This window comes from Pseudopodoces humilis, chromosome 3 (assembly GCF_049639895.1).
Source record: "Pseudopodoces humilis isolate 2021_Gansu_Grassland_sample_001 chromosome 3, ASM4963989v1, whole genome shotgun sequence".
Taxonomy (NCBI): Eukaryota; Metazoa; Chordata; class Aves; order Passeriformes; family Paridae; genus Pseudopodoces; species Pseudopodoces humilis.
The window spans coordinates 95,584,688-95,717,590 of record NC_142202.1 but is presented as its reverse complement, the minus strand read 5'-3'; the positions used below and the strand labels follow the sequence as shown (position 1 = coordinate 95,717,590).

The 132,903-nt window shown below is 36.3% G+C and overlaps 1 protein-coding gene across 4 annotated transcripts; it reads left to right on the top strand.

Annotated features, from left to right (window-relative positions):
* The first annotated feature begins 12,198 nt into the window (after positions 1–12,198).
* On the top strand, positions 12,199–94,780 carry PXDN (peroxidasin). Of its 4 annotated transcripts, XM_005521894.3 has the most exons (23): positions 12,199–12,518; positions 38,105–38,176; positions 39,810–39,881; positions 46,378–46,449; positions 53,869–53,940; positions 54,523–54,594; positions 55,079–55,248; positions 56,572–56,689; positions 58,751–58,920; positions 59,833–60,105; positions 61,386–61,502; positions 62,712–62,870; positions 65,935–66,047; positions 67,013–67,169; positions 70,842–70,950; positions 71,411–71,568; positions 75,799–77,302; positions 78,155–78,289; positions 80,649–80,857; positions 87,195–87,315; positions 90,106–90,238; positions 91,136–91,249; positions 91,877–94,780. In XM_005521894.3, the coding sequence occupies exons 1-23, from the start codon at positions 12,295–12,297 to the stop codon at positions 91,997–91,999; spliced, it is 4,467 nt and encodes a 1,488-aa protein (XP_005521951.3). In that variant the 5' UTR covers positions 12,199–12,294; the 3' UTR covers positions 92,000–94,780. The 4 variants fall into 4 exon arrangements, with proteins under 4 accessions (XP_005521951.3, XP_087908789.1, XP_087908790.1 ...); XM_088052663.1 differs by lacking the exon at positions 46,378–46,449; XM_088052666.1 differs by lacking the exons at positions 12,199–12,518; positions 38,105–38,176; positions 39,810–39,881 and adding an exon at positions 45,285–45,303.
* The last annotated feature ends 38,123 nt before the right edge of the window (positions 94,781–132,903 follow it).

Below are 132,903 nucleotides of genomic sequence, written 5' to 3'. Positions count from 1 at the left end.
ATTAGTAATCAGATGAGCAGTGAAGTAGTTAATGTCACTTCCTGCTTCTGTCTCCTGCCATCAGTATCTCTTCTGACAAACCCTTTTGCCAAAGGATATGAGCCAGCTCCTCTGGTCCTGTAGGACCATTTTTCCATTGTTCTGATCAACAGGCTATCTGTCCTTGTGGACTTAATCCTTCTTGAACTTTTTTGACTTAATCCTTGCACCTCCTGTGCCCAGGATGCCAATGTCTTCATAAATAACACTAGATCTCTCTGTTCCTATTGCCCAGAAATACTTTGCATGTCACTGCATCCTTGTATTACATTCTGCTTTTTCTTAATCGTTCACTGACAGCTCTTAGACCTGTGACCAACTGCTACATTTTTATCAAGTTTTGTAATAGATAAAAAAAAAAGTCTATTATCTCTAACCTTGCCTTTCTATTTAGTCCATCATAACATCAAGTTCATTATGTAAAATATATTAATTCTGTGCTGATCAGTCTTCTCATCTTTGGTAATTTCTGGTTTTGCTATTTAAAATCAGTAATGGGATTATGTGCCTCAGTAGTACCAAAAAGACAAAAACTATGTCAGAAACTGTATGCGCAAATAACTTTGAGCTCTGTCTTGTCACTACTATATATAGAGTTTTACTTCCTCTTAAAGCAGTGAGAAGATGTGGAAGTGGAATGGAGCATTTGCAATCAATTATTCATTCAACACTTTTTGTGGAAAAAAACAGATCTAAGTCTAGAGCAAGAGTTTTCATTACAGACACTTGTTTCAATGGATTGAAATTGATCTCTAAGCAGAACATTTAGCCCAGCTGACAGTAGACTTGATTTTCTTAACTACCTCTCATGAATGATAAGGAATAATTTGGGAATTCTCCAGAATCACTGACTGTACATTGAAAATCACTCCTCTTGCAAATGCCTCCGAAAAGCACGATCAGACATATTGTCTGGGAAAGGATCAAAACAGAAAAAAAAAGCTGCAGAACAGGTAAACATGGTTAGAAAGCAAAAGAAGCAAAAGAAACAGAACTGTCGGACCATCAAAAATGCAGACATATAAAATTGAGCAAGTAGCAAAAATAAAGATAGGAACACTCATGGTGGGATAATGCACGGCCCTTTCAAGAAGGAAAAGATTGCAGGCTGTGGTGGAGCTAGAGGATGCCATAGGCATGCCAAGTGGATGTTTTTCAGAAGTAATTAGGTTTTTCTGATATTCACCTATTGACACTTCTTGTTTTTGCATTACACCCTGGACTCTGCCCTGTCCAAATGTTTGCTACTTTTGCTACACGATTCAGGCTGCCAATGAGAGAAGCTTTAACCTTAAATTAGCTTTAAATGTGTCTTGCTTTTGTGATCTAAAAATAAGAAACTCTTAAGACTGAAAAGTCAAACAGCTTCACTGAAAAAAATTGATATTCTCCTACTGCACACCAAACATTAGGACTGCACACACTGACATTGAGCATATGTCTGAGGAGCAACCAACTGTGCTGTGGGGGTGACTGATGAAGTTTCTTTCTTCAGCCCTGAAACACTCTTTATTTTGGATGACCTGGATTTGTGGGTACCTATTATTTTGCTCAAGCGCCCACTTTCCATTTGACACTTAAAGAAAGTGAGTATCCCCCTGAAGGACAGAACCTTGGGCCAGGTTGTCCTCCTTGTCAGATCTTGTAGCCTCACTTGAGGATTTCCTTTGCTTCTGGCTCCTCTGATAATGTTTGTCCTGCTATTCCCTCTCCAGTAGCTCTGGGGCTGCCAGTGCCAAGTGGTCCCAGAGGCAGCAATACCTGCAGCAGCTTTGGAAGAGCAGCAGCTGCAGTAAAGACTTCACTGGGGTGATAGCAGCACTAATTGCTTCAAACCATGCTTTCGAGAACACTTCTAGTTTAGATCCTTTTCTGTGGTTGTTATGAAAGTGAGGCATAAATTTATATCCAGCCATTACTTATAATAGGAACAAAACAAGAAGCAGTATGTTTTTTTCCAATTTTTTTTGGTGATTATGAGATGGCTGTGGTTATTTTTAAATTGGTTTGTTGCTTCAATTAATATAAGTAAACGTGTTAAATTCAATGGTATCTGAGCAGTATGCAGCTAGGAAATAATGTGGCATATAAAGAATGAGCTATTCACTGACCCTTATAACATATGGAATTGCTTTTATTCAGTTCTTCACTGATCATGGCTTTTGTAATGAGAGAACAGAAGTGTACAAGTCACTACTGGATTTACACATTAAGGAGATGTTAACAAAATGAAAACAGATTTTCAGACAGTGTTAATTTTTTGTATGGACTACCCTGTCCTTGCTTGGGACATTTTTCCTAAGGAGAATTTTCTCTACATGGATGAAACTGAGGATTTAATTTTTTTCTCGTAATACTAACATGAAAGACTAGTGTGTGCACAGGTACATATAGTCCTAAACTGTGAAGTGTGCCACTTCACAAAATCCACAATCATGCCTTGGAGCCCTGAGACTCTGCCCAGATGAATGCCCAAGATGTGTGAGCCACATTCATATTTAAGCAGATCATTGTTAACACCTCCACTAACATGTTCAGGCCTAGACAGAAGTAAGGTCTTGCTTAGATATGAGTAATATCTAACCTGTGTTGCTAAAATAGATATTTCAGCTCTTCTGACTACACATAACATGACACATATCTACCTCTCATGTCTATTTTCCCAGATACATATGTATAGTTAATCTCAGATTAAAAATGCTGATACCCCAAAATTTTATATTTCCTAGGAAAAGATGGAGAGCCTTTCTATGCTATACCTCTTGGACCAAGAAAGAATTTTACCTTTGTTTCACTAACACTTTCAGTAAACTACAAAAAGAAAGGTTTACAGTAAAATCTAGTTTTGCTGCTCCTCCCAGGAAAATGGCATGGCAACAGTAATAGCAGCAAGTTTAACCAATTCAAGCCAATCAAGGAGAAACTTCTATCAGGTGCCAATTTCTCTGATTCTCACGTGCTTAGTTATATGGTCCTTTACAAAAAAAAATTATCTTCTGAAATTCCCTTCCAATTATTTCACTCTTTCTCATTTGTACCATCTATAGTTATCAGAATACATGTGACAATAATTTCTGAAAATTACTTAAGCTGAATTTCTATCCCTGGAGGAAGATCTGGAACATACTGTCTGGAAGAATAATTCATTCCAGGCAAGAGAAAGGAATGGTCTTTTTAAGAAATTGCATTTACTGTAAGACAGCTGATGGAAAATACTTAAAACCAAGAGCAGAATGTGGTGTGGCTAAAAACAGATATCAAAGTATCAGTGGAACTGCTAAGTTTTTGTAGTAAGTATAAGCCATTTTGAACTGACCGGCATGAAAAGGGAATCTTTCAGGGTAGGTGGGTAAATAAACAAGAAACGATAGCAATATTCATGGCAAAGGTTGCACCTTTCATTGGATGTGCTGACTCAGGTGAGGCTGCTAGCACTGCACAGGAGGTGATCTCATCTGCAGATAGGGATCATGAAAACCATTTCACCGTGCATCCTGCCTACACATGATCAGCAGCTGTCTGAACAGTGATGATCAGCACCTTAAGAAGTCATTGTTCTCACATGCTTCCCATTGAAAATCCTGATAAACCTTGGTTTTTCAAACTGCAGTTTGAATTCGTCCACTATTTCCTAAGGAATCTGATTCACAGCTAAACACTCATGACAAACAAACCCATAGATAAAAGATAAAATAAAAAGGTAAAATATATATGCCACCTATAATAATATATACTAACATATAGCAGCATATATATTCATAATAGTACTCATCTATTAAATGATCTGTTTTAAATGTTCCAAGTGTTCTTCCTCCAAATCTCACTGCAGGCAAGAGAAAGTATGGCTTCAATGAGCAGGGCTGCAAAATGTGTGTGTGGCAAGATCCTGAGCTGGCTTTGAAAAGAATCTGCCTAGGAATTCTTCTCCAAAAGAAGACCAAAACTATTTAGACAAAGAAAAAGACAGGTTTTTAACAAAAGTAGGAGTTTTATCTTTTTAAACAACTAGAAGAGAAAGAAAAATATTTTTCAGGTGTTCTCACAAGCTCCTTGCAAGCATGTCCTTGCTTCCAAGCTAACCAACAGCATTTTGAGTCATTGGCTAAGCCCTGGCTTATGCCCTCTGCTCCTAGGAGGCTCCTCAAACCCTCTCTGAGAAGTAACCCCAGCTGTCTGCTCCATGTCTCTCAAACTGTTCTGGGCCCTTACGTTCACACAAAAGAGCAACCCTTGTGCTTCTGTGCCACAGGGTTCATCTTCCTTGGTGTTTTTCAATAAGACAAGTTTATAAGAGTCAAATAAAATGAACACCATGACTCAAAAATAGAAATGGAATTAGGAATCACTCAAGCACCTTCTAATGTTTTAGTTTTTAATCAAAGACCTAAAAACCTTGTGTATTGAAGAAAAGGGGTAGGGAAAGCATGAAGAAGGATGAAAAAAAGAAAGTTTGAAATGGAAAAATAATGACTGTGTCCTTTTAATTCTGGTGCCTCTGATAAAAGTTACAAATAAATATTAGAAGTATGTTGTTCATGTTGGTCTTACAAATGAAACGGGGATAATTTTTTTTTTCCATTTACAGGCTAGTATTTTCTACTAAAATGCCTGCCAGCTGCCAGCTTCTTAATAGATACTTGTGAAAGAGGCCAAGGTCTCTTGTGGTCTGTTTCTCCACAGAACAGGACATCTTAATTGCACCAGGGTTTTAAAATATTTTGCTTTTTTGATAAAACAGAAAAAAAAAAGCAATTAAAAATCAAACAACAGCCCTGTCTCTTTTGCACTCATTACTATCTAAGACCTGTTTTGGCTGTTCTTCTGCTAGAAAAATAAGAGTGAGAATAGAATGAGAACTGGAAATGAAAGGGAAAAAAAACAAAACAAGAAAAATCAGCAGAAAAAAATACAAAATTTGCTAATTTTCTAAAATTCTTCTACCTAACTTGCAATTTATAAGGATCAATAATAGAGCCTTAACTCATATTTTAAAGCTATTACTACTTTTAGTCAGAACTGGATGGGAATAAATTATGCTTTCCCCAAGCTATGCAAAAGGAGAGAAAGGGACCAAACCAGCCAGATATCCATTTTGAGGATGAGATGGGACAAACAGATGAGTGGAGGCCAGTGGAGCATGTACAGCATGGATCATGGAGAATAAGATTACTGTCTGTGCAGTTGAAAAGAATTGTACATTACATTGATTTACATGCAAAATGCGCCCATATCACTACAGATTTTGGTAGTGGATTTTTTTTTTCTCCATTTGTTTCTTTACCATGCTCTGTTTTCCTTACTCTTATCTAAGTCTTGCATCTGGAATGGCCATTTTCCTCTCCTGGCAGGTCATTATAAATTCAAGGGCCAACAGGAAAAGAGCATGGCTGCAAACATGATATTTTGGTCATGATACCGGAGTTACAAATCAAGACCTCTGATTTAATTTCCATTGTAATTTGGAGTTCGCCCCCTGGGGCAAAGAACATTGTTTTGTTCTCTTTTTAGTACTTATTTTTCTGCACTCCTCGCTCACAGGACTGTCTTACTCTCTAAAATAACTTAATTCTAACCAGAGAATGTAACAAACAACAGAACATCAAAGGTGACTAAAGGAGGAAGATCAAACAGCAATTAGTCAATCGGGGGAGTAATTAGAGGACACTGAAAGCGCCCTTAGGGAGAGAAAAGGACTAAGCTGGCCCACCCTAGTTGAACAGTCATACTGGCTTTGATCAGCCTGGAAAGCATGGATGAATTAAGGGAGGTCTGTTGATAGCCTCAACCTCAGACAACCTGTGTAGCTGAACACACCCTCTTGCCTCTTGGTGCACCTTGGTATTTGACCCGAAAGTTTGAGAAACTACATCTTTCTAGTATATTATCTTTAAACACAAACATTTATATGGAAAAATATATATTCTTCTGAATGTCCTGTTAAGTATTGCATTGCTTCTGATTTTCTAAAGCCCTTAGTTAAACTTTTACTCCAATCAAACTATAGTAAATTGATTTTGCTCCATAAAAACTGTTGCATTTCACTGGAAGCTAAGGTCTGATGAATTGAGCAGACCATTCCTGTTCCAGACTGTGTCATATTGGTGAAGTTGCTCATGACTCACCCTTTAAGCTTGTGAGGCATCTTGCCTAAACTGGTCACCCAGGTTCAGCTATTGTTAACAATGAGGTGTCATTGCCAAAGGGCAGGTCAGGTGATGAAAAAACCAGATGATGCCTGGAGGGGATGTCTGAAGACCTCTTGGCCAGCCTCCAGCTGAGGTAAGGGCTATTGCCAGCAATCTCTCATAGCAGTCATGGCTTTGTCTAATCAAATGGCGAGAATCTTTCAGAAAGAACATTCCCAGCATTTCCATGTAACCTCTGCCAGTGCCACACTGCCATCCTAGTAAAAAATATTTTTACCCCGTATCTAACCTAAATTTCTCACACCACAATTTATAACAATTACACCTATATCACTGCTATTATATTATCTGCCACTGCAAAAAATGGCTTTATCAATGTGTGTACTTTCTCCTCCAAGTGTCACAGATTGCTGTTGGATCACAACCTTAACCAAACTTCACCAGATGAAATATACCCAGATCCCTCAGTCTATGCTCACAGGTCATGTACTCAAGGCCATTTGGCATGTTGGTGTTCCTCTTTCTAGCTTTTTGTCATTCCCTTTGGTCTGGTAAGGCAGAGCAGGATGTGTCTTTCCAGGCGGGACCTCACCTGCACTAGCTGTGGCGGAAAGCATCTTACCTCGATCTGCTGCCTATGTTTCTCCTGATGATGCTCATTTATTTAAAATTAAGAACAGAAAACATCTACACTGCTCTGGAGAGCTGAACAGCATTTGTTCACCACTGCCTTCAGGACCCTTCCTAGGATTTGGTCCCTTCTGCCAGCCAAGAACAGGGCAGCCAGCCCAGGGCATCAAGCACCTTGGTGAGGACTGGGATGAGCCAAGGCTGGGTCAGGATTTTGACCTGTGGGCTGGGGTTGGGATCAGGCCCATAGGGGTAACCAGTGTCCAGCACAGCCCTGGGATGTGTGGGCAGGGCTGTGGGAATGGGGATGGGCTGAAGCCAGGCTGGAAATGGCAGTTTGTTTAAAAGCAGGTCTGCTTGCCCTCACAGGGGCTTTGGCCTTCCCCACAGCAGCTCCCTGTGCCCACGGACTAGTTCTGCTCTTCCCAGGTTGTCCCAGCACTCCAAGAGCCAGGCCCCTGGGCTCAAGGTGCCCAGGATCGACCCAGTACCCAGCTGGGAAGTGGGCACAGTCCCACAGCATTCATCTGTCTTCAGAGAGGGCATTTGGTTTTATTTATGATTGTAAAACATGTGGCTGGTGGCTCTGATTCTCTGGGGCCTCCAGGCACAGCTGCAGAACAAATCATAGCCTTGAATCTCTTCTGGGTGAGGTATTGCCTCAGTGTAGTCAAGGGATTAAACTAATAACACCCAATTTCCCGCTACATTGCTATTAAGGAAAATTACTCTGTGGGAAACCAGGACCTCATTGGTTCAAGTTCTTTTCAAGTTCACATTTTTGTTTGGGAAAGACTCTTCAGGAGTGTTTTCTTATTTTCCTTTATCATAACGGGCAAACTCTTCCATTGTTTGTTGGCTGGCCATGCTTCTTTGCATTCTAAGTGGCTTGTCAAAGCAGGGCTTAATAATATTTTTTTTCTTTTAATCAGTATTTTTCTTAGCACATAATTAAAAAAGCCAGAAGGATAAAAACAGGTTATCCTCCTGCGCTATCTACTTTTCAATCCTGGCTTCACTAGCCAGTGCAGGTTGATAAGTGTTTTACTACTACTGTGTTATCTGTGAGAGTTGTGTGGCATCAAACCAAAGGAATTAGGTCTAATAGATTCTTATTGCACTGTTGGTAAAGCTACAAGCTTATGGTTTATTTTCCTAAATTTCATATAAGGGGTAGGCAAGGTCTATTTCCTGCATGTAACAAACTGTCCCTTTGAAAGGGTGGACACATTAAAATGCACTGGCTGAAAGAACAGGAATATGTGGCAAATGTAAATTATACTGGCTGATTTAAGATACAGTAAGCATCTTTCCTTGAACACATTCACTAGTACCAGGTAGTCTGGTTGAAGTGACAATTCAAAGATAACTTGGAAGACAAGCTTTTCCTTTTTTTTTTTTTTTTTGTCAGTCATAGGAATTTATTATTGTAAGGAAAATAACAACACTTGTTCAGGTGTCTGCAAGTCACCAGTCAAATAAATTTACCCACCACATTTCACAGCTAGGCATACTCTTGTTTGAACTTGGAGGGAACACCTTTTATGATGAAACCAGTGAAGAATAATTTCCTCCAGAAATTCATATTATATTCAGGAAAGAGAATGTCAGCTTTTAAAGATACCAACATTACTATCCCAAATGAGAGAAAGAAGGATTGGTGAGTATGTAGAGACAATGTCCTCAATCTTCTTTGCTGTGCCAGCAAAGATATCATAAACCCTCAAATGTCCATGGTCAGAGGAGTCACATTGCCTCTGACAGATCTGGCTATGAAGATGCATGAGGTGTTTCAAGAATGATGTATCTGAATATAGCCTAAGTTTTTCTGGGTAGTTGAAAAATGCTTAGGAACAAGCATTTATGAATTTTAATAATTGCATTTAGCACAGTTGCTGACATGCCATCCAGCTACTCCATGACATTCATTTTGCATATATAAAAGAAAGAAAAGGTAAGATTCTATGCTTTCAAAACCAGTTAGAGCTTTGTTTCTGCCTTTAAAAATTAATGTTCACGTGTTTAATCTTTACATCCCTGTGCTGGTATATTATCATGAAAGCACTTTAAATATAAGTTTCTATGGTGCTTCATTAGAGATTTTGTCAACCTGGTCCTCTTGACTCTTACTGTTATTATTAGACTAAAAGGTTCTAACTAATAAACTAAGTCATGTCTGCTAAAGACAGTGCAAAGCATTTTCACTGTCAGATATCTGGAGATATCTAGATCTAGATATGCCTGATTTTGTATCCAAAGATAGAATATTAACATGAAGATTTAAACTAAACTGAAGAGGATTTGAGTATATATTTCTTATACCTGAATTTTTAGAAAAACCAAAGAAAAAAGTATTAACTATTTAATCTTTTAGTTTGTTTTTGGGTTGGTTTTTTTTTTTTCAGTATCTCAGCAAAGCAAAATCTATAAAACTAAATTACTGGTATAGAATAAAACCAGCAAGTGGCAGTATTTGACAAAAATTTGTGAGATGGATAGGAAACTTCTAAAAGCAAATGGAGATTTACACTCTATCTAACTATAAGGTAATCACTTCTGCTAGCATTCAGAAAGAAACATAACTCATTTCCAGCCTAATTTTTCTTTTTTTTGTTAGGTCGACTCTTCAACTAGAGAAATTGGAAACAGAAGACAAATTTCCCATGGATATTTATATGCAGGGTCAACAAAAATGACCCTGCACATTTTATAAAAATCTTCTATAAAAACCAGCTAAGAATAGAAACATATCAAAACCATTTGGAAGTTTATTTATCAGAAACCTTCTCTGCCATCAATTTAGAACAGCATGCAATGAATATTAAAATCATACAATTATAGGACTGTTTAGGAAAAGACCTTTAAGATCACTGAGTCCAGCTATAGACGTAACACCTCATTCTTCTGGATTCCACAGGGCATGAAAAAATGTCTAACTTATATGACTTATGAGGCATCACCAACATATTAACCAAGAGCCTGGAAGTTGCATGTAACAAAGTAAATGGCAAGAATGCTATAGCACATGTTACCTCTAAATTACCAAAGGACAATGAGAGTATCTATGCACTTTTATTCTCACTATCAGAATCACATGTGTAATAGCACAGATACTTCTGAGGCATAGTGCAATAATCTATCAAGATCCTAGACACTAAAAACTTTTCAGAACAATTTTAATTTCCTATAGAAAACGTAATTCTAACTATGTACTTTTTTTTCTGAAAGTCACTGTAAAGCACCAAAATTACACGAAGTAAAATGTCATCATATTTTCCTAAATTCTGCAAATATCCCAATTTTGTACTATCTCTATATTACCATGTTTAATTATCTAACCTCAGATGTTCTGCTGCTTTCAGTACAGGCTCTGCAGGATGACAGATTTACAGCTGCCAAGCTGCTCTAATGTCAGTGGCATTTCTGCAACAAAAACTTACTTGTGCCAACATTTGCGCTTTGTAGGTCAAAAGCACCTGAGGTTTTCCTGGACCAGGAAACAAATTTAATTTTCAGATTAAGACATGCTTATATCCCAACACTGATTACAAATGCAGAGGAGGTGATACAATAGCATCTGCTTGCTGAATTGACACTGAGGTGATGAACTTTTTAACCTGCTAATTCTGTAAATTCTCTTCTACTTCAGACTGGTATTCTCTGCTCTAAAACAGCTGTGGATGTATAGGAGTTTCTGAGCAACTTATGTTGAAATAGAAGGCTAAGCCGAGCCCTGCAACAGTATTTAGAAGTGCAACCAATTTGGAAGTGTACCTAACTGGTAAGAGTCTTCTAGGAGTCTCTGACCACCCTAGAAACCCAGTAATCATACTGATGGCATGTCAGTAAGCCCCCCTTATCTTCAGACACAGATTGAGCCCACAGGCTCCCAGTTAACTGCTGGGGTAGTGAAGGATCTTTTAAAGGATTCAGGACACAACCCCTGAACACAAACCCTAGTTCTATACTTCCATTAGTTAACTACTTTTAAAAGATATAAGCAGTTATGTTGCTTTAGAGAAGGAAACATAGTGACTCAAGAAAAATATAATAAAAGATAATGAATCATCTCAGTGTATTTTTATTCTGTGCCCATTAGTGATATCCAGCATCACAACAGACTTCCAGGCTCTGATTTTCTTGATGAGGTATTCAACTTGATGTTAAAAAAGTAAAAAAAAAAATTGTCCAAAAGTCATTCCCAGACTCATGGGATAGTGAGATTCAAAATAACAGAATCACAGAATGGATGTAGTTGGAAGGCATCACAATGAGTAATCTGGCCCAACCTCCCAGCTCAGGCAGGGTAATTCTAGAGCACATGGAACAGGATTGCATCCAGACAGTTATCTCTAGCAAGGGAGATTCCACAACCTCTCTGAGCAATCTGTTCCATGAGTTATTATAGTAAAGTTTCAGGCAAGAATGGCCTCTACATTGTTTTGTGAAGAAAAAGAGATTCAGGCAATGCTGCAGAAATGCTATGGCTTACTTCTGGGGTAAACCTGGGGGTTCTGACATCCATCATTTATAAGAGAATGTGTTGTCAGACATAAAAGGTTGGTTGTTATTGCTGTTGTTTTCATCATAGAAATGATGTGCCAGTGCTCACTGGGATAGGCAAAGGGTTGGAGATAAGGTATTGATCTGATTAGGACTGACTGACATCACAAAAGAATGACAAAGTATTTAGGGCAATGTTAGAAATCTCAAAGGCAATCTAGTTTTTTGTTTTCAAAAGATTCGTTTTGAGAAAGTGTTAAGATCATGTGAGCTGTGGCTGCAACTATTATCCTTCTACGTGACATTCTAGTGAGTCCTCTTATACCTCCTTGCCTGTGCACTCACCTACCCAAAACCACCACCAGAAAGTAATTCAGGGCAAATCCAACATATTGATCTGGCTCGGAAGTAAAGGTTGCAGCACGGGACAGTGCAAGGGTTGTGTATGTGGGTTTTCAAAGCAGGGCAGAAATGGAAATTGGCTTGTTGGACTTGCTTCTTCTCATAAGGGATTCTCTTTCCCTGATCTGTTTGTCCTCATCTTTTCTCTTTGCTTGCTGTTCTCCTTTCCGCTCCCTACCCGTTCTTTTCCCTTCTCTACTCTCATTTTCCCTTCCTTCTCTCCCGAGGTGCAAGCTGCGGTCCCGCTCAGGGGGTGCATTCTCGCTCTGCCTCCCGGGGGCGAAGGAGCATCAGTCTGGGTGGCGGGCGGACCCCGGCCCCATCCCGGGCCCGGCGCTGCCCCGCGGTGCGTGCGCAGGGCGGCGCGGAGCCCGGCGCGGGGCGGCCGCCCATCCCTCCGCCGGCCGGGGCGGGCCCACCGCCGTCCCCTCCTCCAGCCCGCGCGGGGGACGGGATCGCCCCGCCGCCGACCCGAGCGGCAGCCGCGGCCGGGAGCGGAGCGGGCGCGACGCGGATCTGCAGAAGTCCCTCTCCTCCTTCCTCGTCCTCCTCCTCCTCGCCCTCCGCCCGCAGCATGTCCCGGCGCGAAGCGGCGGGCGCCCCCGGCCTCTGCCTGCTGCTGCCGCTGCTGCTGCTCCGCAGTGGGGGGCTCTTCCCCGCCGCCGCCGCGCAGCCGCCGCCGCCGCAGCGCGGGAGCGTGTGGTGCCCCAGCCGCTGCCTCTGCTTCCGCACCACGGTGCGCTGCATGCATCTGATGCTGGAGAGCGTCCCCGCCGTGTCCCCCCAGACCACCATCCTGTGAGTACCGGCGGGGGCTGCCGCGGCGGCCCGGGGCAAGGAGGGGAGCGCAGGGAGGCAGGAAGGGAGGGGGGGCAGAGGAGAAGGCGGAGGAAGGGATGGATACCTGGGGTGAGAAGCACTGGGGTAGGTGGCGGCTGAGCCTCAGCTCTTTGTCTGCGGTCGGGGGAGGGGGCCGGACCCGCGGCGGTGGCTCTGCCCGAGGGGCCCGAGTGTCCCTGCGCCGCTCCGGGGCTGTGCTCGCCGCCCCCGGCCCCGCGGTCCGGCCGTGCCCGGCGCGCTCCTGCCCGGCTCCGGCTCCGGCGGCGCGGAGTCGGGGCGGGCGGAGCTGTGCCCCCGGTTCTGTGAGGCTCTCAGAGGTGCATGTTCTGGTTAGCTTGCGGGCGTTGTGTCCCAGCGTAGTCGTCCCTAGAAGGATTTCAGTACTTCCTTAGAATCCTGTTTAAAAGCATATTCAGGCGGTAGGGGGATCGACTGGGACATAGCACTTTCTGCTCAATTCTTAGACATGTTGGGGATGTGTGAGCAAACCGGGACCCAAACCCTGGGCTTGCAGAAAACTAACCCAGCTCAGATTCCCGCAGAGATTTGCGGATATTAGTTAATAACCACTTTTTAGTTCAGGCACAAATGTGTCAGTTCAAATGCCCGGCCGTTCCTCTGGTCACTGTTTTGGGTGGGATTGCGTTGGTATAAATTTCATTATTGACAATGATTGACACTTAGTTCACATTGTTTTGACTGAAACAGTTACCTTTCCAGGCATGTTTCCCTGCAATAAAGGCAAAGTTCCAAATGACCATCACACGCTATTTTGTTTCGTGGCTTACTAAGAGGAACGGATTTGTTCCACTGACCTGCTTATATGTTACTTGGGCTCAGAAAGCTCTTGGCACCAGCCCTGCCCTTTCTTTACACACAAGCAGCCGTGGAAGCTGAGCACAGCTTGGCCCTGGGAATTTTCTGCGGGGCCTCCTGTCATAAATTAACTTGTGACTTTGTCAGATATTTTCAAAAGGGGTCTATAAAGCCTTGCTGTGTTTCAGCTTCCAAGTATTATTTAATGTGAAGAGTACAGTCATTTAGCATTAACTGCGTCCCTCTTTGGCAAGAAGTGCAGGCTTTTGGCAGAATGGGATTAGTCCTGCAGTACTTGTAAACCTTTTAGGGAACAGTACAGGAAGTGGGTGGTTAATGTTTCTTACATTTGAAACAAAGTACATTTACAGAACACCTCTGCCTTGAGATTACAGGAAACCGTGTAAAGCTAGCTTTGTGAATCATCTTAAATGTAAAAAAAAACCAAAAAAAGTCTTAGAGTGTGGAGTCAAGTCTTAATGGCTTGGTTTCTTCTTAGAGGTAGAAGGGTCTGCAACAGCAGAAAGTATTAGATTAAACCTAGCCGGGGTGGAGCTCCCCTTACGGTGAGTATCTATAATCTTGCAGTGAGTCAGAGGAGAGTGTGTGAACAATGCAAGCATTATACTCATCTAACCCCACTAATATATCGAGTTGTCTAGTATCTCAAATTTGAATTATCATTCTGGTATAATGCAAGCTACCATGCTGCAGAAAGAATGCAAAAGGAGTTAAAAATGTTTTCAGCTTGACAAAGAATGGCTGTTTTCAAAATATGTCTGTGGATGATCAGCAGTCTTCAAAACCTAGTGGTGAACTTACTTGTCATTTAGTAATGGATATTAGCCTTTCTGGACAACTGACTGGGGAGCTATTATAAATAAAATAGGCAAGTATTACATCTGAGAAAACTCAGTTACTCCTTCTGCTACAGTTCTGCTGAATGGCTGTGAATGGAAAGGAGCTGGGTCAGAAGATAGTTGGGCAATATGAGTCTTTGGGACAAAGAACAATGGTACAATTTATTTAGTAATCAGTAGTTTGAAGATACCAATCATACATAAATACCTTACCAGTTTTATATGAATTGCCCACTTTTAGATGTAGGAATATAACTATGCAATAACTATTGCATGTCTGAGGTACTCATTGAATTACCACTCATTTTCTTTACTTACCTGTGATGTTGAACTGTAGCTCTACGTCAGTGCTCACAGAGGTGAAGCCCATCACCCACAGCGGGCTTTCTACACTCAAGAACAGCTTATTTTTTAAGCCTGAAAGTAGGCAGTTATTTAATCTCTGGTTTGACTCTCAATGTTTGTCTTCCAAGTTGTGCCTGTATATTAAATGCATTTTCTTTAATAGTGGTGTTGATAGTTAGATAATTAAAAATAATCAATTAATTTAAATTGATCACCTTCCCCTTTAAAACAAAAATTTAGGATATCCTGCAAAGTGTACTGCTGATGAACTAAGTCCATTTTTACTGGCATTGATAAATTCCACATTCTCATATGTTTTATTTCTTACTTACAATATAGATTGACTGTGCAAAGTAGTTTTGTAAAAAAATATCACCCTAAGTTTTTTCTCGTTTATAAGCATTTTGCTGAGTACTATTTCTGAAAAAATGCCTCATTTTGGAAGCTGAGTTGACTTTGCTTTACTTCACGTATAATTTGTTACATGGATTAAAACAGCATGGGGCCCAGACCAATGGTGCAGCCAAGTGCTTTCCCCCACATATCAAAAATGTCTACTCCTAATCTCAGGCTCTCTTTTGAAAAGTGTTCATAACATTACTAACTGCTGACCTTGCCAGTGCTGCTTCTGGCTGTACATTTTCTCACTCTCCCTTACTTCTCCCACTTTCTGGAACTTCCTCTTCCCTGCTGCAGGCTGGGATCCATGGTTTAGATTGCTTCTGCAGTGTGGATTCTGCCAGCTTTGAAAGAGCTCATGGAGCCTCGCACAAGGTTTTGCCCAAGATGAGGTTGTTACCTGGACACTTTTTTGGACTAGGACCTATATCCCAGTCACTGTGCTGACTTCCTTTAAAAGGGATACCCATGTACAAAATGGTTTGAAAAACTACTTAATGTGGTAAATACAATCATGGAAATTTCATTTCATCTCTGACTAAATATACAATGCTTATATTCACAGAAATTGCTGAAAAGTAATTATATTAAAGCATTTAAACAGTTGAGGAATGTAAAATTCTGGGTATCCCCTCTTTCTGTTGCCTTCTCCCATTCTTGTATCTCATCTTACTCTTTTTAGGGGATTTCTGTGTTCTAGAGCAATTTCTTGTAAGTAGTGTTGATAGTTTTGGCATTTAAATATTGATGCAATATTTGTATCTAAACACAATCCAAATCTAAACCTGTCTACAGGACTAGCTACACATACTCAGACCAATACTGAGATTTGTTCACAGTTTTTCTTGGCAGCACCTCATTGCTCTCTTATTTCTTGCTAGCTGTGCAAACAAAATTGTATTCACTGCACTTGAGTCTAACAGACTGAACAAGAAAATGAACTAATGTTCTGTTAACAGCAGAAAAGGTAAAAATTGACAAAAATAGTTGCCATGAAAGAAAGTGGACTTGAATTGCATTGAGAATGACATGCAAATTATTGAGAAGATTTAATTTTGAAATGTCATTCTGTATTTGATGTGTGATTATTACTTTGAGTCACCTGCATGTCTGCTATGAATAAAACACCTTTTCAACATGCAAATATAATTTTAAGTGATCAAACTTTAATAGGACTTCTTAAGTTGCAGCCATTCCAGCTGAATTGCTATTGAATGTAGGCTCTGAAATGAAATTGAAGACAACAGTCTATGTTGCTTGTTACTGCCTTTGTTAAATGAGTCTAACATATTCTCAACATTGGATAATTTAGGGTGTGTACTTTTTTATTTACTCATTTATCAATGTATTTTAATTTCTGATTTGTACTATAGATGTCAGAGGGAAAAGAGAAGGTGTTAGTAGTTTAATTCTATGCTTTCTAGACAGCTGAGTAATTTTTTTCATCTCTCCATAAGAACTTGTGTTGGAATCTAATGTACATTCATAATGCCAGTGAAAACCATCATTGAGGTTTCCCAAGAGTATCTGTCTTAATACAATTTAAAAAACCACAACACTTAATTACACAAATCACACATGCATTTGGAGAATATGTGAATCACTAAAGAGGTAGGGGTAATGGAAATATAACGACATTTCACATTTCATTGCTGATTTGTGCTAACATTATACCTCTTAGCAGAGGCATTTAGGAAAATTAAATGGGTGATATGTATGGAGACCATCAGTGCAGGAATCTCTGGGCTATCGTAGCAGAAATCTTACTGCATGCTGTTTGCAGATCTGCTATTTGAAATGATGCATCTTCTGCCAGCAAAGAACCATCCCATTTTAATCTGAAAAATACAAGGTCCTTGTGTTCGATTAGATCTTTGAAACCCTTTTAGAAAAATTCCAGTAGATTAAAATTGAGACAAAATAAAATAAACACACCTCATCACTGTGAAGAATTGCAGTCTCAAATTTGGACTGTGAATAAACTTGATCGCTTCATGGGTGAACATCAATTTGCATGTAGGAATTAGTCAAGAGATAACACACCAGAAGATTTTATTCAAGATGCAGGGATTTGTACTTACTTAATGTTAAAAAAAGAAGCACTGATACTGAAGATTTATTTGAAGGGTTTGAAAATAACTTAATACTGACTCAGCTATTGCCACTCCTGGATGGGCAGCAAGGTGCAGTAGGTGCCAGTGGTGATTTGCTTGAATGACACAGAACAGAGGTAAAGCACAAGATTATTTCAATAAAAATTATTTCATGTCTTCCTTCATCAAAATTTTATGAACAAGTAAAGAATTCAATTTGAGATTAAAGCACCTACATTTTAGGTCAATATACACAGGAGTTTACATCTGCATTTGGTTTGTGAATTTCCCTTCTAATAGGTAGCAACTTAGCCAGTACTGTTCATAGTGCCTGGAACAGAGCTCAGCTCACTCAAAAGGGGACAATTTATTTATTTATTTGAAATAATAATTTCTAGCCTCAGACTAGGTCCTATTGGGCCTGTGCCATAGCTGCTTGTTCTCAGCCTGGGACATCTGAATCAACAGCCGGCACCACTGGTCAGACAATTGAATTAATTAGCTACTGTTTGGGCAGTTTATTAATTAATTTGTGCCTTCTCTAGCATAAGTGTGTTGACTAGTCTTCTGTTGACAATAAAAGGAGGTTAAATGTCTGTATGTAGATGTTGATATTTATTTGTCCAAGCCAAAGTTTAAAGTGTATTTCAGACAGAATGTTTTCATAGAATTTTTAACAGAAAGAAACTACTTGCAAAGAGTAGGCAAAGGAGTCACAAGCAATTTTAAAAAATTAGCTTTGAAGTACATAAATTGTTGCTAAAAGGAGAGAAATTCTCTCTATTAAGCCCAATCTTGAGTCCCAACAAATCAAGTGGATACTGCAGAAGATACCAATCCTCCCCAGCAAAGCAGCAGTGGAGGGTGTGTAGGATGTAAAGCCTTGCAAAGCCGTTCCCAGGCAGTCTGGTTGTACTGCTGATGGGATGAGCCAGGACCAAGGCACGAGTGTGTTCAGGAACATTTGCAGAGCTTGCAGAATGTGTTTGGTCGTTAGCAGGGGCCAGAAGGGCACGGCACTGATAGTGTTTGACATTTACTGGGAGACGAGAGGCAAAGCTGCTGAGGGCTGCAACAGAAGGCCCAAACGAGTCTTCGCTTCGAGTCACCAGAGTCATTGGTGGGAAGATATTTTTGTCATCTCAGCAGTATGTTAGTCCTCATCAAATGCTTTGCTAAAGAATGAGAAAACATATGGAACAAAATCATATCCATCACTTACTGCAAGTAATTTACTGTACACTTAACACACTGTCATCAGAGGAATACATTGTCATACATTACAGTGGCTACATACAATTTCTGGTTTTCATCTTGTTTTACTAAGATGTATTTTTGAGCAGTAAATACTTAACATTTGAATGTTAAAATGAAAAATATGTCTTTATTTGCAGAAAGACACCTTTAATAAGTAAACCCAAAGACCTGTTTGACCTGATATCTGTTTTTTGAGGGTGATGTAAAGCACAGCTTATGAACAAGTAGACAGTGTAGAGCAGCTGTATAGTTGCTTATACTTATAATAATTTGCAGGTATAGATTATGGGGGCAAAAGATACTTCCATATTTTATGTAGATCTTGATGGATCTCTCCTCCACAAATTGTTTAACCTCTTTTTTTCAACTATTTAGCTGTTAAGTTACATTATAATTTTCAGTGACAAGGAGCGCCGCACAAACTACATCATGGAAATTGCTCTCTTCTGTTTGAAGCCTATAAGTTATTAGCTTCACTTAATGTTCCCCATTTCTTCTGTTGGAAGAGACAGTGAGTGCTTGATCCCTCTCGATTATTCTTCCAATTCCAGCCATGGTGTTGTGATCTTTGATCCTAAGCTTCTCCATTCCTTTCTTTTTAAAGTTGGAACCTTCTCAGTGAAAGGTTGGTATTAATCTCTCATCATCTGGACTGTTACTTCCCCATTCTGCTGTGTTTGGAGATGAGGGAATTGTAACTTTGCCCAGTATTTGTATGGAAAAATCTGGTATAAGGTTTCATGGTCTAATAAGGGCAGTTTAAAATCTTGTCTGTATGTAGTAATGATCACTTCTAGGCCTGCCATTTTATTTGAAAAGTTTGATTTTCTCCAAATACATTATTTTATATTAATACGTGCATTAGGTCTGCATTTTAATAGCCATTCATGGACTGTTAACAGGTCTTTTTGCTGTTCTTCCTAGGCAGACTTTGTTACAATAGATAAATATCATAAGCAAAACTTTGTTCTTTCTGTGGTTCATTGCTCTTCCATTTGGGAATGAACTGAACAATGTAGAACTCAGCACAGGTCTCTGTGAAGCTCTACTGGTGACCTTTCCCAACTACAAAAATTCTCCATTTACTGCAAACATCTCTTCATAGGACTATGTGAAATATTTGCTTTATAGCTGTTTCAAAAGACTGTCTTCTAATTCCCAAAACTTTGGGAGTTTGGACTATTGTCAGCACCAGATTTTTTGTTTGTTCCACTGAAATGTTTTAGAAAGCTATAAGGATTATACTGATCAGTGGATTGCTTGGTGTTGTCTACATCCCCACTTCAAGATCTCAGTTTTAAACATTTTTATGTCTTTCTGATTCTGTTTAACAGAGAGTTCAGTGTCTCTGCTGTTACTCAGTTTTCCCAAAAACATAATTAAAAAATGATGAGTTTAACAAATTTTCAGAATGTCTTTGGGGAATTTAGGGGCATGAGGGACAGTGAATAAGAATTGTTTGTATAACAGAGACAAACATGGGATTACTTATTGGAAAAATTAGGAAATGGATGCTTGGACATGAGTAAATATAGTCTTTCTCTCCTAATTCCCAAAGGCAGCTGGTGGAAAAATAACAGGGAGATGCCTATCCTTACATCATCAGGAGGGTCTGGATCTGAAACACAGGGAGAGTCACACCTAAAGTGACTAACAACTTTAGTGACACTTAGACACTTTAGTGTCTCACCTAAAACTGTGGTAAAACACATGCCTAAGAGAAAAATATTCAAATAATAATATTCTAACCTCCTCCATTTTCTGAGTATGCCCTGCTGATTTCTCTCCCAGGCGAGGTCAGTGCTCATTAAGAGATGATGTGAGGTTGTCATTAGTCTGCAGAAAATTTTGTTGTTTAGGTGTTAAATAACAGGATTGTCACATGTGCTTATGGATTGACTTGCAAGTAAGCTAAGTTTAAATTGAAAAGTTGAAAGTCTAGCAGAAAAGAAAACTAGGAAATACAGCCAGTAAAGAACAGAGCTTGGCATGAAGATAGAAGGAAACTGTGGAAAGAAACCAACGTAATATAATAGAATAAATCAATATTACTATTATGACATGAAAAAATAGCAGACAGCTATTCAGGAAATAACAAAAGAAGAAGAGAAGTAGTCCATTATGTTTAAAATGGAATATTATTTGATTTTTTTTTAAATTACAAAATGGTCTTTACAGGAATATTTTACTGTGTGTAACTGGTAAAATGAAAATGCTAGATTCAAGTTCTGAAACTCCAATTCTATTTTGAACAACTGAAAAAACAACTAAATTTTAATCCATCTTGATTCATGTGTTTATAGGGTATTTTTTCCATTATTTCTTTTTGTATTCAAATTTCTGAGACTTTCAAAGCTTATTGTAGTTTATTTACAGTATTTTGTGATCAAATATTTCGTACACTCTAGATCTCATCTTTTAGAATTTACGCATAGCTTTGTATATATGAGTAATCCCCAGGCTTCTGATTTTTCCTGGACATGGACTTTAGCTGAGTCTCTTTCCAGCAAGCCAAAGTGTCTACATCCTTATAGGATAAGACTTCACTTACAGAAAAGATCCATTCATAAAGGTGACATTTAAAATCTATATCACACAATATAAACATTTATATTTGCTTGTCCTTCTGGTGAAGTTTATGTATAAAACGAAGTTAGTATTTTAAATACTTATGTGTATGTGTGTGTCTGTATATTTATATATATGCACACATGCTGTACATAATGTGTGTTTATATATATGTATAGATAGATATAGGGAAACAACTGGGCTAAATTGTCTTTATCATTTTTTCCATTTGAATTCAATTAAAAAAAACCAAAACAAACCAAAACAAAAATAGCTTTAAAGGCTTTCTTATTGCAAATGTGGGCAGGGTTTCAAGACAATCCATAGAGATGGTGCAACGAGAGCTGACTGAGCTGGAACGGAATGACTCAAATATTTCCTTTTCCTTCCTTTGCTTATCAGGCTGCCAAATTTGATTTCTTTTTGGTATGGCATTATTACTGCTTCTAATGAGAGTCAAGTGATTCTTTTAAACAGCAAATTGAATGTTTATTACAAATAACAGAGTCTCAAAACCTTGAGAAAGATACACAAAGGAGAGATTTATGTGGCCTCTCATCTTCATGGCTTTTTATTTAATCTGTATGTACAAAGATAAGGACATTGGAGACTTTGTGCAGTAGCTGGCAGGGTTTCTTGAAACCATGTGTAAGTTCGTAGAATAAAAAGTGTGAAGTTTTGTGCAATGTAGTGTTCTCTCTCTTTTTTTTTTTTTTCCTGAGTTTTTTAAGTTTTACAAAGAAAAACAATGAGCAAATGTATTTAACTCCAAATCAGTTTAACTCCCTGTGGCATTGCTCCCTTTCTTGTTGTGATCTGTTGTTCTAACTTTCAGATTTTTTATTCTCTTTCCAATTGCCACTCCCTGTATCTTTCGGAAACATTTTCTTTTAGCATTCTTTCCCCTTAAATCACTTATTACAACAGGCTGCTCATTGCCTGGCTGGTCTGAAAAAGGAAAAATATTACTTGGTACACAGTGTTACCTTAGCTAATGACTGTTTTTGGTAAGCTGGACGATGACTGCTAAATGTCAAGTTCTTTGCCCTGTGTTAGCCAGACTGGACTTAATAGCATTTTATTAGGCATTTTGCTACTGGTTTCCTTTGTTGCAGAAAAAATAAAGAATAAATGAGTCCTTGTGTGCTTGTGTCTAGGCAGTGTGAGCATCATGACTGGGGCAGCACGAAATTCAGTGCAGACTTCTCAAAACAGTTAAATTCAGAGGCTTATAGCCTCTGTCTGAGGTCCAGCATGCTCTACAGAAGCAAATATTTCATTTTTGCAAGATTTTGATTTTCTGGTTTGATATAAAATGTCACTGTTTGGTGTCTTGTGGTGGCTTCTATTTAATGATAAATTTTCATGATAATCAGATTAAATCAGTCACCAATATTCAAGTCTTTAGATTAATGTATCTTTAGGTTTTAATGGTTAGAAGAGAGAACTTTTTTCCAAATTTTTCCAAAATATTTTGAAAACTATGAGGGGTAGTGTGTGTTCTGGTACACAGAGATAACTAGTGGGCCATTCAAAACTCTAATATGAATAAATGACACATTACATTGTCTGCTAAGATAAAAAGCTAGAGCAGCAGTATGATGGTGTGACATATGTAAATTAAAGAGTACATGGCTTATCAAAGCAGGATACCTTTTAAGGGATATTTTGTCACTCTTTGGGATAATAGCTAATTTGGGTTCAAGAAAGAAGTTTTGGTTTGATGGTATTTTGATAAACTCTCCAAGCAATTTGAGAGGTGGTAGTATTTATTTATTACAGACATAAACTGAATGAAATATCCAGATCTTTGACTTTGGTAAGGTTCTCCAAAAAAAGGGCCTAGGTAACTGCATTAGACTGCCAGTAAAAGGAAATACTTATATCAGGCAAAGAGAACTGCAGAGCTAGGACAGAGCTGTAAGAGCAGTGAGAACAATTTGATTTTGTGAGTTGGTGGATTGCTCTGGGCAGATTCAAGGCATTAACTTCCTGTTTTAATTTTATTGCCCTGGGAAAAGCTTAAGTAAATGCAACAACACCTATGTAGGGGGTAAAATAAATTAAAATGTTTCCTAGTTAGATTTTTATGTATAGCTAAAGAATGTTAATTTGTAGATTGGAGACTTAGTTGTCAGGTGTGTAAATAGTGGCTACCAGACAACTCTTAAAGGTCTGTAAATACCTTTTTTAATATGGTAACATTTATAATTTATTTAAGCCAATTTTGAAAACTCAGGATGTTATATTTTTTTCTGAGTTCTCTATCAATAATCTAAATCACTTGAAATTTCTAAAATATTGATACGTGTTGAAACATTTTTCTTGATTCAGCAAACAACAGTTTTGAAAACTTGGCCAGAAAATCCTCTAATCCTCCGCTGTGATATGAGTATTTCCTTGGATGTTTTATACTATGTCAACTTTGTGTACTTTCTGGAGTAGATGTTTTCTTTTTGATATCCTCTCTTAAACATTTTGGATGCATCTTGCATGGGATTATAAGATTTGGAAAGAGAAAAAGTATGTAAAAAGAGTCTGTGATTCATTAGAGATTTAACAGTAATTAACTGGCTGAAAGCAAGATTTTTTTTAAAAAAAAGAACCAACAAAACAAACCAGCCTTCAGTGCCAATCTTTATATGGGTCATATCTGTGTAAAATTTATATATACATTGCTAGGTGTAAGATAGACTTGTCCTTTGAAGAAATTTGTGGGATTACCAAACATCTCAGATACTTCAGGGGAAATTTTCTGGTTTTGATGAAGTTTCAATGTGAGCAACACTTAAAACAGATATGACAGGTAGGCAAGTGACTTGTGTACAGCCCGCAGGCTCAGGTATATTATGTAGCCAGTTTTGTAACTCCATGGCATGTGTTTATAATCCCTTATTCATCAGAGAAAGAATTAAGAACTTGCTGTGGTTTTGCACTCAACATTTAACAATATCAAGTTGAATTCAAACTAGTTTTGTCTTTTCAATATTGATAAAATTTTGAATTCCCACTGTACATAGAACACAGTAGTATCTATGCAACCCAGATTCCTTAGATGAGAGTTTTTCATTGCCTTTCATTTACCTTTTTTCCCCTCTGAATATCCACAAGGAATTGCTTCGTAATAATGATAGAATAGAGCAAGTGCCTGTCTTGCATGTCAGACATTGTCTGTGACAGAATTTTTATCCTGTTTGGTTGGTTGCTGTGTTAAATAACTTAGATACTTACTGGCAGGCTGACTTCGCTTTAGAAATATCCATATTTCTCTGAAAGAATATTTCATTTTTCAGGAATCAAATCTTCTGGACAGTGTAAACAAAAAATTGCTTTTAAAAGAAGGTTATGATTCAAGTGGAATGAATTAATTTTTTTTTTTTTAACTTTGAAATTTGGAGATAATTTGACATGATGGTATACCCCAAAAAATAATTTGCTTTTAACACCTGGACCCACATGTAAGAAATTTCTGATAATATCAGGATTTGTAAATCTTGTTGATTGCCTTTGGGGATTTAAAATTTGGGGTTTGTTTTGTTTTGTTTTTTTCTTGATTGGTGTCTCTTTCATTATGTTAATCTGTTGGTTTTAGCTGCATAGTGATGAAGCTTCAGTGGTCAGGAAATAAAATGGTCATTCAGTTCAGGCTTATCTTTAGCATATGGCTTGGACATGGGAAGGAATTGTCCCTCTAGAGACCAGAGCCCGTGAATAATCTCCCAGGAGAGATTTCAGCCACAGGACTACTGCAGTAACACAACATCCGATGCCTGAGGAAACTTTACCAGTAGAAAGTTTTTCACTTAAGTGCTGACTGCTGGGTTTGTGGCCTCTTCAGTCCTTGAAGTGTCTTGAAGTATTTGTGGAAACCCCAGCCATAAATTGGTGTTTGTATGCCTTTGGATCAGAGGGTATATTTGTACTTCTGACCACTCATAGAGCAATGATCGTTTAACTGAGTCCAGAGGATTATTTTGCAGTTGAACTTAAGATTTGGTGATTAATAGTTCTGGGAAAGAATTTTTTCACAGGATTTTAAGCCAAATATATGACATAGCAGTGTCTTAATCAAGTGGAATACTAGTAATTTATATGTTTTTAAGTCATGTAGATATGTGTTTTTCAGTAGTAGCAACATTGTAAGAATCTTTTATTCAAAGCTGGAAATGATTTGGTAGATATATCTGCTGATTGATAAGATTTTTTTAAAAAAAAATCTTTGGCTGCAGATAGGTTTGGTTTTTTTTTTGGTTTTTTTTTTTACTGTTTAGATTTCATATTAAAAGAAAACTAATTCTAATGTATTTAAGTAGCTGGTCTATTTAGTGTAGTAAAGCTAGTATAAACCTACTTGTTTTCTCCAAGTTTTCTTTTTTAATTTACAAAACAGAGATTTTTTTCAGTAAAAACTGTTGGTTTTACTCAGAAACACCCTGTGAGGGGTTCTTGGCTTTCTTTTGGCCAGCAGTTCTTGCTGCTCTCCTTGCCCGTGGTGTCCATCAGTTCTCAGAGTTAGTGAGGAATAAGCAAGGGAAGAACATTTGGTTTCACTCTGAATCATTTCCCTGGTTTGGTCTGTGATGTCTGAGAGAGGGTGACTTGACAGGTGGCACGAGGAGGAGCTGCCTCCTGAGCAAACCTGCTCCTCTACCCCTGGGGCTTCACCAAACAGGACCTGCCCTCAGAGAAAACCATAAAATAAGCTGAATTGGGATACAGCTTGAAGGGGCAGGTTTGGGCAAACAGAGAACTGTATGTGCCCCTTCATGAGAAAAAGCCCCCTTCCACTTTCCTTCCTTGCCAGGCTTGCCAGGGATTGGAATGTCACCAGCCCCTGCTCTGTGCTTGCCTGGGCTACTGCCCCAACCTGCCAGAGAAAATGTTCTACCTCAGAAATTTTAACAATTTAACTTTCACAAATTAATTTTTAATTAATATTGAATCATTGCACTAGGTATTTATTATGTGGATATTTTAAACCATCTGATAATCCTTAAAGGAAAGTTTGTACTTAATTTAATTTAATATCTAAAAATTTAATTTTAGAGATAATTCTGGTATTTTCATTCTACTTTGGCAAGAGTTATCAGATGTTTGAACTTTCTTTTAAATACACACTAGGTCAAAAGCCTCATCCTTTATGTTTGGGCTGAGGAAAGACCCCTTGAGAATCCCACTTGCTATTATGTGTTACTGGGCAGCATAGCTGCTCTCCATGTGGCCCAAATGGCATTGATGTGGCCTGAGTACAGCTGGTTTGTATGGGGTAATAAAAGCAAGAAAGTAAATTGAAACGTGTTCAAAGTAGAAAAATTATAACTTTAAAAATGCCATTACACTGTGAAGACTGAAGAAGGGTCTTACATTTTGTCTTACATTTTATAATAAATTGCCTTTTTTGCCTTTTATGAATTTTACCTTTTATGAACAACATGGAAATGTGTAAAAACATTTTTCTGTCTATAGACATTTCATACTTTTTTCTTTATCTTTAGTATTGTGTCAATAGGATGGAATAATTATGGAGAGATTCAGAAGAGTGATGTCTAATTGATTGTTGACTTAATGGTGCCAAAATTAGAATTGCTAGGAAGAGGGTGCATGACAATGCAAAATAGATGTGATCTTCTAAGGCCAATGGAACTTAAAAATACTGAAAAACACACAAGACTAGTAAGATTTAGTTGGAAATTTCAGATACATCCATAATTTTCAGTAATCCAGTTTTCCAAGTTTGTTTTTTTTAAGATGTCCAGTCAATTTAATTTATGTAGAGAAAGAAGAAAATAAATGTGCAGGGGAAGAAGTTGTAGGCTAGTATTACTTAATTCACTTCCATTTTTGCAATCTGAGGTAAGAGATGATGGGTATTGATTAAGCTATGGCACGTAATAAAAATGTATAAAGCATAATGTTTATTATTAATCTTTTATTATTCCCTTGATGCATTCTGTAAGATAACTTGTGCATTCTGAAAGGTAACTTGTTCCCTAACGAGTAGTAGCTCCAAAACTGCTTTTTGTTTATAATTTTGATATCTGTGTGAGGATGGACATGACCTAAGAAGAAAAGGGAAGCAATAATCTGTTCCCGGACATTCCCTTCTCTGGATGTCATTAGGTTGGGTACTTTAAGGTTGAATGTCTTCTGGTAGTCACTTGCATTACTCTTCGTAGGGAGAAAACAACTTCTCCCAAGAGACAGGAACGCCCATTTGCCTGCCTTTAGGCTTTCTGCACTCCTGAGGAATGGGAAGATAAATATCAGAGGAGTCCTAAGATCCTTGTTCCACTGAGTTTTCTTTATCAGGAGCAGGAGGAGCTGGAGGCAGAGTCAGAAAATAGCTAATTTATCTGCTCTTGCAGCCTGTTGTTAACCTCAGGAAGCAGAAAATTCCATTCTAAGAGTTGCAGCTTTTTCATTGAGGTGACCTGGGATTTTCCATTAAGTGGAAGGAAGACCTGTTGCTTTGTCTGAAACCAGGAATCCAGTCTTCAGCCACATGATAGAGTACTTGAATTTTTGTTGTTACTCTTATGCAAGTCAACAGTGTTTCCATTTTAATTGTAAAACTTCCTCAGCATTCTACAAGAGCAACTATCCATATCAATTCTAAAACCTCTAAGCCTACAGGAATCTAATATGCCTACCACTATTGGAAACAAGTGAGAAGTACAAAACAGTTGGAAATATATTCCAACAAAATCTGCCTAGTGTAGATGGAAGAGTGACACATAGATTCACAATGAATAAAAGCTTTTGAGTTGAATTTAGATGTTATTTTTAGATGCAGTAATTCCTTCAATTTTCCACATCCTTTGGCTTGATGTTGATCCTGTATTCCAGAACTGCTTTTTGAATTGAAGGAGACAAAATGGGCATTCTTTGGTTGTAAGGTCACTGGCATTTTAGATGCTGGATGTTATTTATTGGCATAATAAATATAATACAGGCTCACATGCACTGCATCAATGAGGCTGCCTGCCCTGAGGAAAGAGGTCCCTAAAACTGCAGTGATGGGGAAACCACACTTATATAGTGATTTATTAGTTTACCTGTCCAGTTTCATTCACAGCCTTCACCCCTGTTTTCAGATGTAGTGTCTTTGTTGCTGAGAGCTCCACCCTGCACTGATCCTCTCCCAGCATAAGGGGTACCCAGCTGGGTGCTCCTGTGGGAGAGGTGCTGATGTCTCAGAGTTAAAAGGAAGCTTAAGGCACTTTGGTAATACATAGATGATTATTCTGTGTTGGTTTTTAATTATGAATATCCATTGTCCTGACTGTAAAGAGAGAAAGAACTAATCTGCCACAGAACAAAATCATAGCTGTATTTTTTCCTACCCATCCTATTTGAAGTTTCATGATTTGTTTCTTTTTAAATTTTTCAAGAACCGCTGGGGAAAAAAAAAAAAAAAAAAAAAGCATGAACTTCAGTGTTTGGATTTTTTTTTTAAGAAAAATGGTCACTGCTAATCCTCTCTTAAAAGTGTTTGTTTTTGCTGAGCAGAAACTGAAAACAAACATGCTCAATCAGAAGTTGGGAAGCAGGGTGAGACTATCCCATTTTTAACAGTGAATATAGTTTACTACTAGAATGGCTAGCAAGTCATTAGGTTTTGCTTGATTAATGGTCTTGAATTGTATTTTTTTATTTATTTCTCAAAAAGATGGCTCAGCTCTGAAAGCAGTAATTGCCTTAAGATGGGAATTTCTCTGTTGTGTGACTTCTGTGAGAGGTCAGGGATGATAATGTTTGTTTCTGGCTTTCAGTTCTTTCCTCTGAGAATATCAGTATTTTATGGATATAGAGTTTAGAATTAAGCATCCCTGTGACACAGAGAAGTGCAGAAACAATATTTATTTTACAGAATGGTACATGGGAGGAAAATAAGACTAATTTATGACTGTGGCATAACAGCAGAATTTCTGTGGGCTTTTCACAGTAGTAACTTACAGGACTGCTAGCTTTAAAAGCAAACAAAACTAGTGCATTTGTTTCAGCGGTTCATGCTAAGCCATAAACTAGTCAGCTTCCTATTTTGGTGTCTCCTTTAGCCTACTATAGAGGACAAATTTGTTTTTTATTCAAAAGTCCAGTTGAAATTTTATATTCTTAAATATTAAAAAGGAAACCAAGAAAAGGTTGCATCTCCAACTGTCACTAGTCCTCTAAAATATTTCAATGTATCATAGCTCTTTATGCAGACTGTGCCAACCATTATTTCAATCCAAGACCTTTACTGTCTCAGATTTGTGTTAGTACAGTGCACAGACACGACTGTTGTGCTCTATTTTATTGGGCATAACAAACACAGGACAAAAAATCAGCCCTCCCAAGGTTATTTCTGTGAAAAATAATCAGTAATGAAACATATGGCTGTGCTGTCAACAGCCTTTTCATTGTTTGGTTTTAGCAATCGATCCCCCTGAGAGAAATAAAGACAGATTTTGCCTTTTCTTGTAATTTCTCAGACTGCAGAAACAGCAATTGCATCTCTTTGAATTCTTTGTCCATGCTTTTAAAAGGAGGGGTTCTGGTTGTGGGAGTTTGGGTTTGTTTTGTTGTTGTTGTTGGTTTTTTTTTTTTTTTTTTTTTTTAAGATAGCATGAGAATTAGAAACCATTCTAAAATAAAATTTCTAATTTCAAAATAATTTCTGTAGTGCATGAATTTTGGAGGAACTTGAAAGTGGATGAGATGAGAAGCCACAATCACACACCAGGGTAAAATTTCCATGTATAATTTTTGACAATTAAGGATACAGACCTAAAACTTTGGACCAGCAAATCCCACTTGAGTCCTTTTAATGGCATTTTTAATGGCTGGTTAAAAATATTGACGACAAGGGCAGCAAAGGGATCTAAAGACTTAGTAAGACAATACTGTATTGCATTTCACTGAATTAACATTTAAATGTTTTCCTTTCAACTGTAATGGCAAAATAATGGTTAGTTAAAACAAATCCTTAGCTCTTTTAGAAGGATATATCACATGTTCTGCATTCACCAAAGCTGTAGATGGTAAAATAGAGTTTTTAAGACATGTGAACTCAAAGTTCCTGTCAACAAATCTTGCATATTTGTACAAATCAGATATTATTTTAATAAGATAGTTGATATATCATCTAGACTTCATTACTTATGTTATGTTTTCTGAAGCATGGGTTTATGATCAAGGTGAGTACTGATAAATGTTGTGCATTCTGTTCTACAGCTTTCAAAATTTTTGTGGTCCTACCATTTACTTTTGTTACTGAAATTACAATATACTAGGTATTGTTGATACCCCCATACCTTGTAAGAATAATGTTTTAATTTCCCATCTCAAAATGGAGTGGCTATTTTAATGTGTTGCATGCTAATGTAAAAGTAAAATTATCTCAATGTAAATTTGAGAAAATTACGTATTGTATGTAATAGTTAGACTCGGGAAGATTAATCCAGAAAATGAGTTTCCAAGAAAAAGAAGAATGATATAATTTTGTTTGCAAAAGAAGTTCTAGGGCTAAATCTGAAAAAGAGCCAGAAAAAAAATAAAAATCTTGGTCCCTCTAGTATTCTAGCAAGTGTTACACTGCTAACAGAAATGATTACTGTAAGTAGTGCTATAGCTGCAAGTAGGGTTTGGTTTTTTTTTTTTTTAAGTGGTGGCTGTGTCTTTGTTTGTTCAACAAAGTGACACATTTTTTTACAGGGCAGTAGTTAAAGCAGTATTAAAGTGCCATTGACATCATCCAGTTACTCCACTGACTTGATTATATAACCTCTTTTGTGCAATTTTCATGCTCTGCTCTGTTTGAATGTTTTTACTATGCTGATGACTGTTTTTCATTTCCTGCTGGGATGACCTTGAATAAAAAAAGAATAAGAATAAAGTAGACATAAGCAATGTAGTCTTGCTGGCATTTGCAGATCTTTTGTTCTGCATTGAGAAACATAGAGGTTTGGTGTTTAAGGTATAGGTTGTTTCTGCTGGATAGTAATTAATCTGCAATGATTAAAAAAAAAAATGTTCTTTTGGATTTAGCAATGGAAAAATCATCCAGTTATGACAATTCCTACGTTATGAACACATCAGAAAAGTGCTAAACACATGATGGCAATTCTTTAACCTAAATTAATTGATTTAACCTATTAAATCTACTAGATCTACAAATCTAATGTTTATCTATTAAATTGCTCCCTTCTGGATTTTTTTTTAATGAAAATGAGATTAGCTAGTTTACACTTTTTTCCAGATTAGTATGTATCACACAGCTGAAGGAATTGATTTTCCATTTTGTTACTTCTTGTTGCATTTCATAACTAGCCTTACAGATTAATGAGTACACTGTATTTCACATAAGCATCTTTTTCAGACTGTTTATAACCATCAATATCAGAAAATTATGACAATGATAAATCCATAATTTTAAAGTAGGTTGCATTATTTCTGCCCCTACCTGCTTTTAATTTGTCAGATTAAAGTAATGAAGATTGTATTACCGTACATACACTTTACAGTCACTTATAGAGGAAGAGGTTTAACTTTAAATTGTTTTCACTCAACCTTTTAAAATCATCTACCTTTGCAGCAGAGGTTGGACACTTGAGAACCTGTCCATTTTTAAAGTACAGTAGTGTTCTTTCAGATTTTTCCATTTTGCTGCTGTGGTGATTTTGCTTGTCTGAGGAAATAATTCTAAAATTTAAGTTAATTCATGTCTTAAATCAATGCTGAAGTACTGGTTACCCCTTTTAACAAGGTAATGAGATACCCTCACTGCTAATAAAAATCAGGATTTTATTTCAATGGGAAATGCTTTAGTATTTTGCTTTTAAATGATGACTGATAATAAAAGTCATTAATGCATCAGCATGGCATTTGAAATAGTGACTACATATGACTACAACATATGACTAAGTTGATTTCATCCAAATTTCCTTTGTCTTGCCCAAAGCTAACAGATACACAAATATTTTCAATTTAAAGTATGAAATCAGATGCTTTCAATATGACAAGCTAAAGAAAAACACAGCTCTTTGAAATTTGAGTTTAAACACATTGTCCTAGTTTGCCAGTAGTAAATTTGATGTATTTGCTTTATTCTATATTTATACATACTGGTTTTGGTGACACTCCTAGGATTTCAGGTTTTTTTAGAATTATTTTTGTTTTACTTACTCTCCATGTAGTGTCCCTTAGCATGAATGTGATCTTTAATCTATGATGTCTGGGAGCAATATGCTTGTCAATAGTCCCTAGAACAAATATAACAAGTCTAAGTGCTATTTGGTGTTTAGGTTTTAATGTTGTGTGCATTTATTGTTATTAAGCAAAGTAAGATGATATTTTCATTTTTGGACTAGAAAAACAGATGCTTGGAGATGAACAAATTATTCAAGGGATCTTCTGAAGTTGGGAAGTCCAGTGATATGAAATAGTAGGTCTAACCAAAAAGTACTAAATAAGACATAGATTCATGTTACAGAATTAGTTGGCGTCAGTACAACTAATGAATGCTTGGTTAGACCAGCTGTATGTTCTCCTCAGTCTTAGCAGTGAAAACAATAACAAATTTATTATTTAATGTGAGAAGGAAATAGGATCGAAAGTCTATTTTTGTCTATTTATCTTTTTTAGTACTGGGAGAGGTATAAACAGAAGATGAAATTACACATTGTGCTTAGAATCTTCCTCTTGCCTATACAATTCTCTTCTCAAGCATTTTTTAATAATAGGAAAAATGTATCCAAAGCAAACCAAGTTATCCCCTTTAGTCTAAGATTTTGCAGCTGTGTTGGTGATTCTAGCAGCTAAAGTTCTGAACTCTGTCCTTATACTACATTTTATAAATCTTATTGTCACACCCAAGCAAATGTCTTAAATAAAATTAGTTATATTTTTGCTTTTATTTCTATCTTATAACTAGGAAGATGGAAATGGATAACCAAGACTACTTGTAGTTGTGATATCTAGTATCACAATATTTGAAATCTCTTTAATTGTCTCATTTCTGTGGCACACAGAGCAATTTTTTTTTGTGAATGCCCTGATGTTATGCTTTGCATGCATACAATATCTCCCAAGATAAATGTTTTTAATTACATCATCACTTAATACAGTGTTTCTATATCCATGTTACAATTGGCTAATTATACGTATCTATAGAGAGAAAGATGACTACAGAAGAAGCAGTAGCGTAAGACATTAAATTTTGGGTTTAATTTTTTTATTAATAATCTTAGTATTGTGTCATGACAGTTTTTTTTCTGACACAGATTAAAATTGAAAAAAATGAAAGCCATTTTTAATATACTCTCTCTAGCAATGGAGGGATCTTGGGGACATCCTCCAAGCCCTAATAAGTCACAGGATGTCTAGTCCTCAGGCAGAGATGAGAAGCACATGTCTGGGGTGGATCAAGCAGAGGAGAGGCCCTGGTGTCTTTCCCACTGCTGCTCCAGCAGTTCTTTACAAGGAATTTTCACATTTGTCCTGCTTAGGATGATAATAACTTTTTGTAATAACTGCTGACTAATGAGTGATTATTATTTGAGATCAATAGGTTATCATTGGTGGAGTGATGACTGGGAGTGACCAGTTTTGGTGTTGAGTATCCACAATCTGATCCAAAGGTGGCTGCCTTTTGAGGTGCATGATGAGAGCACAGAATATGTTCTTAACAACCCTACATTAAATCCATTTGACTTAGAACAGTTAATGATTTTTCTGAATTTGATGAAGCAACAGAATCTTTATAATTCAAGCATATGCAAAAAGGGATCTGAAATAATATTATTAAAATATGTGAAGTTCAACCTTTTATAAAAGTAATGAAATAAAAATTCTTACCTTTCCACCATGTATGTTGCTTTACAATAACAAGAAAAAAAAAATAATAAAGGAATACTGCACTTTAGACATTTTTTATAAAAATTTACAGTTTTATGGTCAGTACATGGTTTATCTAAGCAAAAACAATCCCTTCTCTCAGATATTCCTGTATTTCAAACAGAAACTTCTTTAATTAATTCTTGTAAGTTGCTTGATGTTTAAGGCCAATGTTGTACTGTTTGCTGTGTACCCTGTCATATGTGTGACTGTCATATTCCAAATATTTATGAAGGTCTTTAGTTTATATAAGGTGTTATTTTGCAAACTTGCAGTGAATTCATATGGTCCAATGCTGCCGTACCATATCAGGATGTTTTAACAGAGAAACCCTCTTTCATTACTGCACACTGTCAGTGCAAGCTTTAAAGAATGTCTTGCAGTGCCAGGATGTGGCTTTTTAATTTTTTTATATACTTAGAAATTTTCACTCTGTTTGATTAGATAAAAATATTGTCAAAAGTTAATTTTCAGTGCTAAATTGGAAATAGTTAAAAATGGCCTGTGTAAAGAGGCGAGACAAATGGATGCAGTTAGTTCAAATAAAGAATTTATTAGGAACAGGATTCATTTTAATCCAGACAAAAAGTGTCTGCAGCACATTTCTCATTTGCTTTGTGACAGAAAAGGAAGCATATACAAATATTGTATTTACTTATATGCCATACATCTGGGTCTTTCAGATCTTCCCACAGCCCCGTTCAGGTAGTGGCACGTAGGAATCCTGCAAAGCAAGTGTGTGCACACCCTGCCTGGCTGTTTGCAGGGCTGTGGGACCACGGCCATTCCGAGGTGCTGGAATGTGAATCTCAAGGGCATCCAGTTGCTAAATTGACCGCCTGCTCCCTGGCACGTTCCTGGCCCCTGCAGCCTCCTGCTCTGCCGAACATTTCCTGGTTGTGCTCCACGGATTAGCACAGAGCAGAGCTCCTGAGTGGAGCCAGGAAAAGAACCCTGACAGTATTCGGTCTGCTGGCTATCATGGACACGATTTGTTTGTGTTATTCATGCAAGACATGCTTCAGAATAATGGGCTTAGCTTCTGTGGAAGCCTGTGTGGCTGAAGATTTTGAGGATTTTTCAACTTGAATTATGTTTTCTAGCTACAGTTTTAAGAAGTAAATGTTTTTGCTTTGAAGCACTTAATAAAAGAGATTATCTGAATTAGATGTATTAGATTTTTATTTTAAAAAACAAATGCATGACATTTAGCTTTGGATTGTTATGTCAAATTCTTATATACCCTCAAATTCAATGCCATCATCAGGGGTGTTTGCATCTCTTTAATTGATTGTTTCATTTACTGTTTAGAGATTAGGAGGGGGGAAAATGGCAGTCGACAAGAGTGGCTTCCCTCAGTTGGCTTTTTAACCTCCTGGTGCACTCAGACTGGTCACTGGGGAGTCAGACTCGCTCTGCCCCAAAGCACAGCATCCAGCCAGGATGTGTCAGCTAGTAAGAGTGAAATGGGGAGCAGTGAAAAAGGTGAAGGAGAATTGAATGGGCAGGGAACAAGCTTTTGTGAGTGACAGTCATGTGGCACGGTTGGGCCCGAGCTAGTCAGAAATAAGGGTCAAGAAACCTCATCATGCTGATTGACCACACATTATTTCAGCAGCACAAAATGCCTTTGAAGATCTGCTCCATAATGGCCTGCTTATCTGCTTGTGCTACCCATAGTCATCTTTCAGTTTTAACACAGTCCTCATTCCTGCCATTCACTCTCCAAGGGCATGCTTCCGATTGCTGTTGGCCTTTTGCTCTGAGCTCTTCTGTTTCCTGAAATCATTCTGTTATAACCTGGATATGGGGTCTGTGCTATGGGGGGATGACATTTCAAGCCTGAGAAATGGCGCTTCTGTTAATATGAAATGTTGGGGGGGTTTTTGTTTTGGTTTGGGTTTTTTGGGGTTTTTTTGTTTGTTTTTTGGCAGTTTTTGTTTATTTTTTTTCTCTGATGGTATGACAGTAGGAATAAAGTTTTTTGCTTTTTTTATTTTCTTCTACTGAATCACATACTGAACACTTGGTTTACAGAGATTTCCTCTATTATTTATGTGAATGGCATCTACCAACCCCTTAAACTAATGGATGCAATGTAAATTCTATTTCCTTTATCCACTTGTTTATTATCTTGTTGTACATGGAAATTATGACAGTTTGACAGATTTCTTCTTTATAAATCTTCAGAGGTTATGGTTTAAGTTTTATCTTCTTGGTTTGTGAGCTGCTTAATTCTATTTTGGGGGGATTTTGTGCTGAAAATTAATGAAAGTACTTGGAGGGAACACTGAAATGTTGCTTCCTTTGAAGAAGGAAATACTCTTTGAAAGAATGGACCAAAATTATAATCCTACATTTAGTAAGATTATTGGTTTTCCCCCTGCAATTTTAATGTAATTGTAGTACTGACTTTGAACAAAACATACATATTCTTTATCATTTTACTTACAGATACAAAATATACAGTGCTCTAGAGAAAACGTGTGCTGTGTCTTATTGCAGCTCTTTTTTCTCATAACTTTATGTAGAATGAAAATGAATAGGTAGAATTTCAAACTTGATGTGTTTTTTAGCTTTAACAACTTCATATGAGAAGGGCAATAGTGTTAGGAGTTGAGATAAATACCACTATATATGGTACTACGTGCAGCAATAGTAAAATAATATAAATTACTTTGCTTGGTGTTCCTAATCCCCAGTTATTCTCATGAGTTACTGCAGAGTAGATTGGACACATCAAAAGGGGGTTCACTTTGTTGCTGACCCAGAGGGCTGGCTCCTTGCTTGCATTCATGAAAGTTAATTTTTTATTTATTGTCTTTGTGCCACTGTAGGGAATAGACTTGCTTTTCATATGGATAAATGTATATTATTTTATGTCTAAAATAAGAGGTTTTTAGGAGCTAAATATTGCTGGTTGTAATGGTTGTTTGAAGCTTTTGAAAAGTACTCAGGTTACAGTATTTCATTCATGAATATTGAAGTTTTTGCACTTTTGACTATTTGAATCAAAACTGAAATGCTGCTTTGGAACACAATAAACTATCAGATAATCTAGAAAAAGCAAGAAAAGCAAATGGTATGTCATGTCCAATGAATCTTGCAGAGGGATCTGCTGTTCCTTCTCAGTGCAGGATATGGCATTCTATGGTTGTTTAGAATATCTTGGCACCTGAGGTTCAGAGGCAGCATCTCCTTCTCATCAGGAACATATATGTATGACACAAAACATCTGAGTGATGAGCAAAACATAATGCTGTTAAAGTAGAACTAAAGAAGGTGTTTTTGTGAAGAACAAGTTAGAGCTGTGAAAATTTGTGCTTCTAAATCTGGAAATCCTCAATTGGCTGAGTGTTGTGTAAGGGGGCTGTCCAGCACAGCTAGGGAAGAGGACAGATTTATCACCCTGCTTTCTTTCCCCTGGTCCTGTAGTCCTCCCCTCACCTGAGTGCTCTCCCAGGAAGCCCGCCCATTTTGCTTATCAGGCAGAAAATTATTTCCTGGTTGGTCTGGGTTCTTTTACATGGGTTTATTGCTGGTTCTAACCAGTTGATAAACCAATTTGGAGCTGCTGGAATACAGTAGCCAGACAGAGTCAGGGGAGAACAGGAGGTGGCAGAGGTGGGAAGCTCTGCTGCCTGCTCTCAGCAGGAGAGGGGTGAGACTGGCACAGCCAAGGTGTTTTCCCACATCCCTGCTCCACTTCCACCTTGTTCCCTGTCCCTGCTCTCTCTGCAGAACTTTACTTGAGAAGTAGGTTTCCTTCTTCTTGGAGAAGTTCTCATTAAGCTATAGAGCTAGCAGGGAACTGAAGGTGGTAGAAACATATAAAAAATTAAGAGCAAGTAAAATTAAATAAGGAAATGTCTAGCTTCAGGCAGCTGTGTTTACATGTCTTAAAAGCAAGACAACTTAGTTTTTTTTATCTGATGTAAATGTTTCTATATCTGTTTATTTATAAATAAGCATTTTAGTCCTGCAGTATTATGTACAAACGGCTTTTATAGTACAGACACAATTCATTTTAGTGAAATACTGAACAACCCATTACAAGTTGCTTCACTGTGGAAGAGAACATACTTCATGACCAGTTCTTAACTTAGATACAGCCTTCAGCTGACAACTGAGGCTGGATTTGGTGAATCCTCTGCCTAAACTTGTCAAACAGCATTTGGATTTCTTCTGTTTTGGTCAAAAGCTGTGGTTTATGGACAGAGGCTACTCAGTCATCACAAAAGATTTGTACTTAATTCAGTTTTTCATATGAAAAAATAAACAGCCTCTTTAATATCATGATTTTAATTTTTTTATTTTTTTTATTCTACAGAGACCTAAGATTTAATAGGATTAAAGAAATCCAGCCTGGAGAGTTTAGACGGCTTAAAAACCTGAACACACTGTAAGTTCTTTTTCAACCTTAAGACCCCATCCCTTTTGACTTAATGTGATCAATTTGGTAATGTGTCATATTTGCTCACTTTTCACAGCTGAGTAGTCTCATAAATTTGAGCTATAGCATTTACACAGGTGGGAGAAGGGGCGTTAAGACCAAAATATTTGAAGGCAAAACCAGGTGTACGTCTATCAAAATAAAAATAAAATTATTTGCATAGTTGTATTTTATTAATATTCTTTAATTGAATTTTATTAAAAATGCAGACCATTATTGTATGATTTTTTTGACATAGTGCTAAATTGATTTGGTGGAATATCACATAATAAACCATGAAGTTACAAGAAAGCTGTTCAAAGACTCAGATGTGCAAATGTGTTACAAAATATTTGACAAATTCTGACATACTCTGAACTTTCCTGTTCTAATGTGCTTATCAGGACTGGCAGGAATCAAATTGTTTTGTTCCTCCTGAGCTGCCTTTCATGGAGGTCTTTGTTATCATATACAATTGTGAAGAAAAGTCTTTCTAAAAGATCTTTTACTACCAATAATACAATTAGTATGGGTATTATCATTTTAACTTTGTATCTCCTCTATCATTCCTTCAGGCATCACTTTTAAAACAAATGCATGCATGTTTCTCTTCTTTAATATATTAGCTGGCATGAAGAGGAATTAACATAAACAGTTCTTTTTACTTTTAAGTGTACATAACTTACGATAGCAAATGTGACAGTTTCCCAGAACACAAGTAGTATATGAACTGGAATACAGTAGTGATATCAGTGAACTTTGGATTACTATTTATCTGCAGGCACACCATGACAAATACACTGACACATCTTGTACTCTCTATTCACACCAGAAGAAATGATAGGACTTTCCCTGACAAGTATCTTGTCCAAATTTGTGTTGCCAAGATATTCTTAGCTGTCCCTATTTCCAGTCTCCTTTGATCATACCTCTGTTTGCAGTTGATCTCCAGTTTTGAATTACAATTTCTCCCAGATATCCAGCTCAAGTTCTAACTGTCCTAATCACTGATCTGATACCCGCAAGTCTCAAATAAAGACAGGCTACATTAAGTTTGAATTCACTTCTCTTTGTAAAACCAATGTATGAGGGATGAGTGCAAATCTGTACATACAGATGTTCCTGTACAATGTAAAGGGCCCAGTACACAAAATATTACTAAGAAACATCTGGGAAAAGCCACTTTAATGCACCTGCTAGTGACAAATCTTTGTTTTTATCAGTTTCAAACTGATGTGTAGACTTGATGTAAAAGGTTCTTTTTTGCCCTTCACCTACATCTCAGATGCCTGCAAGAAACTACATTATTCCACTTCTGGGTGGGTCTTTTTGGTTTTTGGTTAGGTTTGTGCTTTTGTTTGTTTATCTTTGTTACTGTTTCTATGTGTTTGGGGTTATTTTTTTTTTTTAATTCTGTCTAATTTTTTCAGGTTTTCACCTGATAGTGGTTGAGCAGCTGTAAGCACATAGCCTTTCTTTCTCTAACAGTTACAATTAAGAGGAAAACCATTTTCTATTTAATATTATATTGCCCCTGCTTTTACACTTTCTTTTCCCTAGTTCCTTTATGTTAAAATAAGTCATTGTTTATTTCTTTTTGTAGGCTTCTTAACAACAATCAAATCAAAAGAATTCCTAGTGGGGCATTTGAAGATCTTGAAAATCTGAAATATCTGTAAGTTAAATGAATGTCACTTTTTCATCACTGTGTAAGAGCTTCTTCAGTGGGAAAGTTTTCTAATCTGAGATGGTAATTGCTATCTGATTCATCATATCAGGAGATAAACTGCACAGATAAATCTATGAAATTAATTTATGTGGTGGGGCAACGGTGTTTCTCTAAGTAGTTACTAATAAGAAACTGCTGTCTGTAGGCAATATGTTTTAAAGGACTTACTAATTGCTGTTTATTATATGCAATTTATAATTTAAAAAGGGATATGTTGAAAGGTGTAGGAAACCACCTCTTCAATGGTTCACTGAAATCTTCACAGAGGTACTTTTTGTCCTTCAAAAAGTGGTTTAAAAGTAGCTAGTCCAAAGGTTGTGTCTGCAGAAGCTTGTAACTTACCTGAGCTTATTAACTATCCCAAAATTTTTCACTGAATTCATAAGTGAAAAGTTCAGTCAAACCCAAAATACCAAAGTATGCACATGATTTGCTGTTAGTTCTAGGTCTTCAGTCACCTTGTATATTTTAAGCCTAACTTCTCTCTTAACAAACATACCAAGGGTATTAATTATATGAATAAACGAAAGGCATCTACAATATTATTTTTGTCTGTATAAGAGACTAAAGCTGCATAGTAAGTTGTCATGGATTCTCAGCTCTAGTTTCTGGAATCGATCTTATGGAGTGTCATTTAGAAAAGTTTCACTGCATTGTCTTGGAGTATTGATTGACGGTTACTTGAATGACATGCAGAAAGAAAAGGTCACATTGAGATTTTATTGCTTTGGGAACAATTCAGAAGCTGAATTTTCCATGCAGTTTGCAAGAATACAGCCAGAAGAGCTCTAAGGAGGTGGGAGCAGGGAGAAAATCACATCAATTTGTGCAGGCACATTACCTGTTTTTCCAAACTGTGCTTGATTACATTTCCTGCTCTCATTTTTATGTATATTGTATTTCAGTAATGGAATTGTTTAACCTATACACAATAGGAGGGAAAAGATTATTGAACAGCCCATTGGCAACAAATGATTAAAGTCCATGATTGTATTTCTTACAAGAAATGTTTGCATGATGGCTCTGGTAGTGTAGTACATAAGGTTTTACTACATGAAGTTTGCTAAACTTCTTTCCACAGTCAGCAGCTGTACTTTTCTTGATTCTTAATACTTATTTGTTTTCACATGCCTGCCTTTGCCTAGCTGTAGTAAACCTGAAATAAAGCTCAACTATGTGTTCTGTTCAATGAAAGAGCTAAAAAGGATAGCTGAACTCTGATTTGTTTTTGTTTACATGTAGTAATGGTTGTCAGTATCTATATTGTTAAGAGGAAGATCTTATTTGCCTGTTGTTTTATGGAAAATTTAAATATAAAGTTTAGTGTGGTAATTTATTCAACTGCAGAGAGCTCTTTAAGCTATCCTTTGTTTATCAAACGTAAACTTTAAGGGTTTTTTTACCTGTTTCAATGAGTGTGACAAATGTTTAAATTGTATAGCCTTAAAGTTACAAAATTTTTGGTACTGGTCATGTTATCAAAACAGAAGACTTAAATGTAAAAAACCAATACCATTCAGCAATGAAAGTTTCAGCTGAGTAACTGATTGCTAACTGTATTCTGTGAAATGAAAGGAACAAAACAAAACAAAGGAACAAAACAAAATTTCTTTCCAATAGGAACCACCAAAGTAGAAACTGGGGGGAGAGATTGTACAAAAGTTAGAAATACTGCTCAGAACATACTATATTAAAGTCAAATCACCTAGAAAAATTTAGGTTTAGTATCATCTGGTCCTGTGGATATTTGCAAACCTAACTTGTACTGTCATGTTTCATAAAACTAGATCATTAATCTAGTTTATGACTAGACTTGTTGGTGTTATGACTTCTGTTCTTATGACAACTTGTACTGGATTGCATATGGTTCAGGAAATGTGTAATTCCCTGATGAATTTTAAGAAACCTGGAATTTCTGTAATTTCTTAACTGTAATTTCTCAGTGGTCCTGACTTAGTAAAATGGGAGTATATATAAATATAAAATCTATAACACTTAGTAAACATGCATATATAAAACCAGGTAAAAATATTCACAATTATATCTTTTTATATAAATAAAGTATAAATCAGCATATTTATTTTTTTAAAAAAGCCAATCTCTGAGAGATAGATGTTAAGATCCATTCTTGTATGACTGCTGAAGACCAGCTTTTTTGCTTTCAAACAAAATTTTATTCAGCAGGATCTAAATCAGGATTTTCAAATGCTTTGTTGTACTTTTCCTTTCTGAAGTAGAACTTAGAGTTTTATGAGGAATATATGTTACCAGAACTATCTGTCTGAAGAACACATTTTGACAAAGAGTAATATTTTCTCAATTTTTTCTGCATTGAAGGTATTCATCACTTAAAAGTTGTTCTTTATATCATAAAAAGAAAATTGTGCACATTATTTTTAAACTGTTTCTTAGGATTTTTTATTATCTTGTTCTTTGTGTAATTGAAATTCTGTAAATTATAACAACAATTTTGTGTTATTTTTTTGTGCTGTTTGTGAAAATGATTTGGTTTTGTATTAATATACTAAAGGTTGGAAAGAAAGAAATGTAATTGTTGTTTTGTTGTGACACTCAGAGGGTCCTTTTTTTTCTTTTTTTTCTGCTTCTCTTCTTTTCTGTCCATCTGTCTTCACTCCATATACCTTAGTCTTGGCAATAAGGCTCTTTAGTAAGCTTCCTAACCTTATAATGTTGGTGCAGGTAAATTGGTAGAAACTTGATAGGCTAATTGTTCCTAAGCCTAAAAATCAATAGTTTATTCTTCAAGAGAGAAGATAGTTTGGAATTGAAGGTAAACACATTATTACCATTTCAATATATAGAATACTAGAAGATTTGGAATCAGAAGTGGAAAAAATGAAGGTAAGTTACAAATTAAAGAACTCAGGAGGAGATATGGCAAAATACATAATATAGGTTAGCTATTAAAAAAACCTTTCCAGATAAAGAGAACGTGTATTTGATATTTACAGAGCAGTGAACTAGAAGATAACATGAAGGAAGTGAAAGAAATAAAACTGGGGAATGAAATTAACTTTGCCAACACCATTGTGTGTTTGCTTGGTATGAAATGCATAGATGAGGAAACAGACATAAAAGTATTACCATAAACATGTGGTAAATGATAACCAAGACTGTATGAGGTGTATCAGTTCCACAAATACTAACAGGGAACATGCAAGTTTTGTTTTCTGTCTGTTGAATGAAGTAGTAGTGGCAGATGACGTGTTAGAGGTTGGCCAGAATGTGGAATTTCTGACCTTGCCCTTTCAGAATGAGATTAGGTCTCATATTTTTCTGTGCCTTCTGCCACTTTTGCTGTCCTGGTCATGTTACTTTGTCCTCTGGGCAACTCCAGTGATTCCAGCTCTCTATTTTTTGCAATTCATGTTGCTGGTTCCACTGTATCCTTCATGTTCCTTTGTAAACCTGTCTTTGGGTGTTTATTTACTTATGAAATTTAACTCTACAATGCCTGTTAATTTTTGCTTTTTTTCCCCTCTAGTTCCAAACAAATATATCTGGATCTTACTTTCCTTGAATCACATGATTTTAAGGCCCATTTAAAAAAAAAAAAATGAACCCCCCAATAATATCCTCATAGGCAATCTAGCAGGCTTTTAAATTAAATTTTCTCCCAAATTTTCTGGTAACTGATCACCTATTTGTTAATTTATTAAGTGTATGATCTCTAGGAACCTTGCTTGGGTTTCTGGAAAAGAATGTTTGTTTGTTTGTTTGTTTGTTTTTTTAACATTTCTAGCAATAGGTATTAGTAATTGTCCAAAAATAATTTAATGTCTTAATAGAATATATCCCTTTTTCTTCTTAATCCACTGTTCATCTCCTATAAAATTCTAATATTCAGTTCTGTAAGAGAGCTTTTAGGTAAATTAAATGATAAATTATTTTTTCCCTAGTTGTTCTAAATTTGTTTTCTGACAATGTAACTGAGATAAATTTTGAGAATGTTTGTTAAAATTTAGCAGTGTTTACAAAGTTTTACTTCTATAACACTGTATGTGCACAGTACCATTTTAGAGGGACAAATATTTTTTGAGTGATACTTACTTGTACTATATATTGTCATGTCTCTCTCCAGTAGGCAAATAATTATATATTTTTCTTTCTGTTAATATCCTCAGTGAAACAGCTACGTAATTAAATGGAAGTCTGGTTAATGCATTTGTCATAGAACATGAGGTAGCCCTGAGGTTGCTGGGGTTTCTCTGTGAAGGGAGGATATGGCTGAGGAGGATATGACTGAGGATTGTTGAGTTTCCTGCAGCTGAGGGTTTTCTGGTCAAAATGGAAAAAGCTCTGGTTTAAAGCTGAATCCCAAATAAAGGCTCACTGCAGTGGCTTGGTAAGAACTCCTAAAGGCTGCTCCCTTTCATGAAGTGTGGCCTGCAATCCTACAGTCATTATCCTAGTCTAACTCACCTCTGATTTTCACTCTTTGCAGTCTTTTGTCTGCAGAGAGTGAATAAAAGTTATATGAAATATTGTGGTAAAACATTTTAAAAATCTGATTAATATTGTTTGAATAAAATTGTTGAAATGCCCACAAGACATAATTAACTGAGGGTGGTTATCCAATCTGTCTAAGCCTACTTTAGTTCTGTGGTCTGACCAGAAGTTTAGTACTCAGAAATAAGAGGGATTTCCACACTGCCAAGTGGAATTAAGTATATTTAAAAAGATAAATAACACTTCAGCTGTTCAGTCGTCAAAATTTTCTAAGGAGTGAAAAGGTATGTTTAAAATTCTCACAGGAAAATAAGATAGGAATTGAATATCAAACAGGAAAATTAAGGAGAGAAAATTGTAGTGACTGTGATCCTCAAATGAATTGGTAAATCTGAGCCAAAACACATATTTTAATACTCATGAAATATTTTTTTTCAAATAGAATAAAAACAAGTTCCACACATAAAATCACAGTTAGCAAATTATTTTTGACATTTTTATAGTAATTTCGCATGACAGTAGTTTTTTCCTGGTTTTGAATATTTTTAAAACCTCAGAAATTTTTACTTCCATGTTACCTGTTCTTGGAAGAACTTTGCTTTTTTTATTCAGATGCATATCTACTTTAATAAAGCACCCAGGAATCTCTGTATATTAATGTGTCGGATTCTCAGCAAGCAGTGCATTGGAAAAGTTAATTTAGTCTCAAAGGAAGGATACTACTCCTTATTGCTCACCAAAGTTGTCATTAGTTGATTACCAAATACCTACAACTTCTTTCCTTGTTAGGGCCTATTGTGAAATGTTGCCCACTGGCACATCAGTGTAAAAACTACCACCATCTCCAGCAGAGCCAGTATTTTTTCTGTTGCACCAAAAGGAGTTTGCAATATTTCCAGTAAGTTACTGAAAACTTTAATAATGGAAAACCCCAAACCACTACTAATAAGATGCCTGCTAATAAAGTCATTTGTGGTACAAAGTCTCTTCATCCCCTTTTCATAGAAACCCATGCCTGATTAACTGAGTTTCAAATCATTTGTCAAATAATTGTGAAAAAGTTCTTAACTGCAAACCTGTGCCTATCCTAACACAAAAAGAGTGACTGACACTGAGCCCCCAAAGTATTTTCATTGGCTGCCTCCATGCAGAAACTGTAGTCATCAGCTAAACTGTGATTTTTCTCCAGTACCCTCTCACTAAACCATCCTTGCTGCTAAGAGCATGATGAACATGACCACATACACTGATCCTTCCTGATTTATTTTAATTCCATAAAAAAGGTCTAGACAACAGACGTGATCATACTGATACTCCGCATGTTTATTTTGTTTATGTTATAGAGTACCAATGGGACCTAATGTCCATCTTCTACACAGTGATAAAACAAATATAGAGTGCTGCTTTATGGATGTGATACCAATATTCTAACTTGTATTTTTTTTGTTAGTATCACAAAGGTGACACAGGCGGAGTTACAGAAATTTCTCACTTTTCTTTGTTCTCCAAGTCCAGTAAAAGACTCACTATCCTAATTTGAATATTTGTACCAGTATTCAGATGAGATATTTTAATGAAAACAAGAGGCCAGTGGCATCCCTGGTGTGTTCTGGTAAAGACACTTCTAATGCAATTCTGTCCCATTGAGTTGAATTTATTTTGACATTTGGCCAACCAATCAAGAAAACAAGGGACAAAAATCCAGTAAGTAATACCAAGAGCACTGGGAAGCCCAAGTCCATTTGGGTATCAGCGTCAGGGCCTTCAAGGCCCCAGACTTTTGTCTTTCCTGCTAGTCATTTGGGATGAAATCTCAAGGACAGAATATTTTTATGTTTTTAGTTTTTGATTTGTATTTTTTTTTCTAATATGTAGTTGAAAAACTGTCTTCACGTGTCAACTTAATTCTTCTTTTCCACCTTCATGTAGCTCTTGTTTGTGTACTAATATTACTGATTGTTTCTTGTTTCAGCTATTTGTACAAGAATGAAATCCAGTCAATTGACAGGCAAGCATTTAAAGGACTTGCCTCTCTAGAACAACTGTAAGTGCCTTTTCTCTTCTGTGCTGTCATCTCCGTGGTTCCCCTGCAGAGGAAAAGTGCACGCCTTGACCCGTACATCCTACCTGCATGCTCTGCATGTCTGCACTCCCTGGGTTGGGCAGAGAGCCCCATAATCATCTGCATGTGAAAAAACCACAGTTGATCTCTGTGTCAAATTCCTCATTTCTATGTTTGTCTTTCATTTGTGATTTGCATTCCTGATGTCTCTATACATTGTTACCTAGCTTTGACAAAGGACAATTATTGTGGAAAATGTTGAAAACTAATGTGTATTGCTTAGAGATAGATTCTGCTTTCATTTCTGCAGGTTTTTATATCTCAGTTCTTTTGACTGCAGCAGTTACTTTGTTTTATGCAGAATAACTGAAGCTGAATTAGCCTCTGCAAGTTCAACCCAGTTTTGTTATATTTTGAAACAAGAACAGTTTTTAAATAAAAACCTTGCTATCATTTGTGTTAATCATTGCCATATACAGATGTTTAAAAAGTAAGGAAGTTCATCATTTGCAATGTAGATGTTTCAGTAATATCCTCCAGAAAGATTAATTAAAATCATACTTCTTTTCCTGTATAATGAAGAATAATTTCCACTGAAAAAGAATGCAGAATGCAGTCCTAAACATGAAAAAAACCAGTTGCATTGATTCCATTAAGGTCAACTATATTTTGTTTTATACTCACTGTGGGAGAGACATTGACTTGCTGGTGTGAGTCCAGAAAAGGGCAGAGAAACCAGTGAAGGGGCTGGAGCACAAATCCTGTGAGGAGCAGCTGAGTGAGCTGGGGTTGTTTAGTCTGGAGAAAAGGAGACTCAGTGGAGACCTTAATTTCTCTCTACCACTACCCTGGGAGGAGGTTGCAGTGAGTTGGGGAGTGGTCTCTTCTCCCAGGTAACAAGTGACAGGACAAAAGGAATTGGCCTCAAGTTGTACCAGGAGAGGTTTAGATTCGATATTATGAATTGGATAAAATGAATTTTTTTTTCATGGAAAGGATGGTAAAGAATCAAATCAGGCTGCCCAGGGAAGCAGTGGAGTCATTCTTCCTGGAAGTATTCAAGAAGTGACTGGATATGGCACTTTGAGGTCATGGTTTAACGATGAACATGATAGTGCTGCTAGGTTGATGTTTAGACTTGAAAACCTTAAACGTCTTTTCTAGCCTTAACAATTTTGTGACTCTGATCAGAAAGCATTGCTCTACATTCATTGTGATAATGTTTAGAAAAAAGAAAATGCAATGTAGCTGTTTCACAGTTTGACTACCAAACAACAGTAGTAAACAAATGAGTTTCGCAGTGTATAAATTGAGGGCTGAATATAAATTTTTAAACTCCTGAAAGCTATCAGTGTATTACAAGTGTTCTATATGTAGCAGTTTCCTTGTTACTATAAACCTCTAATGGTTATTAGTAGACACTGAGTATATATGAAATAAAATGACACTTCATAGGGGTACAAAATCATACATGCTCCTTTTAGAGTGCAATAGATGTCTTTTGAAAGAGGAGCTTCTATGTAAAACAGAAGTGTTAATTATAAAAAGTATACAAATATGTAATGTTTTTTCTTAATGCCTTTCTCCTTTTACTCTAGAAATTATTACTGCACCATATTGACGGCAACTGGTAGAGTAGATGGTACTTGCATGATAATAGCAATACTTAATTTCTGTGTAGAATTTGGAATACTGAGGCCCATTTATTGAATTATTGTTTCCAAAATAATGTTCTTTCCCATGCCACAAGCTTCATATGTTGCAAGTGGCAACATTTGTCCTTTTTTCTTGTGCTCTTTTTTTCCTGTTGATCTCTGTTATTACTGAAGAACATAAATCAATATTAAACACCTTGAATACACTTTTCCACTATGTGGCAGTTAAGCCTCTCTGCCTATCAGCTTAAGCTCAAACTTTCGGGACACCAACATTATTCATTATGAAACTGAGGTTCAAACTCATGGCTTGAGTCTCATCTCTAGCTGGGAAGCGTGGAAATGGAGCCTGGCAGAGTCACAGCTCATTGCCTGCCCATGGGCCATGACAGCACCTGCAGCTGCTGGGGAATGGGGGGCAGGTAATTCCCCACTGCCTGCATCAGAGCTCACTGCTTTTTAGAGCTCTTCTCTCCTAAACAGAGAGCTTGCCAGGAGGGAAAATGGGAGCACATGAAGCCAGTGGCAGGCACAGAAATAAATTTAATCTCTTTGAGATTTTCAGTTTACAAGAGATTTGGCATTTATGCATCTTTGCATAAAAATATGTTCTGACTCTACAGGGTCTGTTTTATGACATTAGCTTTGGAGAAAAACTGCTGACAAGACAAAAGTTATTCTTGGCAAACAAATTCCCAAGTGCCCTAATTTCAGTTTTGAACTGTATTGACAGTACTATGTCGATGTTTCTGCATTTGAGGTCTCTGTGGCCTCAAGTTATCAAAGACATTTTGCTACCGGTTGTGTTAACTCAGCCAAATGCTGTTCTCAATGCTCAGCAGAGTTCTCAGAAGTACGCACTGTGGACCACATTTCAGGGAAAGATTTTTTTCACAGCAATTTCTTCTACTCCAGTGAAGCAGAATTCAACTGATAGTTGCTTTTTAAAAAATACATGAACAGCAAAGCAAACACATTTTTGCTGATTGTTGCTGTTAACAGAAACTAAATGTAGTTAGATTCAGGAGGCCTGTTGCATGTATGAGGGACAAAACCCCCCAAGTATTTACTGCAGCTGGCAGGTTCCTCCTTAAATCTCTAGAGCAGAATTCTTAGCTGCTGATGTAGTCAAAATAGCTTTTCCTTTGGAAATTTCTGCCAAGGGAATAAGAACTTTGAATCAGATCTTGAAGCCTATTTGTGCTAGGGTGAATTCTGAAGAAAAATTGGCAATTTTAGGTACTTGAACATGCTGAGCCATGTATCTATTTTGTCACCTAACTTTTCACCTGTGACTGGGCATGAGGGGAGAGAGTCAACTGATGAAAAGTCACTGCTTAGCACCAGTTTAGACATGGGTAAATCTGCAAGACATATGTTTGGGTCTGGCAAAGGCAGCAGAAAACGGCAGGAAGCTTACATTTTTTCAGAGCAGCAGCCAGAAGGCAGACAGAACACGTGAAATGCAGGGAGGGCTGCCTCTGTATGCCTGGGCTTAGACAACTGCTCTGTGCCTCTGTGTGCCTGGGCTTGACAGCTGACTCCCATCTGAAATGTCACAAATACCCCGCTTGGGAGGTCATGAGTTTGGATCCCAAGATCTAGCTTTAAATGGAGTCCATTTCCAGATGTGTATACATTACTTTGCTTCCAAATATCTGTCATATTTTTGAGATCTCAGCTTATGAGTTGTATATATCAGGGACAAAAAGTGTACTCTCCAGTATTTAACAGTGGGATACACAATCATTAATGTTATTATTTAAATCTGTTTACCTAATCCTAGCTATGCATTTTCTTTTAACTTCCATATTAACATACTAATTTTGTTCTTTATAAGCTATTATTAGTTGTGATGTAGTTTATGTACACATACACATATTTAGGGGGAATTAATAGACAGAAACCTCAACTAACATAAGGTGATACAGTTTGTTATATTAAGTTGATTTACCTCAACTCCATTTCCAGTATTTTTGAAGTGTTGCTATTTATTTTTTTTTTTATACTACAAGTTTCTGTTTTTTGCATAACTCTATGTCAGCAGTTATGCACATTTAACACAGTGGACTCTGTGTAAAGTTGCTGCTAAAACTATCTGTGGAAAGGAATAATGAAAGATAATTAGTTAATAAACAATCAGACGAACCCAAAGTGGTGGGGTCTTGAGGAATATATCCTTAATATTCTACAATAAGATCAGCTAGGGACAACAATCTGGAAACAGATACTTGTCTGGCCTTATTTTAAAAGTCTTCAGTGCATAATCTACTTAAGTATCCTGTTCCAATATTTTATATCATTTCCACAACATATATTTATATCTTTTTCCTAATGGTTTAAGGCTGCTACTTCTTGTCCCTGAGCAGGGATAGCTCTTTGGTAAATATGGAACATATATGTTTGTTCATTCTCTTTCAAATAATCCAAAGGGCAAACATGCTGTTTAAATATTCAGAACATAGATTATACTCAGCTAATGGGTTAGTAAGTACTTCCCCAAAGATGTGATGATACTATTAGAAAAAGAACAATGGGCATATATGATAAAAGTTCTCCCCAACAAAAGCTACAAAGATACATAAGACATAATCCTAAATATAGTGCTGTGAAAAATTCCACTGGAACTGAATTTTACTGTAAATTTTTGTCCTATAAGATTAATAATAAAAAAGACAATCCTATGCCATATTTATTTGATAAAATCTTCCTCTCAAGGTGTTTCATTTGGATTTTTTTTCCCTATAAGTATTTCCTTTCCTTCTGTTTAATTCTTGATAGTGAGTTTGGAATTAAGAAAGAGATGTAGGTATTTAAAAATCACTCCTGCACTCTTTTTCTTTCAATTTTCATTCTGAAAGTATTTTTAATATTTATCACATATTTATTACATTTAATATTTATTACATATTTTTAATATTTATTAGTCTTTTTAACATTTTTTACATTTATTACATTACTATTTTTAGTGCTTTGTACTCTGAACATAAAAGATGACTATAAAGATATGATAGTGTGAGATAATTTCCTGAATATGATTACCTTTAACGTGAATTTTAAATCCAAGCAATTACCATATTAATTAAAATATCAAAATATACCTTTACAGAACTTTAATGTGGTACACAAAAGAAAATAATAGAAGTGATAAACCTAAGTGATAATACAGGAATAAAGTGTAGGTCATTATGCCAAGGACTTTTTATTCTTTTTATTGTAGACTTAAAATGCAATCTGGTTTCTGCATCTATTTATTTTGAATTACAAATTATTTTGGCCAGATATTTAACACCTTGTTCTATTAATAAGTTACGTGATAGGTTGCTCAGGACTTTTTTAGGTCTAATAATTTAAAGATCTGCAAAACCCACCTAACTTGTGTAGCCCAACTACTATGAAGCAGTTAAGAGTATTTATAGCTGGATTTCATTATTTGATTTTTTGAGCTACTTTAGACAAAGTGGTATCTGATGAGGTAAATTTAACTGTTCTTTAGCACCTGAATTATTGTGTTTGTATCTGCAGTGATATGGGCTTGTAAACAAGGCAAGGTTTATAATAAAAATATATTTTTTAATTTGTTTGGAAAAATAAAGTGACTTCTCAGGCACATATTGATTACATCTGTAATTCTAATAGTCCTGAGTATTAAACAGCCATTATGATTGTTTCAAGATTTGCAATGTATATGCTACTTAGAATACCTCTCCAAGTGGTTTTTCTCTCTTTCTAATTTCACCCTGATTTGTGGCCCTGAAGAAGGGGTTGTGTGCCTCAATGTGTCTGCTTTTACCAATGTTTATTCAAATAAGAGGTGCCTACAAACCTTGCCTTGTCAATGCCAAAGAAGTGAGAGAGATTAATTTATTTGGAATATAAAGAGATGTGTTTGCAAGGTGCTCACGAGGCATAAAAATGCAAGTAGAATTAAGAAAGCTAGAAAGGAAAAAATCACTGCTGCCTGCAAAAGCAGTAGTCTTTGTAACTTTTTCCAGAATGAAAGCTGCTTCAGAGGTAACAAACCCTATAGTTGTGCCTGGTTTTTCCCTTCATCCTCCTTCGTTGCAGTGATCCCCACCGTGCCTTGCCCCCTCCCATATGCTGATCCTGAAAGGGGGATGAGCAGAGCCCTGGCTCCCACCAAGCAGTGCCTGCCCATCTCATGGCTGGGCCATGCCCAGTCCTTGTCCTGCCAGTTCTTCCTCACTCTGAGGTCTCTCTTCTCTCTACTGGCAAATGGAATGAACCTTTCTGGAAATATCTGCCTTTGAGATCTGATTTAGAAGAAATAGCCATGTATTTTCAACAGGGAGATGAAAACTGGAAGTCACAGCAAGGTGATGCAGTCCTTGATTCTTCATGCTAACAAGACCATGCTCTATGCTCAGTGTTTGCCGTGGCCAGGCGTTGCACTGGCAGTAGGCAGGCTTGACACTGTGATGTGCTTGATCACGGCCGTGCTGATTTATTGGCTTTTTCCGTGGTCCCCATTCACTGCTCCTTGGCACCGCTCGCTGGCTCGCGCTTGTCCTGGGAGGCTGCCAGGCATGTGCCTGGCTTCCCTCTGCACGCGCCTTCCAGGGCTCCCTGCAAGGCCTTGGCTGGAATCACCACTTCTTCCCGCTTCCCTCTCTGCCCAGCCGCCATCTGGCTCAGCTCAGGCAAATCCCCTTGTCCTTGTCCTGTTCATGCTGAGGGGTTGATGTTTCAGGAGATACTGAGCTCTGAGTTGTTCTCACTGTTTTTAAATAATAGGCTTTTTTGTTCTTCAGACCACAGTGATTTCTTGATATGCACATTCTCCAGAGGTTCCCGAGTTTGTCTGAGGTCAAATAGGAAACTTAAAGAGTTTAAAGTATATAAAGATATAATCAGGATCCAAAGTCTGTAAATCATTTTCACAGTTTCTTGTGCCAGTCTTATCTATTACATTTGTTTTCTCATCTGCAAGGTTAAGGAGAATCTCCGAAAAATAGTCAATGCTGGAATGATCCTGTCTTTGCAGTCCATTTTCACAATACTTACAGATAAATAGTCTGGCTAATTGTCTTGTTAACTTTTTCAACTTTACAGCATTAACAGCTGTGTAGATTTATTGTTGTATGATGCTAATAGCTTGCATAAGCATCAAGAGAGCATCAACAGCACCAATTGCTAGGAAGCCCTTTGTCTAAAGCCAAATTAGTTAAACTTGAGTTTATATTACAAATTTGATTTTGAGAGTATTCACAGCTTTAAATGCCAATGTTCATGGACTAGAGAAGGTTATTTCTCAGCATCTTTTGAAATTTTCACTCACGGAAATTAAAGCATTTGCTCACAGAAAATGTTATTGTGCTGGAAACTGTAAATGTTTTCTAAATAATCTCTAACATTATTCCTAGGAAAAAATAATAATTTTCTTTTTTCGTTAAGTTATTCCAAGCATGCATACAATGAATATAATTTTGGCAAAACAGCGTTCAAAGTATTGTCTTTAAAATCTCCAAAGCAATGGAGGGGTTTTTTGCTCATATATGTACACACACTCACACTCAGTGTAGTGATCTGCAAACCCTTCTTTGTTTGTCATGCCTTTTATTTCTCAGATTCAAGTATTAGATTCAGATGGTAACAGAAAAAAAGCTGCTACATCACTATGGCCATTTATATCTGTAAAGAGTATAGAAACAATAAATTCTTTAAAATATTTCACCAATCAAGAAAATTGTTTCAGTATTTTTCTTTTTGTTTAACATATTTTCAGGTACCTGCACTTTAATCAAATAGAAACGTTGGAACCTGAATCCTTTACTCATCTTCCAAAACTTGAAAGGCTGTAAGTTTGTTTTTCTTGGGGTAAGATTCAGAAGACAGCTTGCTTCCTTGTTTGAATTAAATCATGCGTTTGAAAAAAAAATAATGTTTTTATCATTGCCACAGATTGTTTTTAATCCATTTTTTTTTAGTGTAACTACTACGTAGTCTTTCCAAGAACACTTTGATGAGGCTGACCTTGGAGGCATGCAGAAGTGAGCATTGCCTGTGGTTTATTTTTTCCTTTGCAAAACTATTTCCCAAAGATCTGTGATCAATGTTTGGCCTAAAATAAATGTTATGAATGAAGAACTAGACAATTTATTTAGGTCCTTTTTTTGTTTTTTAATTTCTAATTTGAATGCTTATGAACTCAATTCCTTGTAGCTACTTATGGCTTCTTTATCACCACATGGACATACCCAAGTACACCTTGGAGGCCACTTAAAAAATCGCAGGCAGTGAGTTGCTGATCAGGCTTAATTTTTTTTTTCTTAAATTTTCTTAGATTACTTTCTCTTGAAAACCTTCCAGAAGTATGTAAATGAAATGAATGCATCACAAAATCTGAATTATTACATGCATATTTCTGTGTTTTTAACAGGTTTTTGCATAACAACAGAATAGCTCATTTGATTCCTGGAACATTTAGTCACTTAGAATCTATGAAGAGACTGTAAGTAAATTGAATTATTATTGAACTAATGAAATATTAATTAACCCAATTAGACTGTATCTTCTCTTGCAATATTTATCTTCCTTGCAAATGCCTTTTATGGTGTAATTATTTTAAATATTGAATGTTTTTTTTCTTAACTGTGCTCCAGTTGTTTATGTGCATAGATTGAGAACATTGTTTTATATCTATTTTCTTTAGTTACTGACTAAAGTTTATTTCCTATATTGGATTTGTTTGTAATCATTATTTTATAGAATAAATAATATACATAGATTGTTCTTTGGGCCATAAAAATAATACACATTCTTCTAATAAAAACTACCAGAATGCCTATAACGAAGTAAGCAACACCTGTACTGCATGTTGGGCTGTTGTCTGTATTCACAGATAAAGGCACTGCTCCATTTACAGAACCATGTTGGCCCTAGCAGAATGGCTGAGGCTTGCTAACAGAGCTGTGGCTGCTCCTTGTTTTGTGCAGGCGTTTGGACTCCAACGCTCTTCACTGCGACTGTGAAATCCTGTGGCTGGCGGAGCTGCTGAAGTCGTACGCGGAGTCTGGCAATGCTCAGGCAGCAGCTACCTGTGAGTATCCACGGAGGATCCAGGGAAGATCAGTGGCCACAATAACACCAGAAGAACTGAACTGTGGTGAGTTTGCCACTTCCTGATGGATTGTTTAATAGGTTGCATGTACCCAAGCTGTATTTTTTGGGGGAGTTAGAATTATTTGTTCTGTTTATTAACACTGACCACCTCTGGTTAATATTGGTTATTCCTAGAAATCTGCATTCCTTTTCTAGTTTTGTGTACTTCTGGGTGAATTGATTGCTTTTACCCTTCAGTCTGTCTTTAATGAAACAAATATAACCATGTTTGAAATTTCCCCTTAAAGAACTAAAGGTGATTATCCTGAAGGAGTTTATTTTTCCCTCTTGTATTTCAGTTCTGATCATAACAGGATTGTCAGCTAGGGTCGATGGTGTTAATATTATTTGGTGTTGTTTATTCTCTTCTATATAAGTGAAAGGAAAGAAAGGTGCTTTACTGAATTGTTCCTGTTGACACAGTTCTCGCCTTAAAAATTTTTGTTGATGTAGGAATTGGGGTTGGGCCACTGAATTATTTTTTACTCATCTATAATTACAAGAAGTGCCCCACACAGGCGCTGAAATTCTCTGCCACTGAGGATTAATGGACCTTTGTAATCCTTCTGTCTGTATTCCTTCACCCTAGGGGTGCAAAAGTTTGGCCCCATGGGCACCCTGGGACTTGGCCCAGCACCTCTTGTGTTCTGAAATCAAAATGCAGATTTCTCATCAAGCAATGGGCATTTGCCTGCCCATCCACTTAATGAAGTAAATAAGTATAAATATAATAAGTACAAAATAAGTAAATTTTTGGTTATGGGTTGAATATAATTCTGATCATGAGAATTACGACCAGAAGCACCTACAAGGTTACTGAAAAAAGATAGTACAAAGGGAATTTGGGGCAAGAGTAATGCACATGGCATCCTACCAGCTCTCTGCATATCTAAGGAGTCTGAATATGGAAACTACAGGAAGCAAGCTGTACAAATTATTCTGTGATGCAGGTTAGGCACTGATACTTATCTAGAGGAAGTTATTTTAAATTGCATTTGTGCTTGCTGCTTTAAAGTTTTTCCTTCATAGGCAATTTGAGCCTTTGTTCAAATAAATAAAACAGCCACTTTAGAACCTGATACAAATTTGCACAATCTATTTGCAGTCTGCTGAAAGGTCCTAAGGAACAATGAAGGAGGTCAGAAATCCCACAGTCACTTTTACACAGGGAAAAGTGAATTTAATCCTGACTAAGCATATACATATTTTAAGTCGTAACATTTATGAAAAATATTTTTTACAAGATGTGTGGAAATATTTTTGTTTACCAGTTTTTAGTAGTTTTAAAATAAGTATGAGTTCTTTGTATGTTTTATTGTTGATATAGAGAGGCCAAGAATTACATCAGAGCCTCAGGATGTGGACGTTACTTCAGGGAATACAGTGTACTTCACTTGCAGGGCTGAAGGCAATCCTAAACCAGAAATTATCTGGCTTAGAAACAAGTAAGTTTAAAAGAGGAAGAGAGAAATTTGATATAAGTACATTTGCCTGAGTGTGTGTGTGTGTGTGTACATTTCTGGGTGCATGTCAATGTGCAGTGTACGGTAATATGTGAAATAGTTACAGCAAAAACATGCTATAATTAAAATGAGCATATGAAGTAATAATGGCCTATATCTTTTTTATTAGTAATTCTGAACATTTAAATTGGTAACTAGAAAGTATTATTACTCTAGTACTATTTGTAAGATGTTCAGCTGCAAAGCTGCTCACACCTGTAATACTAAATCATTTATATATATAAGTACCAGCCAATCCACTGTGGACATGTTGCATGTACAGTCTGCAGATTACTCAGCATTTGCATGTGTTTTGGGACAGAGCAAAAAATACCTTTTTTTAAGGACTCCAGCTGGAGAACTCTTTCTAGAGCCCTAGCTTCTCTGAGGTAGCTACTCCCAAGGTGTAGCTCTGTCCCTGGAGAGGAGGGAGACATCCATTTTCAGCCTCATGAAATCAGTACATGGGAGGGCAGGCAAGTCTTACAAGACTGTAGTGTAATTCAGGTTGGAGGAGGTCTCCAAGGTTGGAGGAGGCCTCCAGTGCAGCCTTCTGCTCAAAGCAGGATTATACCAGATTGCTTTGGATGGGTCTTAAAAGCCTCTAAGGGTGGAGATAGCACAACAGACTATATTGCCCACATAGTCTGGGCAACCTGCTGTATCTCTTTCCCTCATCACTTAGAAGATGGGGGAAGGTTCTATAAAGGGTAACTATCGTTCAACAGCCCAAGGGCCAGCCTGCTGCAGAGTGGCTGCTCAGGCTTTGCCCAGAGCCTGGCTCCCTCCAGCTGTGCTGGGCACAGCACAGCTGGACCTGCCTTGTGCCAGCACATCACCTCATTGTCCATGTACAATGGACATATGAACTGTGAGTTTATCATCAGCAAATCAGATTTTGGCTTAATAATGCTGTTATACAAATGGAGAACCTGACCTGAAATATAAATTCCCTTACAGTTTATATAAGACATGTTAGTTGCTGATGAAATGGTGTGGTTTAGAGACCTGGTTCTATATCTTTCTGCTGATGTCAGTGAGAACCCCTTGTGCAGCAAGGGTACAGCTTTTATGGAGTATGTCAAGAACAGAGCCTTGAACTTGAATAGTATAATTATTTCTTTAAAATTTTCTCTGGCTCATGTATTTATAATACACAAAGAAAACGCATTCAGAATACACATAGGAGTTTTAAGAAGAAACTTGAGCTTGGGGTGAGGGATTATTGACTCTGGCTTGTTTCCTGGCTGCATGAATGAGAGCTAAGCTCTTTGCAAGGTAGTTGAATATGGCAACATTTCAGTCAGAAGCCATCAATGTGGTGAGCAGTATGTTGAATAGATCAGTAGGCTGGGTTTTGTACATAAGGGGTGTGATCTCATCCCTCCTCTGTGCTTTCCTCATCATGTAGTGAGGGGTGGACTGAGGAAAAGTTCCTTTAATAAAACCCCTTAAGACTTCTTAGGTTACATCGCAGAAACTCATCCATGACCTAACCTGAAGACCTGACCTTAACTTATATTTTAAACCATTACAAATTATATTAGGTTCATTAGTGCTCCTTGAACAATCCAGGCACAAAGATAGTTTTGTAACAACTAACCTCTCTCTTAGTAGAAAGTATCTTAAATATTGAACTTGCATGATATACTTCCAGTGGAAACAGTTTTAACTGTGTTATCAATTAGAACAGCCTTCTAAAGGCCAGATATGTGCATTTGTTCACTTTTTTTTCCCCTGTAAGCTTATCCTCATATAATTATTTCAACTTCTCATTTTGAAGATGCATTACTTGCATAAACAAAATAATTTCATTATTTGTTTTTAATCTTCTTCTCTTTAGGAGAAAATTTAAAGTTCCATTATTTTTAACAAAGTAAAACTTTTTTTCCCCCACAAGTTACTTTGGGTAATTTATCAATTTATCTCCTGGGTTTTGTTATTTGGCAGTTTTCTGCACTTGTGATTTAAAGGTTTAACTCTAGCAGATCCTTTTCTTCTCAGTAATGAGCTCAGTATGAAAGAAGATTCCCGTCTAAACTTGCTAGATGATGGAACATTGATGATTCAGAATACTCAAGAAACAGACCAAGGCATTTACCAATGCATGGCAAAAAATGTGGCTGGAGAAGTGAAAACTCAGGAAGTTACTCTTAGATACTTTGAGTCACCAGGTAAAGAACATTAAGTCTGAAGTTTGTATTCAGACAGAGTTGTTTTGATAATAAGATTACTAAAAAATAAAATGTTTTAATGCCTGAGGTGTAGATTTGTTTGGCTTGGGTGTCTTAAGAACTAGATCATGAGGCTATAATATCCCTAGAACAAAAATGCAACTCAGCTGGTTAATTAATATGTTTATTGTAGTATGCAATTTTGATAATAGTCTCGTAGGCTGTAGAAGGGTTAGGAAAGGAGGCTTTGCATTGCAACATTGCTCAATGCAGTAACGTTCTCTCTGGATACCAAAAACCACAAGCTGCTGAACTGGCCACTCATGGAAGCTTCAGCACACCCTGTGCAGCCATCCTTGCTCAAGAGCCTTTTAGCCCTGTCTAGCCAAAGCGTCATGTTTGGAAGGACTAAATTCCAGTCCAGGACTGTAATATTTTTAAAACACAGACTTTGCTGTGAGAACATTTTGTTTTGAAACAAAGAATCAGGTAAACTTAAAATGTCACTGCAAATTATTCATGTACTTGAGAAAAGTTACTTAAAACGTATCTTAATCAGTTTTGGCTTTTGTGGACTTAGAACAATTTTTAGCCTGTTTGTGTTTTGGGTCTCAATGTCCATGCCTCTGAAGAGACCTTTATAAAGATCAGGATAGGAGAACAAAATGTTTGAAAATTGTTTTCATGGGAGTTGAAGAAAAAACATCAGAGCAATTATGAGCTTTTTTTTTTATCTATTGATGTCTGGAGTTAGATGAGATTTAAAGCAAGGTAGAGTTTGCATCGAGATTAGAGGTATGTTGGAACACAGCTATTAAACCCCCCCAGGTGTCCCCAGTTATAGACTATATTTGTCTAATTTAGAGCTGTGCAAGCTAAAAGCTGCATTTAGGTATTGCTGTTTTCTCACAGCCCGGCCAAGTTTTGTGATTCACCCACAAAATACCGAAGTGCTGGTTGGGGAGAGTGTTACCTTGGAGTGCAGTGCAACCGGCCATCCTCAGCCACGAATTACCTGGACCAAAGGCGACAGAACCCCTCTACCAAATGACCCTCGTGTCACAATAACTCCATCAGGAGGACTTTATATACAAAATGTAAAGCAGGAGGACAGTGGCGAGTACACCTGTTTTGCAACTAACAGCATAGATAACATCCATGCGACTGCATACATCATTGTCCAAGGTAAATAATGTTGAACTAGGAGAGACATATTACTTGAAATTGTGTGGATTTGTCTTTTCTTCTGAATTGACAGAGCCAAACTAAAAACATAAAAGTTTTTACTTCTAATTGCACTGTTTTAATCCATAGGGAAGTTGCTAAACATTTCACACAGAGTAAGGTATTATATACTATTTCCCTGAAAATTATGTTTCATTGATTATTATAAGAAGTTTAATGTTTTCAAATGTTAATTTCTTATGTTTTGTTTGCATGGAGGAACAAACAAGCAGTGTCAAATTTTTGAATTATTAAATATTTTATGTAACAGGCAGCAATGCTAGAGATTAGAATTTGTGCCTGGAGAACTAGAAGTGGAGTTTTGAATAGAGATCTGTGCCACTTTTTTTTGTAGACACTTCAGTGAATGTGGAAACGTTTTCTGCTGAGTTTGGTAGGAACTATTATTCTACCACCTGAGACATTTGCGCAGCTTTTCTGCAAAGCAAAAGTCAAAGTACTCTAACTTGTGATTGCAATAATTGTGATATTGTATGTCAATAGTGTGATTATAAAGTATTTGAGATCAACTATCAAAGTCTCCTGTATATGTTGATAATATTTTTTGCAAACACTTTCATGCTGAAACTTTTATTTCCAAAATACTTTAAGTAACCTTTAAATTTGTTTGCTTCTGTCCTCATGTTAAAATCTTTAGCTGGCAAACAGTTAAGATTACAAATTCCTTCTTAATGAGTTCTAAAGATATACAAAACAACTTGTCTGTGTGGTTTGTTCATTTATTATTTACCAGTGGATAATTGTGTTTTGAGAGCTGAGCAAATACTTCTCACACTGGTAGTGCACAGTGTTACTGCAGAATCTGGCCCATGCTCACTCATTGCTTTCATGGAAGAAAATAAGCAGCTCAAGAAGATTTTGATTACATTACATTTTCTTCCCAATTTAACTGGGAAGTTTTGAGAGAAAGAGAAGATTGTATTTTTAATCCAGGGAAGACTCTATGTTTGATTCTTACTGTACCTCTTGTTTTGGATCTGTGACAGTAGATCCCACATGCCTTCACTGACATCAGGGCCAGGTTGTGAGAGAGATGCTCCTTTTGCAAAAGTGGCTTCCCTAACTCTTTTCTCTCTAGGGGTGGCAATATAAAAAAATTCAATTAGCATCTCTCTTCCCTCTAATATGTGCTATTTCAACTTACACAGGAAATAGTATGTTAATTTAGTGATAAATTTTTTAAATTTTTTTTTTTAATGGCTTTATTTTCTCTTCTGTAGCTCTACCTCAGTTTACTGTCACTCCACAAGACAAAACAGTGATTGAGGGACAAACAGTTGATTTCCCTTGTGAAGCACAAGGTTATCCCCAGCCCGTTATTGCCTGGACTAAAGGAGGTAAGTGTGTTCCATTCTTACTTTTAAACTACTAGGATCTTTTAGCAGTCATATTGGCATCACTTCTTTATTGAAAGGAACTGCATGTGTTTGTTTAGATGCTTCAGATGTCTCTGAAGGAAACAGTTTATCTCTTTCTCCTTCAGATGGGAAAGGCAAGGTGTCCCACAGGAGCTAGCTGTCCAAGCATTTTTCATTTTTAAGTAAAAAAGAGCCACTAAAATATATGTGTCCATAATAGATTCCTAATAATAAATGTTTAAGAAATATGAGGCAAATTACACATAGCAGCATGTATCACTGCTGTTGCACTGCAGAAGAAATGGAGATGACTGTCATTAACTGGAGGTCTGAAAATCGGTGGGATGTGCTCTCGTCAGAAACCAGAACAGTCCAACCTGTAACTGGCACCGGTGTACCAGCATCTCTGTCACTTAATGCACATTGACAGAAACTACAGGGTGCACTGTGCTAACTGTTTTATCAAGTTATGGCTCTAAAGGCATTAAGCCAAATCCAGCAGGAAGAAATATTGTAGTGGATGTCTTATCGGTAAGCAAAAATTCTGGTTCATTCAAGTGTAAAAACTCTGGCAGGCTAAATTACTCTTAGGAAATTCTAAATGATTGTACATGAAGCAGATTTTTAACAAACTACATAATTTTGATGCTGATAACGTCCTTGTTTCTCCCTCTATTTAGACTGCTCCAATCAAATGAAATGTCCAGAAAGGGAGGATAGGGTACAGACACTTATGTGCGTTCATTTTACTTATATTCCATTTTTTTCAGGGCCATGTGTATTTTTCTGTGGATTATCTAGGCCCAGACAAATGAGATAAATTGTGTCTTACACACATGGCAATAATATGACATGAACAGTAACACATGTTGGTGTTTTCATGCCTTCTCATTTGGATGCTTTAGCATGCTCCTTAAATGAAAATATTTATTTCTACCACAAACAAAAGAAGAGATCAGAATTATGATTGTGTGCATATGTATAATTTGTTTGCTTTTCATGTTTATCTTCTTAGAAGTAAAGGTTTCAAACTTTTTTTCTTGTTTGTTTTTGGGGTTCTTTGTTTTTTTATGAAACTTTATTATTTTCCAGTGTTTTATCAAATTTAGAACCTTCTGGGTTTTGTTTTTTCTGACACAAAGGGACTTTGTTGCGGTAAAGAGCAAATGATGTTGTCGTATGTTTCAGGAGGCCAGCTGTCTGTTGACAGAAGACACTTAGTTCTATCCTCGGGAACACTGAGGATTTCCAGGGTTGCCCTGCATGACCAAGGACAGTACGAATGCCAAGCTGTCAACATTATTGGATCTCAGCGAATCGTTGTATACCTGACTGTACAACCTAGAGGTACAACCCATGTACAGCTGCTGGGAAGAAAAAAAAGAAAAAGAAAGAAATATTTAAACTTGCACTAAAATACACAGTACCATTTGTGATTGTTTCTGAGTATATCTCCTTTTAGATACCAGGTGGTTTCCAATAAATAACATCTGGATACTTACCGGTATTTGTGCAGGGTATCATTCCTTTAGAAGAGTCTGTCTTCTGGGAAAGAGGTTTATCTGATTTACTTTTTTATTTTTGGTAAGAACTGGATGTTTGCTTTGAGGATGACAGTATTCCCATGCTTTGGAAGATATTTTATTTTGTGAAAAGTCTAGTTTCCAATGAGGCTCTATGATGTTAGTTAAATGGTGTTATTAACGTAATGTTTCATGTCCAGAAACAGAACTTTATTTTACAGAAGTGGAATGAACTTCACAAAGAAAAGTCATTCCTTTTACTGAAAATAAAATGATACAAAAGAAAGTCCTGAAATGCTAAACCCAAACCCCCAAACTCCATTTTTATACTTTTTTTTTCAATCAAGTAACTAAGTAAAATACTTCTAGGATAAATTGTAATCTTATTACCATTCATAATTTATTTAAGTACTTTGATGTTTATCTGAATTCAAGGAGATAAAACATGTAATTCAAAACATTTCTTTTTACTGACCTAATTTAAAACTGTATATTAGTAAAAAGGGCTCAAATGAGTTTAGAAGTTTGTCAGAAAAAAATTCTATTGATATTTCATAGTTCAGAGTAGATGGATTTGTCAAAATAGAGATTTTTTTTAACTGATATAAAATGTTGATTAAAATTATATAAAACAAGTATCAGTTTAAAAAAGTTTTACAGCTTTCCAGCTGGAAAAACTATAACTGCTTATATCCAGCTTTACACTGGACTTGAGTAAAGTTTAATATAACAATTTTTGTGCAGCTCAGGTTGCAAAATTCAGTGACCAAAAGATAGTAAATGCAATATTGAAGGCTGAATATGTAGCCTGAAATTGGTGCTCTCCACAGATTATTTGCAATGCTGTCTTCAATTGTGCAGGAAGAAGACAGTTTTTTTTCTTCTGGGCTTCTAAGAAAAGGACTGTTCAGCTGGGGAATGTCTAGTCATTGTTCACTGTGGTTAAATCATTATTAATGAATACAGATTAATGGTCCAGGTCTGTTTGCTGGCATGACTCAGCTCACATCCACAGAACCAGGCTCTCTTACCCTCTTAGTGCTGGACATCTGTCCCTGGATGCCTTATTTGAACTGGTTCTGGTCCTTTGCAGCCATTTGTGTACAGTTTACCAGTAGGGCCAGATTTGGTTGGTAGTATAAGTGACTGCAGTGGATATATATCCAAATACTTCCCTGTAGAAGCATAGGACTCCACCCTCTCCCACTCCCCTCTAAATATCAGTATCATGACATCAGTAACATAGCAGTATATGTTACAGCGGAAATAGAATTCTTAATGTCTTCATAATCCTGTGTGTGCTTCTCATGATGATATCTGAGTGCCAGGCATCAGTTTGGATTTGAAGAAAATTAGAGTTTAAAAACACATTCATTTTATTCACAGTGGATTTAGGTAACAGTATACTCTGTCCTTAGAATTGAAGGTGATGTTTTTATGTTTTAAGGGTTGAGGTTCATGGGTGTCATGGAAGGTAGAACCTCTGTCAAGACACAATGCCTCAGCCAGTCAGGCTGAGAGACTCAGCTGAATGAGTTGTGGAAGGTTTTGCTTTTGTGATCTAAGAAATTGCAGTTGTTGTTACTTAAAAAAAAATAAATCAACAACAAAAAAAAGATAACAGAAGTTAATGCAATATTAATTCCATTGACTTTGTACAGATTTAGCTATGAACAGAAATATTTTTCAGAGCTCTAAAATCATGGAACTTAAGTGGTTTTGACAACTACTAGCCCATTATGTTAGAAGTTAAGAGTACTTCAAAATCATCCTGAAGCAGATCTCAGGAAAAAGGTCAAAGAATCTCTAAGGTTGGAAAAGACCTTTCATCAAGTCCAACTGTCAATGTAGCATGCTCACCATACCACCATGTTCACTATTAAACCACGTCCTTAAGTGCCATATCCACACATTTTTGGAACACTTCCAGGGATGGTGATTGTACAACTTCCCTGGACAGTCTGTTCCAGTGCTTGACAAAGAAAATTTTTTCCCTACATTTAATCTAAACCTTAAGTGCACCTTAAGGGCATCTCATCTTGTTCTGTCACTTGTTACCAGCCCTTATCTGGACATGGTCCAGCACCACAATGTCTTTTATGTAGTGAGGGGCCCAGAACTGCAAACAGCACTTGAGGTGTGGTTTCACCAGTTCTGAGTAGAGGGGGACAATCACTCCCCTGCTCCTGCTGGCCACACTATTGCTGACACAGGCCAGGATGCCTTTGGCCTGCTTGGCCACCTGGGCACATTGGTTCATGTTCAGCTGCTGTCACCAGCACCTCCAGGTCCTTTTCCACCAGGCAGGTTTCCAGGCACTCTGCCTCAGCCTGCAGCACTGCAGGAGATTGCTGTGATCCAAAGGCAGCACCTGGCTCTTGGCCTTGTTGTACCTCATACAATCGGCCTCAGCCCATCTATTCAGCCTGTCCAGCTCCCTCTGCAGAGTCTTTCTACCCTCCAGCAAATCAACACTCTCACCCAACTTGGTGTTGTCTATGACCTTGCTTAGGGCGCACTTCATCCCCTCATCCTGGTTATCGATGAAAATATTAAATTGGGCTGGCCCCAATACTGAACCCTGGGGAACCCCCTTGTGACTGGCCACCAACTGGATGTAATTCCATTCACCACTATCTCTGGCCTGACCATCCAGCCAGCTTTTTATCCAGCAAAGAATATACACCATGGGAAGCTAGTTTCTTCAAGGAGAAAGGAATTTAATCCTTAAAACGAAGTTATAAGGAATTAAAAGTGTGAAGATAGACTCAGTAATAGATTTAGAAATGTTCAGTAACTGATAAAAAAAGAGTGTTGACCTACTTTTTGATAATCTTTTGCACAAGTTGTATTTCATACATTATCAGTGTATCATTTGGCTTTTTTAGTGACTCCTGTATTTGCCAGTGTTCCCAGTGACATGACAGTGGAGGTTGGCACAAACGTGCAGATCCCATGCAGTGCTCAAGGAGAGCCGGAGCCAGTCATTACATGGAACAAGGTACTACATATACAGTTATTATAGAGAGGCAGTGGCCTTTCCATCTCTTCATAATTAATTATTGAAAGTGCTCATGGTCAAATTATTGTTTCCTTTGATGTCTGAAAACATTACATGAAGTCCAGTCAATAAGTATTTAAATTGGAGCATGTATATAGATACTAAACCTGAATTTTATATAGAAAAATGTGCATATGGAATTATGCAAATGATTATGCAGACCAACTAAAATTCATAATGTATGCTTTAAAAGGTCTGTATTTAGTGACAGTTCTGTGTGAATATCCTACTAATATTCACACTTTCAATAATATTATAGATATAAAACAGTAAGAAATGCTGTATTGAAGCCATTTGCTAGTGCTAGGTTGAGACCAGCCAGGACAGGCTTTGGTAACTTTCTTTTGGCTTTGATTTCCATTGATATAATAATTGCAATATCAAACTATAGAGGATTAGCAGAGTTACCAGTGAATAAATGAGTTGCTAATATTGTTATTAAATTTTTCTAATTATATTCTTCCCTTCAATCAGAGAGTATTAGAAATTTACGTTAATGAACCGGAAGAAGCTTCTAAATGTATAGCACATGAAGAGCTGATATATATATATATATAATGCTCTTGAAATCTACTTCAGTAGTTAATTTTGAGAAAAATAAAATATGTATATTCTCAAGTGGTGCTATCTTATTTTTAATCATAGATTTTATGTGGTGAAAGCCTATTAAAATTCTTTGATTTATAATAATGAGTAATTTTAGAAGTAAAAAAATACACTGTACAATTTGGAAGTACATGTGATTTTTCTATATAAGCTTATCTAAACCTATCTGACTGTGAACTTTTTGGCATACACAGTAGAAATAAGAAATTATAAATAAAAGCAGAAGAGGAAAAGATGACAAAAAAACATGTATGAGCAGAAGTGTGTTTTGAGTTAGTAAACTTTGGGCTTCCCTGCAGGATGGAGTACAGGTAACTGAGAGTGGAAAATTCCATGTTAGTCCAGAGGGATTTCTCACCATTCGTGATGTGGGCACAGCTGATGAAGGTCGCTATGAATGTGTTGCCCGCAATACCATCGGATACTCCTCTGTTAGTATGGTGCTCAGTGTAAATGGTAAGATACATACTTGTGTATGACTTAGATTGTTAGATTTGTCCTAATTGCCTAACATGTAAAATGGAAAAAAGTTGTCAAAATGCTAAATTAGTTATTTCATTCATATTTCTATTTTTCTCCCAAGATTCTCTCTTTTTCCCCATATTTTAGCAAGACAATAATGTCACAATAAGAGTTTCTCTAGATGTTAAGCTCCAAAACCAACTATACTTTGGGCTCAAATTTATCTTTCAACTTTCTTCTTGAGATATTATGTAGAGCTTTTAGAATTTGCTAGTCAAATACCCAGTCTAATTTCTAGAAATAAGTTGATAAAAGTCTTCTGGCATCTTCAAAGCGCTTCATTGAAAATTAGGCTGCAGCTATTGCAAAACTGTTTAGGAAAGTCATACAGACCTTAAGAAGCTAAAAGAGAAAACAGAAAAAAAAGGAGAATATTTGAAGTTGTTCTAAATATTTGAAAGTAATAATGGCAAATAATAGTTATCAACTGCTACTATGTAAAAAATTACAAAAAAGCAGCAAAAGAGGCTAAGAAAATAACTTTGCTACAAAGATTGACCATAGTGCTTTTCTGAGTTATTGACTAAAACTGCTGATTTTTCAGCTTAATTTTGTTGGAAAGTAAAAGAAAATGGCATGATTTTCGTGTCGCAGTAGAGAATAGAAGACAAGATTTTTGTATCTTAAAAAGATTAGTATATAACATAATAAATATAAAAAGTATAAAAATTGTTTATATTTAATTAATTTTATTATATATTTTATTCTATAATTAATATTTATTTTTATTAAAATATAAAATTAGTATAGAATTCTTTGGTGTTTTGAAGATTGATGTGAAGATATCTGCAATATATTGGATGTTGTTTCCCAGTGTTATTTGGGATGTTCTGTATTTTGCTTACTAAATTGATAAAGAGGTATCAGTGATTTTTCTAATGTATTGTTTGCCATGGTATCAATAAAACTATGATGTTACCTGTCTTAGGTTGCTTTTAGTAGACTTTTAATCTGTACTTTCTTCTATGAAGAATATTTCTTTAATCTGTAATCATTATTCAGGAGAGAAAAATTGTAGGGCTAGGAATCATTAAGTAATAAGTTTCTATCTATATGTATGAAGTCAACAAAGGAAAGAAAGTCTATGAAAATCTGGATATGCATAGCAAAAAACTGGTTTTGTTTAGGAAAGATTAGCTAGTTCTCAAGTCACTAAGAGTGCTGAAAAATGAAATCATGAGTTGAAATAAAACACCAGTGGAAATGAGTTTCATTCACTTAGTATAGCTGTAAATTCATCATTATCTGCTGAAATCACCAAACTCCAAAACTACTTATTTACTGATTTGCAATAAATAAATATAATGTGGGTAATTTCTTCTAAACTGTAGCTTAAATGAACCTAAAATTAGTGATACTACACTTAATTAATCTGCATTCCATCTGAAACTGTAAATGAAATTTCTCCTTCAAACTAGTGGGCTCTGAGGTGCTGTTTTACTATGGCTGCTTTAAAAACTGTTGTTGTCAGAGGAACAAGGAGGACAAGTGGACAGATTATAAGTATTGGTTATTTGTTGTGTAGATAGTATTTATAATGGCATAGCCAGAAATGCCTAAAAACTTGCATGTAATAATTTCTTTTAAACTTTTATGAGTGTTTCTAAATCAAAACACTTAAGATTGAGACCAGATAATGGCAAGTGTATAGAAGCTGGGAACAGGTTTTGCTGGCTGTGTTGGATAATATTTTAAATAATAATTAATTTATATTAATATAAATTATATATATATTATAATAGATATAATATATTATATATTTTTACATTATGTATATTTTTATAATATATATTATATATTAATATATATTATTTTTATTTTCTTTAGCCATTTTCTTCTGTCCTTTCTATTGTTTTGTAAAAGTCATTCCCCTTCTCTGCCCAAATTAAAACAAAGTATTGTGGGAGACTCTTACAAGGAGCTTTACTAACATTTGTCAGTCTAAAAAAAAAGAAACTGCTAGCAATAAATACTCTAAACAAAAATCAAGTACAGAATAGCTAACATCTGACCAAGGTTTATAATTCAGCCCGTGTATACCATTAATCAGAAAGATAACCCTGCAAGTAAACACCAAGTTTACATCTATTGTAGACAGCACTAAGGAAAGTAACCAGCCACTGGATTTATACAGACTGCAACTTTGCTCTATTCAGGTCATCCAAGGCACGCAAACACTGAAACAGCTAAAATTTAAAATTTGAAGCAGTTAATGACATCTTCCTAAAATAAGTAGCTTATCTGATAGTGTTTCTGTATGGTTACTATTGAAAATGAAGCTGTCAAACAAGGTCAGTTGGTAATTAGGGCAGATCTGGGACTATTGCCCTGAGGCAGTGTGGAAAGGGTCAGCTGATTTTGGATGCTGGGAATATACTGCTAAAAGCCTGAGACTGGCCTCAGGGCACAGAAAGGGGCTTCATCTGCAGCTATAGGGTTCCAGGGACTGTTTTATTTGATGGTATAGAGGGTTAAGTTTGATTGAATGGGTCTAGACTATGAAACTCATGTAGACACAATTTAAGCTGACACTTAGGAAGGAATAATGAAAAGTTGCCTAGGGAAAAAAAAAAAAAGAAGTAATGAGGAACTGTAAACTGTAAACAACAGTTTTTATGTCAGATGATTTTGTACATCTGCTGATTTTATTCTAGTATACTTGCTTTGGACTTTTTCCCTACTTTACCCTTCTTCCTGTGTGACCTCTCCAATCTAAACATGCTCTGGAAATTGTTAGCTGTTGCCCCTGGATCTGGTAGTTCTTAGTTTAGACTGAAAGGGAGGTTTAGTCCTACGTAGTTTGTACAAACATCCAGCTGCAATTAAGCACTGCATAAAAAGGCCTATGCATTATTGAGTTTCCAGTGTTGTGTGAGGTTGTTAAATAGCATTTAAGCATGTGAGTTTTAACCTAGTATTAAGAAGATAATTTTAAAGTAGGGAACAAAGCAGTGATCTAAATTAAAAAAAAAAATACGTACTGCTCTTTAAAATTAATCTTTGGTTTTTATTATACTAAGATCAGGGGAAGAGCAATGTTAATTTATGTTCATTCAGTTATGTAGATTATGTTCATTATGTACCATTTTCAGCACATTCCTGTAAGCCCTTTAAGTTCTTACATTGAATTCAATACTAATTCAGAACTAGTTGAAATCAAAGTGGAAACCTGCATTGATTTCAGTGGTTATAGGTCAGGCTCTTCATACCAACACCTGAAATCTGATAATGCACCAGAAAAAAAACCTTAATAAGAATAATAATTCATTTTTTATTTGATCATCTGCATTTGAAATTGTTGGTCTAATTAAAGGACAGCTAAACAGTGTATGCAATTATCTTAACTTTATCTTGGTTTTGAGTTATAAGCTAGATGATTTTGAAGCTTAGGTTAACTTCTCATTTAAATTAACTTGGTTCTACTTTAATATGCCTTGATAGAATTCCAAAATGGTTAAGACTTTCATATTTGGATGAACTAACATTTAAAGGACAAGGGTTTATTTTGTAGAACTGAAATGATGTCGTGTCTAGACTCTGTTTTATGGAAGTATCTTTTTGTGTGTGGCCATTTTTGCAATAATATGTGAATTCCTTTTTCTCTAGTTCCTAATGTCAGCCGAAATGGAGATCCTTTTGTACAAACGTCAATTGTGGAAGCAATTGCAACTGTTGACAGAGCAATAAATTCAACACGTACACATCTTTTTGACAGGTATTTCCTTTTTAAATTTTTTTAATTTTTTTTTTTTTTGTATTGAGAAGTCAGAATTGATTTTGTATATACTAGAAATAATGGGAGATTTATTAAGCAAGATACCATTTTATTACTTAAAAGACATTGCTAGTGTCTGGTTGGTTCTGAGAATACTAACAGTTTAACATGTAAGGATTCCAATTGTTTACACACTCCTGCTGAGATCTCTGTTCACTTCAGCTGTTCTTCTGCTGAGATAATCCGTATTAAAATGTTACTAAATTTTTAATTACTACCAAATACTTAAAATATTATTATTTTATTGAATTTTTTTCTTCTTGGTTTGCTTCCATTTTGAGATGAATAACCAAGGTATGTACTAATCACATTGCTGAACATTTATATGATTTATTTAGTATTTATTTAGTATTTTTGTTACCTGTGTACACTTACTATTTTTTTCCAAATTACCTATCAGTCGTCCTCGTTCTCCAAATGATTTGCTAGCCTTATTTCGATACCCAAGGGACCCGTACACTGTTGAGCAAGCAAGAGCTGGGGAAATATTTGAAAGGACCTTACAGCTTATTCAAGATCATGTACAGGATGGTCTAATGGTTGACCTGAATGGAACAAGTCAGTATTCTTTCCTTATTTTTCTGTTTTGACATGTATTTGCCTTTTAAAGTCATTATACTTCAGGAGACATTAATTTTCTGAGATTTGATCCCAACTGCAGAACCATTACATTGAAATCAGTGAAGTATTTGACTTTGCAAAACTTTATTAAATTTCTTCCTTGGTTTGCACATTGTTCACTATATAACTCTGAGCTCTCCAGGTGGAGTTCCATGGAAAAAGTTCAGATTTTGATTCTTCTGCTGGTCAAACTTAATATATTGGAAGTACATAATGTATCCTGTTTGTTAATTCTCTGTGTGTTAATTTATTAGGACTATTGTCACATGTTAAAAATAAGCAGTGTTTTGTTCCTGTTTCTTTAAGAAAAAACATTTAATGTCATCATGCCTTGTCAAGGAGAAAAGATAACATAACAAGAAGGATTTGTATACCTTACAAAGCAAGGTTTCTGCATGTACCACAATAGTATTCAAAGAATTATTTGCTACTTTATAAATGAGTGTCAAACTAAGCTAATTTCTTTGTTTAACACTGACCTGATACAATGAGAAATACATTTCTTGTTGATTTTTATAAGTAGCAAAAAAAAGTGTGAGGTTTAATTTCTGACTTTTAGGTATTGTATTCCAGTCAAACTCATGAAGTCCAGCTGGAGTACATACAGCTAATATGTGTAGATATATATGTGGATAGGCTTGAAACATAGGATTGAAGCATTTGGAAATAATTATAGAGTTTTAGGATAGCTTTTGAGACTTGAGACATAGCCAAAAGCTACACTGACAATATAGAGGAAATACTTTTACTCATTATATTCTTTTTGATGTTTATAATTGAGTATTTATTGTAACTTTTGAAAACTTTAACACTGACCATGAACTAGCAAGTATTTACAAGACCAAAGACAGCAAGTTTTGTGGTGTACTGTCACATTTGCTAATGAAAGAAGCTTGCTACTCATTCTTAGAGCTGAGCAGATAACTTGTTATAAATTGTTTACCACAAAAACTTACTCAAAATTCATTGAAGGCTGATATTTTAGAAGAGCCACCCCACTCAGTTTGGTTCTCTGATTAGCTGCATATTCAAGAATATTGAATATATATGCTATAAATATATAGTTCTAGGAATATATAAAATTGATGTATGAGAAATGGTTGGCTAGGATTCATAATAGTGAAATACCTAAGGTTTACAAAAAACTGGCATTAAAGCCTATGGATACTAGTTAATAAACACAAAATCAGGCAACTTTCTGTGGTACTGGAAATTCTGTTTGCAACCAGATCTTACTTTTCAGACTTACAGAATCCAAAGAAACCTGCCTTTGAGGGAAACTTGGATAGTAAAATAAATCTGTTTTCATTTAAATTGCCCAATACTCCGATATTTAATAGTAATTTTTGTCCTTATTTGATTTTATTTCAAAATGCAGAGCCAAATGAAAGGTGTTATTTAGCACTTTTACATTGGGAACAGTTGAGAAATGTGACAGTTTCCCAGCCAGAGACTATTTTTTTGTCGCAAAACCTTTGAGTATCCCAAGGAAAGACTATGGAGCCAAATTCTCCTCCACAATGCCAGACTGTATAACAAGGGGAATGGCCATTAATAGAGGTTCAGATTAGATGCTAGGAAACAGTTTCTCTCCAGAAGACCTGCGCAGTGCTGGAACAACTAATCCATAAAGGTGGAGGAGTCTCAGAATTGGCAGGTTTTCAAGCCTGATAGACCAGACATTTAGCTATCTAGTACTGGAAACAGCTCTACTTCAAGCAGGAGCTTGCTCTGGATAAGAGGTTCCTTATAATCAATATTTCTGTGACTCTATGAAACACCTTCCTCTCTTTGAAAAAAAAAGGTAATATGTGAATTGAGCTAGCCAGCTGGAAATGCCCAGCTCCCAGCCAGTTAGAGAGCAAAGGCAAAGTTAGTGCCTACAATGTGAGAGGTAATTAAGGATTAGCAGCTGGCATCAGAAAGCCAAAACCCATCATGAGATATTGCATCCCACTTGAACTTCTAAAGAGAGAACCTGAGCCTTTTATTCTAAATTAGTACTGAAGGTTATCCTACCCAAAAGATTCACAGTAGAGTATTGCTCACAACTTGATTTCAGAAGTGGGATGACAATCAAGATAAGTTTTCTAGGCGTAGTTCTAGAATTAAGCTGCCCTGGTAGCCAGGATATTTTAATATGCTATCAATTATGTCCTCAAAGTATGTATTTTGCTGCATTACCCAGTAGCACTTACAGGTTTTGCTCTGTGGTTTGTTTTTCTTTTTCCTAGTATGGAATATTCCATAAAATAATTTCTGTATGTCTACATGAGCATGTTAGCTTTGCCTAATGCAAGCACTAAATCTCTGAATATCTTTGCTTTGACTTGTAAACCATGTGGAGTACTCATAGCCTGAGGCTGAGAAAACAACTTCCCTGGCTGAGCATGGGTCCTGTCCCAGCTGAAAAACTGTGAGCAACCCAGTCCCTTTCAAGCCAAAGACAAAGCTGGGCTTTAGGTAGTTTGTTTGCAATTGCCCTGCATTGTGGAAGTTGGCAGAGAGCCAGTTGTGCCTAGCACACGTTTATGTGTTGAATTTAGATGAAGACCATTGTCTTTGCAGGCACACTGGGGCTGAGCTCAGTGCTAAAAGTAATATTTCCCAACTGTGTGGAATTAACCGACATTGACCTCTTGCAAAACTGCATTCAGTTCATATTTCTGAGTGTTTGCCATCATGCTGGGAGCCCCTCAAGCCTGTGGGAATACAGTACCACTCTACACTCGCTCACTTCCTTTTTTCCATTTGCCTTTGTATGGCTTGTTTGGTTTTTTCCTGACTGCAAGCTTTCCAGATCAAGATCCATGGTGGTGTATGATGGTTTCTAGTTAGCTAAATGTACGTCTACGCTGCCAAATACTCCACCTCCTGGACTTTTTCCTGGATGCTGGAACTTTGTTCATCCACACTCTATATCCATTAATCGCTCATGGTGTGCCTTTTGGTTTTTGAAGTTGTCCCCACTTACTGTCTTTTGGTGTGATTTGTGATACGGTCTTGAATAATGTGAATTCTTTTTAACTTAAATGAAGAATCAAGTCCAGGCCCATATTTGGTCCAGGAGTACAAAGTAAAGATTTTGTGAAGGAAACCTTCTCCTGAATACAGTAGGCATGTCTTACTCAGCAGCAAAAATTTCACTTTACTGAGACATTTTTGTTGGTCTACAGAAGCTGATAATGTAGATGTAGCCAGAATTTTTCTCCCTGAAATTAAATCCAAATGTTACTAAGTAAAACTCACTCTTACAATGATTGTTAATAGGCAGCAAGGACAAGGTACAGGCTGACTCTTCTGCTATTTGCAGTAACCCAGCACTGTACAGGGAGGCCTTATGGTCTTCAGTCCTTCCATACACCATCATACCATAACAGAGATCATGCAGCACATAACCTTAGTCTGAGGTTCTAAAAGCATAATTCTAATGAATTACAATATATATTTTGTATATGAACTATACAAAACTCAATATGAACTGAGAAAAAAATACAGAAAAATGATAAGTATGTTTTAGTCCCAGAGGTGAATGATGTGGATTGCAGAGGAAATCTGTGCCAAATACTACTTTTCTATAGAAACTTGTCCAGAGTAATGTGAATACGAGTTACTCCACAACATTTGTCTTAGAGATCATTCTGCATTTGGCTCTATTGCTGGTGGTTATTTTATTTTTTCATTGACTTTTCGTTCTTTAAATTTACAACTTCACTGTAATAAAGCAAAACAAAATAGTAATGTTCAGTGACTAAGCAAGTGTCAAAAGATAAAGTCTTGAAGTCCATTTAGATGTTACTGACATTTTTAAAAATGCTTTTACTAGCAAGAAAGTGTTCTATTTTGCTTCAATATGAGACTTTTATTTCTGACAATATCATTGCTTTCCCAAGTGATCCAAATAAGTAATGAGCTCCTTTTGTGATCATTTTCTAAAAGTTGCACTTGAATTGGCATTTTAGAAAGTTTCCTTCTGACCCAGTGATGGTCAAGCTGTTCAAATGACCTAATGCTCAAATATACATATATGATTATTGCTGTCATAAGGTTGTTTAATCTGGTGGGAAATGTAAAATAAAATAGCATTTCAAATACATTTGTGATCTGTAGGGGGACCATGAGTCTGTGAATTCTCTGATTGTTGTCTTCCTCTGTTTTCTCTTTCAGGTTATCACTATAATGACCTTGTATCCCCACAGTACTTGAATCTGATAGCCAATCTCTCAGGCTGTACAGCCCATCGACGAGTGAACAACTGCTCAGATATGTGCTTCCACCAGAAGTACAGGACGCATGATGGAACGTGCAACAACCTCCAGCATCCCATGTGGGGCGCTTCTCTGACAGCTTTTGAACGTCTGTTAAAGTCAGTCTATGAAAATGGATTTAATTTGCCTCGAGGAATTGAACCCAGAAGACTCTCTAATGGCTACGCACTCCCAATGCCTCGCTTGGTTTCTACTACTCTGATCGGGACAGAAACCGTGACTCCTGACGACCAGTACACTCACATGCTCATGCAGTGGGGTCAGTTTCTTGACCATGACCTTGACCTCACCGTGGCTGCGCTAAGTGAGGCCAGGTTTTCAGATGGTCAGCATTGCAGTTCTGTTTGTACGAATGATCCTCCATGCTTTTCCATCATGATACCACCAAATGATCCCAGAGTTAGAAATGGTGCACGCTGCATGTTTTTCGTACGCTCCAGCCCAGTTTGTGGAAGCGGCATGACATCTCTCCTGATGAATTCTGTGTACCCACGAGAACAGATCAACCAGCTGACTTCATACATTGACGCGTCCAATGTGTATGGCAGCTCAGACCACGAAGCACTAGAAATCAGAGACTTGGCGAGTCAGAGGGGTCTTCTGAGGCAGGGCATTGTACAGAGATCTGGCAAGCCTCTTCTTCCATTTGCCACTGGCCCACCAACAGAATGTATGAGAGATGAAAATGAGAGCCCAATACCCTGCTTTTTAGCTGGTGATCAGCGCTCTAACGAACAGTTGGGTCTTACCAGCATCCACACGTTGTGGTTTAGAGAACACAACAGAATTGCCACAGAGCTACTGAAACTCAATCCACACTGGGACGGTGACACAATATATCATGAAACACGCAAAATTGTTGGTGCAGAAATGCAACACATAACATTTAGCCACTGGCTCCCTAAGATCTTTGGAGAGGTAGGCATGAAGATGCTTGGCGAATATAAGGGTTATGATCCCAGTGTTAATTCTGGCATAACTAATGAGTTTGCAACTGCCGCTTTTAGGTTTGGTCACACACTCATTAATCCTTTTCTGTATCGACTGGATGAAAACTTTGAACCTATTCCACAAGGTCATCTACCTCTTCATAAGGCATTCTTCTCTCCATTTCGGATTGTAAATGAAGGAGGCATTGATCCACTTCTAAGGGGATTTTTTGGTGTTGCTGGTAAGATGCGTGTCCCGTCACAATTACTCAATACAGAATTAACAGAAAGACTCTTCTCCATGGCACGTACTGTGGCTTTAGATCTGGCAGCTATGAATATTCAGAGAGGCAGAGATCATGGAATTCCTCCCTACCATGATTTTAGAGTTTACTGTAATCTTTCTTCAGCTCAGACTTTTGAAGATCTGAAAAATGAAATTAAGAATCCTGAAATCAGGGAGAAACTTAGCAGGTGAGCCTGAGGTGAAGAAAAAGTCAATTATACAAATGTGCATGCAAAAACCATAGCTAAATGTCTTATCTAGAAAAAGTTATCTTGGTAAGAAAGACTTAAAAGGCTATTTTGAGAAACTTCCATAAGTACCAGAAAATAGATCTTAACAACTTCCACATGCAGATAATTTCTCTATTTCTACATCTCCATGAACAGTAAGAATATATACAGTATATATACAGTAATATATACTGTATGTGTTCATGAAATTATTAATTTGAAATGCCTAGTTTTATAAATGCTGTTAAATATGAGTGCTGTTCCACTGTAAGGTCATATTAAATGCAAGCTTCATGCAAGTATTTAGATGTTCAAGTCTATTAATTCGGTACAGTGAAACAAATTTCAATATTGTCCACTGTAATGTCATGTGGACATCCTTCACTACCACTAATCACTTCTTCTTTAGAGATTTGGTGTTTGAAATTAAGTTTACATCTACCTGCCACCTGTAGCTTATGTGTTCACAATTAAAGACAGAGAATCAATCTCAGCTATAGTAATAGAAAAAGTGTTAACAGAGGTACAAGAAAGAGAATCTATAATAAAAGAAACAATTGTAAGAAATCAGAAGAAAGCTGCTAGGAGAAAAATATTGCAGGCTGGATATGCAGACCCGCAGGGTGTATACAACCTGCATTGCAGGATTTCTTGCGTATACACCCACAGCTTGTTCACAAAAGATGTAGGGCTATCACTGCATTTTTTCCTGTGAGTTATTGGTATCTCTTGCTCTTAGTTTCACCATGTACTGATTATTTTGTAAGTATAAAAGATTTGTTATTCAGTATTTTGTTTTTCAATTTATAGGTTATATGGCTCCCCACTGAACATAGACTTATTTCCTGCTCTAATGGTGGAAGACTTAGTTCCAGGAAGTCGTCTGGGGCCAACTTTGATGTGTCTGCTAAGCACACAGTTCAGGCGTATTCGGGATGGAGACAGGTACATTCAACTGAAACCAAAATGAATTTTAACTTAAGGATGCTTAATAATAGTTGCAATATCATGTTTCCTAAACAAACTCCATTTTATGTTCATTTATGATTTTAAAGTATAACTGAAAAGATGAAGAATACACATTTAAAAAAACGTTGTTAGAAGCCATGATTCTTCATTAATTCTTTTAATTTTTATGGTGAATGTCATACTGACCCCCAAAAACACAACAGACAACACATGCTGAGTTTCCTTTTGCCAGATTTTCAAGTCACTTACCTTTTTGAAAAGTACATGATGCTTCTCTTACTGTTATTTAGTTATTTTATTGGCAAAGAAATTGTGTTTGTTACTTAAGCATAGGTTGGAGAGTATCACTCTATATATAACACCTATGCTTGCTACAATGCAAGCAGTCTGTGCATCAAAAATGTGATAAAAGCAGCCAAGTTAATCCAAAGACCACAATTTATTAATTGTTTTTAAATTACTTAAAATTGTTTTAAAATTAGTTTAAATTATTTAAAGTAAAAATACTTTATATATGTGCACACTGTGAGCAATTTTTCATTTTCTGCTTTTAGAATACCTGAAAAAAGAGAACAGTCATTTCTCATGTCACAGTAGCCAGATCTCTTTTGCACACTTTCAGCACATTTGTTCAACATCTGAAAATCAATATTTCCCTCATTTTAAAATAATTTGTGACCCTGAATCCTGTTCTTTTCATGATGTGAGAATACATAGACTTAGGCTGATTAATTCAATCCTTATGAAAGGAAAACAGAAAAAGAATTAGGAAATTAGATTGGATTCTCTTTATTTAATGTTATTTTCTTAAATGAAGTTATTAAATTGCTATTTAGGATATTATAATGGCTTTTTTATTTCTGTAGTCAATAACCCAAACCCTTTTCTATGCTGTTTTAAAAGAGCCCCCAGATTTTTTTACATAAAATGTTTAAAAATAAAGCTGTGAAGCACAGAACTCTCATGCCTGGAGGCAGAGAAAGTAAAAGGAGAATAAATAGATGGAGTATGAGCTCCAGGTTACTGGTGACAAGTACTTAGTTGTGTCAACACAGGATATCTATGCTGCTTTTTGTTTATATCTGTTCCCTTTTTTTAAGCAAAAGCACCTTTTCCTGTTTTGTTTTGTTTTGTTTTCTGATACAACATTTAGAAACTATAGGAAAATACTGAATATTTAGGAAATGGGATTCCACTGTCCAAGGAATACAAATATTTGGAAGCAACATGCCACCAAATAGTAAAATATTATTAGACATAATGAAAGCAACTCTTACTTCTTTGAAAAGCCTTTTCAATGGGCAGAGGATCAAAGCTGGTAACACCATGCAAAGCAGATGTGTCTGTGCGTGAAAAAGAAGTGATATTTGAAGGGAGCCTAACTTTATGTCAAGATGGAAATTTGAGAATCTGATCATAGTACTTGGAAATTCATTGGCCACTGTCCAATACTTTATGAAAATTATTCACTCAATAGGTAAAACAAAATTTCTTCACCGTTCTTCTAAGTTTACTACTTGTTTTCATTTTTTATAAAGAGCCTCTTTTTTTTGTTTTTTTTGTTTTTTTTGTTTTATTTTTTTAAATAGGTGGGGGGAAAATGTATCGACATTGATACAGCTTTGGAAGACAGAAACAATGTCACAATGAGCAGTTCCTATGTGTTAGAATGGCGTAAAATGTTTTCAAATTCTGGACAGCAACTTAAGAAATTTTCTTTCCCTTGTGAAGCTTGCCTTTTATAGTAATGTATTATTTATATTTGCTATTGATAAAAGGCTTTTAGCCCTTTATGTATGAAAAATGAACTATTTAAAACCACAGTGTTTCCTTCTTGAATGTAATGAATTAACTGAGCATGTATGAGAAAGTCCCTGAATCAGTATAGTCATGAAAATAATTTAACAGAAAAAAAATTGTTAGTAAATTAAATCATCTCGCTTATCTTGACAGTAAACTAGATATAGATTAAGCATTCTTCAAATCTCAGAAATTCCATCAAAATGTTTTCATGACCATAAAAAAGTTGCCTACAGAAGGAAATCATGGTCATTTAAGTTTTTTACTTAAAAGAGCCCTTAACTTGGTAGTCTGGTGCCATTTTAGATATTCAGAGATACCCAAGATGTAGAAATGAGACAAGAAGAGAAATCGAAGAATTTCTTGAAGATTTCATCCCTTTCAAAGTGTCAGCATGACACCAGCTAGTTAATACAATGTTGAGAACAGGATTTAAGAGATAATTCCTTTCATTCTGAACACAGTATTGAAATATCTTTGAAAAACTGCCTCTTGTTTTCTCACTAGCAGACTTGTCTTTTCTGTGAGATTACAGGTTATGGTATGAAAACCCGGGTGTGTTCACACCTGCTCAGCTCACTCAGATCAAGCAGACATCTCTTGCCAGAGTTTTGTGTGACAATGGTGACAACATAACCAGGGTACAGCATGATGTCTTTAAGGTGGCTGAATTCCCACATGGATATAGTAGCTGTGAAGATATTCCTAAACTGGATCTCAGGATGTGGCAAGATTGCTGTGAAGGTCTGTATAGAGGTGCATTTGGGGGCAATGAGGTGTGTGCAGTTTGTTGAGTGTCTATTTTATTTTAAGAAGATATTTTTCTATTTTTTGGGTTTTGTTAAAGTATTACAAATTCTAATCTGAAGCATAGCCCCTGTTAAGTGGGTAACCATTCCATATTTTATATTAAATGAACACCGTATGAAAATAGCATATATTTAGCATGGCAAAGTGTAGATAATTGTTTATTTGTTTTCTTTTCTTTCATGGATAAATATTTTTGTTCACTGCCATCTCCTTCAAAAGTTAGGAGCATGGGGTAATTTGTTTTTCCTGAAAAATAAGCTTTTTTTCTCCCAAAATAGGATTTATTTAGCTGCATGGAGCACAGGACACTGCTTGGTGGCCTGTATGTTGGCTTCTGTCTCACAGATTTTCTGCATGGCCTCTCTTCAGCCATCATCACATCAGAATTCACTGAAGCTGTAACACAGTTAGAATCCATTCCCAAGAGAATCTTCTGGATCATGCAGAATGATTTTCAGTAGCATCAACAACAAAATGCTTCAGAGGACAATGACCTCTCTTTCTTGAGATCTCCTTCACAATGTCGTTATCATTTTCTTTGGACAAAATTCAAATGACATGCCCAGGCTGTAAAAGTATATTCAGGAATTTTGGGAACTTTGCTCTTGAAATCTGACTTGAGAAATTGCTGTCAAACAAATTCCTAGTATGAAAAGCTTTGCTCTTATTTGAGAGGATAAGGGTAGTATTGGTTGATATTATTAGAATCTTATAATTTCCCTGATACATTTAAATACTAATATCTTGTAGAATTGCTGATGAAAGGTATCCAGATCTGTGTTCTTCATCTTTTCTACTGCTGATTCTCTTGAGTTTACTACTGCTGAGTAGGCTATTCAACATTCTGTTGAAAGAAATGCATGAATAAAGAACTGGTGGATTTTATTTTTGAGAGAAGTCACAATCTTCCACTAATGTCTTGTCTATTTAACTCTTTTGGTAAGATACAGTTGTCCAAAATGACAAAGTTCTTTTTTGATACAGCTCAGAATTTAAGGCAGAATGTAAAAGTTAAACTGATGGAGGGTATCTCTTCAGTCTGCTACAGATACAGTAAATACTGAGGAAGGATTTATACTGGTGTCACTGTCTGATGAGAACAAATTCAGTTTCATTAACAATTAAAAAAGTAGATAAATATTTACTATTCAAAGCTACTGCATAACTTAGCTTTTAAACTGATTACTATATTGTCTCATCTAGTAAACAAGTCTTTAAAAAAATCACTCTCTAAGAAAATTCTTCCTTGGACAACTGTTCAAAATGTCAGTTATCAGTGTAAGACTAACAGAAATAAATACTTTAAATTTCCATGAGATCTTGTATAGTATTTCCCATATACATTATCTTTCAGGCCTTACTCTAATTTTTACAGCTTTTTTTTTTTTTGGTAGGTTAGTTGAGTTTTTTTAAACAATGTTTATCAGGTTTGCCATTCCCAAATTAACCATAATAGTTTCTAAAAAAGCTAGGTATGATTGACACATGGTAATTTTAATACAAAGTCTCCAGAATCTCTTCAAAAATTCCCTGACATATTCCAGAAACATCAAGAAAAAAATCAATTATCACTCTTTAAATGCTTTACCATAAATAAAGCACATTCTTCAAGTTCAGAATAAGTTCACTTTGCCATCGTTCATGAAGCTTGACAGATAGTTTTGCAAATACATTTTTTATATTGATTTGGAAAAATATTAAAGCTGTTCTGAGAAATTATATGTTGATTCTCCAAATGTTTTGTTATCACCGAGCCCTTTAGAACAGATGTTATCTTTGGAAAGTCTTTAGGGTATTATTGTGTTCAACAACCCAGTTTGTGTTTTCATTCAAGAAAGTTGCTACCAGAGAGTGCCCCTGGATGCAGTACAGTTAGACAACTGTCAAGCAAAAGAAAGGGTGAATAACTACTGCTTTGTAAAAAATTGCCTATTGTAGTCCCTTTTCCTGAACTCCTGAAGCCTTGCAGGGGTTAATGAAGAGAAACTGAAGTGCACATGGCTTCCACTGCTTTCTTGCATGGGTGAATGACTGTGATGTTTTCTGTGGGAATCCAGTTTAAGCAACCACTCCTCTGAGGTGGGGCATACACTTAGGAACAGCACTTACTTTGAGTTGACTACATTAGGGGGTTTGTTTATTTGAATTTATTATTGTTAATTATTTAGAAGAGAAAAAAAGTTAAACCCTTCTCCATGTTTAAAATGCTTCTAATGATTTAATAGTTAAAATTATCCTAAGTTTAAGTTTTGAGTACAGAATATTGCTCATTGCACTTTATGTATGTTTCATAAGTGACTCACATGTTCAGCTGTTTCATCTTGGTTAAAAACACATCTGGTTTTGTTGTCCTTCCTGTTTTGTTTTTAGTCAAAAGTCAAAATACTTTTCCATATGAATAGAAAAAATTCTTAGTTACAAAAATCTGCCTTGTAGATTTCTTGAGTAAAGCTAGTATTTGCTTCTAACCAAGCAAAGCATTATTCCTGTCTATAATAAAAAAAGGTTACCTTTAGATTTCAGTTGGTACATCATACAAAAGGATTACTAGTTTATGATGACAAAAAGTTCTACTGAAGTGCACAAGTTTTCTTCTGTTTTCCTTCACTTTCTACCTTTCTTTGTCTTGTCAGAGATGATGAGTAATTCCTGGACTTGCTGCAGCTCTTTATTTCTGGAAAGAGCACTTGAGCTTCAGTTTTTCCAAATGAGAAACTTTTGGTGCTTTATGTCAGGCTCTCTATTACAAAAAGTGTATTTTGAGGTTTATTTTTTTAAGTAATCAGCATAAGCTTTCATGATTATTCAGATGCGAGCCTTTAAAAGTTTCACATTTTTTGGTTTTCTTTTGTTTTGGGGGCTTTTTTGTAAGTTGAAATAAAGAATTTCTTTAACCTTTTGTTTTATGTCAAAACCCATGAGGTTTTCACATGGACCCAGGAGGACAATGGACAATGACCATGGAGGAAGTGATTCAGATAAGATGCAAGTTATCCTTATAAGTGTAAACTGAATTAGAAAGAGTTTTTAACTATTTCTCAGTTAGTAAACAGCATACCTCATCTGTCAGATATTGTTCTTTTTCTTTGTTTAATGTAGGAATACAGCCTTATACAAATTATGATCGAGTGTTTAAATCCCACTGAAATTCATTAGAAGAGTTTAGACACATGCTTAATCTGAAAGCTTTCATACATGGTTGTTAAGTAGATTTGACCTATATTTATGAACTCCTGTATTTTAAGACCAGGAGAACAATTATGCTGTCTATTGCTTCTCTACTGACAACATTAATCTCTTACTATGCACTTCTCATTACGTCCTTTAATCTTCAGTGAGAATACTAAACAGCACTGGGCTAAGCACTAAATTCTGTGGAATAGAGTGGAAATAACATTTTAAAATGTTATCAGAAATCTCTGTGTAAGACAGGAAGTTCTTTTTTGATAAAGAATATTGTTCACCAAAAGCTCCTCAAAATACCAAAATGATGTGATTTATGCCTGGAAAGGTTTTGTCTTTACACAGAACTTGTGTGCATGTTGAAATGAGATTTTCTAAAGTTGTGGTCATGGCTTCCATATGCAAATGAAGATGCCCATTTCTTTATGGGAAGGATTGTTATACATTGGAACAGTCTGCCCAGGGAGTGATGGGGGTATCATCATCCCTGGAAATGTTCAAGAAATGACTGGATATGGCATTTAGTGCCATGGTCTAGTTGACAAGGTGATGTTTGGTCAAAGGCTGGATCTGATGATATCAGGGGTCTTTTCTAACAGAAATGATTCTGTTATTCTGTGTGATTCTGTAAATGGATCACCTTGGCTCTTGCAGTGTAACAGTAGCTAGCTTCTGGAAGAAAAAAAACTGTCCATAGAGAAGAGTTATTCTTAGGTTGCTTTTACACCTTCACTTTTTCTGCAGAAAAATAATTGGAATGGGTACAGATAATTTGGGGACATTTTAGTTAAGCTGAGGGGAAAAAAAGCAGAATTTCAGGCTTATTTTTCTTATTTACTGTGAAGGTATACTTCATTAAGAATAAAAGTTTAAAAAGAAGAGAGAGAGAGAAGAAATTTCTTGATTTAGGCTTTCTGAAAGCTGAAGTGTTTTCTCCTGCACCTCTCAGCAGTGACATTCCTCCCTGTTGTACCTGAAACAGAAACCAAGAACAAGAGCTCTTAATTTGGCAAGTTGACATTTTTGAATTTTAAAAAACACAGAAAGTCAGATCTGTGTACTTAAAGCTGTCACTGAACATATGGTTCTCATATTTACCAGTCTAAGGTGATAAAACCTTCCAAAGATTTCAGACCTTTGTTTCTAAGAAACAACATAGGAATGAAAAAAAACAATGGGCCATTGTGTTATTGTGCAAAAGAAAAAAACCCCAAAAATTCTGTATTATGCAAGATGACTATAGCAGTTACTAAACAAAGGAGGATAGCAGAAACCTTTCACATATCGTTTCCAAGAGAAACTAGAGATTTTGTGATACTCAGGAAAACTTTAACCAACACATTGCTTTAAGAAAAAAATTCCTCTGACCAAAATCAGTTCTTTCTTCAGGAGCCCTTCAGTATGATCCTTTTTCTCACCATACTAAATATAGAAGTGTCTAAGGGTGTTCAAAAATGCCTTCATGCTGAGCTTCTTACAGACACATCAGTCTGTTCCCATCTGAAGGAGTTTACTTTCTGAGTGGACAGCAAGGAGGTTTTGTGGGAACAGCAGAATACACATGAAGAATGAACAATATGTTTGCAGCAAATACCATGTAGTTCTTAGGTGGGTGCTGTTATTATAGGAGGAAAGGAATGCATTTATTAAAGAATGGGACAAACCACAAGGAAAGAACAAGGAAGGGGAATTGTAGGTAACTTGTGTTTAAGAATGATCTGTAGATTTTGCTTTGATCTGAAAATACTTTTTTTTGGTCAGTCATCTTTTCCCTTTTTCTGTTTCTTAAATGATAATAAGCCATTAGGACAAACTTAAGTTTTTCCTAACAGAGAAATTGTAATATTTTAATATAAGTAAAAGTTCAACACAATTAAAAGTAGTCCAAGATACCTAAATTTGTGTAACCAGAGCAACCATACATTTGTTTCTCTAGTTGCTCATTTCAGCAGTGTTTGTAGACTTGAAACTTTTGCAATAATTTGTGTTAATACTTCAGGTATTCAATCTAAATTCCAGAAAAATAGTTTATAAATGTTACTGAGTTTCTGATTTAATTTGTTTTGGTGCAAATTAAGAGAAACATTATGGAAAATGGCTCCTTCCCATTTTCAGTTGCTTTCATGGCTCATTCTGCTAATACCAAACTTAGCTGAGAAATGTCTATGGCATCCTGTATTTAGGCTTTCCCTTTGGTTTTAGAGGACTCTGCTTCTAGCAGCTGATCATGTAGTTTGTTCTTGCTTCAGCTTGGCCCATTATAACTTTTAGATTTAAAGCTTCTGTGGACAGAAATGAGAAAACAGCTATTTTCTCATTGTCTCCTCTATCAAGTGCTGTTGCAGTTTTATTTTGCTTTCCTTTTATTTTTTAAATGGGACTCTTTCCAAATACTCATAGCATTTGGAAGGCTAAATAAAATGAATTGGAAGAAAAGCATACTTCATCCTGTTAAGATGTCCTTTAGGATCTTAGGAGAAAATTTCTGTCATAGATAATTCTCAGGGTTGAGATTTTTAAGGAAGGATCTGTGGTGGAAGGAGTTTTAGGGTCTGATGATACATTCAGATTCCTCAGAATTGGAAATAAGACTCATCAGCCTATGAAGCATGTCTGCAAATCTGAAATTTAGTCGAAAATTCTCTTTCAGATGGCAAAAATATCAAATAATAATGGCTGGGATCAATGAGGAACCCACAGAGTAGCTTCTTCTGTCATTGTTTTCTTCATATGTAGCTGCCCTGTTTGTCCAGAAAATAACTGAAAGCCAAGAGAGTGAAAATCTCAGAAGTGAAGAGAATAATTGAAGTAGCACTATATGGGTTTGTTAAAATTGTATTTATTCCTTTGTTTCACATTAAAAAGCTGGTCTGTGGGTGATCATATTCTCTGCATCTAACTAGCTTAAATGTTCTATCACTGAGATCTATTTATCTGCCGTCAACCAGTTCCAGAGGGATCAGCCTGAATGTATGACTTGCCTTTCCCAATTAAGAAAACACTGCAAAACCATATTAATATTGTAACTGCTGAAATATGTTTTTAATATGAATATATATTTTATGTGTAATTTCTTGTCTGTTTTCAGACTGTAGAACCAGAGGACAATTTAATGCATTTTCATATCACTTTCGGGGGAGACGTTCTCTTGACTACAGCTTTCAGGAGGACAAGCCCCTGAAGAAAATGAAAATGTCCAAATCAGTAAGGTGAGACTTTTTTAAGAATTATATAAAAACATTTGTTTTAAAAAAGGAATTAAACTGAATGATTTATTTGTGAGCACATGCTACTTTTTTCCATTGTCTGCTTTCTCAAGTTTATGATTGCTGCATTTTATTCTGACACTTCTAGATATCTACTAACAATAAACCACTTTTCTTCAAGCTCAAATTTGTGTAAAACTCTTTGTGAGTAGTATAACTATAGTGCTTCTGTTCTTCCTGCAGTCTTCATGAAAAAAAAAATCACTAATGAAGTGGAATTTGGGGGGTTTGAAATGCCACATTCCTACAGTCCCTGGAGTAGCTAAATTATCTAAATTATTCCATTTTGTGTTTGGAGCTTCTAGATTCTCCTGTAGAAATAGGAGGATACCAAGTGTTGATTTCAGGTGCATAAAAATTTGTGGTAATGGTAAGGATTGCTTCTGGTACCAAAATACTTCAAGTAGGAATGGAAAACAGCAGTGCTAATAATATTGTTTATAACTCCCTAATCCTCAACATCTAGCAAGGAATTAAATCACAGTTTCAGTCACAAATTATCAGCTGCACAGGATCCCTGCTCTTTCATGGGAATGAAAACTTAGGTATGAATTAGTGACATGAAACGAGTTCTGCTCATTTCTTGTGAAGATACTTCATGATGAACAAATTCGAGACACTTGAATTATAGCTCTTTCTATTCAGCATGCATTTTTTTACCAAATAAAATTTTCTACTTGTGTGATGATGGTGATCAAGTAGAGTCTACCCACTCTGGCAAGGAAAGCATCTATACAGATACATAATGAGGTAAATTAATTTCAGCTATTTCAAATACTCTGGAGGTCTTATAGTGCTTGTAGAAACATCATGATTATATTCCACTTATTTGAGAGGAATCTGTCCTGAAATAAAAGATGCTTTAGGTGTTTAGGATATTAGACAAGAGAAGACAGCAACTATGTATAGGCTGTATATCTTATAGATAATATGAAAAGGTAGGTTTCTTTGAAGTAATCCTTGAAGAAGAATATTTTGTCCATCTTTGCAAGTGAACTGCTAGAAAAATTTAAAAAACAGCTATTCATTTTTTAAGGATGCTAGTCCCATAATTCTAAAATTATAAAAGGGGTTAAATTAAATAAAAATGAAAACAATAGAAAAATAAATACATCTAAGTATCAGCTTGTTTGACTGTTTCAGCCCAATTACTAAAGTACAAAATAGTAGATTTACAATACTTCATTTGTATCATAGAGCTAAAGCAACTTCAGACATTGAACATTCCCATAAATTTTCATGCTCAGTGTTGTATTTAAATTGCATTTGTGGTGAGAAGGGTTTTTTCCTCCCTTTTTTTAGCTTCTCATTTTCAATAACTTGAACAGGTGGGGAAGATTAAATATTTTATTATACAATAGCAGCTGGTTTACGTGAACTTTGGCATGTTATGTTATTTAGAGATCTTCTTCTCTAATTTAGATGAAAAACTATGGGAAACTAAGTAGCTTGAATGCCTGCCAGTAAGTGCTGTTTTAATTTATGCAGAAAGATTATCCTGAGCCCTGATACATGAGAATTTCTTTGCCAGTTCATTCTTTGGGTATCCCTTACCACTGGAGATGACATGTTAACAAAATAGTAATGCCTGTAATTATTAATGAATTCAAGAATCTTCAAAAAAGTAAATGGATTCAAGGATCTTAATGTAATAAGTGACTTAAAAATTAGTGTTAGCCATGCTTTTGAATACCTGTTTTTTCAAGTGGTATCAGATAAATAGATTTTTAGTTACAGACAGTTCTTTTTGTTACTCTTTCTCATAAACAGATTGAATTGATTAACACAATTTTGTGTTATATATCTGTTATGAGATATCAGCTGGAAAGTACTAGAGACAAAAGACTTTTGATTTTGTGTACTATAAGTAGTGTTGACCTCAAACGTTAATTAAATATATGTTCATATCTAGAAGTGCTTCTCATGTATTTATGAAACCTAACTTTCTGTTTTGCTACCAAGGCTGCAGAGGAGGAATCTATGGTTCAGAAAGTGAAATGTGAATTTCATATTGGAGGGGGAACACTTTTAAGACTCTTTCACTTTAGTCTGTTTTCGTATTGGAGGCTTGCTGTAATTTCTAATGCCCCCTGCCTCTCTGCCACTGCTGTCCGCCCTGCAGCAGCCAGGGAGACGGGGGAGTTAGATTAGCTTGCCAAAGAAGGTCCTAAAAACGGGGCTCTTTCCCTTTGCTGAGATGGCAGTTACAGCTTTATTTATTGGGATCCTTCAGGGTGAGATGGCAGGAGGGAAAGAGGAAGAGGTATCGATAAGCAGTCCTTTTTAAAGACAGGGGGGAAAGGGGTGGAGGGAATTTACACAACCAATAAGGGGAACAGGGGAGAACAAGATAAGTGAAAGAACTTACAAGTCTACATTTTCGGGGGTACATTTTTTGGGTCATACCATTTTTCCTAACTGCATTACAACAGAGGCTTAGTGGTGAATTCAAGATGATGCTCTATAGTGTCACTGGTGTACCCCTGCATGAAATACATCATTTTTCAAAGTATAAGAAATTCCCTGTTGCTGGTGATATTGACAGTACTCTAGAGCTCACCTGTGCTGAGTCTGTCTTCAGCATCAGCTGGTCTTGTGTGCTGCTGTTGTGGTTCATATTCCTACATTTGTTGGTTGCTGTTCTTTTACATTTTTGTTATGTGTCCTAAAATATCGAGTCAAATAAAAATGAGTGAGATGAATATATCCTGACTTGGCATTCATTCGTTGCAGTTCTGTGAAACAGAGTAAATATTTCCGTAATACCACATCCGCATCTAATGAAAATAGAAATGTACCCGCAGTGAATGACTTCAAAGAATTTGTTTTGGAAATGCAAAAAACTATTTCAAGCCTCAGAAATCAGGTAAGATTCTATCATAAACTAATTGTAGTCTATCACATCTAATTGTAAATTTAATTAATAATGTTTTCTTAACATCTGTGTTACATTTTTAATATTTAGACATCCTATGCAGACAAAACCCACTACTTAGTATCTCAAACAAAAATCAACTCAGAAATTGGTGTGTTATTATTCTTTATTTCTGTGTTCTTTTGAAGTCGTACTGAAATATTCTACAGCTGGACCCTCTTGAGTTTTGAACCTGAAACCTTGTGTAACCATTGTATGTTAAACACAAAATTAATCTCTTCCTTAAAAATCTGAGTGTAGTGTTAATAAAATCTTTTTTACTATTTGAAATGTGTAGAATCTGTATAAATCAATGATTAAAATGCAACCTTCATAAGAAGTAATTTGCCAGACTACAACTGCAAACAGTTAAGATCTAGATAATTTAGAAAAGACTTTACAATGTTTGCAGGTAAACTCTATTCAGCTATAGTGGAATCCCATTTTTGAAATATACACCCATACAGAAGTTAGTAAAAAATTCAAGTAAACATTTTTAATTAAGGTGTTTAAAAAAAATTTAAAATTTACTTCCTCTCCAAAACATTTTTGACAGTTTATATTTGTCTTTCTGTATATAAAACATGAAGTTTTTTCTTTGCATGCTCTAGCTGAATATTCCAATGGTAGGAAAGATATATTTTCTGTTAGCTTTCTTTTGAAAGACTATCTCTATATGTATTACCTGTTTGTAGTCTTTTAGGTTTATAAAAGCTAAGTAGTGAGAAGAAAAACCCAGATAAGTATAACAAGGATTATATAGAGACTATTATAAGAGAAAAGCCAGTATACTTTACACAAATAAAAACCTTTTTTTATTCAGTTACTAATTTTTTTTAATGTTTTCAGATAAAAAAACTTGAATCACGCCTCAGTAATTCTGATTGCACTGATGAAGAGGGTAAATCATATTCCAGCAATGAAACCTGGAAAAGGGACCCTTGTACTGTGTGCGAATGCAAAGTAAGTATGTGAAAATTAATTTTGAGATAGAAATGATAATTTTGCTTCTAAAACAGCAGCTCCAATTTTGTGCCTGCTAATTTCTGGGTAATACCTGCAAATTTTTTTTATGGTTCTTCAGATTTTTTTCCAGAAAATTATATTATCCCTGCCTTGGACATTGTTTTGCAATCCAGCTCTTATCAATTATACTTATATTTTTATTTATGTATGGGTAAGTTTAACTGCAAAGTGAGGCACTTCACTTTGAGCTTTCTCTTCAATAAAAGCTCATTTGACTTAGTACCAGATTGTCATTTTCTTCCATCAGAGAGAAATTTTTTAAAAGGGTAGTTAAAAGATTAAGTTAGTGCTTGGTACCCCTGTGGCACCTCAGTGTTAGACAAAAGCATATATGCTGCTTTATCAAGAAGTGTGGTAATACAGAGAGTGCCTTAACCTTCTTAAAGTAAATTTATACTAAAACAAACTATGTGGAGTTGCCATATTATTCAGTTTCTTACCTGACTAATAATAATTACCCTGACATTTAGAGAATGAATGAGAATATTTTCTGCAATAACATGAAAAATGTTTGGAACATGTAGCTAAGTATGTATTTGTTCTGTTATTTTTATCCTGGCACAGGCTGGTCAGATTACCTGTTTTGTAGAATCGTGCCCACCAGCTGACTGTGAAGCACCTGTGAAGGGTAAAGGAGATTGCTGTCCAATCTGCTTACAACAAAACACTAATAAAAACAAGCCATAACTCTACTTTTTAAGAATTTAGGGTTCATACTCCTCAATCATATCAGTGCCTGCTGATGGCGAAAACAGGTAACTGCAGTCCTAACAACAGCAAGAAGTCAAGATTTGAAATATTCTAATGGTGCTGTAACAGTATAACATAATGTATCATTTTATTTTCTGCCCATGAAGGTAAATCACAATGCAAAAATTAACAAAAGGGAAAATAGCAAACAGGTCAAAATTAATTGTGTTAACTTCTCAGGTTAGACAAACTCGAACTGGTGCTACTTTAGAAGAACACTGTCAGGTAGTTTTAGGTACCCAAAATGCCTGGGTTTAGGATTTAGTCTAAATTGAACACTTTGTTTCCTATCTTTACTTAGCAACGTTAAAAGTTTACTGTCCCTTTCTAGTACCAGTCTGTCTTGATACTTAACTTTTTGCTGTTATTTAGTAAAATGCCAGGAAAAGGAAGACACGAGGTCACTGTGCCTGGAGCATAGCCATAGCCAGGCCAGTTTCTGCAAACATCAATGCATGATTCTGTTAAATCACACTATCACTGCTGGGCCTGGACCAGCAAGGAGATAAAGAAAGCTACTTGACACCTTTCAACATACTTTCCTTAATTTAAGGAGCAAAATTAACCAAATTTTCAAAGCAATAAAAGCTAGAATTAGTAAGGAAATATAAATAACTGTAATTGGAAGAAAGCAAAAGCAGCTGAATGTGTATTATAGATACACATATAGATGTAATTGACAGCATTCGTCATTCTAGGGAAACATGCATGACAGAGTAGCATTTGATCTTCAAAATTAGCCTAATCCTTTTTGTCAAAACATTTGTAATTGCTTGACAAGATTTTTTTGTTTGTTTGTTTCATTTATTTTAAATCTTTGTAGCTTAACCATCCAGGTCAGTTTGAAAGCATGCATCTCTTGATCTCTGATCAGCTCATGTAATTGTATGGCCCTGTTTTGAAAATGTGAAAAGATGTCACATGCCATTTTGTATACAAAGATTCCTACTGATTCATTGTGCATATTGCCAATAGACATATGTTCCTGCCTATATTGTGGCACTGTTGAAAAAAAAATCAAAATCAAGCAGCATGATTAATTGTGGATTGACTACTTTTTCTGACAAGGTATTTGATTTCTATTTTTTCTTTTCCAGTTTCATCTAATGAATATATATTTTTACCTCAATATTTTTATCATTCATGTTAAAAATGATCTGGCAGTGAACTTTATCTCCCATTTAAATGTTTAATATTATAGAGTATATGTCTACACTAGCCTTTCAAAGTTGTGTACTTTTTAGGATGCAAACTGCATATTTTTGACCAGGAATTATATTGAGTGAAGGACAACAATCATACCTCATTTTACAGCTTTTTTTTTCTGTTTATTCAGAATTGATTCTTTCCCTGAATACATTTGTTAGAGGTTGTTGCCCTGTCCTTTAGTCCTTAGAAGTCAGGACTCACTAGAACCTAGTGCTAGTTACATGGTTCACTGATTTCTGTGTTTAAAGCATTCAAATTCAAGGGACAGTGATTGGGGTATCAAAGAATTCTGCACAAAATTAAACCTTCATATGTTAAGCATTTCAGAATATACAAACAGACTGAGTACTTAATTATTGCATGGTAGGACAAATGCCTGTCTAATAACTAACCTAGCACAGCAATATGAAATCCACTATCATATTTTGGCACATAATTTCTCTGATTACTAACATTAATAATTTCTAATTTGATAAAATATTACCATGACACACATTCAAACTTTGGTGTAACTTTAAAGCTTACTATGGAAACTTTGTTTCATACTATGGTAGAAGCAATATGTACATGTGAGTGCTGTGTTAAAGGTGTGTGGTACACATGGAATTGCAATTTATATTTTTAAGAATATTTTAATTGATTTTATATACAATGTTTTGATTTATGTAATAGTCTTCGTTAATACTTCTAGAAATTGTGTGGCGAGCACATTTGAGTATCATATGGTTCCTAAAGATTGTCATTCCTGTGTTTCTTTGATACTCTGTGTTTTGTTGACAACTCAGATGGAACTCCCATTGACCTATAGCAGAAATTCCTCAAAGAGGAAGGGTTGCAGAGCTAAACCAAATATAATTTAACTGTCCAAACAGTTAAATAAGGCAGTAATACATCCAACTGGTTACTACTTGCATTCTTTCTTTTCAATTTTATATTAAATAAACTTTCTCAAGATTTCCGCTTATAGGAGAAGAGAGTTTCCATTTTATACATTATAAAATAGTACCTTATATCTGATTGTTCCTTTTCTCCAACCTCCAGAATAAAGTTGGAGGTTTTCTTCACTGTTCACTGTTTATTCATATGGTACATAAAATGGGCTTAGGTGTCTGGATATGCTTAAACAAGTGTAACATGTCTAATATTGAGTTATTTTCCACCATCCATCTGTTTATAAACCAGAAAAAACAGGTCTTTATCCACAATCTAAAATGTAATCAGTCATGGATTTTTACTAGTTCAGTTTTAATGCAGTGTCTCTAGAATCAGCTTTGATTTTAACATTTTTGAAACAGTGGCCAATGGCTAGGTGACCGTTTCCTCAGTAGCCACTGTGAGAATATTGCTGTAATATTATGCAAATTTGAGATATTTATTTTCTTTTTTAATGTTACCTAAAACAAAGTCATCGTTGTTGTTATTTTAATCAATAAATTTACCAAAGAACTGTTTGCACTGTAAAATGAATGCTTTTCAGTTAAAATAAAATGGGCCACGTTTCCAAGTAAATTTCAAGATTTCTTCTTGTACATGTGTTCTTTAGATTATTTGCTGAAGTTTCAATGTGTAGGCATTGATAAAATCCATATTACTTACCTTAAGCAGGATTGTCATAATCAAGACTGTTTCTGAGAAGTAAGCAAAGGGCTAATGAGTCATGTAGATTCAGTAGTTTATGTAATATTACAACACATAGAATTAAAGTATCTGTTCACTGTTTACTTCTAGATGATTGGAAAAGATATCATAGGTTTAGGAAGGATATTTTAAAATATACTTATTTCTTAGCAAATGCATTGTTTAGACCTTAGTGCTGAACTTTTTTTTTTTTTTAAATGGGAATGTCGTAACAATTAACTACAAATGCATACAAATTTAAGCCTGTTCTTACAGTTCCTCACATTTCCAAATATATCCAGTCATGATTTACCTTCCCAAGCACTTGATTCTACATTCATTCTTTTTTCGCATCATTTTACCAACAGATATTCAGGTTCATGTAATCTCAGCTCAAAATGAGTCTTTGCAAGAGATCTTCTTAACCTCATTTTTTCTTTTTATCCTGGGATATGAATTACTGCTGGACACATGATGAGTTATTCTCATGGTTTGGTGAGGTGTTAGGATCTCTAGGACACTAGGTCAGTTCCTTTGTCAGATTTACTTGAAATTCATTTGAAGAATTTTGTGATACGATATCACTGAAATTAATATAATTCTAAGTTACCTTACAGTGATATGGGAGAAGTTAAAGATGGACTACAAGAGACAAAGTAAAGAATCGTGTTCAGGTTGCAGTTAATTGCACTTCACTATAGTTTATATAGTTTATAGTTTTTCATAAGGCAAATCTAGAAAAGCAAAACTGCAATAGGTCATTTGTGTATTTTCCTGCAGGCAGCTGAAATATACTGCTGTTTACCCACACTTCGTGCTAATTGCCTAGAAGTTTCCCAACAAACCACAAAGTGTAGACATTTAGAATAAAACCCCTTGCACTGATACTGATATATTTTGAGGAAGACTCAGTTACATTTAAAATAAATCAAGTAAATTGACTTTTTTCTTTTAGTTCATTAAGCTAAGAATCATTTGGCTGCAGTATGATTAAAGCTGTCTTTATGGGGAATGACCTCCCATAGTCATTAACTTTGTAATATAATATTTTGCTGCCATAGCATATATCATTATGTGATCTAAAGTATTCCTCCTCATATTTTCTTTCCAATCCCCAACTAGCTTCATGCTTTTTGCCTATAGTATATACCAAATCAGTAATCTTTGCAGAGAGATCATTAGACATGTTGGAGTGTTCCATGGTTTTAGTCTGACAACTAGATTAAGGTATCAAAAGCTGGTATATTTGACTAATTTTCTCAAAACATCTGCATTATTCTTTTGTCGTATTGTTAAAATAGTTTTAGTGATGCACATAACTGTGTAATAAAATTATAAAATTACCAGTAGAAGAAAAGATGACATAATGCCCTCTAATGGTCTCTCATCTACAACACGGGGTTCAGTGAAATATATTTCAGAATTCACTATTTTTTTTTTTTGTATAAGAAAAAATGAGATTCAATATGTGAATAAACTGTGTAAACAAAGAAATACTAATATGAGCATACGCACATACCTCATTCAAGCTGGAACTTTGTCAGGCTCCCAGTGGAATGAAACAATAAACATTAAAACCAATGTGAACCAGTAAATTGCTAAATGCTTAGTAAGTTGCTCAACACTAATACTGTCCTGAACAGCTTTGCATTATGATGTACCTAATCAGAAGATTGTTCTGAGTCATGAAAAGGCAGGGTTCTTGTTTAACAGCATATTTTAAAGCAGACATACTAAGAATACCAGACTGTTGTTTTGCAATTGTCCTGGATGCTTAGCTCATAGAACCACAGAATGAGTTAGAAGGGAGTCACATGGATCACTGAGTGCAGCTCCTGGCCCCGAATTTCCAAGAGTCACAGCCTGTGCCTGAGAGCACTGTCCAAATGCTTCTTGAGCTCTGTCAGGTTTGGTGCTGTGATCACTTCCCTGGGGAGCCTGTTCCAGTGCCCAACCACACTCTGGGTGAAGAACCTTTTTCAGATACCCAGCCTAAACCTTCCCTTAAGCTTAAGGCCATTAAAGACCTTAAAGCTTAAGGCCATTTCCTTGAGTTCTGTCTTTCATGACATAGTTCCTTTACTTTCCTTTTTTTCCCACTTTCCCTGCTATGACATGGCAGGGAAACATCTGCACCTCCAGCACATTTCTCCTTTTCTTTTGGGTCCGATGTATTTGCTGTCCAGCTGGCAGTGTTATGAATGGTCCTTTCATGGGGTTTAAGCATTACAGCCTGCTAACAGATGGAGCAGAGTACAGATCAGATATGTCTAAGTCACAAGAAGATCCAGCTAGTTGTGTTTAGCTGAAAAGATATGAATTGAATATCTGTTTAGATTCGGAAATGGAACAAACAGAACAGAAATTCCTTCAATAAAGGAATAAACTTAATCATTGCATTTGGTAAAGATGTTTGTATTTTTTGATGGCTCCCTCAGTGATACAACTTTACATTCCCACAACTCATGTGCTGTTGCTGAGTTGCCAAAACAAATCTCCTTATCTACTTACATCTTTATGAGATGCTGTAATTGGTTAATCTGCTGTGCAGCCATTCCAAGAATTGAAATGGCAAAGTGTTTCATGTCTCTTTTCACAGAGATAAGCGTGAAAAAGGTGTCCAGAGGAAGAAAAAAAATAGTCAGGAGTTGTCCAGAGAAAAGTTTTATGTCAGCAAGGAGAAAAAAGGAAAGATTTCATCAAGGCCTCTGAATTTTTTTCAGGCAAATACAAAAATTCATTAAGAATATAGGAACAGATTAATTATACCAAAGCAATAGATATACTAGACTGTGATAGAGAACCCTGGGGCACTGGGAAGCAATTTCATCATTTATTGAACCAGCTACTAGCGGTAGTAAGGCTGGTTTTTAGTTCCCTACCTCCACTCTGTGCATTGCCTTTCTTGCAATGAAGATTTATTTTTTTTCTATCCTACCTGCTTTCACAGCTAAAGGACTTAAATATGAACTCAGGACTGAAGGTCAAGGTATTTATTAGGGCAAATAATCAGCCTGACCCAGAATGGCAGGTCTTGGCTGGTGAACAAGGACAAGAGAGGCCCAAATGAGATGATTCGGAGAAAGATTCAGAGTCAGCCAGTTAAAAACATTTCCCAGAGGGACATACGGGGGTTCCTGTTCTTTTCCTGTGCTTGGGTGACAGATTTGGCACTGTTATAGATTTCAATAACATCGATTTCACACTTCCATGGAACTCTGTTAGAAGACAACAAGCTGAGGGCTTGCTCTTTCCTAGGTCACTCTTTTTGGAGAAAGTCATCTTCTTGCTACACCTGCGAGGTAAGTGTGACAATTCTCATATGTAGAGAGGAATTCCAGTTGCTGAAGGAATACTTAAGCTGTTTTAATCAATTATTTTCTCTGCCTGTGGGTGAAAATCAGTTATTTGGCAACCTACATTTTTATTTAAAAATTCCAGTGTTGTCACAGAAAAGGCTTTGTGGAAATAGCTTTCTTGAATGGAGTACAGCAGACTGGAGACATTGTAGGAGTAGAATAAATGTTTTCTTCCATGTGAAATGCCTTGGCATGTTTTCATACACCCTTAACATGTTGCCAGGCTGTTGTCTTATATTGAGAGTGTTTAAATATTGCTGTGGGATTATTTGGGTTTTCTTTTATATCAACAATCAATTCAGGCAATACCAAACAATAGGTGCCTTGCAATCAGAAAAGGACAGCTTGTTTCTGCTACAGGCAAACATTAATGTAGATTTTAAAACCTTCATCTTATGTTCTTACTTTTTGTTTTCTTCTTCCTTTTTTTTTGTTTTCTTTGCAGTGGAATGCCATTTTTACCCCAACCTACTTCACAAGCAGCTAGTATTTTTTATTTTATCTGCAGATGCATATCAGAAAATGTCACCTCACTTTTTTGAGTTCAAGGATTTTGCACATTGGGAGTGATAAAAAGGGGTGTGGCTCCTACCTAGTGCTTTAGATTAACAGACCATTAAAGCCCTGATTTAACTTTAAAGTTACTGTAGCCTTGTCTAGTAAACTCAGTTTGTCCAGAGTTTCTTGCATTAAAACACTACCTTGTGTTTGAATAGGGTCTTAAAAATACTTCCAGTCTTGATGGAAAATTTTAAAATGTTACTTCCACATCACCATAATTTAAAATGTAGTGAGGGTTACCTACTCTCACAAAAAAAATTCAGCCTGCAATAGTTTTGTTTTCTGCTACAGAACTGCTCATCCTAACTGTCAGTTTCATTTTTAAAACAGATCAGCCTTCTTTTTGTTTTAATTTCAAAAGTACAAGGTTTAGATGGGTGCCATTTGCAGTGTAAGATGACTCTTCTTCGCTAAATGACACTAAGAATTCATGTCCAGCCAGATCTTAGAGCTGCTTTTAGTTATGTTATGGGTCTGAATTTTTTTAATAGGAGTCATATTCTTTATTCCCCATGAATTATTTTGCATTTAACTATGTTACTCTATTCAGATAAACAGTCTAGAAAATAAGCCACATTTTTCAGTAATTGTATTAATTTTCTTTATCAAAAGTAATATCCTTAAGGTTTCAGGTTATGTAATCTAGTACAGAGTTCTGATGCAGCTACAGGTGAATGCATCTTGTAGCTTCCTTGTAGCAATAATTAGCCAAGTATGACTGACCACACTCGAGAGAATAAGAAATCAAAGGAAAAACAAATTTTCATATACTAAGGCTGAGCTGCTGCTTCCCTTCTGGGGTGAGAGGATGTTCACAAATGAAAAGAACCTGGTTATGGTCTCTGGCCTTTCCCCTCCCATATCGGCTGCTGTTTGCTTCACTCTAGATGCACTATTTAAAGGTACAAGAGCTTAGAGAGAGGCTTTGGTAGAAAGTCTACACAGTGTGTAAATCCTGACACACAATCCTTACACACGGTACAGGTTGTGTGTTCCTAGTGATAATCTTGTCTCTCTTTTCCCTTTCAGCTTTCCTGTATTGCAACCCTTAGTTCTGTCTCTAATTTAAATTAGATTAAAACAAGAATAGCCCACACTTATGAAGGAGCAGAAAAAATATGGTTGGAAAACTGTTTATATTAGAAGTTTAAAGAGTTTGGATTACATGGAGCTATAGCTGTGGTCAGGAACTTTGCATATTTTAGTGCTGGATTTGCACCACTGGAAAATAAAATGCCTTGGCCTGCAGAACAGCCGTGCTTGGCAGATGTGAGAACTTCCTAGCGCCTCTGAACTCCACCACAGCTCTGGAAAATTACTTAGACACAGATGACGATCTGAGTTCATTCATGCCTTGGTGTCTCTGTTAAGACTAACACTGCAAATACCAGCCTTGGTGGGCTTTGTAGCGTCACTTGTCTACAAGCTGTTAGAAAGGAGTGTGTCTCTCTTCTGTCCTGAATTACTGGTTATGATTTTGCTTCTCCATTAGAAACCCTGCAAACCATCTTACCTGTCTTCTAGAAGCCTTCACATTAGCAGTATTTAGCTATGACCACCTTAAAATCCATAGTATTTATTTTTTTGACTATTAGAATATTTGTGCATAGAAAAGTTGCTTACATGGTATTTTAAAATTAGCTACTACTTTAAATAGTAAATATAAAAGGGATAGAATAGAAGAAAATGGAAATGCCACAACAATTACACATTTATTTGTAAATCAAATCTTGAGTAGTTGACTGCTTATTACTAAGTACAAACTAGAGGGTTAATCCCAGACTTCCACAGAAAATGGTATAGTTTTATTTTCGCAGGTTTTTGCAAAGCAAACAAGATATTAGTACTAAGTCTGGTCTGAAGAAAGCTAATGGCAGTGACTGTGCCAGCTCATTTCAGCTGTTTTAAAATCATCGTCTTAATTTTCCTATGGGATTATAGAAAATTTAAATACTTACAATTTAAGATCTTAATAAGGTATGATCTTGGAAAAGTGTTGTAGAAACTGCTTACCTAAGTGGACTGTTTTTTCTGTTTTGTCTTCCTATCATCAGCCAAACAGGTGGCCTTCTTTCCATTCTGAAAGCCCACAAAAATCTCTTAACAAGAGATAAGACAAAGCTGGAATCTTCTCTCTGCTAAGTCAATGTAGTGATGTCATTGACACATCATGGTCAGTCATGGGAAACACTCTTGTTGGGCCAGGATTTCCACCTAGATAATCAAATAATATTCCTGAAGTTCTGGATTTTGTGTGTTAAGAGGGAGAAGGAGTTTGGTGTCTAAGGTAGAAGATCAGGAGATCAGTTTCAGTAATACCATCTTACTACACTTTGGTATGCCAACACTGAACAGCATATTTTCATTAGGAAAAAATCCTATTCTCTGTAATGTCTCAGGCCTCTGTCCTAATTTTTGTTTGTTTACACAAGTGCCCAGTGCAAGCAAACTGAATAAACAGAGAAGTTAGTTGCGGCTCCTGAAAACAGAAGTGTCCCAAGGAACACTCATGACCAATTTACTTGGAAATCTTCCTTAATAAGATCAGCAGGTATAATATGTGACTACAGTTTAAGGACAGGATTTCACTAAATGTATTCCTTTTACAGGACATCAATAATAACCTTGGTGATGTTATCCTAGAAAATATTTTATTTTATTTTTTTCTAGGTAGATTTTGTTACACAAGGTCAATCCTTGTGAGTGCTAGATACAAATGAAATTAGAATCCATGTGAAAACTAATATTTGTGGTTTGGGCAAGATATCAGGAAATGCTTCACTCTTTACAGGATATCTTTGACTCTCCCAGCAGATTCAGAGAATTCTTCTAGTCAGCTTGCCAGACTGTCAGGGTGATGGCTGCTATCTCAGATCTCAGTTAGCACGTTTGGGTCTTCAGTGAAGATTCCCAAGGCTTGTTGCATCAGTCTTGGCACAACACACCAAGGAAGCACGCACAGGATCATGACTTACATGAACACATTTCTCTCTTGGGCCCTGAATAAAATCTCTGGCAATCAGGCAGAAAACCCATACTTCCTTTTTGTCTTGTAAACTTGAGAGCAAATTAGTTAAATATCTCTATAGAATACATTAATTTCCAGCTGAAGGCAGGAAGGAAACTTCCACTGAAAAAAAGTATTCCTTTATTACATGTATTTTCTTTCAATTATGAAATATTTTATGAGTTAAAGTCTTTGTTTCTGTAATGGTTGCATGTGTTTATTTTTAAGATGCATATATTTCTTACACCTATCTAGTGACCTCTGTAGTCCACATGACTCTCTATTGCATGACACTGGTGACCCTGTACCTAAACAAGTGATCCAAAATCCTCACCGAAGTGTTCTGTCAAAGGGGATGGGTATAAGAGAAAACCAGCATTTATGGTCTCATGGGGACTGGTTTCCTAAGGGAGTTAACAGACCTTTTTTGCCAAGCAACCATCATGAAGTGGCAATGATTCACAATTATTTTGAAGGAAATGTTTGGGAAAAATGGAAGGAAGGGGTTTTTTTTTTATTGTAGGAGTAGAAAAATGGCCATTGGGCATTGAACTACCCTATTAAATTCTTCAAAGTGTGGAATAATCCCTGAGGTAAACTGAGGGAATTAATTTGTTCAGTCCATGGTAAAATTTACACAAAAGTGAGTGCAGGATGCACAAAAATAAATGTATATTAAATTGTTAATTTTCAAGATTTTCAGCATATCTGAATACATCATACCTACTTATATGCTGATTTACTCATCATTATCTAGAAAATTCTATTCTCTGTGAAAGGAAAATCACCATGTAAGAACTATCTGCAGTATTTAAAATAGGATTTTCTAAGTGATAAGTTGCATCTACTGTGTTAATAGCTTGTATACTCCTTTGACAATGATTTTAACATGACACAATATCATGGTTTCACCCCACCCAGCAACCAAGTCCCATGCAGCCTTTTACCCCCCACCACTAATGGATTTGGGGAGAGGGTCAGAAGGGTAAGAGCTAGGAAAAAAAGATGGAAATCTTATGGATTGAGATAAAGACAGTTTAATAGGAAAAGGAAAGCAAAACAAGGAATTAATTCAGTGCTTCCCAAGTTTAGGCAGGTGTTCAGCCATCTCCAGGAGAGCAGGGCCCCATCACATACAACAATGACTTGGGAAGACAAACATTCCCTCTTCTTCCTTCTTCCCTTCCTTCCCCTTCCTTCCTTCCTTCTTCCTTCCTTCCCCCACTTCATATACTGAGCATGATGTTGTATGGTCTGGAATATCCCTCTGGTCAATCTGGATCACCTGTCCTGGCTGTGTCTCCTCCCAGCCTCCCAGGTACCCCCAGCCTCCTCACCAGTGTGGCAGCACAGAAAGCAGAAAAGGCCTTGGCTCTGTGTGACCCCTGCTCAGCAATAACAAAAACATCTCTGTATTATCAACCCTGTGTTCAGCCCAAATCCAAAACACAGCCCTGTACTGGCCACTGTACAGTTAATTCATAAATTCATAAATACAGTTAATTCTACTCCAGGTAAAACCAGTAGTTAGGTCTCTTGTACCTAGTATCTGATATTAATAGGTATTTTTTACACGTTTATCCATGTATTAGTTGTTTCTCAGTAACAGAGATTTCTATTCACTATCACAATTCTGTTTGTGTGACCTGAAGGCAACAGAGAGCTGTGTCCTGAGAAGTGGAAATTAACTATTTGGGAGTACTCTACAGTCTGCACAATGTATCCTTTTTTTAATGTGTTTTATATTCATGAACAAAGCAAAATAAAATGTTTTTTAAAAAGTAAAAGTCAGAGGTTGAATTAATTGCCCAAAATAGATTAAGGAAGCAAGAAAATGGTTTTCAACTCTGCCAGTCAAGCTGTAAGTTAGCCTAAGTCGTTAAACGGTATTTAGGAGGAAGTTTTTCTCTTAAACACATTGGCTTGGACACTTGGCTAATGGAGCTGCTCACCTTCCTGTCTCCAGAGTTATTGGTTTCTACATTGATACTATTTGACATTTTGATCATAATATTGTGGATCAAGGCAGACAGAGGGAAAAACATCTCTTTACTATTGAGTAGATTTGGAACAATTAATTGAAGGCAGGATGGCCTTGAAGATAAGAAACAGGTTGGTTTCATTCTTGTTGGCTTTTAGCATGCTCAGGCAATTAATTTAAGCTCTCAATATTTAAGTCTCCCATCTGTAAAAACGATGCAGGCCTCTTAAAGTCTTTTAAAGTCTTTTAAAATCTCTGAAGCTCACTGGTGGCCTGTTGTGTCTCAGAAAAAGCTTACTGCTGTTCCTTCTTATGTGTTATTTCCTTTCCCTATTTATTTTTCATTTTGGTGACCTTTGCCTTTTTTGGAATAGGAGTTTGGTCAATCAAAGGAAGACAAATCTACCATGTATAACACTTCCATGAACCTTTAAAAAGAGGGGGAAGCTGAGTCTTAGATGATCTGATTATGACAGAAGTTTTCCAGGTTGGGGAGTAGCTGATAATGGCCTTGTAGTGCCTGCTGTTTCCTATTAGCTGCTCTGTAGTCGAGATTTAAAGTTGCCTGTCTTTTCTTCCTCTCACGTAGATGGAGTTAAGCATGTGAAGAATTTGTTAGACCATACTTGTGCATATCTAATTCCTGTCAAATAGTCTGTGCCCTTAAAAATAAGTCCTCAAATCATCATCAGACAAGGCATAGATAAAAATACTGTCTCTGCTACCAGATAGAATTAAGTTTTCATCAGTTTTAATTTTCCGAGATGTTGGATGACTCCTAAATTCCATCTTTCAGAGAATGTCTGATTTTTTCAGACAATCTTCATCCTAAATTCATCTGGAAAATATTGTCTTCACAGCCTCTTGCCATATTTACCTTCCTTAAATTTTCCCAGGCAAGCATGGAATCAGACAAGACATGCTTCTGCTTTCTCAAAACACTGGAGTGTCTGCCACCATGCAATGTTCAATCATCCTCAATAACAAGTTAATTTTTTCCAAGTTCTTTATCAAGACTTCTTGATAAAGATGGAGAGATGTCCCTTTCATAAATGTTCCTGATGAAGGATGAGAGATGGGCTAATTTCACAGCTGAATTCAAATTCTTCTGACTGAAGATAGGTATATTTTTACAGCATTAATTATATTTTCATTCCCTTACTCTAAAAGGAATTAGCAGTTTTAATTCTATTTAAGAAGTTCAATTAGAGATTTCCCTGTAAAAAGTTGAGCATGGGAATTAAGCACAGTGTTTCTTAGATATACCCTTACTCTCCCTTAGTCTTTGAATTCTTTATCTAATTTGCATGGATGTTTTTACTAAAATATTTATATGATAATGACCAGTGATCTTGTTATCCTGTGGCAAATTTTCTGAATGACCATTGACTACTTGGTGTCATAACATAAAAAGTATATTTGCATTTATATATATTCACAGACTTGAGAACAACTTTATCTGAAGGCTAGGCTAGGCATGCAAGAACAACTGATTGTAGGCCAGGGCAGTGATGGAGACACGCAGCCGACTCCAAGGGATCAGGTTGATGGAGCTCTGTATGACAGTAAATGAAACAATGCCAGACTTCACTCAACTGCAAATGAGTTAAAGGACCTGCACTTTTCCATCTCATTCCAGCTAACACTTTCCAAAAGGTTAGAATGGATGCTGAAAGCAAGCAGGGAACAGAGCCTGTGTGAAACTAAGTCATGCAGGCTTCTCACTCTGGCCTGAGAAAGCATGAGAAAGAATCCAAACAGTCCCGGGTAAAGGACAACAATCTTTGCAGGTGGCGTTTAGGAAACAGTAAAGGGGTGGTGTTCCACTTAACCAATGCTGGTGATGTGTTGCTTTAATGATCAGCGAGAGTTTTACCTCTCAGACCTTCTCAAACATGTCTATAAAACAAGATCAAGAATAATAAACTTTGCTCTCTTGGACAATGCAACTAAGAGAGTCATGATGTACTTCTCGCCATTCCTAACATAGTGCGACAGCACAAACAATTTTAAAGAGTGGCAATTCTTAGATATCTAAAAACCAGGGGACTAGATGATGCCTGGGATAACTGGCAAGTATGTGGGCTGCTTGAAGGTCCATCCTACATTAGCTGACAATCCCTGTTTGGATCTAGCCCTGCTGTCACTTCCCTGATGCACCCTTCAGTTTTCCTTCTCTTCTGCATTGTCATCTTGGGTGCTTGCTTTTTTCTCCTCCTTGTATCCTTAGCTACTCATCTTAATCCTTCTGCTTCCATTAGATTTTCATCCAGGTTTGCTCATCTCCCACTTTGCATCCAGATTGGGCTTAGTTGGAAAAATCAAGCATGTCATCAAGCCCCAGCAGAGCAATTTTTAGTCTAACATAAGTAGACATTGCCTGTAAACCTGATATCTGGATTATATCCATGATGTAAGGATGAAAAATTGCTTACTAAATAATAGACTTCATAAATGCATTATCATTTCAATTAAATGTTCCATAGCATCTCTGAAAAGGCAATGAGAAGTGAACTGTAGTACAATTCTCTACTGAGCTTCACAGACAGACCTAATTCTAGGTCTGTGTAAGATGCCAAAGAAACTAGTTGGCACATGATATCATCACCAGACGCTATAGTCATCTCCAGAGATATAATTTGATGTATTTCTTGTGGTTAGTGGGCCACATTATTCCCCTTTGTATAAAAGCAATGATACATCTGTTAGGAATTGCAGTAGGCCTTTGGGATTTTCAAATGCAGCTATGCAGTTTTGCAGACGTAGATCAGTGTAAATTGCTAGATAATGAAGATTTAGGTTTTGGGGGAGGGGGGTGAAAGGAGAGGAATGTATCCCATATTTCATTTTCTTAGTATTACAACTAAATGTCCTTATATTCTGGTTCACTTAGCAGAGGAGAAGATTGAAAAAGAAACATTTTATTTGGTTTCTTTTTTTCAGGAAGAGCCAACTTCTCTCACACTGATCCCTTTACACAGCACTTTGCCATATAAATGTCATAATTTATATTTCAAATATGAGATGAACTAACTGTGGTATAAAGAGCTGGTCTTACACAATGGCCAGCACACAAGAACAATGCAGGAATTTTGTTAGCGATGCATAAATATTTGTTACAAAATCATATTTTAATCATTGCCATTTGATCTCTGAAATGCAGAAACAAAAGATAACTTCAGTTAAAGTTGATGTTCTCTTGGCAATAGATGCAGCTTGTTTTCTTTGAAATTTTAGAGTTCCAACTAAATAAAAAAAATAATTTTAATGAAATATATAGATCTGAAACCTAGTTTGGAAATTCCAGTGTATATGTCTTGCAGCTGAGTTGTAACATGTAAAGCAGGAGTATTATATATTATTTATTAAATATATTTATAACCCTATCAGGGTTGTAAAGCCTGTAAACATGAAGGATTTTGCCACATTTCGTTATATTGAGTGGAAGCAGAGGAGGACTTCAGCAAATGTTATGGCTGGTGATATTTGTGTATGTGAAATAGTTTGCTGTTAATTTCAAGGGCGTTTGCAAAAAGCTGAACATTACTCAATTTGGAGAAGTCTATTCTTTGGGCTGCCATTTGACCTTGGCAACTTTTTCTTTTTTCAAAGATCTTTTGCTCTCAAAAGTGTAAGCTTCAAGTGTGTCTTTTCCCCAGTAAAAGAATTTAAGAACTTAAAACAACCGTATGAATTTCTTCTAACTCTTGCTAAAACCACCTAGTTTACACTGAATTGCACATGGGTTTGAGGTCTTCTTTCTTCAGTTTCAGGTTTACAGGACAGGTCTGAAAAGTACATTCAGAAATCTTTAATGTACCCCAAAATCAGGACACTAGGCAAGCTACTGTGTGTTGATTTCAAACCTTGCAAGCCTCCTGACATTTTTATGTCCTTGACAGAAAGCAGCAATTATATGTTTACTATTTGTTTTGCAGCTGAAAAAAGTCAGAAATATTTTCTCTTTTATTAACCAGACCAGTTTGTGGACACCAGGGAGTCCTTATAAAACAACTTTTTTCAATATTTTACTTTCTTCCAGGTGGCTGAGGAAAATAATGCATCTGTTCCAAATCTCAGCAGACCCACACATTACAGACGTTACCGGAGCCCTAAAACAAACATGTTGTGTAAGGCTGGAAATGTTTCAAGAGTTCCCACAATTATGGATTCATCTGACATTCACTTGAGAAACATAACAGCTTGGAACAAATTATCTTTCTAAAATGGCTAGCTACACCTACATTTTCCTCAGTGTGTAGAAAGGGTAAGAAGGCAGTGGGGTAGACAGATGGGTTGAACAGTGTCTCGTACTGAGACAAAAAGGGGCAGAGGACACTCCTGGCAGCCCAAGGTCCAAGACTGGAAATGAGGTAATAAGTTACCATTCCCAGGTTTTACTCTTCTCTGGCAGTTTGAGCTGTAGTATCCCTTGATTTAAATTGACAATGATACATGAGGAGAGAGCAACATCTTAATGACTCAAAGCAGATCCCTTCTGCCAGAATTAACTCCTTTGCTAACTTTATTGAAGCTATTTTTATACGGTTTCACCAGGAAAATACTCCTTGTGACACACTTCACAGTTTCAAGGAGTTTCTGGGAAATCTTTACAACCCCATGGATATTTTAGCTTGTTTCTACTTGGGACACAGCCAATACCATTTATGTTTTCTGTCACAGGATATTTTAAAAAGTTGGTTATTTTAAAAATACTTTTCATCAATATTTTATCCCCATTTAAGCAACAAAAAATGTTCACAATAACTATTCTGTGCCATTTTATGGTAATCTCATTTTCATACATTAGTTTTTCTTAATTGTTCATCTTTATAGATGGCAAAGTTGAAACATTTTTATTCTTAAGAAGTGTTTATACTTTTAACTGCCTTGCTGTTATTTTGAGACATAGTAAAAAAATTGTGCAAATATTTGTGTTGCATTAACTTACTATTATTTAAAGATGTCATCCCTTGTCAAAGACCCAGAAAAATACCACTGTTTATCAGTATAATTTAAAAAAAAAAAAGAGTTTAAGTAGTCAAAGTAATACATTTCTGAGCAGGAGAAAAATTTATCTGTGAGGAATAGGACCTGAGGGAAATGCAAGATGCATGAAAAAACAGAGAAAACAGGGTAAAGAAAGACAAACAGCGATTTTACTCTGTAGAAAGGCTCAAGTTGTTGATACAACCAAGGCATTTTTACAGCTTCTTTTTAAAGGTGACTGCCTTAAATAAGTCCCATAGCTTGAACTGATGCCAGCCGGTCTCTATTTAGACTGTTGCTTGTTTTTTGACTTTTGCCTTTTTCCAATTTCTGCTTTATTGTAACCTCTTTTAGTCTTTTTATATTTATTTTTCCTTATTTATAGTGTTTGTTAGCTCCCCTCCAGTTTTTGGCCATGAAGTGTGTGGCAGGGAAGAACAACAATCTTCAGTCTGCCTTTGAACAACTTCCTTAAGGCTCTCCCTCAGCACACAGTAAAAAGAGTAAAAGAGTAAAAAACAGCTCTGCGCTTGGAATTGGATGCCCAGCCCAGGACGTTATCAATATTTGCAGTCCTCACGATGACTGATAGTGAGCTCTGATAATCCAAAGAACTTGTTCTTTCTCTTTTTTTTTGTCATGCTACCAACAGTTTGCTGGAAGTGATAAAATCCAGCATGGAGAAAAAGTACAACTTTGTAAACCCAGCACTTTTTTACTACTTGATTAATGATGCATTCATGTGATTGAAGTGACACTATTCTTTTCCCCAGGACTCTGTAGACCTAGGCACTTTCACTGACAGACCTCATACTGTTAGGGGTGTTTGAAGCAAGAGATCTGTCTTGATAAAGTGGAAAGGAGATAAGAGGGTGAGTGCATATGTTCTTAATTTGAAGTTTTGTCCAACCTGGACCTAGCATCCATCTTCTTCCTGCTGCTGCTAACATTTGCCTTCCATGGCCATCACTTTTCTGAGATTTGTGTGCTCCAATGAGAGAGAAGGGGTGTTGGAAAGTAAATAAATGCAGCAAAAAAAGCATGAGGGATTTGGCTTCAAGAAATCCCTGCATCAAGAGAACACAGAAAAAAATAATGGTAAAAATTTCTGCCTTATGAGATATAAAAGATGAAAAATATAATTTCTAGATTTGGAAAGTAAGTTGGTACATGCTATTAATATGCCCTAAAAGTAAATTTCTTCACCAGATGTACATGTATGAATTTGAGGATTACAGGGACACTTGAGGATGATTTGTGTTTTATTAGCCACTAATGGTAATTACTATAGTGGAGGTCAGTAATGCATGTTGTACACTGAGACTACTGTATTAACTGTAATCTGCTTATGGTTCACTAGTAGATCATGTTTTGGATGGACCAGACCTAGTGCAAGTGTGGACTTTAGCTCTGAGATGTCAGTCTGTACATCACATCCAGTAGGCCAACTTTGTCCAGATCATTCCACATATGGTGGAATTGTAAATTAACTGTATGGAATTCCAAAACCCAGCACATGTACACATATTTCTGCCTAGGAGGTTCCACTCAAAAATGACTAAGAAAACAGTGTACCTTACCTAGGGCAGAAGGAAGGGATCTTGCATCCCCTCTGGACTCAGAAGCTTTGGTAGTTCAGTTACATCTGCTGCTGAAATTCTGGAAGTGATATGCAGAAAGGAAAAATGCATTTTTCTCTATGTAGTACACTAAATGTGTTGAATTTCTTCTTCCACCTTTTCAAATAATGGAAGAGAAAGATTTCAAAAGATGATGCCTGCGGAGAATGATGAGTGAGGTAAAAAAATCTCTAAATCTGCATTTAGAGCCAGTTTTTCCTACATCAGAGACAAAACATAAAGGGACCCTTTCAGTGGCAGTCATTTTTCTGGTGTGAAGCCCAAAAGAACTCTTTAAGCTTTAGAGTGAGATGTAAGAAAATAAAAGTTTTAAACAATAATTTGATAGCAAACAATATTTTGCTAGTTTGAGCATTATGGGATGCTCAGTTAGCAAGCATGACTCAGTTAGACAATGAGTAAAATCAGTTATGGTTATGAACTCTTCACTGTTACAGTTATTAATATAGTAATATTTTAGTGACATTTTTACATGTTTAGGTGCATAGATATATTTTTTTAGAAAGTGTATTTAACATACATGGTTTTAAATGTTTGCTACAGATTTGATGTTCACATGTAAAATCATGTTATGAGATTCAATTACTATGCCAGGTGCTCCTCTTCCCCAGCTAGTTCCTCCAATTCTCTGCTGCAAATTCATGCTCCAGATCCTCTTCCTTTCTCTTGTGTTCCTCAGGGACATTTCCTTCCTGCTCTCTGAAATCTCTACAGCAAAAACAACAAGAATAAGTATCTTCAGTATACCAAGCTGATCTCACATACATTCAACATTATGAAAAATTAATATTTTTCTCCATGAAAATAAGATTATTTTGCAACAAGAAACTTAGCTTATTGAGTTCTAGTGGGAATGCTGCAGATATTCTATGCTGGTGTTAATAAGTATTTCTGCCCTGGAGTAAGGAAATCCTACTTATGCCTGGCAGTGCCTTGGATGCACCTCTAAAGATGACTGATGTTGGGTGCTGAGCAAAATGAGTTGTGAGACTTTGTTCAGAAGATATCCAATTAGAAACCCTGAAAGAGTAGAGATTAGTCTATGGAAGCCTTGGCAGTAGCAGGGAAATAATAACTACAAGCTGAAAATTACCTCTGTACCTCAGCACAGAACATTGTGCCAGCTCTTTATTTTTCATCCCCTTTGTGATACTTGGATCTTTGTTTACATGCTTAAAGTTATAACAACAGTGTGCATTATTTCCAGGAGGCTGCAGAGATCATGTCTCTTCCTTGCTCTAGTCAGAAAGGGTCTGTTTTTCTCATAGCATTTCTTTTCCACTTGTCCTCAGAGCAACTGATTGTTCCTTTGGTTACCATAGGGACTAGAAAGACATTCAGCATAATCATACAGAATATATTTAGAGGCTGCTTTAAGCCTGCACAATTCCAGTAGCACGACACCATGCTATCTTTATTTATGTAAAACTTTATCTCCTTTCTGAAGGAAATGTGCATTATGAGCTCTGGACAAGCTCACAAGAAGCAACAAGTAGCACTAGCCATATAATGAGCTCATTTTTTTTCCCCCCCATTTCTTCATTCTGTTTTTTAAAAGAAACTTAAAATAAAAACAGGGGTTTTGGGGGGGGGGGGGAGAAAGGCAATTCAACCCCTTTTGAAACCTCTGTGTCCAAAAGCAAAGATTGCTCTTAAGCCAACAGAATTATAATTACTTTTGTCTTGCTCTCTTAGACCTAAATGACATACAGATGTAATCAAGACTAGAGAAAGTTACACAAAGGCCATTTCATTTGTGTTGTGGGAGTAATAGAACAAGAATCCTTCCATGTTATTATTCATTAGATCAAAGCTTCATTATGCAGGAATGTTGTATTTATGTTCTAAACTTGGATTTCCCTCAGCAAAGGGCTTTAGGCCCAAGCTTTGGTGATTAAATTAAATACTGAAAGTCAGATTAAGCACTTCAATGGAAAAAAAAAACAACAAAAAACTTGACCCATTGCTCACATTTATTTATGCCTTACTTTACTGAAAAAAAGTAATTTTTTTCAGAAGTACCCTGTGGTAGAATACTGTCCTGTTTATTTTTTTCAGTACACCTAATCATTTACATGTCAAGTGATTTCGGATGTTTTGGTTCTAGAGCAGAGATTCAAGACACTTTAAACTGTCCTCTGCTTGGCCTTCAAAATTTCAGGGATCTAAAACCACTCAGAAGTTTCTAGATCCTTGCCCTATCTTTAAAACGATGCTCCCTTTAACTGTAAGTTTGTTGTAAAATTGTTCTCTGGCTGAACCAGTAAATCCTCTGTCCCTAAAACTGGGACATTTTCCTAAAGGTTTTCCTTACATTTGCTGGGCTTTGGCATTGTAACAAGTTGTATCCTTACTTTTTTGAAAATAAAAGGAAATTGAAAAAGCTCTGGAAAGTTCCAGTTCAAATTTGGCCCTTTCTCTCACATGAATAACTATGTCTCAAGCACTCTCAAAAGCTGACCTTCCCTGGGCTTTCTTTGTAAAGTTGACCCTGTTTCAGTTCTACTGTGAAGGCATTTAAAGGCTGCTTATCAGATGATCTTGGCAAGAGAGAAGAAATAAGGCTTCATTTCTGGGCATGGGTCAGAAAACTACAGTAGACCCATCAGAAATCTCCTATTTACAGAAAACTTCCCCTTAAAAAACATTTTCTTAGAGCCATTTAGAAAAGACAACGGCTGTCTAAAATGCACTGAACATCCAGTTTTGCCCATGCCATCTCAGATGGCATCTTTTACCATCAAGGTTAAAGAATTTTAGCTCTGCCCTGCAGAGTTATGCTATACCCCAGCTGCCACAGCCTTTCTTCTCTTCTCCATTTTAATCTTACAGTACCATTTGCCCCTGGACTGGGATATGCAGCAAGTGTTTGTGTGAAAAACACTCAGCAGGAACCAAGTTGTGTGCTTAATCTGATAAAGCCTCACATCCCTGACTCCCTGAGCTGTTCATGCTTTGAGGTTATGTGAGAATTCATGCATACTTGGATGTGATGGGCTTCTAAAAATAACGAACTCCAATACATGCACACTGACAGCAGAAATACCAGACATTCCTCTCTGCTCCAGGCTTTTCTACTGAATGTGTGTACATACGAAAAAGAAACCAGTCTGAGGAATGAAACCACCTCCCATTAAGGCAGAACTCTAAGAATTGATTTAGCAGTTTCTTTGCTAATTGTCCATAGATTCTTTGTTTCAAAAAGTTTGCAGCTGTAACCCAAAGTACTGTTAGGTCTCCTCCTGCCCTTGTCAATTTGTCTAACTGTGAAAAAAATCAAAGGGAGGGCTGCAGTCAAAGGAAATTTGTTATTGAAACAAAAGTGGACCTGCTTCCCTGCCAGACTTTTCGTGGACAAAAGGGTGTTTGTTTTCCCCTTGGTACCCACTGTGGCATGGCTTTCATTAGAAAGTTAGTGGGCCAAGGTTACAGCTGTACAGGATTGCCAGCCAGCTTTTGCAGCCAAATGGTCTAAAGCAATCCATGAGAGCACAGCTGTCTCCTAGTACAATGAGGTGAGGAGCACTTGATGAATGGCTCAGTCTGTGTCTGTGGGGCAAGTGGGGAAGGAGAACAGATCACCAAGGATATTGCAGAATGCAAGTAATACAAATTATTCAGAGCATTTACTGTCACTGAAATGAACTATGTATCTGATAGTGCCTGAAAGAACAGATGGATTGAAACCAGTATGTCATATCTAGCTCATCTAATCTCTGGCCAAGAAGGACTGGGAAAGGTTTGAATTCCCAGCTTCAACATCAATTCTTTGCTTATGGTTTCCAGTAAAATCCCAAAGCTGGAAGAGCCTGTTCACATTTGAGGTGCAGCCAAGATTTTCAAAAAACAGTAATTCTCAGGAGATTTCATGAGATTTTTTTTCCAAAACCACATAACAATTAAAAAATATATTGGCACGGTTGGTTCTGCCATCAACCCAAGATGTAATTTTGGTATACTCCATGTATAAACCAAGACCAAAAATATTTTTTCAGCCCATATTTACTAGAAAATATATCATATGTGTTAGTAGAAATGTCTATATTTGAATTCAACAGTAGTGAACAAATCATATTTATTGAATTTTATCCATCTTCCTTTGGACTTTTAAGTGCTGTGTAGCATAAATTGTTTTTAAGAAAAACTGCCTTTAAAATCAGTCCAATGTGTGTTGAATCAAGAATATGTAATTTTTTTTTTCTTTTGAAACTTTCCAGAATCCTGAGAGAACTGATAGACCTTGCTCCCGACCTTCCACACTCCTTCCTGTAGGGCCAGAGCACCATTTAAGCTTGGCCACAGCCTCTCTGTCCCTGTCCAAAATGTTTTGTGTCTGTTTGCAGTTATTTCCAACTTCTTTGTCCCCTGACTGGATCCTTGGCATCAGTCATGGACCTGGATCTGGGGCTGTTGATGGACCCTGCTACCAGACCATGGTTCTGTCCAATTTTCTCAGCCCTGTAGGACTGCACCCACTTGGTGAAGGCATGACTTCCCCTGGACCACCTTCATAGTTATTGCCCTTAGGCAGCAGCTGGCCTTGCTACTCCCTGGCATCAGATTTTTATCAATGGATTTCTTTTTTCTTCTTTTTTTTTTTTTTTCTTTTGAAGAGAAGTACATTTTTTGTGCCCAGCTCCACCCACAGCACTATTTAACTCTCAGCTGATAGTTACACTTGGATTCTGCCTTTAAAGAAACAGAAATATGGCCAAATTTTGTCATGAAATGATTTGTGTAGCCTGCCTCTGTTTCTGACTCAGCTCTTCATGTGGTGTAAACAGTCTTTGTTCAAATACAAGCTGATGCATAGTATAGGGAAAAAAAGGGTTACAAGATTGGACAGTCCTCAGTGTTTGGCAGTAGCTTCATATTTTCTGAGAGCCTTCTGTTGCCAAAAGCCTAGCTCATGAGGGTGAGCTAAGCAGTAGTGATGGATGAACTGGCTGCATGGACCCTGCTCCTGATTCACTTACATGGGAGAAATAATTCATAGTGGCCAAACATCTTTAGTACCAATCAGCACCAGAAACGACCTTGAGTCTTCAAGGATGTCTCCTTGTTCTTTTTGTCACTTTTAAAGTCAGAAAAGATTAAGTCATGCCAAGTTTTCTTTCCTCAGCTGTATCTGGATTACCTGGTCCTAATTCCTTCAACATTTATGTGCCATGTTTTTAAGACCTTCAGTTATTTCTGTTGCTTGTCTGGACTAACTCACATTCTTCTTGATCTGCACTGCCCAAAAATGGACATGGTGCTCCCCCTGAGGTCATGCTACTGACAAGTTACTTCATGTGCAAGTTCGTTTTGCAAACACAACTATTGTTTATCTATCCCAATATGGTTTGTTCTGTTTTTTTGTAGCAGCCTTACACTGAATAACTTTCAACTCATGGTTCACCATACTTTAGACACTTTTCTATAATACCAGAGACCATAATTATTCAGCCTGTCATCATACAGCTGATCGCTTTTATGTATAGAACTTGACATTAATTCCTCATGAATTGCATTGTTTTCTCCACCAGACAATATCTCTAATATTGCTCAGTGATTTTGTTGAAAGCCTATTTTTAGAACAAATTTTGTTAGCAGAAGGTTGCTAAAACCACTGTCAGTGATGCCAGATTATCACAGGTAATGTTTGCAGGGCCAATTCTGTCACTCCACTCTGGAGTAGCCCAGACACTGATGGCATGAAAGAAATCTCTACTTAGATTCTTGGGATTAAACATAATTTTAACAGTCATTTAAGCACTTAAACTTCCACAGCAGGCAATGAAAATATGTTTCAGTGTGATTTAAGAATATTTGAAGATTATTTACTTAATCAGCCATCAGTACAGTGATTCCTGAGATGTCCCAGCCCGGCAGCAGAAGGACAGACGTTGTACAGGAACCTGGGGACATCTGGGCCCTACTGGATGGCAGCAGGGTGTCAAAAAGGAGATCCTTTCCAAAGGGCCTTTCAAATGGTACTGGATCCCTCTGATAGATGGAATCAACCCCTAGAAAATTAATATACAGTTAATCTCCAGAAGTCACTTCCAAATCTAAGTATTCTGTGATTTTGATGGTCAGTGAAAGGAGGCAACAGCCACAATTGCAGCAAGAGCAATTCCAGCTGGATATGGGGATAAAAATTTCATTGTGACATTACTTAAGCACTGGAGAAGGAAGGCTATAGGATTCTTCATCCTTGAAACAGTAGAAACTCAACTTGACAAGGGCCTAAACAGCCTGACCTGGCTTGGTAGCTGGCCCTGAAACAGACTAGACAGTCTCAAGAGATACCTGCCAACAAACCAAACTTTCTTTATTCTAAACAGCATGAAATGTTACTGTAATTTCTTTACTATTGCATTCACATCAGATTTAATTAGGCAATAAAGAGACAAAAGAAAAAAGAGTAGGGTAGGAAGTAATTTAATCTATTTGGTTTTTTTAATTGAGGAAAAAACCAAAAGTCCATGGTGACAACTGTCATTTAGTTAATTCAGCATCCTTAATTAAAATGAATAGCATTTTTTATCAAGCCTCTTTATCAAGATTATAATGTATTTATTCCTTACATGTCACTTCATTACTGTCAGCCATAACCTGAGAAACTTGACAGATGGAGGAAGAACAGCAGTTCACTGGCAGAACTGGAAACAGAATGTGCTCTTCCAGTGTTCTAAGCTTTAGAGAACTTTGCCTGTTTCCTGTTGGGAAAGCTCTTTTTTCAACTGGTGTTTTAATGGATAATCAAAATAAAGTGAATGCTGTGCATGTTCGCACTTAGACAAAATATGGCCAGCTTGTTAGGTCGTGTTAGAGAGCACTTCACCAGCAAGGATGTCTGCTGATGTAACTTCCAAATTATTTGTCTTAAATTACATTAATGTAATCTGAGTCCCCATGTTCCAGTGAATTCTTGAACAGAGTAAAGGGAAGTCATACATGGACTCTGTTTTTTTCTCCTAAGATCCCAGCATAAAATAGAAATGGGAAGAAATAACCACCATAGGAAAAAGCTCTTCTGTTCCAGCTGTTCTATTATGACAGCTTGAGCCCCTGAACGTTTGTCTCCCATTGAGCTACTCCTTTTCCTGTCTTGTTTTCTACAGCCTGACAGCTAATTTACTGGCTCCCTGTTCAATTCTGCCTTCCTTCAGAATTTTTTCAGTGCCTGCTTTATAACATTGTTATCCTTTCTGCATTCATTTTTGGGTCATGGTGGTGTGGACTCCTGGCAGGTCATTGTAATTAATCATGTGCATGAGTCCAATCTGCTTTGCCTCTCTGTGCATACAGCGGGATTCCAGTTTTCCTGGAATGTTTTACTGTTTGAGATTTGGTGTATTCTCCATAAGTTTTGACAGGACAGGATATTTACTATTTGACTCTGCTTTTTCATTTGGCAGTCAGACAAAGAAACCCAAAAGCCAGGCACTATTGCTTTACTTGAAAAGTTTGTACGATTTATCTAGATTTATTTTTTCCCCTGTTGGCTGAATGGATTTCTTGTAATTGAGTTTCTGACTTGAACGCATAAATCAATCTGTTTCCCTCCTTTTTTCTATACGCATTCATTTGTACAGTCATACCTGACAGAAGATGATAATAAACAATGGGCATGACATTGGCAAACTCACTATATATAAAGACTGTAAGTAATTGTAGGAAATATTTGCAAAGAATGCTACTAATGGTGAAAGCAATAAAAGATGCTAATTAATGTCAGAGAACTATGTGTGTATTTCTGTCCAGCAGTGGTTGGTAGCAGATGTTTCAGCTTGATGTAACAGGCTGCTGTGGCAGATACTACCTATGGGGAAGTTCTTTCTCCTTCAGCAGCTGGAAGCTGGTTCATACCTAAAACCTGAGGGCTTATGTATTGAAGAAAAGTTCTGTGAATATTTTCTATCCTCTGGATAATTTTACTATTTATACAAAGGTCCAACACACTGGAAAACAGCAATGCTATTTGGCTTCAGTAATGTCATGTTTGAATCTTGTAAAATATGTTCACTCTCCACAATCCCTAAAACATATGGGAATATCTCTTAACAAAATTCCTGCAGAAATGAAACAGAACAAAACACAATGTTTAGAACAAATAGAAATTCTGCTAAAATTGTGAGTTGGAATGGAATTGAGATCTGTGTTTTTCAGTTTAGCAGACAGTAAATGAATAGCACTGGAGCAAATATAATGTTGTTAAATAGAAGTAATAATACTTGTCTCCAAAGGAAATACATGTTTTAATCCCCTTATCCAATTCCCTGTTACATCAATAATAGCTGCAATGATGATCCACAGTAATAGAAGTCTGTAGGTGTGTTAAGATGACTGCTTCTTGGAAAACTGGAAAAAATATGCACTGTGGATAATGTAGATCTTATTTGTTCTAACATCATTGATCATAGAACCAGTTAATGAGTGCAGACTCCACTAATAACTCTTAGAAAAATCTAGGCATTTGTAGAGGAAAACAGAAAAGAAAAACAGCAGATGAAATACAGTACTATGCTGAAGACTGCTTCAGATATAGAACTGTGCTGATTTTGGATGAGATCCATTTCACCTAAAACATCTATAACAATAAAGTAAAAAGTGTTATAAAAGATCCAGTTTGCAGTTGGGATGAAGCCATCCTGCTTTAGTGCTATAAACCCATTTATTATTAACGACACAAACTGTTTCATGCCTGTTGCCTCAGTGCCAAAAAACTGTTCCTGGGCATTTTTAACTTAGTACTGTAGCTGTAGTCCTAATATCTCTTCCTTCCCAAGTAAGAATTTGAATGCCTAAAATTCATCTGTGTTTCAGACAGGAATCTTAACAGCCTTAACTTCAAGATGTCCTGAAATTATGGGCATCAATATTCACTAGGCACAGTCTTACATAGCCTGAAGTTTCCAAGACCCTTTAACAGATATTCTTCATTCCATCCATCTGCAGAGGGGCTGTTCTTACTTCTGGCTTACTTTTGTGCTCAGTGTTTTGCCTTCAAAAGAGAATGAAGGAAATGAACTTCCATCCAGCTACTCTGTATTTGTGTGCTTAAAGATTTCTCTCTTGAATAAAATTAAGCCATGAATTAAAATTTCTTCTTTGCTGCTGGAATTCTATAATCATTATTCTGTTAGGCCAAAGAAAAATAAGCCCACTGTACACATGGTCTTATCAATAAAAAGCCAAGGATAGGTTGTATCCTTGTTCTGTGTACTTTTAAAGACAAATGTAGACTTCTAAATTACCCAAAGCCTGAAGTTGGAGGTGGATTTAATTTATGAAACTGGAGCTGCAGAAAGTGCTTCTGCTGGGCAGAATGGCTGTCCATTTTCTGGTTAATTGGGGTGTCTCCATCCTCTAAACAGGCAAATCAGGCACTGATTTTAGACAGTCATGGTTCATGTTCACAAAAATTATACTCTAAGTGTTATTCAGGTAAGTTGCCTTGAGTTCATGAAATGCTTATATCATTCTTATGAAATGTGAGATTTCATCTGAAAAAAGTGCTGCCTAGGCAATTAAAAGCTTGAAAGAAAATATACAAAATTACAGGTTTCAAGTTTTTTTCATGCTGTCCTTTAGAAATCTGCTAGATTTGTTTTGCAATGCTGGGAACTTACAAAGCCAGGTGAAAAAAAACAGCAGACATTAAAAAGACTGAGAAAGATTCAAGACCTACTCTGAACCCTATTTATTTTTACAAGGGGCATGTTATAACTAATAAAACTGTCTACAGGAAACTTATATTATCAGTATCACAATATGAAAATTGGACAGAAAATTGGGGTTTATAGTACAAGGGTAATTAAGCCCAATATGGTTCTTGAAAATAGTCATATAGAGTGACTTTGGGACTCTGGGAACAGTTAAAGCTCATGGCCAAAAATGTGAAAGGACATTCATTGGCTCAGAATCTGAGGCATTAATTTTGAATCTGTCTTTTTTTGATCTGGCACAAAAGGCTACATATTTATAGGGCAACAATGCACCTGGGACTATTCTGTGGCACTGAGGCCAAGAGGAAGAGAAGAGAATCCATTATCATCCTAGACACCAAAGCAGGTTGTACATCCTTTGAGATCAGTTCCTAGACTGCATGAACATTCAGGCCATACCTGGAAATTGATAGAGCACTTGCTGGCCCAGGAAAAATGATGCCAGGGAATGTTCTAAGACTTTTACATATTCAAGTTCCAGTGCCCAGGAATGTTCCCTGGCAGTGCTTGATTTGTTAACACAGAAGTAGCCAAAAGCCTTTTGCTTTAGACACTTAAAATGACACTTGAGACACCACTAACAAAAGATGATCTCTATAGAAAATTAAAGTACTTTCTGGAGAAAAAACCACAAAGGATTTGTGAAGGTCATGGATAAGGGGATATGAAAGGCACGATTAAAAATATAATTTTTAATTGAATAAATCACTGAAAAAAATAAAAACTTATTAATCTTACTTGATTTTTAAATAACAAGACAAACAATAGCACTATGTTTTTAAAACGATCTTTCCAATGTCATTATGCCTGTCCATTCTGAAGCATTACTGTGATTCTGTCCACATTTCAATCAATATTGACCATCTTTTCTAGCATCTTCTCTATCATTTTATAGATGTACCACTTCTATAGAATAATAGACCTATGCAACTTTAATCCTTATGTATTAAAGTATTCCTTCTCATTTTCCTTATTCTTGTGTTTTGATGTTTTATTTTATTTTCCTTCCAATTTTCCAACTTCTAATTTATGTATTATTAATATTAGTTTTCTGAATTTTCAAGATATCACTCTAGTTTTACAGATGCCTTCTTATTTTGCTTACTGTGTTTTTTTGTTTGTTTATAAGCTTATTACCTTTTGAGCATGAAGCAAAATACTCATAATTATTTCTTTTTGACATATGATTTTTCTACTTCAATTCTTTCTGCTAGCTGGCTTGGCTCATAACTCTTTTCAGTTCTTGGAAATGTCTCCTTTCAAAGCACTAATTATGTATATTACTGCTTTGGATTTTATTGTGCTTAATGTAGCAAGACTGATCAAACTGAGTTTTTGTACTTATACTGTCATTATTTTTTGCTTACACAACAAATGCAACTTTATCTCTCACAATGGGATTTCAATTTCTTGCATATACATTCATATAGATTAAGAGAACTAGATTATAACGCATGCTGAAATTTCAAGGATATTTAAGTACTGTCAATATAGCATTCTTGTATATCATTCATATTGCTTTCACTGTATAAGAGATTTATTTTCCTTAATTACTGGGCTGATGTTTACACTGCTGCACAATCTGTTCTAAAAAATGAATCTAAGATTTTCAAAAACACAAGCAATATTTCCATCTTGTAGTCTATCTTCTACAGCATTGATTCTTAAATCTTTAAGATTATTTTTCAGTCTCAAGAATAATTTCCCAGACAACAGTTTCCATATTGATTATACAATAGTGATCTTAAGATTCTAATAATTGATTAGATTAATCTCGTTGAATGAATTATTTAATTTCATATCAAAGATATTTATTCCAATTCCAGGTAGGGCAGAACCCAGATAAGGATCTAAATCACTATGAAGTTGATGTTGTACTTGCTGTAAGAATGAATTTGGAAAGAGAATTTTTTGCTTCAAGGTTTTATATTTAGAGAAGTTGAGTAAGTCTGTTGAATTATTTGGGCTTCCTTATTATATGGTGTAGGGTTCAGCTATGCTTCTATAATTTTTCATTTGCCTTTTAAATTTTCCTGCTTCCCAATCTTTTATTTATAAGCACTATCGTTGAGTGCCATTGATGTGAAAATATCCACATATATTTTTTCCGTTCTGCCATCTATATTCTAAAAGATGTGTGAAAACAGAGATGAAAGGAGTTGTTTTTTTACCTATAAATTATAGCTGACAACACAGAGGAATCTAAATGAAAGCTCATGCACAATCTGATGTTTACAATTTTTTTGGCAACACATTGAAGAAAGTAATAATAAGAGGAGTGTTAACACATGTATTGTCCATTACCATAGTAATTATTACCTAAGTTCAGATAAAATGGATGTTCTCTAATCTAAAGTAGTGATCACAGGCTATATGATATTTGAAACTACTTCTAAGGAAGAAATTAAAACCTTATCTGGAGAATTTCTCTTCCAAATGAGGATAAGCAGAATGAATTTTCAGCAAGATCCATCACTCAAGCTGAAAGAGAAAAAAAATGCATGTTATTCCTTGAGAAAATTCCAAAAGAAATAAGTACTATTGTTTCTGTAAGCTCAGTGGAGCAATCCTCAAGAATCTTTCTATTTTAATTGCATTTTTATCTTGATTAAAAATGGCACTATCCTCAGTTTTGGTTTAATTCTTTTTTTATTCTTTTCCTAGAGGACCAGCAGGATTGCTGCTTGTACAGTGTAAATATCAGATCCTACTCTCTAAATTCCAAGATGCTGAAACAACTTAAAAATCACAGGTGTTTCTGATGGAAATAGCTTGCAGGAAGAGAATATCATGAGCAATCCAATTTGGAAGGGTTCCATATAGAGGAATAGGAGTAGTGTGTGCCAGAAGCCACTGCTGGAGGAATTTTATTTAGATATTTAGAAAAATAAGAGAAGCCACCCAAATGAAACTATAAACTAATTGTGATCTATATTCATAGCCAAACCAGGAGAAATTAAGTTAATAGTTTGTTCTTTTAGTATATAAAGCTGGCTGTGCCCTGGAAAGCCTCAGACTGCGGCCTATAATTCTCTTCCTAATGACTGCTGAATTGCTAGCTCCCATTCACATATTAATTCTTTGCAAATGTTTTTTGGTGCAAAGACTCAAGATGTTCAGTCTTGAAAAAGGCTCATGCTTCAAAGCACAGTTTGTCTTTCCCTCTCTCAGATATTCCAACAAGATTTTTTTTTTTACTAAACAATGGGAAATACCTTTCTCGCTGTGAGATTTACTGCTCCTTACAAGTATCTGACAGTTAACCTTGGCAGTCATTTTACTGCAAAAGGATGCAAGAAAAATTTTTGGAAGTTCTGGGGCTCTGTTCATCTGGCAGCTAAAGGATTCCAGCAAAGCCTCGCTTGGCCTCAGTCTGAGTATGGAAGCTTTAATTCTCCATGTGAATACCTTAAATCAAAAGGAGCCTGAAGGTTGAGGGGCAGTTCTCAGTATATCTGCCTGAGAGGATATATACTGGAGAGTTTATCTGTTCCTGTGAGTATTTCACAATATTTTTGATGTCAAAAATCTGTTTTACTCATTTGCATTCATTGAATAATTATAATGTATGGCTATTAATGCATATTAGCAGTTTTCCCTGTTCATTATCTTTCTCCAAATTCTAAATCACATAATGTCACAGTATGATTTCCTGTTGTTTCCATTTTGAAGGATTTGCAGAGACTTTACAAACTGATGCACACAGATGTTACTGTATTTCCATTCCATAATAGGCTGTAAATCAGATACATTCTGTTAAATATGTTTTCAAGAAATAATTTTGAAAATTTTTAAGAACATACAAACCAATCTCAAAGCTGGGAGAATTATAATGTGTGGTAATAGGCTTTGTAATATCATAAATATGCAAAACGAGTCACCTAATGACAGTCCCAGAGAAATCAATGTAAAATGAATTTTAAAGTTCTTTCTTATCAGAAATTTTAATGTCCTAACTTTTTTTTCCTTTTCATTTAGTAAGTGACTTCTTTTTTCATCATTTACTCAGGAACTTTATACAGACAAGCTTTCTATGGTGCTATCATGATGTTGTCCAGCCATGAATGCTCTTATAGTCACAAACATTTGTGACCATGGGAACAGTTCTCCAGGAATAGTCCATCCCAAGTCAAGTAGAGGTGTCTACACCTTGCATAGGTAAAATACTATTCTGTGAAGAGCAGCAGCTAAGTCAGCTCTGGAGCAGTAGCAACCTATGTAGGAAAAACCCTTGGAGAATCCCCAGGTAAAGCTCCATAAAGTTTCCCTAGCTCTTAATTTGACTTTGTCTGATGTGAACCTTAGCATAGCCCTCATTGGATACCAAGTGGTTTTGTCTGTGCAAACAGCTGCATCCAGGAATGTTACACTTGTGTAAAGTGGTGGCTTTCCCATCTCTGCGATGCATCAAATCCAGTGACAGGAGAATAAGCTGAAAAATCCACTTCTGTGTTCTTGCACATAGGGAGTGGAGATCTAAAAACATTGTTACCAGGTTCTTACATCAATATTTGCAGTAAAGTTTGTACCAGCTGGAGTTCCAAACCATATATTTTAAAAACTGTGTTCCTGCTACTGTTTGTGACTTTAAATTTTAAAATACATTCTCTATGTGCAGGTCTAACAGAGATAACATTAAAGAACTATGAAGGATAAAGGGCTGTATTACTTGTAAGAATTGCTTCCCAAGATAGACTCAGTCTTGGCAGAGAATCACAGGTTTGGTTCAGGAGAAAAGCAGAAATCAGCCTGAGAGTGGGACAGTACTAACTGGACAATTTTGACTATTCCTACCCTTGAGATATTTGCATAGTTGCATTTCCTTTACATTAGTTGTAAATCAACATGTGAATACAGTAAACAGTTAGAAAAATCCCTTGTAATCTGTGAAAACAATAGTTATATTTCTTTCCCCTCATACTGAAGAAACAGCATTTAAGAACAGTTGTCATAAAATAATAAAAAACTGAAACAAAGATATCTGCACATTTTCAGATTCTTAACCATGTGCTATTTTTCTTCTTACCTGCTTGATTTCAGAAATTTTTAGCTGAATCACTGAAACTGGGACTTAAAATCTGAAAATTCTAGAGAAGAAGGGGCACACTATTAATATCAACAAAATTATACTCGTTATTTACCATAACAAGATGTTCCTTCATAAGTGGCAAGGTGGCAAATATCTTCAAATATCAGAAGAGAGACTGGGTGAAGCATTTCCTCTGGCATTATACAGTATTTTTATAATTGATGAAAAACTAAAATGTTTTGGGATAAGCTTTAGATGAGTAAAATTCAAGTCAGAAAGATTCTCACTGAAATGATACATAGATGTATTTAGTAGCAATCCCTTGAATTTATGGTTATACTACTCTGAAAAGTCTTTTTATGTTTAATTGCTAAATTAGAGTTTACACCTATGGACTTCCATTTCTTCTGGTCTACAGAGTAATAATTTCAGGGAATAAAAGATTTCCACGGAGAGTACTTTTTAAATCTATTCTGAACATTCGCTGCGAGAATGGCTTAGTTCCAAAAGTTTTGCAAATGTATGTTTTTAAGTGTTGCCAGAATTAATTCTGAAGTCTTCTGATAGTAATATAGATTCAGCGCAGAGAAAACCATCAAAAGTTTTAACACATTGCCTCTTGTATACCTTTATTAGAGGATGATATATTATTAGATCCTCAGTCAGCATAAATCAATCTAGTACAACCACTAGGATTTTTTCCAGCTCTGATATAGTGTCTAGTCAATTCTTGGCCGGTTCACTAAAACAACCATAAGTTTGCCAAGTTGGCCATACTAGCTTAATTTGAATGCTTCTGCTTTGATATGAGAAAAGTTGGCCTGTAGTATCAATCAAAAATATATTGTTTGATATCACAGGTAAAGAATCTACACTCCTCTTAAATTAATTTCATTGCCCCTTCTCTTGGTGAGGGATTTTTTTCACCAAGTTTGTGCAGATTCAGATAGCAGTCTGTCCTTGTTTGTTCTGGATCTTGACCCAGCTTCTGCAGAAGTCAAGGGCAAACTCCCACCAGCCACTGAAACAGATCAGTCATCAAAGGGAAAAAAAAAATCCCTGGAGTACTAGTTCTTCACAGGGATATGCAGAAGGAGATGATCACACAGCAACAGTAGTCATTATGTAGCAGGGAATTTTTTCTGGGGATGAGGCATTCAGGATGTTTATTAGAGCTTTTGTCATATTATGTTCTGGAATTAGCATGCTTTTCTATTGCAGAAAAATAGCTGGCTTTTTGCCAGGTAGAATTTTTGTTCCCATTTCCACCACCCTTCGGATTTCCCTGGAAACATTTGTTACTCCAGACTGTGTGTGAAGATTTGTCAGTTTTTCCAGCACATGTTAAAAATTTTTTTGTATTTACTAAAACATAAAAAAAACAAGTAACAGAAATGAAACAGAAAACATTAGAAATTTGTATATGATTTTTCAAAGCTTTTTCCCAACAATTTTGAAGATATTTTTCAAGAAAATTAAGTAAACTGAAATATGTATCATTGTTGGCCTAATCAGTTGAAAGAAAATTTGGGTAAGCCCCAGAATTTATATCTCACAAAATAGGTGCCACAAAATCCACGTGTCTAAAAATATAACACTATTTTTTCAGTTTAAGAAGTTACCTGTTGGGTAGAAACTTGGTCAAGAAACTAAGGGAATTCCCAGAAGAGTACCCCAGACACCTTTTCAAAGACTGAAGACTGAGAGACGGAAAGCTGAAAGGGAAAAGAAGAGATGTTTCCACACTTCCTATTTAAGCAGAAGATCCTTACTTCCCTTTTACAACTTGTTTTTTGTGATCTCATATTTACACCTCACTTTCCTCATATTTTATTTCTTCTCTGTGACTGCTGTGGACAGCATCACAGTTCCTGACAGTGTTCTGGCACAAGATAATATTTGTATTAGCAGTGTTGCTAAAGGATTTGGAAAGATTTGTCCTGCAATATCAGTAGTGGATACTCAGGCACCCAGACAGTGTAAACTGGTGTTCAGTCCCAGCAGTGTAAAGATTTAATGCATTATAGCTGATGAGTGAGTGTTGGCTGCCTTTGTTAAGACTGGAAGTTGTGCAATAGAAGATGCCCTGCTTTCATTCCGGGGTACATAAAACACTGACACACTATGAAACATAAAGATGCCAGACATCTTATGGTTAAGAAGATACCCTAGATGGGGATTTTTGCTTGTTTATTATCCTAGCAACAACATTTGTTTTTCTGTTTTTCTCTTTCTTAGTTGTAAGAGTTATTCAGCTTAGAGGAATGCACGTTTATTGTCCACATAGTCTTACAGCCATGCATTTCTAGTCAGTGTTGGGACCTCATATATTTATTCCCTAATCTTTGTGGAAAGATGCTTGTTTCTAGAGTAGAATTTTGCCACTTTGTCCAGTAATTTTTTTTCTCCTTTTGCTTTGGGTATCAAATAAAGGTAATTCTTGCATCTTGTGCTGTGGAACTGCTCCCTGTTAGAGAGCTCTTTATTAAAAGATGGTTTTTCTTCATTCTCTTGCAATCCTTCTCAGAATGATTCATAAGACTCCATTTACTTCAACAGATTCCGCTGGCTAAAAGGTGTTGCAGTAGGATCTTTCTTGAAACTAGATCTAGTCTTTTCACAATCAGTCAGAAACTGGTAACAGATATACCACAAATCTTCATTTGGACTTTGATGGTTTAGGATTACACAGCAGATAATAGTATTATTGAATATTTTTTTTTTTATGCTTTAATTTTCACATTTATCCTTACAGTAATTTTATTTCAGACAAAAGGGTTTCATATTTTTCAGCATTTATCCTAAAAACATGATACAAAATAGCATCCTGAAGGAAAAAGTTGATTTCTGTCTGAGACATAAAAGATTTGCTTGTAAACACTTTGCAATCATTCTGGGCCATAAACCTAAAAAGGTAGCCAATCCATTGTTTCTATTAGGAATAACAAAGACAAAATAGCATGTGAAGATTTATTTTTTGGATGCTTCTTTTCTGAAACCAGTAGTTCTCATGAACGTGGGAGACTTGCTGGGGCTTGATTCACGTGTATTTTGTCAGAAACAGTCTCATGGTTTGAGGGATAATCTCATTTCACACGGTTCGGGAGGAGGGCAATTTTTAAGTGCAGTCAGTAAAATGACATTAACTACAGTGAATACACATATGCAAACAAACACAAAGTCCTGTGTGAACTGATCCTCAGCTTCCTGTGGGAATGACATCTTCAATGGATTATATTTGAGCTCACTGAGAATCAGCTGGGATGACAGCTGAGCTGGAAGATTTGCCAGAACACTGGCTGCCATCTGGTTCCATCTATGTTTGTGATACCTATACTTAGCCTGCGCTGTCTGGGGTAGACAGTAAAACTGGTATGATGGACAATTGTAAAGGGAGCCTGATGTGTGATTCTTCTGAGAAACTGCAACATTATTTTAATAGGATAGAATCATTAAGGTTGGAAAAGACCTCCAAGATCATCAAGTCCAACCTCTGTTTAAGCACTACTGTGCCACGTAAACTATAGAAGTGAGTGCCACATCCATTTATTTCTTGAAGTCTTCCAGGGATGGTGGCTCCACAGCTTCCCTGGGCAGCCCCTTCTGATGCTTACCCACCCTTTCAATGAAGAAACTCTTCCTGATGTCCAACCTGAACCTCCCCCGACAGAGCACCTGTCCGAGCCATGGGCTGCCAGCTTCTCCAGGAGAATACTGCAAGAGACAGTCAAAAGGGCTTTACTGAAGTCCAGACAGACAGCATCCACAGCCTTTCCACTATCTATCCACTAGCCTATCCACTAATGGGTCACCCTGTCCTAAAAGGAGATTAGATGGATCATGCAGGTCCTGCCTTTCTTAAATCCATCCTAGATTCAGCATGATACCTTGGTTGTCCTGTATGTGCCGTGTGATTGCACTCAAGATAAACTGTTCCATAACCATATGTCAAGATGGTTCTTGAAATGTGTTCTCTATTTATAAACTGGTTTATGGCTCAAGGGTTTCTTTATTTCAGTTGGTAGTACTGGTTATTTTTACACCTTATGCTTAATTTATTTCTTGATAGCAAGGTAATTTCTGAAAAGCAAAAACTCATTAAGTGTAGAAATTAGATGTGCAGAATGGAAGTAGCAAGTTATGTATATGAGTAATACAAAGCTGTGAACAGAGATCTGGCTCTACCTTGATGGCCTTTCTGTCTGTGAATATGTACATAGAACTCCATTACCTTTCTTCATCATAAACTTAGGGGCGTTATGTGAACAGATTAAAATACTAACATCCTTTGACAAAAACCATAAGACTGAAGTGAGCCCTTAGTTTCTTCAAAACTACTGCCACTAAGCAATGCTATTAGGGTCTCTTAGAAGCAATTTATTGCTGTGAAAATTATAGCAGTGATATCACCTACATTTCAAGAAGAAAAAAAACCAAAACAAAACAAAACAAAAAAAATCAGTTAAGAAGGCTTTTATGCTTATTCTCTTCATGGCCCTTGTCTGAATTTTCTCCAATATGCCAATGTCTCTCTCTTTCTGAGTGGCCCAGAGCTGTACCCAACAGTCCAGATGGGTCCCACACCAATGCTGAAAAGAGGGGAAGGATCACCTTCCTGATCCTGCTGGAAACACTCTACCTAGTACTATTTGCGTCTGCTGTGATGTCCCTTTGCTAGCTCATGGTCAGCTTCTTATCACCAGGACCCCCAGGACCTTCTCTGCTTTCCAGATGGTTGTCCCCATCTTGTGCTGTTCCAGTGAGAGAGCACAGGAAGTAGCCTTGGTCTCAGTCCCCCTCAGAGGAACTGATTTCACACACAGCTCAAGGCATAATGGCTTTTCAACTCAGTCAGCCTCATGCATTTGTAAAACTGACTTGTGAATATCCTCCCCTTCAGCCTGCAGAGTATTTTTAACTATTCCGTCATACCTTATAGGAACAGGGATTTATGAGTAGCAGCCTCTGTCTGAATAGAAGTTAATCTGTAAAGGAATCTAAAGAGCAAAGATGTGAGAGAAGTGCTAAAGTGGAGCAGTTTAATAGGAGCTGTGATATACACGATTACCCCCTTTCACTAAAGTTACTTAGTTTTAAAAATATCATTATTGGTTTTGACTCTCCATAGTGACACTTCATATGTAATTAAAAATAAATAACTTAAATGCTTGCTTTTAGACCTAACATCTAGGAACTATCTTCTTCAATTTATTTCTAGCTGAGGCTTAATAGTGGGACAAATCTTTGAAGACTTTAGAGTATTTTCTATTTATGAGGATTTGAATGTGCTAGTCCATCAATGCTAAACAACTCCTTCATGCCTGAACAGGAAGGAGTTTTTTTTGGACATTGTGCAACTTCCATAATTCCATGGTTTCTCTTCAGTCCTAAGGTTGTTTGACTCCAGCATGTCATTCGTAGATACAGTGAAGAATATACTCACTGTATCCTGCCTTTATAAAGAATCATCAGAAGTCACTGCTAACGGATAGCTTGCCAATTGGGGAATGATTTCACATAATTCAATCTGAAATGAAGTTCATTATAGTGTACTGAAGAGTATAAATGGTAACAGCTGTCAATTTTAAAACAATAATTTATGATAAAATCTCCAGGGTATAAAAGAAAACAGAGTAGCTTGACAGTATAAAATATTATGTGTGAAGAATATGTTCCCTCTAAATTATTTTTGGCTTTTTATGCTTTGTGCATTGAATCAGTGACACTCCATTTATGTGTATTCTCTTTGAATAACCTGAGAAAGTGAGGGTCAAATAGAGAACTTTCTAAAGGTCTTGTTGAGTTTGTTTAGGGATAAGTTTTGTGATATGCTTCATATGCTACTCAAAATCAAGTTGTTTGTCATAATTTGGCAACATTTTACAATGTGCGTTTCATTCAATTCCGTTTTAATCTTGACTGAGTATGCATTTTATATATAGTACATACGCAGTATACAAATTCCGGATATATTATGCAATCTCCAGGAACCTCATAAGTAGCAAAAATTACCTAAGCTCTTCTTTTAATTAAATAAATTAATTGGTTTTTTTGAAGGCTTGAAGACATTGGACTGTATCTACTGTTACAATACAAAAAATATTAAAACACTGTTATAAACAGGGCTTGGCTAAATGCAGCAACACAATCTGTCTTTAGCTGGAACAATAACTTGGATTGGACTCAAGAGTAGCCCCTTTTCTTACCGTGAAAGGAAGAAGCTTAGAGATGAGCAGCACTGTAAAACTTCTGTGTGACACATTTGAAAAAAATGATTAAGGATGTTATGTAAACACTGCCTCAGTGCTTTGCAGAGGGAGGAGCTCTCTGCTCCCATCTTTTGGTGGCCAGCAGGAAACTTGCTGGTTTTATCCACACATTATGTTTTATCCAGAGCTACATCTAAGTGGGGACTCTGGGTTTTCCCACTGGATAGATCTTGCATATGAAAAGATTCAAGTAACCATGAGTTCTTTTCACTGATAGAATAAGACCTGAATGCTGACTTCAAAATCTTTGCAGTATGTACTGGTCAGTCACTGGTAAGTTGTACTGCAGGAATGTAAGGAGAAATAAGGGTTCCTTCTTCAGGTACAGATTCTTCTTGAGGAGAAGAAGCCTCCACATATACAGGTTATTTGTGTCAACTTTCATAAATATAAATTGCATTAGTTTTGCTTATATGTGTGCACTTTTTAATTCATTAGCAGAAGTGTAGACAAAGCATTGATGACCATAGATCTAAATATGTTCCAAACACTAATCCATTCTCTTTCTTAGAGATAATTTAAAGCATTCTAAATATCAAAACAGTTATTTATCAAAATAGAAAGAAAACGTTTAAATATGCTCCAGTACAGCATAGATACAATGCTTTGGGGGTTTTGTATTGAAATTACTGTAATTCACTTTATTTCTACCTACAATACATTTAATATCTGGAACACAATTCTCGCAAATCAGTAAACACTCTTTTCTACACGATATTTCATCTGCAGCCAGTGCACTGGAAAAAATTTCTGTATACAGAGGCTTTGGTCTTCAGACATGGAACCGGACAAAATGTTTCTCCGTGGTTAAGCCACTTGATTTGTGTGAATATCTCCATTCTCCTTTTGCTCTCAGAGCACCTTTCCCAAAATCTATGTCACTCTCACAAGTTCTGTCTTCCTGTCCCTGTGCATAATATTACCATTGCCCGAAGAAATAAAACAAGATCTAACTCCATTAGACTGCAGTGAAACTGGGGCAAGGAAAAGAGAAATTAGGCCCTGATTATTTAAAGTGCAGCTGTGATGGAAATGAGGCAGGAAGGAGAAATGTGGGAGGATGGGTAACAAAACCAGAGAAGTGTATGGAAAATACTGAGTTTTCTCAGGGGCATTCTCCACGCCATAACACAACATATTTGATAACTTTGCAAATCTCCAACAGAGTTAAACAAAATCTTTCTCTCCTCCCACTGTACCCAGTATGGATTTCACCTATTTACCACTGACTTCCTTGCAAGAATATCAGTGTATCATTTGAGCCAGTAAATGTAGATTTCTGAAAGGTCTAGCAAAACAACTGTAACTCATATCTAAGATGTCTGGCATGAGATTCAGTTCTTCTAGTTAGTTAAGCCTGGGGCAAACTGCTATGTTTTCTGAGCTAAACTTTGTTTCAGGAAAGGAAACTTTGCAATTGGCCTAATCCTTTGAGCTCTGAAGCAGAGTATTTTCTTTGTTCTC

Coding starts and splice junctions, on each gene's coding strand:
- PXDN (XM_005521894.3), top strand. CDS start 12,295: ATGTCCCGGCGCGAAGCGGCGGGCGCCCCCGGCCTCTGCCTGCTGCTG. Junction 67,170..70,841: donor TATGGTGCTCAGTGTAAATG/GTAAGATACATA, acceptor CTTTTTCTCTAG/TTCCTAATGTCAGCCGAAAT. Junction 70,951..71,410: donor CGTACACATCTTTTTGACAG/GTATTTCCTTTT, acceptor ATTACCTATCAG/TCGTCCTCGTTCTCCAAATG.